The 119094-nt window shown below is 43.5% G+C and overlaps 3 protein-coding genes and 2 non-coding genes across 8 annotated transcripts; 4 read left to right on the top strand and 1 right to left on the bottom strand.

The window, feature by feature from the left end:
• Positions 1–12035: 12035 nt before the first annotated feature.
• FCSK (fucose kinase) lies at positions 12036–47039 on the top strand. Of its 4 annotated transcripts, none has more exons than XM_074199363.1 (24): positions 12036–12256; positions 18017–18124; positions 20420–20571; positions 23077–23127; positions 24720–24845; positions 25615–25687; positions 26716–26813; positions 27157–27237; positions 27859–27978; positions 29105–29276; positions 30775–30887; positions 32056–32157; positions 32917–33087; positions 34535–34605; positions 35055–35419; positions 37742–37952; positions 39371–39537; positions 39649–39870; positions 41917–42060; positions 42171–42290; positions 42904–43091; positions 43215–43314; positions 43918–44141; positions 44235–47039. In XM_074199363.1, exons 1-24 carry the CDS (start codon positions 12229–12231, stop codon positions 44319–44321), a joined length of 3294 nt encoding a protein of 1097 aa, XP_074055464.1. In that variant the 5' UTR covers positions 12036–12228; the 3' UTR covers positions 44322–47039. The 4 variants fall into 4 exon arrangements, with proteins under 4 accessions (XP_074055464.1, XP_074055478.1, XP_074055473.1 ...); XM_074199372.1 differs by having other exon boundaries at positions 12226–12299; XM_074199376.1 differs by lacking the exon at positions 12036–12256 and adding an exon at positions 12929–17754.
• On the bottom strand, positions 42160–75384 carry COG4 (component of oligomeric golgi complex 4). The gene is made up of 19 exons (XM_074199378.1): positions 74561–75384; positions 71927–72009; positions 71453–71567; positions 70295–70469; positions 69218–69411; positions 66879–66984; positions 66222–66379; positions 65248–65306; positions 64093–64226; positions 59343–59461; positions 58204–58370; positions 57043–57208; positions 53568–53630; positions 50838–50954; positions 48600–48692; positions 47575–47658; positions 47372–47473; positions 46701–46829; positions 42160–46442 (listed from the first exon to the last, which is right to left on the bottom strand). The coding sequence occupies exons 1-19, from the start codon at positions 74699–74701 to the stop codon at positions 46308–46310; spliced, it is 2340 nt and encodes a 779-aa protein (XP_074055479.1). The 5' UTR covers positions 74702–75384; the 3' UTR covers positions 42160–46307.
• Positions 75165–112005, top strand: SF3B3 (splicing factor 3b subunit 3). The gene is made up of 26 exons (XM_074199348.1): positions 75165–75298; positions 76236–76375; positions 77415–77741; positions 78856–79028; positions 79536–79677; positions 81623–81735; positions 82524–82661; positions 83076–83179; positions 84690–84855; positions 85860–85955; positions 88187–88259; positions 93790–93941; positions 94335–94490; positions 95225–95380; positions 95818–95961; positions 97011–97133; positions 97429–97583; positions 98673–98847; positions 99321–99526; positions 99617–99773; positions 100742–100867; positions 101361–101573; positions 102242–102340; positions 103892–104035; positions 104646–104750; positions 105421–112005. Exons 2-26 carry the CDS (start codon positions 76306–76308, stop codon positions 105559–105561), a joined length of 3654 nt encoding a protein of 1217 aa, XP_074055449.1. The 5' UTR covers positions 75165–75298; positions 76236–76305; the 3' UTR covers positions 105562–112005.
• On the top strand, positions 78336–78416 carry LOC141510739 (small nucleolar RNA SNORD111). Its single transcript, XR_012475157.1, has one exon. It is a non-coding gene; the product is annotated as a small nucleolar RNA SNORD111 (small nucleolar RNA).
• On the top strand, positions 82122–82209 carry LOC141510740 (small nucleolar RNA SNORD111). Its single transcript, XR_012475158.1, has one exon. It is a non-coding gene; the product is annotated as a small nucleolar RNA SNORD111 (small nucleolar RNA).
• Positions 112006–119094: the final 7089 nt, after the last annotated feature.

Below are 119094 nucleotides of genomic sequence, written 5' to 3'. Positions count from 1 at the left end.
TAGCCCTCTTCTGCCCCCCAAACCGTGCATCCTCTGCGCTCCCCCTCCCTCTCCATTCCGGGCATGCTGGGAAATGGAGTTTGGGTCCCCACTGAGCCCCAAGCGGGCAGGGAGAGGGGGGACTACAACCCCCAGGGCGCGACGCGGGCCGGGGGCGGGCATTGTGGGTCTTGTAGTAAATCTAGCCCTGGAAGGGTCTCCCGGCAAAGGAGGGCCAAGGGGGCTGGCGAACCGCCATTCCCAGAATGCCCATCTCCCTTGGCCTCCCTCCTTGGCAGGGAAAGGGTGAGGGTGAGGGTGAGGGTGGGAAAGAGGATGGTCTGAGTAACCTTTGGGCAAGCTCTGTGGCCTGCAGTGCACCGAGCCCGGCGCTGGGACCTGCATCCCCAGGAGGCTGGAGAGCGCAGTCAAGTTCAAATGCAAACTGGGGGGGGGGCTGCTCAATTAGGAAGAAGCCCAGCTGCCGCCCGACCCAGGGGACACAGCCCGGAGCGCCGAAAGCCCCTACACTTCCATTTCCGAAGGGGGCTCCTCCTCACCCCACTAGGGCCCATCCCCCCCCCCCCCCGAAGAGGGGCTGGGAGGTGGGGTAGGGTGGAGGGAACTAGACGGATCTCACCCGCAAAGACCAGGGAATCCGGAGCTGGGGGCTGGCCAGGTGCCCAGAACTCTGAAAGCTGGCTTGGACAGGAGGGAATGAGGCGGGGGCCCAAGCCTGGGGGCCCGCTGCCCCGGTAATAAAGACTACTGAAGGAAGGAATCCGAGAACAGAATCGGAGATCCACTCACACCTAGACTGTGGCTTTACCGGCCTGAGGGGCTGCTCTGCGCCTCAATTTCCCTTTTTAAAAAAAGCAATAATTTTCACCCTTGCCCTCCAACGCTCGGTCTGAGTGGCTATTCTATTGTTACAGTCTGATAATTGGCCCTTCCTTCACAAGGCCAATCTCTCCGGCCCCGAGAGCAGGCTCCTTTCTTCTTCCTTGAGAAAGTCTCCTGACTCCCCCTAGGACAGGACTCTGCCTGGACATCTCTCCTGCGGGTTTTCAGCTGGGGTGGACCTTAGAGGCCAAGGACTCCGCCACCTTCATCTCACAATAAGCAAACTAAGGCTTAAGTGACTTGCTCAGGGCAACACAGCTGATCGGTGTCTGAAGGGGGATGAACTCACCTTTCCCGTTGCTAGTGCAGTGCCTAGAACTCTGAAGCTGGCAACAGGAAGTGCTACATTCAAATCTAGCCTCAGACATTTATACACAAGTGGTGTAATAAGCCCTGGGGAAGCTAGGTAACATGGAGAGAGCCCTGGGCCAGGAAGATCTGAGTTCAAAACCAGACGCTTGTTAACTGTGTGATCTAGAGCCTGTATTTGACCTGTATTGGCTCAGGTCCTCATCTGTAAAATGGGTACACACTAGAGAAGGAAACGGCAAACCACTTCAGGACTTTTGCTAAGAAAATCTTTTTTTAGGACTTTTTCCATGTCGTGTCTGTCCACATAGAGTCTGACTTAACTGAACAGTAACAAGGTAACCCAATGCAAGTCATTTAACTTTGCCTCAGTTTCCTCTTCATCTGAAAAATGAAGATAAGAATAGGATCTCCCTCACAGACTGATGTGAGGAACAAATGAGATATGCTTGTTTGTTCTTAAGCACTAAGTATAGTGCTTCCCAGAAGCAATCCCAGCAAATTTACAGGACACAGGAGCACTAGACAAAATTCCTAAGGGATTCAGGTCTCTGTTTTTCCCTCCACCCCCTCCTTCTTCCCTCTTCCCAGGTACAAAAAAAGCAAAGTTATTCTTTAGGCCACTGGGCAAAAGCCCAACTGTCCTCTGGTTGAATCTGCCCCAACCACGTGGTTGGTTTGGAAAGTGGTTTTCCGTTGTCCTGAGAGAGCCCTGCTCCTGGATGAAAGCAGCATCTCTATGGGAGGCTGGAGAACAGTGAAGCAGTCCCCATGTGGCTCTTATTTTTTTTTTCCTTCTAAACTAGCTGCAGAGAGCAGCATCCCCGGCTTGGGTTTTCCTCTTTATCTGACATCTACAGTTTCAAACTGACTCACACCCACTTCTCGAAGCCTTTTGTGCCTTTATCTCTCTAGAGACCAAGAGATTATACCGTTGGAGCAGAAGTTCTAAACCTGAGATCTGGAAACTTAAAAAAAATTGATAATATTTCAACACAATTGATTTCCTTGATAAGTCTATGTATTTAATTTTGTGCATTGAAAAATAGTCATCTGAGAAGAGCTCCAAAGACTTTCCCAGATTGCCAAAGGGGTCTAAAGATATTGAGTTATTATGTCACTGTTCTATTATCACAATATCCCCCAGGGTTTACCTTAACCTTAATGAAGGTTAAGATTATGTGGTGAGACTAATCGCTTCACTATTCTCCAGATATGCTGACCTGGCATTCATGACAATGAAAGATGAGACATGGATCAATCCAGGAAAAAAACATTAAGCACTTACTAGGTATCAAAAATTGCAATGGGTCCTGGGGATGCAAAGACAAAAATAAAAAATGAAACAGTCTTTACTCTCAGGAGTGTATTTTTTTTTTTTAGGAAATAACATGTGGACATGTAAGTAAATAAAAAAATACAAAGTAATTGGGGGTCGGATGGAGGGAGGATGAAGAAAGTCTTTGGGGAGAAGGTGATGCTCAGGCAGAGTTTTGAGGGAACCCAGGGAGAAGGAGTGAGAGAATTCCAGGCATGGGAGACAGTCAGTGCAATGTCATGAAGAGAGAAGATGGAGTATTGTGCATAAAGAACAGAGAAAGTAAGTCTGGCTGGATCCTAGGGTAGATTTGGGAAGGAGAGCAATATAGAAAACTGAAAAGGTAGATTGGAAACTTGGTGGTAAAAGTTAAATAGGGGCAATTGAAAGCCATTGGAGTTTGTTGATTAAGGAAGTTACTTGATCAACCTTATGCTTTAGAAAAATCATAAAGTATTTGAAAGAAAATCATTGTTTCTTCCATATGGAAGATTTGAAGTGTAGACCCTGAGGCAGAGAGTCTCTTGCAATGGGGGGAGGTAGGTGGCATAATGGCTAGAACTCTGGAATCAGAAGAATCTGAATTCAAATGTGACCTTAGATACTTAATACTGACTAGCCATGTGACCCAGGGTAAATCACTTAATCCCAATTGCCTTCCCCTCCCCCTCCAAAGAATCTATTGCAATGATCTAGGTGAAAGGTGACGAGAGCTTGGTGTAGATTAGTGTCTGTGTGAATAAAGAAAAGGGTACAGATGGAATTACCCAATTTGGTAAGTGGTGGGTTAGATGAAGTGAGGGAAAGGAGTGGAGGATGGCAAAAGGTGCAAACAGGAGGACGGAAAGAATGGTGATGCTCTTGATAGAACAGGAAAGTTCAGAAGAGGGATGGGTTTGAAGGAGATGAGTTCGATTTTGAACAGGTTAACTGCTTTTTTAATCTTAATAGTAGTTTTTTCCTGATTATATGTGAAGATAGTCAATATTCATTTTTATGAAATTTTCACCCTCCCCCTGCCCTAAGACAGGAAGCAATCTGATATAGGTTGAGCATAAATAATCATGTCAAACATATTTCCATATTAGTCATGTTGCAAAAGAAGAATTAGAAGAAAAGGGAAAAACCAGGAGAAAGAAAAAACAAAAGTGAAAAATAGTAGGCTTGGATCTACTTTCAGACTATATAATTCTTATACTGAATGGGGATGTCATTTTCTATCACAAGTCCTTTAGGACTGTCTTTGAGCATTGAACTGCTGAGGGGAGCTAGGTCTATCACTGTTTATCAACACACAATGTTCCTGTCACTGTGTACAAAGTTCTGGTTCTGCTAACTTCACTCAGCATTAGTTCATATAAGTCTTTCCAGGTTTTTCTGAAATCCACCTGTTCATTTCTTATAGAACAATAGTACTCTATTACATTCTGATACCACAACTTGTTCAGTTATTCCTTTCAATTTCCAATTCTTTACCATCACAAAAAGGGCAACTAATAAATATTTTTTGTATATGTAGGTCCTATTCTCTTTTTTATGATCTCTTTGAGCTATAGACATGGTGTGGTATTGTGGATCAAAGGATGGTCACAGTTTTATAGCCCTTTGGGCATAGCTCCAAATTGCTCTCCAGAATGATTGGATCAGTTCACAGCTCCACCAACAAGGTATTATTGGGCTGCTAAGTGGTATAATAGATAGAGCGCTGGCCTTGGATTCAGGAGGACAGGAGTTCCGACTTCAGACACTTGCCACTTACTATATATCTGGCTACTGGACCCAGATGACTCTGGAGGAGAAAGTGAGGCTGGTGACTTAGCACAGCATCCCTTCATTCAAATCCAAATCATGTGCTTTCCATGGCATGACCTCCTGATGTCAAGGTCATCTTTGAAAATGAAGGACAAACACTATTATTATAATAGTGCATTAGTTGGATATGTTAATTGTTAGACCTATAGGATTTTCAGTCCCAAATACCCCCACCCAGACTGTTAGTGATGGAGAAACTAGAAACTCTCAAGAGAGACTAGAACTGAATATAAAGATTTTTGTGTCACCTCCATAGAGATAATTATTAAATTCACGGGAGCTCATAAACTTAGCAAACAAAAGCCTTGAGAGACAATACCTAGGAGCCCCCCCCCCCCCCCGTATTTGGGGGTAGTTTGGGAGAGAATAAGTCAGGCATATGCTAAGTAATTACAAATGGCTCAGCCCCATATGATCCTCATAACGAACCTGGCAGGTAAGTGTTATTAGGTGTTACTGTTATCCCCATTTTACAGTTGACAAAACTGAGGAAAGGCTATGTTAAGTGACTTGCTCAGGATCACACAGCTAATAAGTGTCAGAACCAGAATGGAGTTCATGTCTTCCAGAATCCAGGCACTCTCATCATTGCACCACCTAAAATTGGGTATGACCTGGATAATGTCAGCAAAGTAGATTGAGAAGAAACAGTGGGAGGAGGACCAGAGGAGAGCAGTGTCATAAAAACCCAGAGAGAAGACAGTATCCAGCTGGAGAGGATGGTCACCTAGTGTTCTAGAGGGTACATTTAAGAAAGGCAGGAATTACAGGTCTCAGGGACAACCAGAGAAAATAACCGGATTATGGAGATTGGCTATCTTGTTCTTGCAACAGCAAAGAGGCCAGTACCTCTGCAGTATAGAGTATTCGGAGTGTAAAGTGATTAGAAAGGTAGGAGAGCATTAGTAAAGGGTCTTCAACAACATTCAGAGGATTTTATCTTGGAGATAATAGGGAGCCACTAAAGTTTAATGAGTTGGGGGTGATGTGGTTTTGGAAGGTCACCCTGGGAAAACTCTCCCACTGACATTTTCAGGACTCAGGATGCTTCCTATCCTTGAAATGCCAACTGATCCATAAGTATTGATCAACTGCCCTCCATATGCACTGTCCCGTGGAAAATGCAGGAAGAGAAAACATCATGCTGCCTTCATGGAGCTTAACCAAGATTAGAGCTAGAAGGACCTCAGAGATAATGGGAGGCAAAAAAAAGTAACTTATCAGAGAGAATAACATTCCATATTTTCCATCAGGAACCTTGCAATGTCAGGAGAAAGTGATCTACCTCCAAATCTGTGTGATAACAGATCCAACTAAGAATTGAGACCAAGGTCACAAGACTCAGGTGTTAGGGATGGTTTGAATCCAATTATATTGATTCCAAAAAAAATTATTCACTCTTTCCACCAACACAAGTCTTGAGTCTTTTTTAATATCAACCTTTCCCATTGTTTTAACAGTAAACTGAAAGCAAAATCTCTTTTCTTTAGGGGTTGCAGCAGTGCAGGTATAACAGACAGAGGGCTGCATCTGAAGTCAGGTCCAGTCTTAGACATTAACTAGCTGAACCACCATGGCTGGGTCACTTACCCTCTATTAAACCTTATGGGAATAATAGCACCTACCAGCCTGGGTTTTTGTAAGGATAAAATGAGATGCTATTTCTCAATCACTTTAGAAATCACAAAAAAGCAATATACAAAAACCAGTTATAATTAGGACCCTTATTTTGCAGATGAGGAAACAGAAATAAACAAGGATTAAGTGATTTGCCTAGGTCAAATAGCTAAGTATCTGAGGCTAGATTTGAACTGAGGCCTCCTGATTTCACCATCTGCTGTGCCACCCAGCTGCCTCATAGGACTGTGAAATCCACAGACTTTAAGGGGGTTAAATGAACGCCAGTTATTATTTAGAATTATTATTTTCCTCAATTTCTCAAGGAAGGTAGAAGTCTAAAAACCTACTTTTCCCACCTGATTGTAGCCATATATTCATAATGAGCCCTTAATATTCCAAATGCTTCCAAAAGTTGGAAGGTGCTAATGGATAAGTACAAGGTAATGGATTCTAGGGATGTTTGTGATTTGGGATTTTCAATATTGAGGTGTTTTGGTTTTTGTTTTTGTTGGTTTTGTTTTGGCAAGGCAATCAGGGTTAGGTGACTTGCTCAGGATCACACAGTAGGTAACTATCAAGTGTCAGAGGAGAGATTTGTACTCAGGGACACCTGAGGGCTGGTATTCTAGCCACCAATTCTGAGTTTCTTAAGCCTGCATTTCAATTGCTTAAAACCAAGGAAGCTGAATTAAAAACTCAAGGCACTAGAGAGTTTAAAAGAGCTTTTGCGGTTGCTTAGTTCACTTTCTAAACACCCTGCAGGAATTCCCTCTCCAAGGTTCCCCTCTAAATGAAAAATCCCCCACCTTAGAGGAAATCCCCCTCCTAGGCTGAGGTTTCGTTAATTCCTTTATGATCTCATCATGACTTCAAATATGCGAGAATCTGCTTTCTTCATTCTTTATCCAACCCTATCTCAACATTCTTTTTTATTTTTTAGGGTTTTTTTTTTTTTTTTGGCAAGGCAATGGGGTTAAGTGGCTTGCCCAAGGCCACACAGCTAGGTAATTATTAAGTGTCTGAGACCGGATTTGAACCCAGGTACTCCTGACTCCAAGGCCGGTGCTTTATCCTAGCCACCACTATCTCAAAATTCTGACATTGTTTCCTGCCCCTCAGGAATGACATTTTGGCAATGAGTTCTTTGGGGAGTAGTGAGGTACAATGGAAAAGGACACTATCTCTGGAGTCAGAAGACAACTTCAAATTATGTCCTTGCTATTTATTTTCTATGTGCCTGTGAACAAGTCACCGCCTCCCTGGGCCTCAGTTTCCTCCTCTGTAAAAATGAAAAGGTAGGACTAGGTGTCTTGTGAAGTCCCTGCCTGGTCTAAATCAGTGATCTGGCTTTCTAGAAAACCATCATGAATCATGGGGTCCTCAATTTGATAAAGACTCTGAGAGGTCATCTAGCCTATCTTCCGCCATGATGATCATATGAATGAGCCACCACAAGAAATCTATTCTAAGATACACTTCATTTCAGTTATTTCCTTGACCCACATCCAGATTTGCATTTGCAGACTTTTCCTTCCCTGTCCCCAGTGCATTTATGGAGCTGCATTGCTGGAAAAGCCGCCCAAATAGCAGGTTCTCGGTTCCCCAAGGCCTCCTGGGGTTCTAATTTGGGAGTATGTGAGTAAAGGGCAAAGTTGGGGGAAGGTAGGGGAAGTTCAGTTGGTGGAAGACAGAAGGGCTGGGATTTGAGGAAGGGTGCTGAAATGAGAAATGCTGGGGGCCTGGGAGGAAAGACAGTTCTCTGGGAAGTAAAAGGAGCACTAGCATCCAGGACAAGGATTCTTATTTTGGCCATAGACACTTTGATAGTCTACTGAAATCTCTGAGTCCCTTCTCAGAATATTTATAAATAAATAAAATACACAGATTACAAAGAAAATCAGGATTACTGAAATATGGTTCACCTATATCTTTAAAACCAAATACCTAGCCCTCAGGTTAGGATCCTCTGCTCTAGGATCTCAGTCATATAAGCTTGCAGCTCTGCCACCCCCACACAGTGTTTTATACTGTACCTGGCTACTCTGGAATTGGTTGCCAAACAATGATTTTTGCCTGCATGGCCTTTGCAGATATCCATTGAGATTCCCTACAGATTTACAACTCTCTTAATCATTCACTATTAGCTAGTCCTCCTCATTACCGACCTAGAGTGACTCACCCATTCCCAGGGACAAGCTGACACTTAGGGAATAGGGAAAGTGGGAAAAATTAAGATTTATTTACCAAGAACCAACTACTTTACAAATATTGCATTTGCTCTTCCCAAGTCTGAGAGACAGATACTCTGGTTCAGTCATTTCAGTTGGATCTGACTCTGCATGACACCATTTGGTGTTTACTTGACAGAGATACTGAAGTGGTTTGCCATTTCCTTCTCTTTTTTAAAATTTGTTCATTTGGTTTTTGCAAGGTAATGGGGTTAAGTGACTTGCCCAAGGTCACACAGCTAGGTCATTATTACTTCAATAATTGCTTGAGGTGCATTTGAACTTGGTCCTCCTGACTCCAGGGCCAATGATCTATCTACTGTGTCACCTAGCTGCCCCTGCCATTTCCTTCTTCAGTTCATTTTACAGGTGAGAAAACTGAGGCAATCTTGCCCAGGGTCACAAAACAGTCAGTATCTGATCTAGCTTTGAATCTCTGACTCCAGGCCCAGGACTCTATCCATCATGGTGCCACCTGGCTGCCCACTCAGGTGGAGACCAAAGGATAAACTGGAGCTCTTTCAGAATGGCCAGTGACCAGAGTCAACCCCAGCACTGCAGCCATCCAATTCTGTGCAGAGTGGAACTAGACAAGTTGGGGAGAACAAAAGAAGGCCATGAATTATTGCATCCCACCATAATATTCTCACCATTTCCCCCTCATCCAATGTTTTACGAATTCCTTTTTCTATCTATACGTTTGCTCCAACCTGGTACCAGAATTTCACAAACTGCCTTGTGCTACCCTATATAATGCAGTTTACAGTTTTTTTTCCTCTAAGTCAAATCAAATCAGCATTACCATTGCTTCTGTAAGCATATGACCAATTTCCCTGTGGCTCCAGTAGGATGCCTAGACCAGGCCTATGATGTTATCTCATCCCACTCATTCTTTCCTTGTGCCTTCTGGAATACCAGTTATATCAAGCAATAAGGACCCTGGAGTCAGAAAGGCCTGAATTCAAATTTGACCTCAGATAATTGACACTTAGTAATTGTGTGACTTTGGGCAAGTCACTTAACACCATTGCCTTGCCAAAAAACAAAACAAAGCAACAAAAAGAACAGGCTGCCCTTCTAATTAGATCTGTGCCTCCTTCCTGTTGTAGGCTGTGTGTGTGTGTGTGTGTGTGTGTGTGTGTGTGTGTGTGTGTGTGTGATATGTTCCATTATGTCTATTTTCTAATTAACAAAATATAAGTTCTTGAGGTCAGGGAATTTTTTTCCCCTCATTGTCTTTGTTTCCCAAAATACAGCACAGTGACTGGCATCAAGCAACTGTTATTATTAAGTCAAATCAAATTATAAAGAAGAGTTTAAACAAGTTTTGGGCACAAGTTTGGTGAAGGAATTAGGAAAATGTGACCTTAGATGCTAGCTGTGTGATCCTGGGCAAGTGAATTAACCCTGTTTCCCTTAGTTTCCTCATCTGTAAAATGAGTTAAGAATAAACCAAGTTACAAAGAAAACCCCACATGGGGTTACAACCGAATGGGACAGGAATGAATAACCGAAAATAAACTATATTAGGGCAAAGGGGTGTGGTCAATATAAGAAGCTATGTGGGGGCAGCTAGGTGGCACAGTGGATAGAGCACCGGCCCTGGACTCAGGAAGACCTGGGTTCAAATTCAGCCTCAGACACTTAATAATTACCTAGCTGTGTGGCCTTGGGCAAGCCACTTAACCCCATTTGCCTTGCAAAAACTTAAAAAAAAGAAACTATATGATTGTAGTCAAGAGAGCACTAGAGTTGGAATTAAGAAGGTTCATCTTCATGAGTTCAAATCCAGCCTCAGATACTAGCAGCTGTGTGACCCTAGGAAGGCAAATTGTGTAACTGTTTGCCTCAGTTTCCTCATTTGTAAAATGAACTGTATCCAGCCACTCCAATACGTTTGCCAAGAAAACTCCAAAATGAGGTTGGAAGGAGATGGACGGGAGCAACAACAAATGTAATCAACATAAAATGAAGCAGTCAGAATTAAAAGAGAGATTTTTGAGTGCAGAGGAAGTTGAAACCACCTGGACTGGTCAGGAAGTTTGATTCACTCATTCCTGAGAATGAGCTGTTTCCACTCCAGTATCTTTGCCAAGAAAGCCTCAACATGGGGTTACAAAGAGTTGGACACAAACAATGTTATAAATGAAAGGAAAACCAGCTAGAGAGAGAAAATTGTAGATTTTTATTCACAAATGCTACAGGCTATGGGTAGCTCACCTCCAGTGAGGCATGAGGCAGCATTGGAGCATCAGATACTTCAGTCTTCAGAAACTCTTTCTCCTCCCCCTTGGACTTTCATGGGCTCTAAGAGGTCCCCCGTCCCATGACATGTCCCTAATAAGCTTTCCCACCCTCTGAGGCCCGATATGCTGATAGCAGAGCGTGTGGGGTGATTTTCAGTGACCCCATCGTGCAAGCTCACTTGCTTCAGGTCCAGGCCTTGAGGTCACAGTTGACCACTTAGGACGTTTCTTCTGACCTTGGCTTCGCCCTTTTGGGGATGGGGCTCTGGGATGGGCCGGCTGGGGCCGAGCCCCCTCTGTAATGGGTTTCAAAGGGCCCCTGCACCCGAGAAGACCAACACCACCCCGCGGCCCTCCCACACGTCCGAAGTGCAGCGGGCAGGCTGGAGGGGGGCATTCGGGGCCCGGCCCGGCCAGGACCAGTCGGTCTGAAGGGCAGCAGGCAGGCTGCAGGGAGGCGTTCGGGGCCCGGCCCGGCCCGGCCAGGACCAGTCGGTCCGAAGCGCAGCGGGCAGGCTGGAGGGAGGCGTTCGGGGCCCGGCCTGGCCAGGACCAGTCGGTCCGAAGGGCAGCGGGCAGGCTGCAGGGAGGCGTTCGGGGCCCGGCCCGGCCAGGACCAGTCGGTCCGAAGCGCAGCGGGCAGGCTGCAGGGAGGCGTTCGGGGCCCGGCCCGGCCTGGCCAGGACCAGTCGGTCCGAAGCGCAGCGGGCAGGCTGCAGGGAGGCGTTCGGGCCCCGGCCCGGCCCGGCCAGGACCAGTCGGTCCGAAGCGCAGCGGGCAGGCTGCAGGGAGGCGTTCGGGGCCCGGCCCGGCCAGGACCAGTCGGTCCGAAGCGCAGCGGGCAGGATGGAGGGAGGCATTCGGGGCCCGGCCCGGCCTGGCCAGGACCAGTCGGTCCGAAGCGCAGCGGGCAGGCTGCAGGGAGGCATTCGGGGCCCGGCCCGGCCAGGACCAGTCGGTCCGAAGCGCAGCGGGCAGGCTGCAGGGAGGCGTTCGGGGCCCGGCCCGGCCAGGACCAGTCGGTCCGAAGCGCAGCGGGCAGGCTGCAGGGAGGCGTTCGGGCCCCGGCCAGGACCAGTCGGACCCGGCTCCCGTGCGCCACGGGGCTCCTGCGTCTGAGGTGCGCCGCGGTGTGATTTAGGAGCTTCTGTGGGCCCAGGGCGCCGTCAGAACTGGGGGCCCTGGGCGGGCAGAGGGGGCCCGGGGCATCACCGGCTCCGCACACCTGGGAGAAGGGCAAGAGGTGGGCTGCCAGCCTCCCCTCCCTGCCCCGTGGCGCGCCTCTCCGGACGCGCCCCAAGCCTTGGTGCATCGATGTTTAATGTGTCCGGATGGAAATACTTCCAGGAAATGAACTTGGGGGGGTTGAAGTTTGGCCAAGCGCCCCCCATGAGTGGTCACCTCCGTAAACGGCTCCCTAGAGTCCGGGGAGGGGCCGGGTGGGCTTGGGGTTCCCCTGGGGGTCCCACGCGCGCGCATCCTTTGTCACAGGCGCCAGCTCCCGGTTCGCGCCAATTTCGGGGATACGGATTCGGCCGGGGCAACGCGGACGCCCCCGGGGGGGGCGACGCAGGGCGGGGCTCGCCTTCTCTGCGGGGGCCGCACGGCTTTCTGGGAACTGTAGTTTTTTGTCTGCTCCCGGGGGGCTTCCCGCTCCTCTTCCTCCGGCCAGGTTGCCCAGCCCCTCGGAGAGGTTGCCAGCACAAGAAAAGGCACCTCGCTCCCTCTCCCCGAGCCGTCAAAGCCTGCCGCCCAAGACGCGTGAGGAGTCAAGGTCAAGGCCAAAGGATGGAGGAGAACTACATTTCCCGAGATGCTCCACGCTGCTCTTTGGTGGGAGGGTGAGTTAAAGGACCACGTCACCAACGAGCCCGGTGGTGGGAGGTACGTGTGAATGGGGAGAGTTGGAGGGGTCGCCCCGGCCCAGGCTGGGGTTCGGGGGTTCCAAGGCTCTCCTCCCTCCAGGGGCAGAACCTGGGTCACCCGCCCGTCTCCGGACCTGGCAGAGAATGGAGGATGTGGGAGGTGCGGGCCGGGCAGACGCCGAGCTGCCCCCTCCCCCTCTGCTCCTGCGTCCACTTACCCCGGCCGCACCTCGTCCGCGGGGGCGGCAGGTGGGCAGTGCCCCCGGGCCGCACCTCGTCCGCGGGGGCGGCAGGTGGGCAGTGCCCCCGGGCCGCACCTCGTCCGCGGGGGCGGCAGGTGGGCAGTGCCCCCGGGCCGCACCTCGTCCGCGGGGGCGGCAGGTGGGCAGTGCCCCCGGGACACACCTCGTCCGGCGGGGCGGCAGGTGGGCAGTGCCCCCGGGCCGCACCTCGTCCGCGGGGGCGGCAGGTGGGCAGTGCCCCCGGGCCGCACCTCGTCCGCGGGGGCGGCAGGTGGGCAGTGCCCCCGGGCCGCACCTCGTCCGGCGGGGCGGCAGGTGGGCAGTGCCCCCGGGACGCACCTCGTCCGCGGGGGCGGCAGGTGGGCAGTGCCCCCGGGCCGCACCTCGTCCGGCGGGGCGGCAGGTGGGCAGTGCCCCCGGGCCGCACCTCGTCTGGTGGGGTGGGGGAATGGGATGGACACCCTGTTTGTGCCCCCTTCTCACTTCCAGCTTCTCCTGGGCTGCACTTCTGGCCCCTGTGGAGGACAAGAGTTCCGATCCTGACCACAGATTACTACCACAGGCTTAACTTCTCTGACCTCAGTTTCCCCACCTGTAAAATGAGAGGGTTGTTCTAGAAGATGACCCATAACTTCACTTTCACCTGTAAAACAAACATACATTGTTCCAAAACCTTGTACTACCAAACAACCAAACAAATCTGTACAATAATCTGTACCATGAATCTGTACAAACACATCTGAACAATATTTTCCAGAGCTTGATTTAAATGCCTTTTGGATTAGTCACAGTTTTGCATTATCTGCATCAAAGCTCCCATCCATTATTATTAATGACTAGCATTATACTGAACTTAAGACTGGCCTACTGTACAAATGTGGCTCTTTTTGTCATCACAAGGTAACGGTGTTGTACCCCAGGAAGCAAGTCAGAGAGACCAAGCTATGAAATTTGGGAGTGCAGTTTATTTCCCTGGGAGTTTCTAGGGATAAAACCCAAATCTAATTAGAACACGCAAGGTTTTTATAGTATTTTGGGGGGCAGGGGTATCGTGAGCAAGCAGGGTGCAGAATCAAAAATAGTAGATATATTTCCTTATCAGACTGTGTTGCACATGTGACAGTATAGATAGGAGGCCAATCAAAGACAGAAGGGAGTCAAGGGTCTGCCTTAGGTCTTAACTTGTGTCTTGTATGTGGTACAGGACAATCATGTTCCAGGGAGACTTAGGTCTGATGGAGTTTACTATCTCACAGCTCTGGCTGCACCTGGGGGCGGGGGTGGTGCAGTTTTAGGAGGGAGCAGGAATATTGCAGAAACAGAAAAAAGGATTAAGTTAACAAGAACATTGGGTGAGTCTCAGATAAAGCTTATGGTATATCTCGAGACTCATGGTCAACTGTTTTAGCCCCGTAAGGATGTTCCCAGACTTAGGGTGTGAGCCAAACCGAGAAATTTCTTGGGGCCCAGAAGTGTCAAGGACCCCCTTTAACACAGGGGTTATATAAGTATGAATATTGTACTTCAATGGGAGGTAGTTACTATCATTATCTCCATTTTACAGTTGAGGAACCTGAGGCTGACAGCAGTTAAATGACTTGCCCAGAGTCACAAGCTCATAAGTATCTGAGGTCAGATTTGAACTTAGGTCTCCTGTGACTCCAAGCCTAGGGATCTCTTCACTACCTATCTTTCTATTAAAGCTGCTGGTTGTGAGCCTACTCTTAGCTTTAAAGCTGGAATGGATGTCATCTACTCATTTTAAAATTGTGGAAATTGAGACCTTTAGGGGTGGGGGAGTAGGGGTGGAGAGGGAGAGGAGACTAGGAACAAATAGTAAAGATGAGATCATCTCCATCCCTTGAGCATTTTTCCCTCTAAAAGGCCAGTGGGATGTTGAGAGCTCTGGAGGCAAGTTTAGAAAACCCGGATGAAAAGGGCACTCTGAATATTATTAATAGCAATAATGCATTAATAGGGAGAGCCCCAATCCAAGGCTAAGTTGTTATGAGCATTATTCCACATGGTAGAAATTCTACAAAAGAAGCTAGTGGCCTCTCTGTCCTGTGCTGCTTGGCCCAACCTTGACCTTGACCTTCTCTAAAAATGCTCATTGGTCTTTCTGCATGCTGTGCCTGGGCTCAGTCTTTCTCAATAGGATCCTGCTGAGCCTTGTTGGGCTTGTCAGGCCAATTCTGGGAGAGACCCTCTTTATAATCAGAAATCTGTCTGGCCTAAGCTCTTCCCAAAGGAGCTGAGGGAGCCAGCCAGGCTTTGTCTTAGTCTGCTGGTAAGCTCCCAGTCATCCACTGTTTTCTGAACCCCTGGAACAAAAGAGATATAACTATGTCCCTACTGATGTGTACATTTTCTTCCATTACCCTCTCTTCCCTAAAGGAGTTCAGTGTCTAATGACTAAGGGGATGTTTGCTACACTGTCAGAGCTGGAGGGGACTTTAATTTTAAAATGCTGGTCCTGGTAAGGACCAGAGAATAGCATAGACTCTTAAAAACTGAACCGGTTTAACCTAAATTCATTCTACTTTGTTTTAGGAAGCTGGGAAAGGTTTTCAGTCCAAATTTCCATTTAAAAAGCTGATTGAGTAATTAGAGGGGTTGGAGGGAATCCTGGGTCCTGAAAGGCAGCTCCTCCCCAGGAGGCTCTCTGCTGGGAACAGACAGTGTCTACTTTCTCAGGACCAGCCTCACTGCATTTGGGAAAGCTAATTACCAGAAGGTTGGGCTGCTAATGAGAAAAGCTGTCAGTGTGACTAAAGAATCCATGTGTTGATATAGGAACTTTTCTTAAATATGTGTCAGTTAGCCTGCCCTTCCCCCTCCCCATTTGCACACACATTTCCAAATTAAAAAAAATTCTATTTATTGAAAAGGATGAGATGATCACTTATAGTTCCCTTGGGGGTAGCTAAGTCGAGCAATAGCTAGCCCCCCAGGACCTGGAATAGGGAAGACCTGGGTTCAAATCCAATTGCAGATGCTTATCAGCTATGTGACCTTGGGCAAATCACTTACCCCTACTTGCCTCAGTTTCCTCATCTGTCAAACGAGTTGGAGAAAGAAATGGCCAACCACTCCAGTATCTTGGTCAAGAAAACCCCAAATAGGGTTAGATATGACTGAAAAGATGGAACAATAACAACAGTGGATCGGTTGATCAAACTGAGACAACTAGATGAGGCCGGCCTGAGAAGATAGTTTTGTCTAGGATCCACGTCCTTCTCTCATTAGAACAGTGAGGAGTAATAATAATAATAATAATAATAACTCATTTTATACTTTAAAGTTTGCCAGGTATTTTATATATGTGAATAATTACTGGTAAGAACTGGTATTTATATAGAGCACTGAAGTTTGCAAGGTGATTTACATGTTAAGGCATTTGGTTCTCACAGCAACCTTTGGAGGTAGATATTATAGATGAGGAAACAGACTGAGATAAAGGCGACTTGCCTACAGCTCCACAGCTAGTAAATGGGATTTGAACTCAGATCTTTGGGATTCCAATCTTTGCTAGTAAGGGGGAGAATCCATAGAATAACAGGGCAAGGTGCTGGAAAAGCCTTGAGAAAAGTTTGGCCCAGCCCTCAACCAGTTTTAAAGATAGGAGATAGATCCAGAGACTTCTACCCAACATGACCTAGTACTATTTCTTCATTTAACATTTAAGGAAACTGAGGCCCGGGGAGGTTGTGACTGCAAGGATTTGAATTCAGATCATGGGACTTCAAATCCAACTTTTTTCATGGTAGGATAATGAAATCACCTGATCTGTGTGACCTGGGGCAAGTCACTTGTCCCTTCTGGGTCCTGGTTTCCTCTTCAGGAAAATCCAGAGGTCAGGAGATAGTTGAACCAGGTGATGCCAAGGTTCCTTTCAGCTCTGACACCATGTTCTAAGTAAGGTCTCTTCTCACTCTGACATCCTACCCTTTTTGGACCCTTATGGATCACAGAAAGGAGCTGCTCCTTCTAGTTCAACTTCTCCCCTTATGGAGGGAATCCCTTCCTCTTTCCAGGCCCTTATAGGTGGCTATCTGTCCTCCCCTTGTTGCTACACTTTCAAAAGGTGCAGGTCAAATATTGGACCCTCTGAGAAACCTTTCAAGATAAATCTGAACTCAGAATCCCAAAGATCTGGCTTCGAGGCCAACCTTAACCACTGCATCCCTTGGCTGTCCCAATGGATTCACAGGCATGGATGAAGCATTTCTCATGTTCCAGCTCCTGTCTGTGCTAAAAACATTGAGGATAAAATATAGGCAAAAAACAGTCTCTGCCCTTGAAACTCCCTATTCTAATAGAAAATGCAACAAGTCCATATATGGACACCTTTACACTACATACATCATAGCAGGTACATAGAACATACATGGAAGACACATACCCACGGGAAATCTCAAACAAAGGGCTCCTGCTCAAGTTGAGATCAGAACTGAGGCTCTCAGGAGCCTGGGCAACTCCGTTCAGACTCCGGTATCTGGGAGGATTTCACTCCAGCAGTCACCAGGTCCATTCCCAGATGCCTTGCCCACCCCCCAAGTCCCTACCGCTGGTTGTCTTTAACTTGGGCAGATCTTGTCCCTGGTTCCCCCCACCACCACCACATCCCCACCCCAAGCACTGCACTGTGGGAGGAAGCATGAGGAACCCCCCCCCCCCAGAGAACCTTTTAAGTCTCAGGAACCTGGGGGTGGGTGTTACTTCACATCCCCCCGCTGACATTTTTCAGTGTTTTCCTCTATGGAAACAGAAGAGATTCCATTTCTATATGAGCTCTAGTGAACTGTGTGTGTGTGAAAGAGGGGCTGGTAATGGGAGGTGTATTTTCTACCTTAACCATAGGTGAGATGTAGAAGAACACTATAATAAGAGAAAGCTGCCACACCAATCACTATCCTCCATTGGCTCTAGGCCAGAGGCAGACAGGCGGATGGGTTCTCCGCGTCTCCTCCTATCTCCGGCCCTGACATATCAGGGCTGCTCTTCCTCCTCATTCTCCACACTGTAAGGGAGCTACAAGCATAGACCCTGTCCTGGGGGGAGGGGCAGGGGGAAGGAATAGTGATCTCATTGCCTTTGTCCAAAGCCTAGAGAATGCCTTAGAACCAAATCACACACACAGCCCATTGATGACAAAGATGGAAATAGAATTTTGTGTTTAGTGGGAGATACTTCCTGGGGACTATGGGAGATTTCCAAGGTGGCTAGCAGGTACACTTGTTTCATGGAGGCAAAGAATAGGAACAGTTTGGCCTCCTGGACCTTTGCTTAGCTCTGGTGAGGTTGCCTCACCCCGTCTGTGCCCCAGCCCTGCGGGGGATTTTGATCTCTTGGTCTTTGTTAATTTATTTCTTATAACTTAACTCTAAAGATCTTGTTGCCTAGAGGCTGCAGGGACAGTGCCAGGGAATTTCAACTCTAGGCGAGGAATGAGAACCTCAATCCAGTCTCTCTGAAGACCTTCTCCTCCCAGGTCAACAACCGGGACCTCTGGCTGGAATGGAGCATTGTCGGGGAGTTGATTGGACGGTCATTGTCCTCACCTGCCGGTACAAAGACAGTGTCTATGCCTTTCAGAAAGGTAGGTGGCTGCCCCCTACCTCTGATTTCTGAGCCTCAGGGAGCAAGCCCAGCACTTCTATGGCCCTTGGCAGAGCCAGGGGAAGAAGGCACCCCCAGAGACGTCACCTCACCAGGCAGATCAGTAACCCATGGGCGACTAGGTCCACCACAGTGATGTGTGATGCGTGTGTATGGATGGATGTGTGTGTCTATCTACCTATCTATCTCCATCCAAATATATGTATACGTACATATGTATACACATATGTATATGCACATATGTATACGCACATATGCATACACACACACACCATCCTGGGCGGGGTGGAATAAGGGTTCATGTCTTTATGGACTTTACAATCTAGTCTAAAAGTCAATTGACAAACGTTCATTCATCACTTTCTATGTCCTAGATACGGTAGATACAAAAAGAGGCAAAAGCGGGTAGAGCAGCCTTCAGAGGGCGCCTAGTCCTCCGGGCAGCACCTTCTCTCTTGACCCTAGCTCGAATGGTATTGATGTTAAGTCAGATTTCACAGGGTCATCCTAGTACGGGGAAAGAGCCCTGCCTTTGGGGTAAGAGGATCTGGGTTCAGATCCCATCTCTGAGCCTCATTGGCTGGGTGACTTTGGGCAATTCACTTAACTTCCTTTAGGCCTCAGTTTCCTTATTTGTAACCTGAGGGGGTTGGACTTGATGACCTCTGACTTTCAGTTTTAGAGCTTGCCTCATAGGAGGGGTGGACCACCCCATCTTAGAGCATTTGGCATTTACCTATGGGTGAGAAGTGGTCACTGTGGCCCAGAGGTGCTGAGCCTGGAACTTCCCTGGAGACTTCCCTCAAGTCATCGACAATCTCTGAGAATTCTAACTGGCTCCAAGGGCTTCTGTCTGCCTCAGGAGATGTTGTCAGACCCAGACCCGGGCCTGGATGGATACTAGTAGTCATTGTTCTTTGGAGTACTGGCTAATTCCACTTTAACTAAGAACCTCCTTCTGGCTCGTCGCTGTGTTGTTGAATGGCAGGACTAGAAAGCTGGGCCAACTAGATGGCAAGTAGCTAGAACCCTAGGCCTGTAGTGTGGAAGATCTGCGTTCAAATCCAGCCTCAGACACTTAGTAACTGTATGACCCTGGGCATGTCACTTCACTCCTCTTTATCTCAGTTCTTCTGTAAAATGGGGACATGCTGGAGAAGGAAATCACAAGCCACTCTAGTGTCTTTGCTAAGAAAGTGTTAGGAACAACTGAACAACAACAAGGAAAAGAAAGACAAAAACAAACAGCCTTTGGCCTCAAGGTACTTACATTCTATCAGGAGGAAACAGTGGTACCCTAATCTTCTCAGAAGGGATGAGGTCTGGTCCTCTGATTTCATATATCAGAGAGACCTGGTGAGCAAACTTCCACCAGCCACAGGTCAGTGTCTTCTTTGCAACTGTATATTCTAAGAGACTTACCTAGAGCAGTGGTTCTCTCAGGGCCCCTTTGCATCCCTAAAAGTTACTGGAAACTCCTATTCCCAAATAGCTTTTGTTTATGTGAATGATATCTTATCAATATTTTCCATATTAAAAATTAAGACATTTTAGTATTATGAAAATAATTTGGACATCATGGCTTTTCTGAAAGATTCTCAGGGACCCTCGTGGGTCCCTAGGAGTCCGAGTTGCTTAGCTACTAGGTGTGAGAGGTGACTCTTAATTGGGGTCTTTTTGGAGGCCAGCTTTCTTCATTATATCACATTGCCTTTTAGATAATTAAAGACAAACTATAAATCCAAAGAAGTAAATAGAAAATATACATGGATTCACTACAAAGTAATTTTGGTGTGAAGGGAGGGCACTAATTAACAACCAGCTTAAAAGAGGTTTTACTGTCCGCTGTTCTGGAACATGTGACTAAAGGCTTTGGAAGACTTTTAGGAAAAGAGGGTAGGCTTTGAAGATAGCCAAATATTTGGGGCCACCTCATTGTTGGTATCTTCCACCCAGGACATCCTCTTGTTTCCATTGTAGTCCCGCCTTGCCCATCACATTCTATCCTGCCCTGCTTCACCCCATCTCATCCCCTTCCATTGGATCCCATTCCATCCCTTACTCATAAGGCCTGGGACAGAGAACTTAGAGAGAGCTATGTCCTTAGTCCCTTTGGACCACCCACAGTCCTCCTTGGGTGGGGTGGTGACCCTGAGAAATCTTTGACCAAGTTCACACTTGCCATTTTGTTTTTGGTTTTTTTGCTGCCAAGGTGCTGGGGATGGACTGGGGAGGATAGGGAAGAGACTGTGATGATGCTTGGGTTTGGTTCCAGAGCTGGAGGTGCGCCAGAAGCGGGAGCAGGTGCCTCGGGAGACTATCTTGCTCACAGTGGAGGATCCGGAGGCACAAGTGGGCAGTGGAGGAGCCACACTGAATGCCCTCCTGGTGGCTGCTGAGTATCTGAGTGCGCAAGCAGGCTACACAGTAAGTTCCCCTTTACTCCCCCTCACTGCTGGGCCTAAGTTCAGAGAAATGGGATATGGCTCTGGTGCCCCCACTTAATCTATGGGAGACCCTGTACAAGATTGGTTCACCAGTCTTGAGCCTCAGTTTCCTCATCTGTAAAATGGAAATATCAATCCTTTTCCTATTTTCCTAATGGAGATAGATGTGCCAATGAGATAATAGATGTAGGAACAGCTCAAATATCAAGGAGTCACAAACTCTAAGTGTCATTCTTTTGTTTTTTTAGTTTTTTGCAAGGCAATGGGGTTAAGTGGCTTGCCCAAGGCCACACAGCTACACCATTATTAAGTGTCTGAGGCCAGATTTGAACTCAGGTCCTCCTGACTCCAGGGCTAATGCTCTATCCACTGTGTCACCTAGCCACTCCTCTAAGGTGTCATTCTTGAAGTGGAAAAAGTTCTGACCATGGACCCAAGAGGCTGGGTGTGAGTCCCCCAACTCTGCCATTTAAATAGCCATGGGACTTGCCAGTCACTTGAACTCTAGACCTCATCTATAAAATGGCGATAAGAATAATAACAATAATTCCTATTACCTTCTCACAGAGTTGTTTTAGCATATCATCATGTATATATGAAGAATGAATTATTTTTATTTTTGCTGGTCCATTTCCATTCAATTCAACGCACTTTTATTAGGCACTGCTATGTAAAAAATACTGGACTTGGTTGGTATCCAGAATACAAGACAAAAGAAAGAATTCAAGACAAGAAGGAAACAGACCCAGTCTTTAAGGTCTTCTACTCTATGGAAGAAATACAATGTAAACATATAGAAATATATACAGAGTGATATAAGATGGAAGGGAGGAAAAAAAGGGGAAAGAGACTGAGGTAGAATAAGAGACAGACAGAGAGACCAAGAGGAGAGAGAAAGAAAGAAGGAAAAAGAGAGAGACAGAAAGAGAGGAAAGAGAAAAAAGGAAATAGAAGAAATAAAGGGAGAGAGAGAGGAAAGAGAGCTAGAAGAAAGAAAGAGAAAGAGAGAAAATAGAGAACAAAAAATACTACTAATGGTGGTGGGAACCATCAAGAAAATTCTTATAGAGAAGATGGTATCTGAGTTGTGTGGAAGCTAGAGATTCTATACAGCAAAGGTAAGAGGAAGTACATTCCAGCATGGGGACTACTTGTGCAAGGGAGTGGAGACAAGGGATAGAATAGTTGACTGGCCACTATCAAGCAGAATAAAATGAAGAAAAACAAAAGACTAGGAAAGAAAGAGATGGACTATGGAGGATTTTAATTGCCAGCCTGAGGATTTTAAATACCAAATTGAAAGATTTTCAAATTTTATTGCAGAAATAATAGGGAGCCAATGAACATTTCTGAATAAGGATGATCCATTTTAAGATTATTGATTTGGGGGGGGCGGCTAGGTGGCACAGTGGATAGAGCACTGACCCTGGAGTCAGGAGTATCTGAGTTCAAATCCGGTCTCAGACACTTAATAATTACCTAGCTGTGTGGCCACTTAACCCCATTGCCTTGCAAAAATCTAAAAAAAAAAAAAGTTAAAAAAAAAGATTATTGATTTGGTGGTTGTATAGAGGTTGCATCAGAGAGGAAAGAGATGGAGGTGGGGGGATGAAGTAGTCTAGATGAGAGATGAGCTTTGCAGGAGGTGGAGGTTTTGTGGGGTAGGGAAAGTCAGATACTAGAGAGATTGTGGAGGCAGTATAGATAAGTCCTGGCTAATGACTGGATGTGGTTGTGTGTTAGGGTGGGGGAAGGTCAGGGATTGGAAAGAATCTTGAAGGATTCCAGGGTGGGGCTATATCTCCAGAGTAAAATGGAGGATTTTGGAAGAAGGATGGATTTATGGGGAAGAAGAATCTGATTGAAATAGAAATATTGTGTTGAACTGGAGATGCCTTTAGGACATTTAGGTGATTCTGCAGGCACTGGGGCTAGAGTTAAGATTAGACTGGATATATCAGTAGCATTTATAGAATGTTTTAAGATTTGCAAAGCACTTTTACATACTTTTCTCATTTGAATCTCACCACAGCCCTATGAGTAAATGTCACTAGCTCCATCTTACAGAAAAGGAAATTGGGGCTGAGAAAAGTTAAATGATTTGGCCCAGGGTCACACAGCTAATAAGGGATTAGAGCAAGGTTTTGACCTTCTATGGACCTTCCTCCAAGACCAGCACTCTATCTGGTGGCACCAAGTTGCTTGGAGATGATCATGGAACCTTCTAGAGCTGATGATACTACCAAGGGAGAGAGTGTAGCAAAGGAAGAGGACAGGCCACTTGGAGGAAACCCATCCTTACTAGGCAGGTTGAGGAGGGGGATTCAGAGAGAAAGATGGAGAAAGAGTGGTCAGAGGTTTGGAGAATGAGGAAAGAGCAGTGTCTGGTTCCTGCCACTTGTGTTGGGAGCCTCCAGGGGTGGAAGGGAGCAGTGGTCATAACATGAGGCCTCGGGCTGAGACTCCTTGATGTATTTCTCCATAGGTGGTCACTTCTGATGTCCTGCACTCTGCCTGGATCCTTATCATGCACATGGTAAGTGATGAAGGAAAGGGGAAGGAGCCCCTAGACCAGGGGGTGATGGTTTGGGGATAGATCATAGGAGGTCCATGAACTTGGTGGGGAAAATATTACACCTAAATTCAATATAATTGTTTTTTTTGTATTCTTGTTTATTTTATTGCATGCATTTTAAAAACATCATTCTGAGAAGGGGGCCATTGGCTTCTTCAGGGAGCCAAAGTGGCCTAGGGCACAAATTAGGTTATGAGCCTCAGGAATAGATGAAGCTGTGAATGGCTATTCTGGGAATAAGGAGAAGGACCAATGGTATGAGAAAAAGACACACACACACACACACACACACACACACACACATACATACATACAGACAAAAAGATAGAGAGAAGAAGAGAGAGAGGGAGGGAGAGAGAGGGGAGGGGAGAGACAGAAGGAGGGAGAGAGACAGGCAGACAGACAGTGGGGAAGAGGGATGAAGGAAGAGAGAAAGAGGAGAAAAAAGAAGGAGAAAAAGAAGGAGTGAGAGAGAGAGATAGGGAAAAGGCTGCTGATATATCCATCCCCAAAGCAGCCCCTGCCTCTTCTGTTTCCCTGTCTACAGTGAAGGACCTTCTTGACTGAAGACCACACTGAGACAGACACACATACAAACACACACACACACACACACACACACACACTATTTTGGGTGATGGAGGAGCCTTAGATATATTTATCCTAGGATGGTTTTCCCTACCACCTGGTACACTCTGGTCCTTATAATCCTTCGGGTTAGAGAGAGGATTTTTGAGCAACTGAACAGTCCAGATCCAAGTTAATATCCTCTCAAATAAGTCAGAACAAGGAAAGTCTTCTCTCTTCCAGTAAGGGGGGGGGGAGAATAAGCAATATTTCCAGTATCAAACATAAAGAAATTTTGGATCCATGGTTCTATGTTATCTAGGCTGTTTCTCTCCTCCATCCAGGGAATCAAAATTCAAATATATTCATGAGAATAAAGGCACCAATCTTGATTGACTGGTAAGGGTAGGGATTCACAAACTGGTGATCTAGTATATGATTTCCCAGGGTCGGGTGAAGGCTCTGTGGTTGTAGAGGGCTCTGGAACACAGGAGGAGGGTCAGGGCCCCCACAGCCTCAGAGACCTCTGAATGGGCTTGGGCAGACCACAATCATCTATCAAGTGGGAGTATGTTTTTGGATCGTCTGATAGGCTTTGGGACTGATGTAACAGACTGGTCTGTCCTATCTTTCATTGGGGAGAAGAATCCATTGGTGAAGGTGTAAGGGGAGGGCTGGAAAAAGGCCAAAACAAAGGAGTTATTTGGGGACAGGAGTTGCAGGTAAGTGATCCCAAAGAATTCTTCCCAAAGAGGAGGAGAGAGAAGACTGCCAACTATAGGAAGATTTTGAATCCTCACCAGAAATCTGGGTCTGAGGAGAGGGAAAATGGAGGTAAGGAATTCCCTATCTCATGAAGAGAAATAACTCACACTGAGACAAGAGTGAAGACAGCCCTGCCTTCTGCCTTCCTTCCTCCCAAAGGGCAATGAAGTCTATTTCTGGAATCAGGTATTTTTCCTTGGCCCACCTCATTCCTTTTCCAGGGTCGAAACTTCCCCTTTGATGACTGCGGCCGAGCTTTCACCTGTCTCCCCCGGGTGGACCCTAGAGCCCATGTGGAGTCTCTCACCTGTAACCTGGATGAGCTGCTATACATCATGACCCACAGGGTGAGCTCATGGCTTAGGTCAGGCTCTCCTCATCTCACTCCATGGGCTTTCTCCTTCCCTGGAACTTCATATGGTATAATAAATTCCATAAATTCCATTCCAAAAATTCCAGTCCCTCTCTCCTTCTGTCTCTCCTTTCCCCTCTCTCTTCCTCCCTTTCCCCTCTCTCTTCCTCCCTCCCTACCCATGTCTCTCTCTCTTTCTCTCTCCCTCCCTCTCTCTCTCTTCCTCTCTCTCTCTCTTCTCTCTGTCTCTTTGTGTGTGTGTGTGTGTGTGTGTCCCCTGCTTAGAGGAATGCCCATGCTCACAAAATACTGGGTCTCGTCCCCCTTCTTTGAGGAGGGCTCCATTGTTAGGGATCACTGGATAATCTGGACTAGAGTCAACCAGTTTCCATTATCATGATGGCGGAGCCCTTGGGCAAGATGACCACTAGCAAGGGGTGTCTAGGTGGTGCAGTGGATAGAGCACCGGCCTTGGAATCAGGAGTACCTAAGTTCAAATCCGACCTTAGACACTTAATAGTTACCTAGCTATGTGGCCTTGGGCAAGCCACTTAACCCCATTGCCTTGAAAAACCTAAAAAAAAAAAAAAAAAAAGATAACCACTAGCAGAACTACAAGACCTTGCTCTTCTTTTGCCATCTCCAAGGCCAAGGGCTAGGGTGGGCCAGAATCCAAGGGGATGGAGTGGGAAAGGAAGGAAAGGAACGTTTATTTCCCTCCATCCTCTTCCCTCTTCATCCATGAGTTGTGCTCTCTCCTACAGCTGGGTCGTGGCTCCCCACCAGGTGTATGGGTCTGCAGCACAGACATGATTCTTTCTGTTCCAACAAACCCAGGTAAGTGGATTTTCAGGTTGAGATTGGTCTGGAATTTTTTGGGGAGAACATATTGCCTCCGACCCAGGCTGTGACTCTAATGTTTTCTTCACTCCCTGCATTCTCAGGCTCATTATGCTATCTCTTTGGAAGAAATTATCTTTTCTTTCTGAAAAAATACATGGTGGTATTACCTCATCATCCATGAGTGCTGTGGTCCTCTCCTTTACTGAGGATTTCCACCTGAGCCCAAGGACCCTTAACTATCACTTTTCCTTTTTCCTGTTGTATATTTACTTACTTTAAGTTTTATTTTCAGTTCCAAATTTTCTCCCTCCTTTTACTTTCCTCCTCCTACCTATTGAATTCATCGTTTCTAAAAGATTAAAATAAATTTTTTCCTTTTTTTTAGTTTTTACAGCACCTCAATTTCCCCCTGTATCTCCTCCCCTCTCCCAGTGAGCCTTATATCCAACATCATCTAGTTTTTAAACCAATAAGAATTTGTTCTTTCCCTCCTTCCTTTACCCCTCTTAAAAAAAAGCCAAAGAATCCTAAGCTCTTCATGAAGTACGCATAATCAGAGCAAATTCCCACATTGAACATGTCCAAAATGCCTGTCTTTTTCTCTCATCTAGAGTCCATGCCCTCTCCGTTAGGAGGGTGCATCATTGGTCCTGCATAGAGTTCAGGTCTTGCTCACTTCACTCTGTTTCAGTTCATCCAAGTCTTCTCAGATTTCGGAAACTCCATTTCATCCTTTCCTATCCTAATTACATTCATTTACTATAATTTTTTTTGGCCATTCCCTAAAGATGGGAACCCTTTGGGTTTCCAGTTTTTGCTACCATTACTACCTTTAGACTGGAAACTGCCTAAGGGCAGATTTTTTTGTTTGTTTTGTTTTTTTGTTTGTCTTTCTTTGTTGCCTCCAGCTCTTGTCTATAGATAATAAATGAAATTTAACAGACTGTTCCTACAAAAAAGATCTGTGAATATTTTTTTTAAACTTACTCCATTACTGAGAAGCCAGCTTCCCTTCTCCTTAGAGATCTGCTGGGATGACTTCCGAGGAGCCAAAGTGATCTCTCTGCCCGGAAGTGTAACCTATGCCCAGGACCATGGGGTCTACCTCACTGATTCCCAGGTACCCCCAGCCCCCAGGGCAGAGGGGTAGATCCAGGGTTGTGGTGGGAGGAAGGAGGCCCCTCCCCCATGGGACTTTTCAGTCCAAGGTCATCTGTCCCTTCTCTTTGCAGTAGTCTGACCTTCCCCTACTACCTACCCCAGGAGCTGCCATCTCCTGACCACCCTCTATTTCAGAGCCTTTAGGGGGTGTGCCCTTATTCTAAACTCCTCCACCCAAGGACCACTTGCAGGGCAAGGGACAGCCTGCCTCTGATTCTATCCCATCTGCTTAGTTGGAGGCTGGGAGTGCATCTTCCCAGCCATCCCCAGTCACAATGCCGCCCCGGCTTCCTTTGACACAGGGATGGGTCCGAAACATTTTCTATCAAGGGTCAGAGGCCCAGATACAGCAGTGCACCAGGCCTGATGGGAATGTGCCGTTGGTAAGAGAGAGAGCCATGGGCTTGGGAGTCTGGAGTCTAGAGGGACTGGGCTTGGTGTCTCAGTCACTGTAGGATTCTGAGTAGACTACTGTCTCTTTATCTGTAAAGTGGAAACAATCCTTGCCTAGCCTCATGGGATTGTCCTGGGAGTTTGCAAAAAAAGGCAAAGGCCTTTTTATATGTTAACAGCCAGGTGGGGAAGTGGATAGAGTGCTGGGAGTTAGGAAGAGGCGAGTTCAAATGTGCCCCCCAGACACTTCCCTAGCTGTGTTACCTTGGGTAAGTCACTTCACCCAGTTTTATCTGTTTCCTCATCTGTAAAATGAGCTGCAGAAGGAAATGGCAAACTACTCTGGTATCTTTGCTAAGAAAACCGCAAATGGAGTCATGAAGAGGCAAACACAACTGAAACAACTGAACAGAACAGCTCATTTTACCTTAACAACATCAGGAGGGATTCTTGTTTCTCTGTGGTAGTGGAAGAACCCAAGGTTCAGAGAGATTTTTAGGAGCCAGTGCAGACCAGCAGTGAGTCAGGGCCATCCTCAGCCTGAGCTCCAAGTCTATTTCCCTTATTCATTTCCTGGGAGGGTCATTCATCAACTTCTGCTCTCCCTCCAGGTTTCTGGGATTGTCTTCTTCTCTGTGGAAACTGCGGAGAGGCTCCTGGCCACCCATGTCTTGCCACCCTTGGATGCCTGCACCTACATGGGTCTGGACTCTGGTGCCCAGCCTGTTCAGGTGAAGCCCCTGGGGCTCCCCTTCTTTCATCTTCTCCTCTCTCCTTTCTTTTTCTCGCTCTCCCCCTCCTCTTTTCTTTCTGTTCCTTTTCTTTTTCTTCCTTCTCCCTTTTTCTATCCCTCTTTCTCAGTTTTTTCCCTGTCTCTCTCTACCTTCCTTCTTTCTTTTCTTTCTCTTTTTTCTCCCTTTCTCTCTCTCTCTTTGTGCCTCTCTTTCTCATTTTCCATTTCTTTCTTTTTTCTCTCAATCTCTTTATTTCTTTATCTCTTCTCCTCTCTCTTTTCTTTCTGTTTCTCTCTTTTCTCTCTCCCTTCTCTCTTTTTCTATTCATCTTTACTTTTCTTTATCAGTCTCCCTGTTTCACTCCACCTCTCTCTTATTTTTCTCTCCTCCCTCTTTTTTGTCTTTCTCACTCATCACTTCTCTTTTTCTCTCTCTCAATCTCTACTTCTTTCTCTCCTTTCCTCTCTCTGAACTTTTCTTTCTCTATTTCTCTCTTTTCTCTCTCCCTTCTCTCTTTTTTCTATCCATCTTTCTCAGTCTTCCTGTTTCACTCTACCTCTCTCTTTTCTTTTCATTCTCTCTTATTTTTTTTCTCCTCTCTCTTGTCTTTCTCACTTGCCATTTCTTTTTCTCTCTCAATCTCTTTATTTCTCTCTCTCTCTTCTCTCCTCTCTTCTCTCTTCTCTTTTCTCTTTCTCTGCTTCTCTTCCTTCCTCTGTCTTTTTCTCTTTCTCTGTCTCTTTTTTGTGTGTCTGTCTCTTCTTTCTGGGTGGTAAGGCAATGATATCACAAAAGTTGTCCCTATATATATTTTATCCCTCCTCCAAGCACCCTGTGCCCATTCAGGGATGTTGCTGAGGAGACTACTGAATGGAGGAGCTCAGTTGAGGAGGTTTAGTACTGAGAATATGGCAGCCGTATTTTTATCTCATCTTAAATATCTTCACTTACTTGGGAACCAAGATGCATAGACATGGATGTCATGATACAGCTATGAACATTGCTGATAGTCAAGAGCCTTCCCCAATCCTACCCTGATCTGAGGCTAATCTAGGTTGACACTGGGGCTTCTGGAGTCCCCTGACCAGCTTGTGACTTCTCTAACTCCAGCCCTTGCCCATAGCTGTCCCTATTCTTTGACATTTTGCTGTGTATGGCACGGGATGTGAACCACGAGAACTTTCTGGCTGGTTATCACCCTGAGATGGGTCAGGGCGACATGGACCAAGCAGGGGACCAACGGAACGCGCGGGCTGTGCTGTGGAAGGAGCTCCGGGACCAGCCTCTGAGCCTTGGTGGGTGTGCCTAAGTCTGCTCTGATCATTCCTGGGGATCAGGGAGCCCAGGGATGGCTATGGAGTGAAGAAGGTCTGCAGAAAACCATAGCTCCTTTAGGAGACCTTTCCTGTCTTCATTCATACACACTCTGATCCAGACTTCTTGCTAACACACAGCCCTCCATCTCCAGTCTCCATGCATTTGCATTGGCTGGACCTCATGCTAGGAATGCCATCTGTCCACACCACCTCTTGTTTTCTTCCAGACTCGAAGCCAAAAACCATCCACTATAGATATCTTGCATTCTTTCCAGCATCCCTAAAGTTACATACTACCTTGTCTAGATTTATCTTTGTGCTTCACATACTGTCTCCTCCCTCAGATTATGAGCTACTTAAGGGTTTTATTTGTAATCTCCAATCCTTCATGCAGTGCCTATTGTGGAGTTGGATCCTTAATAAATGAATGTTCGTTGCCTAGGATACATGGGCACATCTCCTTTAGCCTAATAAGAGACTCCCCAAGAATTGAAGTCTTCCTTTTCTTTTGCCCTTAGTCTCTTGGCTGAAACTATGCCAGTCACTCAACAAACTTTTAGGTACCTTTTTTTGGGTGCCCTCCATCAGAAACTGCTGAGTCATGAATCAGATGGGCAGATGGTGCTCAGAGGGGAAAGCCAAATCTGTCCCTTTACCCTAACTAGTTGGGTGAATACAGACAAATCGCTTTGCAGAGCTCTGACCCTCAGTTTCCTCACTTGTGAATTGGGTCCGCCATTTGCAGAACCTTCTTCACTGGGTGACTGAGATGCCAGGGGAACAAAGTGCTCTACAAACCTTTCACCACTGCAAATGTCTGATGCCATTCCAGGGCCCTCCCAGAATACATCCCTGATGGGAAAAAACCTCATTTATCTTCTGTTCTTGTGAACCAAACAGTTGGCCCAATTCTTTCCTTCCTCATTGTCACCATTATCTTTTTTCTTTCATGGAGAGGAAACTGATGTTCCAGAGCCTTTGAAATAGCCCAGGATTTAAATCAGTGGTTCTTAACCTGGGGATTAAGATTTCCAGGGAGATCATGAACCTAAATGGGGAAAAAGTTACATTTTTCTTTTCATTGACTTTGGGTTTCCTTTGGTTTTTTGAATATTTTCATTTATGCATTTTAAAATGTGACTTTGAAAAGAGATATAAAAGCTTCTCCAGACTTTTGCCAAAGGGGTCTAGCTACACACCAGAAAAAGAACCCTGGGTCTAAGCAGAGGCAGCAAATAGAAGGAGGAAGGTGGCATTCCAAGAACAACTATGGTTTATATAGTGCTTTGAGGTTTCTAAAGTGCTGTACAGGTATCATCTCATTTGGTTGTCTTTCCTTTCATTTACAAGGTCTGGTCATCCAGCCTTGCTTCTATGTTGACTGTGGGGTTGGTTTGGGTCTATAGGGGCAACAGATATTGCTCTGGGTTAATTTTTCTGCCACTCAAGACTCACCTATGGGTCTGTGTCTCCACAGCATACATCCCAGATGGAACCTACGATTATATGCCCTCTTCAGCCAGTGTCCACCTCCACAACCTGTTGCTCCCCCGGGACCTCTTTGCTCAAATTGTACATTCCCAGGTGGAGGTGAGTATGCCTTCCTTCTCTACTCAGCCCTGTCCATGCAAAGGGCCCAGATGGACATTTACTGAATGTGTTTCCTGTACTTGGAGTGTATGGGATGTTCAAGAGGACTCACCTCAGCTGGTGTGAGGGCTCGGTGTCCTCCTTAATCACCTACCTCTCACCTGTGATTCTAAGAAGCAGATGTTTGCTCAGAGGCCATTACCCAGTTAAACTATCTTGGTAAATGGACTAACCCAAAGTGAGGGTAGTAACAGGCCTCAGCCCATCCATAAGAAAGGGGGATGTCTACCCTAAGAGCTGGTGGAATGGGTGGATGAGAACAATTTGCTCCAACAGCCTTGAGGGCAGGAGCTGGGGAGTGCTCAGAATTTGGTCAGACATCAAAGACAAGGCATCATGGGCCATCACTGGCTGTCTGAACTTTTGTCCCGTCACTGGACTTTAATGACTCAGGAGAAGAGAGAGAGAGACTGAGGACTTTGTGAAACTCCTTCATTTAAATCCAATCCAAGATGAGTCAAGATATTACCCATGATGTCACTGGTCCTCATCTAAAACAAAGGATGTCCCCCATTGTGGGGGACAGAGGAAGAGTCATGGACCCTGTCCTCAGAAAACTTACAGTTCAGTTGTCACAATCTCAAATGAGTGATACAGACTCTGAGGATTGTGGGAGTTCAGAAGATTTCATTTGGGCTGCCTTTTAATTAGCTATATTACCTTGGACAAGTCATTTCCCCTTTTGAGGCTCAGTTTCCTTATCTGTAAAATAAGAAATTTGAGCTCTCAGATCTCTTGCTTTTCTGACATCTTATGATTAAGAAAAGCTTCCTGGGAGGTAGGAGCTGCGATGAACCTTGAAAGATGGATAGATAGGGTTGGAACATTTGAAGAGGAGTGGGTAAAACAGGCTGGGATAGGCTCATGAGCAGAGGCTCTGAGATGAGATGGCTCACGTGTGTGGCGGAGGTGGGGTTGGTCAGCGAGGAGGCTGGCCAGACGGGAGGAGGGGAGCCACAGGAGAGAATGTTGGAGAGATCAGCTAGGCCCTGATTATGAACCTGTCCCTGTAGGCAATAGGGAGCCAGGAGAGGTTCTTGAGCAGGAGAGGGACTTGTTAGAACTAACCTCAAGCCCTGGTGTGTTTCCTTCCCTCCTGCCTTTGCAGAAACCTCAGTTCTTAGAAGAAGGCTGCTCTGTTGTCAACAGCCTGCTGGAGGGAGAAGTTCACTTGGGTCCTGGAAGTGTGATTCAACATTGCCAGCTCCAGGTACAAACCTTCTATCGGTCTCATGCATCACCTGTTGTACAGGTTCATCCAGGAAGATGGAGGGGATTGAGGGAGGAGGGCCACCCTGCCTTGGCTGTCCTCAGGCTGTCTGAAGAGGGAAAAGGGGGGAGGTCTGTGGGGGAAGAGATGGGTCTAAAAGAAGGGGGGGAGTTCAATTAAATTAAAAATTTAACAGTCCCTACCCTCAGGAAGCCTAGATACTCTTGGGGGAAGCATCATGCACATGGATAAGTAAATGCCATATATACAATGTTTGGGAGGAGGAGACAGGGAAAGAACAGTAGCATCTGGGCAGGGGTAGCTCTTAAGTAGGGAGTTTGTGCTTGAGCAGAGTCTTGAAAGAAGTTAAGGATTCTGATAGGGAAAAATGAGAAAGGAATTTTTTTCTAGGCAAAGGTGAAGGAGGAGATGGCTATTGTATTCACCTAGAGTATGGGAGAATCATAAACTGCCCACCCGGAAAAGTGGTACCCGCCTAACAGATATATTTATATTTTACCTAGAAGTAGTCCAGAGCCACTGGAGCTTGCTAAGCAGGAGAGTGAGGCATGTTGGCAGTTTTGTTGAGGATGGATTGGAGAGAGGCAAGGCAAGGTCAAAAGACCATGCAGGAGGCTATTGCAATAATTCTTCCAAGCAACGGCCCCAGGGTCTCTGACCTCAGTTCTATGACTGGGGCCAGTCCCAGATGAGGAGAATTCCCAGCAGCCACATGCCAGATCCTTCTCTCCCACTCAGGGTCCCATCCACATTGGCCCTGGCTGCCTCCTCCTCGGACTGGACCGAGCCTCTTCCAGCGCCCTCCATGGCTTGGAGCTTCGTGACCTCATCCTCCAAGGACATCATATCCAGTTGCAGGAAATCTCCATCCAGGTGTTCACTCTCATTGGGCGCCAAGATGACTGGCAGGTAGGGCCTTGCCTCATGCTGCTGCTTGCTCAGACCTGAAGGGTCACAGTGTTAGCATCAGAAGGAAACTTTGAGGTCATCTGCACCAAGCACCTGAGCCAGAGAGGGTCCAGTATCTATCCAAGCTTTTCTAGTTAGTAACTACCAAAGATAAGATTTAATCCCCGGTCCAGTGGAGAGAAAGAGTGAGACAAAAGATCTGTTCCCTCTTGTAGCCTAAAAATTTTATCCCTCCACCTATCAGGGGCCATCACTATCACTGAGGTTGACCAGGAAACTCATAAATTGTTTTTTTTTTTTTTTTTTTTTATCAAAGACAGGTACTAGGGGCTACAGTGAGGTGCAGTGGATGGAGGGTAGATTCAAAAACACCTGAATTTGAATCCTCTTTTAAATATTCACTGGCTGTGTGATTTGGGGCAAGTCACTTAATCTCTGCCTCAGTTGGCTCATCTGTACAATGGGGAGAGTAACAGCACCTACATCCCAGGTTGTTGTGAGGAGTCAATGAAATAATATTTTTAAGTCTTCTGCAAAGCTGAATGCTCTAGATAAATGATATAATCATTGTTTCTTCTCAACCCTATGTGAAACTAAAGAAGTCCTAGGACATCTCTGAATTACTCTTTCCTCCTCTGAACAATGGGGATACAAGTCCTGTGGATCTGAGGCACCCAGTCTCCCTAAAATGGCTTCACCCAGGGAATAGGGGAAAGAAGACCTAATGCTTGCCCTCAAGGAGCTTCGAGTCTAAGGAAGACCCCTTCCTGACCTCCTTCACCCAATAGGCTTTGAGCTAATTCTGAGGCTGGGGACCTGGGAGAGCTTCTCCAGGGTTTCCTCATCCTTGACTGCCACCCATTCGGAATTCTATGCATTCTTGGAATATCAGCACTGAAAAGGACACTAGTTAGAGGCTATTTAGTGAAATCCTTTATTTTATAGACAAGGAAACTAAGCCCTAGAGAAGAGAGGTGATTCTTGAGAAAAACCCAATCTTCTGAGCTCTCCAGTAGCAGATTCTTTGGAGGGGGAGGAGAGAGAAGGAACAATTTGGGGCTTATTTGCTTGAAGAATTTTTTTTTTTGCTTTTGCAAGGCAGTAGGGTTAAGTGACTTGCCCAAGGTCACACAGCTAGGTAATTATTAAGTGTCTGAAACTGGTTTTGAACTTGGGTCCTCCTGACTTCAAGGCCAGTGCTCTATTTACTGTGCCATCTAGCTGCCCCTTGAAGAGTTCTTTAAAGAAATGATATCTACCTTTTTTGAACCATTATCCCTAGATTATTTGAACCCCACTTCCTGCTCTGGGCTCCTTTCTTTCCAGTCCAGGGCTGATTGTTTACTCCTCTCCATCCCCTTCCTGCCTTTGCCACCTCTGTTTTCCTACTCCCATCACTTCTCTCTAATTGTGTTCTTTTGACCATTCCCATCTCTGTTCTTTCCAGAGCCCTGCACTAGAGAAAGGCACATTTCTCAATGTACCCTGGACTGAGTTCTTCCAGAGGACAGGCATCCGGTAAGAGTCATTGGGTCCTTAGAGTTAGCCATGATATCTGAATGATCCAATGGGGGTGTTGGAACACTTCCTACTTTAGACTCTTTTCATCGCAGGTCCCTGAGGGTCTCCTATCCTCTCCCTATCCTTTGCCGTGAACTACAGGATCCTGAAACCTTAGTCAGATCCTCTGCCATGTGGACTATTCCATATTATCTAGACATGCCTGGTTTCTTCTCATTGACCCCTATACTCCCTTTCCCCTGTTGTTTGGCCTGGGGATGGATGGCCACATTTTCCCCTTGACTGGGATTGGTAGTGGTGATGTTGTGCCCCTTTGCCAAAGCAAACTGGCAATGGTTATCTCTAAGCCTGTGACATACCATCAGATGGAATAAGGTCCTTCTGTTGAGCTTCTATCCCAAGGGTTCCCTTGACTTCCCATGACCTTCATCTTTGCCCTACATCAGGGATGGCGACATATGGGACATGGACACCCCATCAGCAGAGCGCTGCCTTCTCACTGCTCGACTCTTCCCTGTCTTCTTCGCTTCCCGGTCCCCAGGCCCCCAGGATGTGCTGTGGCTGCTGGGCTCCAAAAGTGGAGACTCCCTCCAGGCCTGGCGAACTTCATGGCGCATGTCCTGGAAGCAGCTTCAGCTCCACCTGGACCAGGCTGCCACGCTGGCTTCTCGCCGTGCCCTCTTTTTCCAACAGGCCCAGGGGAAGGTGCAACAGGTGCTCGAGGGACGCCAGGACCTCAGCCTGCTTCCGCTGATCAGGGCTGCCACCCACGAGGGGTCCCATGGGCTGCTGCTGACCACACTGGACCAGGGTGAGGAAGAACTTCCTATCCTCCATAGGGGTAGCTAGTCAGTCAGTCTATAAACATTTATTAAGTGTCTACTATATCCAGGCATTGTACTAAGGGCTGAGGATACAGAAAGACAGAGAGTGCCTGCCCTCAAAGAGCTTACAGCCTAGTGGGGGAGACAACATGCAAGCAACTATGTATGCACCAGATTGATAAAGAAAGAACTGGAAGTAATCAACAAAGGGAAGACCCTCACCTTAAGGGGGATTGGGAATGTCTGTCAATAGAAAGTGAGATTTTGGGCTAAGACTTGAGCAGTTAGGTAGAAGTCAGGCCTTGAAGTCAGGTGAACTTGGTTTCAAATCCAGTCTCAGACACTTATTAGTTAAGTGACCTTGGGCAAGCCACTTAACTGTGACTACCTCACACCCAGGGTCATCTCCAGTTGTCCTGATTCATATCTGGTCACTGGACCCAGAAGGCTCTGGAGGAGAAAGTGAGACTGGTGACTTAGTACAGCCCCTCCCCACTCAAGTCCAATTCATGTGCTTGTCATGACATCACCTGCCATAGTCATGATATCATGGTCTTCTTTGAAGATGAAAGACAAACATCAGCAGCAGCAGCAGCAGCCAAGACTTCAAGGAAATCAGGAGATGGAAATAAGAAGGGAGAGCCTTGACAGCATGGCTGATAGCCAGGGAAAATGGTTCTTTCCTGGGAGACTACTCAGACCCCAGCTATTCCTTTCCCTAATGGAAAAGTGGAAATGAGGAATTCTTAACTTGGGGTCGGTGTGGGTGATTTCCAGGAGTAGAGACCATGATGAACTTGGATGAGGAAAAAGTAATTGGTTTCCTTGGTAATGCTATGTATTTTATTTCATTTCATGCATTTAAAAACATGATTCAGAGAACATCAGACTGGATACCAAAGCATTAAATATCTAAGATACCAAAACGTTAAGAATCCCAGGTCTGGATGCATTTTTCCTCCCTCCACCTCCCAGGCTCCTGGGCACACCCTATTACCTTCATGGAAAACTTGTTCCTGCCAATTTCTTATCCTGGATGAGGCTGCCAAGGAAGGAGAGGGCTTCTAGATGAGCGTTTGCCCATGCAGCTCAGTATATTTGAGGCTATATGCATGTATTTTTAGCATAGCAAAAAAGGGGTCTTTCTTCCCAAAAATATCTTCCTTCTCACCTGTCACAGTGCCCAAAATCCTATCATTGGAAATGTATTCATACTGTGTTTCAAGCTTTTCTAGAGTCTCCCATTAAAACTAACTATTTCTGGGAAGGGTGAGAAAATTTTAAATGAGACACAGGAAGGGATTTATTTTGATAATTTTATTTCAATTATAATTGCTACATATTTCTAGAGCTTTAAGACCTTGCAAATATTATCTCATTTGAACCTCAGAACAACCCTAAGAAGTAGGGATTATTATTATCTCCATTTTACAGATGAGGAAACTGAGGTCAACATAAGTTAAATGACTTGCCCAAGATCATACAGCTAGTAAGTGTCTGGGGCAAGATTTGAATTCAGGTTCTCCAGACTGCAAGTTCAGAATTCTATTTATTGGATCACCCAGCTGCCTAGATAATTGATTTCCTTTGTCATCCTCTGTATTTTATTTTATGCATTTTCTGAAAAGGGAGCCACCTCTTCCTCATTTATCAGACTGCCTGGTGGGTCCATGACAAACCAAAGGTGATGGTCCCCATGTGTAGAACTCCCTGTGAGCCATCCTGAGGCTTATCTGTCCTCCTGTCCATTTGAACCCTGATTGTCCCTTTGAACTTAAGATATTAAACTGAGGGACTGAGTTCATACTTAGAAAAATAGAAAGGGTGGGAAATAATAGAAATAATAGAAAGGGTGGGAAATGTGCCCTTCTGGAGAGTGGGGACAGTTTCATGCTTTGTCTTTGTAAATCCTCAATGCTGAAAAAACCTAGTGACTAGCCTACAGTTGGTTTAATAAATGTTTGTTGATTAATTGATTTTAGGGACCAGATATAGGTTTTATTTGGTTTTGTTTTATAGTGTTAAAATTAAATTCCAATTTTATTTATTTTGCATGCATGCCTCCTGGAGACACTGTTCCTAGCTTTGTTTAACCCAAAATGATGGGAAATTCTAGCAGGTAGAAGGGCTATTTTGAGGGTAGTTCTGGGGTTCTTCTTAAATCCTGTGCATGGACTCTGACCTCTCCTACCTCTGGTGGGAGTAGAAGGAAAGTAAGCCAAAAACAAGGTGGTTCTGCCTGTTGGCTATCCAACTAGGAGTGATAGGGGTCCTGTTGGCCCTACCCTAACTCTTGTTTCTTTTTGCAGTTGCGGCTCAGGCTGAAGATCCTGGTGTGGCGGCCCGGGCCTTGGCCTGTATAGCTGATGTACTGGGTTGCATGGCTAGGGGTCATGGGGGTCTTCGAAGTGGACCTGCAGCCAACCAGGATTGGGCTCTGGCCTTCCAATATCTGGAGAAAGGGGATGTGGCTAGGGGCGTGGAAGAGCTTGCCCGTGAGAGGACTAAGTGGCTGGCCAGGTGAAGTTGTAATGCTGGGGATGAGGAAGGGGAAAGCCACTCAAGGGGATGGACTAATGATGATTAATAATAATAATAATAGTAATAATGATGATAATGATTTTCCCACTTGAATGTAAGCTCCTTGTCTTAGGACAGGAACTGTCTTGATTTTTTTTTTTTATCTCCAGCACTTAGCACAAAGCCTCGGACATAATAAGCACTTAATATATGTTCTATCTGTCTTTCTATCCATCAGCTAATTCAATCTGTCTATCTGACTGCCTTCTCCACTCTATCTGTATCTGACTATCACCTATTTATCTCTCCTTTTCTGCCATCAATCTCTGTCTTCTACCTATCTCCCTCCATCTTGTCTTTTCTTTCTTTCTTTTCTTTTCTTTCTTTTTCTTTCTTTCTTTCTTTCTTTCTTTCTTTCTTTCTTTCTTTCTTTCTTTGTCTTTCTTTCTTTCTTCCTTCCTTCCTTCCTTCCTTCCTTCCTTCCTTCCTTTCTTTCTTTCTTTCTCTTTCTTTCTTTCTTTCTTTCTTTCTTTCTTTCTTTCTTTCTTTCTTTCTTTCTTTCTCTCTCTCTCTCTCTCTCTTTCTCTCTAACTATCCATCCTCAATCTCTCTTTCATTTTCCATTTTCCATAGTATTTTGCTATATGACTGATGATGAAACTATTTCTCTGGCCTGTCAAATAACTTACGTAGCCACTCAACTAGTTTAGTATATGGTCTAGAGTAGAGCCCAGATCACTTAATTTCTAAGCCCAGTCTCCTTTTTAAAAAAATTTTTTAGTTTTTTTCCTAATTTAGTAAAATCGATTTCCTTTTTCTCTATCTCTACTCCATTAAAAAAAAAGAGAAAAAGCCTTTGAAACAGTTATTTGTAGTCAAGTAAAACAAATTTCTGTATTGACCACATCCAGAAAACATATTTAATTTTGAAAGCTGAACCTATTCCTTCTCTGCCAGAAGGTAGGTAGCTTGTTTCATCATTGGTCCTCTGGAGTTGTGGTTGGTCATTTCATTGAACAGAGTTCTTTAAACTTTACAAAGTTGTTTTGTCTTTCCAATGTTACTGTTACAGTATAATTTGTTTTGTTGGTTCTGCTTATTTTGCTTTGCCTCTGTTCATATAAGTCTTCCCAGGCTTAACCTCTTTCATCATTTCTTAGGGCATAATAGTATTCCATTATTTTTATATACCATTTCCCAAATGATTTAACATATTTTTTTTCTACTTTATTAAACCTCCTACCATTTAAGGGAAGAAAAAGGTGGGGAGTAGAACCCAAAGTGTTTGGGGCTTGTCCTAATCCTGGGCTAGTGACATCCTCATCTATATAATGGGAGGAGAAATGATGCTAGGTTCCTCTGGGGTCTCTTATGGCTTAAAGATTCTATGATCTTTTTCTCCCATCTGATGTTTCTAGGCCTGCTCTGCTGGTAAGAAATGCTCGGCATTATGAACGGGCTGAACAGATCCTTATCCGCCAGGCAGTGATGTCTGCCTGCCGCTTTGTCACCACAGGATCAGTTGAACCCCCACCTCATGGGCACTGGGTCATGGTGGAGTGCCCAGCCCGGGTGGACTTCTCTGGTAAGACTTCTCTCCAGGGGCTGCTCCTAGGGAGGGAGGTACTCTCCTTTGGTCCCACTGAGAGTAGCTGGATCCCTAGGCCTCTGTGAATACAGGGATCTTCTATCGCAGGTGGCTGGACTGATACTCCACCCATCACCTATGAGCATGGAGGAGCTGTGGTGGACTTGGCCATCCTGGTGGATGGGCGTAGGCCCATTGGGGCAAGGGCACGTCGAATTGCTGAGCCTGAGCTGCGACTGTCAACAGGCACCCGTTCAGGTGAGGTGTTCACAAAGCTTGTGTGCCAGAACCTGGAGGATCTGCAGGATTATTGTCAGCCTCATGCACCAGGTGAGAGCCTCTGTTCCCAGTCAACTCCCCATAGTGAGTACAGAGGCAGGACCTAGGTCATCTGCTAACTCGGACCTCTCTAAAATGGGGTGATCAGACTAGATAATCTCGGAGGTCATTTCCAGGCTCTTAATCCTATGGTTCACAAAGCCTGGAGTCAGGAAAATATGACTTCAAATTCAACCTCAGATACTTACTAGCTGTGTGACCCTGGGCAAGTCACTTCCCCTCTGTCTTAGTTTCCTCATTTATAAAATACAGATCCTAACAGCACTTCCCTCCCAGAGTTGTGAGGACAAATTGAGGGAATTTGCAAACATGTAGTATAGTGACTGGCACATTGCTTATTCCTTTTCTTCCCCTTACTAACCAGTGTGGATCAACAAGTTAATCGACAAGCATTAATTAAGCACCTGCTGAATTTCAGGCACTACTAGCATTCTAGGGATGCTATAAAGCCTCATTATTCTCAAGGAATTTTCATTCCAATGAGGGAGACACCATAGGCTTGGATAGGTCTCTACAAAGCAGAGCAATGGTCTTAGAGAGGAAGTCAGACATGACCAAGCTGAGTTTTAAAGGAAACTAGGGATTCAAAAAAGCAGAGCTGGGGCAAGAAGTCTACTTGACTGTCACTTGCATGGAGCTAATGTCCGTGGCTGCCAGGTCAGCAGACCAGGGAGAGTAATGGTAATAAAATGGGAAAGGTGGAAGAAGCTATGAATAGCTTTAAAAACCAAATGGAGAGTTTTTGAATTTGATTCTAGAGCCAAGAGAGGGAGCCTTTGGGATTTCTTGGATTGGGGGAAGACACACACTTTAAGAAAATGGTTTTCATGAATGACTGGAGGATGGATTAGAGTTGGGAAGAGACCTTTGGCAGGGAGCATAACTTGCAGTCTATTACCACGGTCCAGTCAGGGGGCGGGGGTGGTGGTTAAGCTGAGGTGTTAGCTTTGTGAATGGAGAGGAGATATGCTAGAGATATTTTGAAGATAAAGATAAGATTTGGCAACTGATTGGAAATGTGGTGTGAGTGAAAGTAGAGTCATAGAAGAACTGACATCAAACTTGGATGACTTTGGCGGATGGTAGTTCCCTTGATAAAAATGGAGGTTTAGAAGAGAGAGAGTTTGGGGAGAAAGATAATGAGTTTGTTTCTAGATGCACTGATTTTGAGGTTTCTATGGGACATTTGGTTTGACTATTGCTGATAACTGGTACTGGAGCTCAGGAGAGAGACTAGGGCTGGATATATCTAGGAATCATCTGAATAGAAATGTTAATAAAAACATGGGAGCTGATGAGATCATCAAATCATTTTTGAGAGTGAGAAGAGGATCTGGGATAGAGGCTTGGGGGGAGCTATCAAAGGAACAGAAGGATCATACAGACAAGTAGGAGACCAAGAGAAGAGTTTCATGAAAATCCAAGGAGAGTCTTTAGGAGGAGAGGGTGGTCAAGAGTGTCGTTGGTGCAGAGGAAGATAATTGAGATCACTGGTCACTTTGGGAAACTAGGGAAAGCTTAGACAACTTCCTGCCTTTTCTCCACCATCTTGACTCTACCCCCATTAGTCACTTTGAAGAGAGTAGTTTCAGTTGGGTAATGAAGATGGAAGCCAGGTTCCAAAGGGTTAGAAGGGAATAAAGGAAAAAGCAACAAAAGGCAGGAATGTAGACAGCTTTTTAAAGAAATTTGACTAAGAGAGATAAGATGAAAGCTTATGGAGGACGAGTTTCGACTGAGGATTGTTTTTAAGGATGAGGATACTTGTAAAGTGGCACAGTTTGTACCTTTTTTTGGACTGTTGTTATATTGATCAGTTATGCTGACATTTTTTTCTCTTTTAAAAAAAGTTCTGTTTATCTATGGGATGACTCTTGGGGAGGGAAAGGGCTAGATGGGAAACTAGTGCTGTAAGAAATGAAAGACATCAATTTTTAAAAATGTTTAAAAAAAGAATCAGGTGTTGGGTTGGGTTGAATGTCTTGCTTTAGCTTGAGTGGTGGATTCAACTCTCTCCCCCCTTCCATTTCTTTTCAGGAGCTTTGCTAAAGGCAGCTTTCATCTGTGCCCAAATTGTGCAGCTTCCTTCCTCAGAGAGCCTACAGACCCAGCTTCAGCATGGTTTTGGGGGTGGCTTTGAGCTGCATACTTGGTCTGACCTGCCTCATGGCTCTGGCCTGGGTGAGTGGCCCCTTGGTCTATGCTCTAGCCCCACTCTGTTCAGACTTCCACCTGGCCCCAGCTTCAGTCCCTTCTGCCTGGTAAGGAACTAATATCTCCTTACACTGTAGGCACTAGTAGCATCCTGGCAGGGGCAGTGCTGGCGGCTTTGCATCAGGCAGCAGGGAGAGCAGTGGGCACTCAAGCCTTGATCCACGCTGTGCTACTTTTGGAGCAGATGCTTACCACAGGTATGATGGAAAAAAGAAGGGAGACTGGTTGGGCCTTGGGGAGATGGGAATTCAAGAAAAGGTGGGGTAGGGACCCACACCCTCATAAATGAGGGTCATCTAGAATCTTCCAAGGGTCATAAACCATCCACAAGCATTTATTAGGCATTTACTATGAGCCAGACACTGTCCTAGTGTTCTGGAAACCAAAGACAAATGAAAGAGCCCCTACTCTCAGGGAGCTTGTTTTCTATTGCTTTACATATTGTCCTCCCCATTAGATTATCCATGGAGGACTTGGCCAGTCTTTTGCCCTTTTTTTCCCCATTAAATTTATTTCATTAAATATTTCCTAATTCATTGAAAAATTTTTTTGAGTTTCAGATTCTATCCCTCCCTCTACTTCTCCCCCCTATTGAGAAGGCAAGTGACGATATCAGTTATTCATGTGCTATACATGGTTTCTTGTCAGCCATGGTTTTTAACTTCTTGTTTCCCCAGCACTTGGTATATAGAAGGCCCTCAATAATGATTGAATGGATGAGTTAGAGGATGAGAATGTGGAGTCAGGGATGGGGTCTGGGTGATCTACCAGAAATGGTTGACCAATGACACAGGACCTTGGGATTTGTAGGAGGTGGCTGGCAAGACCAGGTGGGAGGCCTTGTGCCAGGGATAAAGATGGGACGATCACGGGCTCAGCTGCCACTGAAGGTAGATGTGGAAGAGATCTCGGTGTCTGCAGATTTCCTACAGACCCTCAATCAGCACCTTCTCCTGGTGTATACGGGCAAGACCCGCTTGGCACGGAACTTACTCCAGGTAAGCTCTTGCCCAGGTCAGCTTCTCCCTGTTCCATGGACTGAGGAGGATGGTGGTGGAGGCGGTGATGCCTCATTCAGGACTTGTTCGCATGGTCCTTTTTCATCCCCATTGTCACTGTAGGATGTACTAAGGAACTGGTATGCCCGGCTGCCAGCTGTGGTGGACAATGCTCGAGCTTTGATGAGAAATGCAGAAGAATGTGCTCAGGCTTTCCGCCAAGGTAAGACCTCTGGGTGCTCTCCAATGGGCATCTGATCTATGGGTCTCTGGAATGGGGGATGTCAGGACCTCCAGGGGAGATACATACTGGCTGCCATCATTATCATTCACATTTCCTCTACAACCCCACCCCCCACTCAAATACAATTCTTGTATGTCATGGTATCACTGCCCACCTCCATTCTTGGTCTTCTTTGAGAATGAAGGACAAACATCATCAAAATGAGAGTCCAATGTCTAAGTTCACCCCTGGAAGTCTGACCATCTGAGGAAAAACATGCTAACTGCCTCAAGGCACAAGAGAGAAAGATCCATGGGGGCAGTAGTTAGACTGGAGTCTGGCTTGAATTGATCCATGCTAGTCTACCTGAGGTCAACAGGCTAATGGGTCTCAACCCTTCCCTTTCTAGGGGCAATTACCAGGAATCATGGTTAACATGGTCATGTGGCTGCCTTGCTCCAAGGGAGGGGAGGTGGCAGTGGAGGACTCACAAGAGCTTCTGGGTCACTCTTAGCTACCATTGGCCTTGGGGACGTTTTCCTGTTCTGTTTACTTGATCTCCAAAGCCCAGGACTGCCTCTGTTTACCATGTCCCCATTGCAGGGAGCCTGCCCCTTCTGGGTCAGTGTCTGACTCGGTACTGGGAACAGAAGAAGTGCATGGCTCCTGGCTGTGAACCCCAGGCTGTGCGGCGCATGATGGATGCCCTGGAGCCCTACGTGTATGGCCAGAGCTTGGCGGGGGCTGGAGGTGGCGGCTTCCTTTACTTGTTGACCAAAGAGCCCCGGCAGAAAGAGGTCCTTGAGAGAGTGCTGGCCAAGACAGAGGTAGAAACCAGATCCGAGGAGGGGTGTGGACCGAGAGATGATGGGGAGTTCTGCCTCCTGGCACTTCTTTGACCTACTGTGCTTCCGTCCTAGGGCTTGGAGAAGTACAGCATTCATTTGGTGGAGGTGGACACCCAAGGCTTTAGCCTGCAGTTGCTGGCTGGTGACACTTCTGCCTGACAGGTCCTCCACTCCTGGGCCCTGTTCCAGCCAGGCTAGGAAGAGAAGAGTCCCAACTTTGTGCCCAGGGAGCCCTGGGTAACTCTAGGGGCCAGAGCAAGAAGCCATTGGGATTTGAGACCACAAGCCAGCCTATTGAGGAAGGGCCTCCTGGACCCAGAGCTGTAAAGGGACTAGAGATTTCACAGTCTCAGCAGACATTGGCATGATCTTGGTCTCCACCACACTGAAGGGCCTCACTCATCATATCCTCGTCATTGTGGCCTGGGGCCCAGAGCCCCACAGCTGCTCTTGCTGCTGGTCTCCAACCGCCATCCTACTGATGAGGAGGGGGAGCTAACATGGGATGAGGGGGGCCCCCTCTCAATGAGCATGGACCTTCCCTCCCCTAGGTTAGTATGCTAGTTCTGTCATAACCCCTTTCTACAAAGTGAGTAAAAAGGCTTTACTGAAGGCCTAGAACTTGGCAGACATGAACAACACTAAGCCACTCCTGCTCTGGTGCTTCTTTTGGTATAGATGGATCAAGAATTTAATCAAAACTTCCTGCTGTTCTCACCCAATGGTCTTATCTTGCAGATATAGCTGAGGTCCACTGATCAGTCTGGCCTAGCCACCCCCTCCTCATCTAGAAATCAAGTCAACTGTCCCCTCCTGCACCTGGCATCCCATGCCAAGGGACCCTGGGAATCTCATTCTATTCCCCTGCCTCCAATGTCCCTTACCCAGGAAGCTGACTCCATCTTGAGGACACTCAAGGATATAATTCTAATTCTCTACACTTTGGCCCAACTGTAGTAAGTCTACCAGAGATTATTTCCTTTCAGGGTAAACCAGAGGAAGCCAGATTTGGCTCTCACCAAGCTTCACAGAACCACTAATGTAGTAGCAGCTCAGCCTGCAGGTGAAGGAGTAAGAGGCAGAGCTGGGGTCATTCAGGGATGGGGAGGCTGGGGTATCCACGAGGCTGTCGCACTTCAAGCCAGCTGCAGTGAGTATGGCTGTCTGCACCCAAATTCAATTCCCTAGTCTGAGGCCTGGAGCTGGAGAAGATATTGTACAAAGTCATTGCAAATTCAGGTTTTAACAAGTGAATGTTGAGTCATATGTTCTAAGGTGGACACAGGGACACATGCACAAGTTCCCACCAGAACCAAGCCTTTCAGGGTATTTTTTTTGAGTGGCAATAAATCAATCATCCTTCAGAGTTGGTCCCAGGAGGCTTTTTTTTCCATCAGCACCACCTGTTCCACGGTGGGGCCAGAGGCTGCAGTGATGTGGCTCACAATGAACTGGGTTGGAGGGGGAGAGATTAACGTGGCAGAGGACACTGCCATTGGTGGGGAGGGAAGGGCCAAGGAGGCTCTGTAGGCCCTCATCCCCTAGGGTGAGGCACTCTTCTGAGGCCCCCTCCCCCCACCCCTAGTCCTTCTCTAATGCTAGGCACCAGGCAGTTTCAAGTTTCCATCTTTATTTACTGTTACCACTAACCAGAATGGAACATTCATCATTTCCTCCATTTTCTGAGTATCTCTAGTATTTTCCAGCTGCCCCAAAAGTCCCTTAAAAAGGAGACTGTTGGTCCAGCCTGAAGGGAAATACAACTGTTTTCAGTAGTGTCCAGGGGTGGTGACAGGAAAAAAGACTCTGGCTGGAACTGTACTTCTAGCCTTAGGTATGGCTTTTCTCCCCTCTACAGGGAATGCATATGGAGGGATGGTGGACTGGGAGTGTCCTTGGTGGGTTTGGTTGGTCAAATTTGGGAGGCAGAGAGATATCCAGGGTGGCTCATTTACCTGTTTCTGGAATGGGAATAGGCTGGACCCCTAGTATTACTGCTATGAAAAAGAGATGGCCTGAGACAGGCCTGCCTGGATTGTAGCAAATCCTTGGAATTTTCAGGCTGACAACTTTGAGGGTCTCAACCACTGAGAGACCCTGTCCACCCCGCCAAACATGTGGAGTTGGAGGGACTTGCCCTGTCAGCTACAAGCGAAGCCTCTTAATGTCTTCACTGCGGAAATCAATGCGTAGGGCCAATACCTGGCGCACCTCAGCAGGAGTAAGGCGCCATGTAAGTGGGCCTGAGTTTGCACCCCAGTAATCCAGGATTTCTGTCACCTGAGTGGAGGACCAGAGAAGCAAGTCAGCAGGGCAAAGGAACATCCCCACAGATAGTCATTGCTGCTAAGTGAAGAGCACCCTGGTTCTTGAGAAGGGGTAGAGGGTTCTACTGGCTGTGGCTCTTCCCCAATGGGATGGACCCCATGAGATGGCTCTAGCTAGGTCCCCTCTGTCCCCTGGCCAGGGATGTCTTGAAACTGGCTCCTTCACAGGCAAGTGAGGGGAGCTCTTGCCAGTCCCCAACCCTCCACTCACCCTTTCCAGATTGAGGATGGTTGCCATCTGGGAAAGCCTAGCAAACTTGTCTCGGATGGTCCAGGTGGTCACTGTGGTGAGGTAAGCAACAAGAGACCTCAGCTCCTTGTCAAACTGCAGGCCGCCCAGCTGCAAGGGAGAGAAGCCCAGGGAGGCCCTTTCAAGGGGGATTTCTTAACAGGGTTGCTCGTTTCATCCAATGGAAACAGACAGGAGCTGGGGTTCTTCAGAAGACACTCTCCACCCTCCTGGAATACAGTTCAGCAGCTATGGCTATACTAACAATATGACCTATGATATGTCACTGTGCTGTATGAGGTCCATCAGAGTCTTATTTATGGACCAGAAGAATTGGAACAAATTTTATGAAGGATGTTTTTTGAGCAGGGTTTTAAATAGTAGGCAGGAATTAAGCAGGGAAAAAAAAGGGGGGGGCATAAAGACATAGCGTTCAGGGGGAGCAAAGGTATGGAAGGGAGAGAGGATGCTTCCAGTCTGGTTTGGTTCAGGCAGAAAGTGGAATAAGAGGAGTAAGAAGGGATGAGGCCAGAAGAATGAGTAGTGTCAGCTTGAATGTCAGGCAAAGGAGTCTGGGTAAAACAGGAAAAGTAGCCTCCATGAGCTCCCAGGCCCTCCATGGAGGCTGGCACCATGTGCCTACAAGGTCTTACCCTGTTGAAGGAGGATTTCAGAACCACTTTCTCCAATTCAATTGCGATGAGGCTGGTCATGAGACTGGTGAGGTTGTCATAGATGACGGGGGAGAGCCCGGCCTACAGAGGATGGGTATCAGCTTAGGGCCTCAAGCCCCATGGGCAGAGGCTGCCCTGTTAGATGGTACTGCAGGGAACAGCTCTAAAATTCTGATACTCACCTTGAACTCGGCCATCTGCTGCTCGAGATTAAGAATGAACTGTTGTACCCATGGATCATTTGCTTCATAGTCATTGAATTCTTCCTAATGTTGGGGAGGAAAATCAAGCACAATGATGGTTCTGTTCAGGTGTGCAGCCATCATTCCCTGCTCCCCTGACTGACAGACTGATGCAAAGACTCTAATGTCATAGTCACATAACAGCCAAGATGGCAACCATACTCAATCTGGAGCTTGGTTTTGCCCTTCTCTCTTTCTTTTTTAAGTTTTTTTTTTCTTTTTTGCAAGGCAGTGGGGTTAAGTGACTTGTCTGAGGTTACACAGCTAGGTAATGATTATTTGAACTCATGTTCTCCTGACTCCAGGGCCAGTGCTCTATCCACTGCATCTCCCAGCTGCCCCTGGAGCTTGGTTTTGAACTTGGCTCCTGCTTCTACAACTAAAGGAGCTCATGCACTTGACCACTTAATATGCTGGGGCTCCAAATGCTTTTATTTCTTCCATAGCATATGTGTTATAGGAGTAAAGCTTTTCCTCTATGAGGGGATGTGTCCAGACAGTGGTTTCAACCATTAAGAATCTGAGAAGCTACAGAATTCCCTTCCTAATTAAATCTCCCAAGAGCAATCTATACTGAGGCTTTCTGAGTGAGAGGGAGCCACTGCCAGCAGACCCCATGAAGGTGTCCTTGCAGCTTAACAGCTCCTCTACGCTCTAGAGACTGTGGTCACCATATCAAATCCTAGGGAGGAGGATCCTTGCAGCACCCCCTAGGCCGTCACAAACGGGACCTGAAGTCAGAAACATGAGTTTAATTCCTGCTGTGGAAACTTAACTGAGTGATTCTGGGCAAATTGCTAAACTGTTGCCTGCCTTAGTTTCTTCCTCTGCAAAATGGAGATAATAACTGTACCTCCCTCCCAGGGTTGGGAGGATAAAATGAGATGATATCTGTAGAGGACTTTGTAAAGCTCCGGGTACTATCTTAAGCTTCCAAGCCTTAGGATTCTCCGGTCCAGAATTACCTCCTCAATGTTGTGGGAGACAGAAAGAAAGATGTTGATCCAGGGCTTCACCTGCGGCTTGATGGCGGTGCTGTTCAGCTCTGTCAGACCTTCCTGCATCAAGCACAAGGCAGGATTGGACTGATGAAAGCTGCAAGGTGCCCTCTACTCCCCAGACCCCATGCTCCTCCTCAGGGACTACAAACCTATGACCCAGGGGCTGATCAAATCTGGAATGATGATGAATGGGACCACAAAAAGCCTGTTGGATTTCTAAGCCCCTCTGTGCTTTAAACAGGTTTTGGTAAACCCTTTCACAGAAGCTGAGGACTTCTGGATGTCTGATGATGCAAAGCACTTATTACCAAAGGCAAACAGCAAGTCTGCCTGAGCTTCCATTTTGATTTCATGGAGGCATTTCTGAGCTTCCTATTGCCATGTGACTGTGGTACAGCTGGTAAGCTGGGCCCCACTGGAGAATAGGAACACTGAGCAGGAAAGGGAACCTAAGCTTTCAAAACCATCTTATAACACACTCCACAACAAATTCAAAATTGATAAACAACCTAAACAGTAAAGATCTTTCAGTACTATAAAAAAAATAGCTTTTCAAAGCTATGGGATGAGAGATGTATTCTTATCTAAACAGTGGAAGAAACAATAACAAAAGACAGAATAATTGATTGTATGATATTCAAAAGTTTTTGTATAAACAAAATCAATGCATCTAGAATAGAAAGGAAATGGTTACAATTCTCAAAATAGGAATTGCAAACTATTAAGAACCATATGAAAGAATGCTCAAAATTATTAATGAGAGAAATGCAAATCAAAGCAACCTTTAAATTTTACCTCTCACTCAGCAAACTGGCAGATGACAAGAGATGGGAATAGTCAATGTTGAAATACACACTAATTTATTGTTAGTGGACTTGAGAATTAATATAACCAAACTAAAAATCAATTTGGAATTTAAAAAATAAATTGGCTAAAATGTCCATACACATATTGACCCAGAGATTTCCCTGCTAGGCACCAATTCCAAAAAGTCCATTGACAAAGAGAAGGTTCCATATACATTAAAATATTTATAGTGCTTCTTGTGGTGAACTACAAGTGAAATACATTTCACATTAATTGAGGAATGACTAAAAAGTGTTGCATTGCTATAAGAAACTACAACCCCAATGAATTCTGAGAAGCACAGAAAGACTTATGTGAACTTATATAACTCAACATGTCCCAAACTCAACATGGTCATTTCAAACCAGATGTCCTATAGTTATCTCAGACACAATGTATCCTAAACAGAACACATTATAAATGATAAAACTGAACTTACAAGAACCAGGAGATCAATGCACACGATTACAACAATGTAAATGGAATACACAACAACCACAGGAGAATTAAAAAATCTTAGAACAAGAAGAGATATGAGAAAACACCTCCTATCACTCCTATGTAGAGGAAGGGAGAGAGGGGGAAGGGACAACTCCTACCCATGTGGAAGATGCATTAGATTTTTCAAATGTATTAATCAGTTTTGCTATTTTTTTCCTTCACATTTAAAAAAAATTCTTTGTTATAAGGGATTGCTTTCTGGGAAGACAGGGACATAGGAAATTTAAGCAATGGAAAAACAGAAGATAATACAAATCTATTTTAAAAATATTTTGGCACCATATGAATATTTTTACTTAACTTTTTTCTTTTGTTACAGGGGAGGTTGTTTCAGGGTGGAAAATCCAGAGATATGATGTAAAAATAAAAGGCATCCATGAAACCAATTTTAAAAAACCCACACCAACAACTGGGGCTTTAAGGACCCACATGAGTTCAATGACTGTAGTTCTCAGCCAGCAGGTTAAAACCAGTCAGATCAGGGAGTTACACCTACTAGGTGTCAGGTCCTGGGTGCTGAGAATACAAAAAGGGACCCAAACAGAGTCTCTGCCCTCTAACGTGGAACCAGATTGTTGTGTACAAATAGGATAAACTGAAGACAACTGACAGAGAGAGTTAAGGGGGATGGGGAGACATATTGTAGAAGGCTTGGAAGCCGGCAGGCAGAGACAAGGACAGAGAGGTTCTAGGCAGAAGGACAGCCCTTGGTGGCCAGCTCCTGCCACTGCCGCTTCCCTCCCCAGTTGGAGGGTGTGCCAGTAACAGCTTGCTCCAAGCACCAGATGGGATGCTTCTGCCAAGGGGCTCGTTGGCCCTGGCGGAGAAGGTGGGAAAGCCTGGCCAAGCACTTACCTGTAGGAGATCTCGGAATTTGTTGGATACAGCAGCCAAATCTGAGAGGCAGCTGTCGAACTTGGCCTGGGCTTGCTCCCCTCCAATCCCTTGGCTGAACAGCTTGGTGCAGTCACTCTGGGAAGAGAAACAACTTTCCAGACTCTATAGAGCACATGTTTCAGTATGAAACAAAGAAAAGGCCATCTCTGACAAATGAGGCTCAAAGAACAGATGGAATGATTCAGAAAGGGACTGAAATGGGACTTAAGAGATTTTCCTTTTCCTCTCCATAATCCCCCCCATTCCTGGTCTCGGCACCTCCACTTCTCACACCGGGCAGTGGGGCTATTGATCTCAGGATTGGAGCGAGAAACAAACATGCTAAAATGATGCCGCATTTGTATTCCAAGCATTTAATTTGGTAACAGCAGGCTCTGAAGCTTCTGGTCTTGGCTGTATAATGGAGAGCACTAGGTAGCTGTGCGACAGGCCTCTCCTGGGGTGCTCAGAGCTGCTCTCACTGCTTAATAATAGCTCAGATTTATAAAGCATTTTATTTCCAGAGTCTTTTCATTATACTCTACTGGCTCCTGAGGGGAGGGGTCAGAAGACCTGTATCTGCCAATGCAGGACATGGATGAATCCTGTCCTGTCTCTGAGTCACAGTCAATGGGTCCTGCTGGTCTACCCTATGGTTACTTGACTTCCCAGGACTCTGCTCCTCCAGCATTCAGGGTTTTCAGGAGACTGTCATGGTCTGGGTTTAACCATGGAACTTCTCTTTCATTTCCTCCTCTGGACCCGGCTAAGCAATCTGTTAATCTGAGTTTATTAATTTCTTGTTTAGGTTAATCATCAAAATACAATAACAGAGGAAGGGAAAAGTTGGGAACTCTTAAAATGGAGCAGTTAAGTTTTAAAGCGACCCGATTAGATCTTTTAAATTGTACTGCCACACTGAAGAAAGGGCCTTGTCTGCTGGGGTTTAGATGATCAGTCTTTCTCCCACTTTGTTTCTTTGGGTCATCTGACATGGTGACCACTCCCTGGGTTCTTGTGACTGTCCTCTCTCCTGGCTCTCAGGCTGATAATCTACTGCTCCTTCCCAGTCTCCTTTGCTGATAACCCCTAACTGTAGTTACCCTACAAAGCTGAATCTGGAGGCTATTTAAGTCTTTCCACACTTTTTTCTTGGTGACCTAATTAGCTCATATGTGTTCAAGGGCCATCTCTAAATGACGACTCCCTAGATCTATACATCTAGCTCTCAGGTTCCAGGCCTACATCATAAACTGCCTGGTCATTTCAAATAAAAGTCCAGCGGTTTTCTCCCCAAGCCCTCCACTCTTCCAAACATCTCAATTAGTATTGAAGGCACCATCATCCTCTTGGGTCCACAGGTTTACAGCCTCCAGGCTAACCTTGAATCCCCATCTGCCCCCCTCCATGAGCCATTTTTTACCTCTACAACATCTCTATTATATGCTTCCCACGCTTCTTCCTGTCCCCTCCTTCACCCACCATCCAGTATATCATCACTCACTTGCATGGTAACTTGGTCTCCCTGCCTCAAGCCCCTTACTGTTCTAAGTCATTGGGTCACTCATTTTGGCAAAATGATTTTTCTAAAGCACAAGACCATGCATGGTGGTCCCCAATATGATCAACTCTAATCTTCAGGATCAATTTCTGTTTAGTGTGAAAGCTCTTCACAAGCCAGCCCCTTCCCACTTTCCCCATCTTGGTATACATGATTCTGCTATACACTCTATGTGACACAGACTAGTCTCTTCTGAACAAAGGACCCTCTCTCTATGACTTTGCACTGGCTGCCCCCACCCTGTCCTGGAATGTTCTCCCTACTCCCTCTCCTTTTTAGAGTCCTAGGTTTTGTTCAGACTTTGATCGAGTCAGCTTGGTCCTTCTCCCTGTTCATGCAGTTGACAAGCCACCCCTGAATGCCTTTTTAGATTTTATGTACATTCCCCTACTATCTCCCCTGTTAGACTGGAAGCTAACTTGGAGGGCAGGGGCTGTTTCACTCTTGTTTCCACATCCCTAGGACCCAGCACAGAGTCTGACACACAGCAGGTGCTTAATAAAGGCTTTGGGGGTGATTTTACATCTAGACCCACATGCCCTTTCTAAGCTTACTTGCAGGGGTACCTGCTGCCCTCCTTCTCTGCTCTGCCATCCAGATTGAATCACTACCATTGCTCTTTCCTGGCCCAGCCCTGTCTTGGGGCTGCAGGGTAGCTTTTCTTTAATTAGCCTCATGCTAATTAATTTTAATCATAGAACTTCTCTTTTATTTCCTCCTCTGGCCCTGGCTAAGCAATCTGTTAATCTGAGTTTATTAATTTGTTTAGGTTAATCATCAAAATACAATAACAGATGAAGGGAAAAGTTGGGAACTCTTAAGGTAAGTTTTAAAGCGACCCAATTAGATGATCTTTTAAATCTCACTAAGTTTTTCTATTCAGGACAAGGGCATGAAGGTCATTTTGGTGATTCTCCCTTATAATCCTTGACAAAGCAGCTATTCATCATGACACCTGATTGGTTAGTAAAATGTTAGCAACCTGTTTTTCCTAGAGATTGGTGAAAAGAAGTATGGTATAGCAGGCAGTGCTGGGGGGTGCAGCATTCACTGATTGTATGGTGTTCCTGGCAGCCAGCTTCTCGACAGAGATGGTCACAGCCCCTAATGCAGCAGGGTGAGCTAGTGAAGGGACCCTTCCAACATACCTCCAGGGTTGTCTTCAAAGTAGAGATGTTTTCACTACAGACTTCCACATTGTTCAAGGTCACCTGCAAAGTGAACAAAGATGAGCAGGCTGCCCAGGTCTTGGGGCCTGCATCTCCCTGCACCAGAGGCAAGGCTGACAAACCAATTCTAAATGGCAGGAAAGCATTGCCCTCCTGGGACAATCTTTAATTTGGGGGCAAAGGAGGCCCCAGGATTAGTCTCCCTTAGAGGTGCTCTTCTTCTAAAGGTAAATGAGTCAGGATGAGTCCTGATAAAGTCAGTAAAGAGGTGTCATTCCCACAGTGAGGTCAGTAGTGCAAAGGCAAAACCCTCCCATTTCTGAGTAGTGATGCTCACTGCAGGTCTTTACAAACAAGGCTGAATCAGCCCTTGAGGTCCTGATCCCAACCCGAGATCAGAGGTTTTGTGGCTCCATTCCTCCTTTTGAGATTTCATTACTATTATGTACAAGGGCCTACAAAGGTCCTGGGAGAGTCTACAAGGATCACCAGACACCATGCTTGCCCTCCTGAAGTTTACCATCTAGGTGGGAGACAGAACATGCATACAAATAATTCCAATTATGATTGGTATCTGAAAAAAGTTCTCATTTTGAAGACGAAAGCCAAGGGAAATCCAAATGGAAGCCAGCAGATGATAAGATGATGTCAAAAAAAGTACAAATTGCTCTAGGGATTTAGGGGAGGATATCACTTATAGAAATAAGGTGGCCCAGGGGAGTGCCACAGAAAGAGATACCAACTGACCTGTCTCTTTAAAGATGGACAAAATTATGTGATGAAGAAGTCAGGGCATCCCCAGAAGAGAAAGAACATAAGGACAGTGGAGGGGACAGTGGTGAGTCCACTGTGAGAGATTAGCTGGAAATATGGCTGGTAGCCAGATGCAGGAGGGATGAGCCAGATGACAGGGTCCCTGAGGTGTCCCTGAGAGTTTATGAGCCAGAATGATAAGACTGAAGTCCATGACTGGACAAGATGGATTGGGGCATGAGGAATAAGAGCAGGGAAAGGGACTAGAGATGGGAAGAGCAGCCTTAGATTACTGATAAAGACCAAGGAAGAGGCAAAAAGTCTGAGGTGGGAGGGTTAGATGGAGGAGACTTGGAAAGCTGAGCCCAGATCAACTTAAGGGAGGTTTAGGGGGATCTCAAATCTCTGAGGACTGTAGGTGAAAAAATACCAATCAGCCTTTCCCAAAGGATTTTTTTGTTCCTGTCTGTTAAAAATGAAAACCAATGCTGCTGACCCAGACCTCGGGCCCTGCTCTGACTGCAAGAATCCTCATACTTGGTGTGGGGGCAACAGGGTGGGGAGGGGGCTCACCTTCTGTGATCCCAGAGGCCTCAGGGCTCTGCCCCAAAGGGGCCAGTGAAACTGACTGTTTGAAGGAAAATAAATACAAGAGGCTTTCAGGGCAAGGAAAGTTATTAAGGCTCCTTGTCAAAAGTAGTCTATTAGTGGGATTGCAGATTTGTACAAACATTTTGGAAAACAATATGTCAATAAGAGTCACAAAACTTCTGACCCAGTGATTTCATAAATGATCTATTTATTCACAGTTGCTTGATTTCTAACAACAACACTTTCTAATGATTGGAGAGTCTTAAACTATGGTATGCTGTAGAGTCAGGAAAACCATAAATATGAAATATATCAGGAAACATGGAAGAAAATCTTTATGAAATGATGCTCCATCAGAATTCTAGATTTGAAAACTACAATTACATTTCAAAAAGATAAAAAAAGGGAAAAAAAAAGGAAAACAATGCCAAAGGTAGCAGATTTTGGCCAACTGTTTTGGTTTAGCCTATTCAAGTTTAGGTGCTTTGCATAAGATATTGTCCTTTATTTTTTTTAAGGTTTTTGCAAGGCAAACTGGGTTAAGTGGCTTGCCCAAGGCCACACAGCTAGGTAATTATTAAGTGTCTGAGACTGGATTTGAACCCAGGTACTCCTGACTCCAGGGCTGGTGCTTTATCCACTACACCACCTAGCCGCCCCATTGTCCTTTATTTTGTATGTTAATACAATTTTATTTTTGTTATTAATTTTATAATTTTAAAAATTACTTTCTAAATTCATTTAGTTTTCTTAAATTGCTGCAAATAATCTGGGGGGAAAAGGTGAATAAATTCCTGGTTTTAAATGCTATTAAAGTTTAAAAAACAAACTTGCTATGAAGGACAAATGGAATTACATTCATATGATACAGACTTCACAGTTTCTCTTGCAGTGAGAATCCTTGCTAAGGGTTAGCTTCACTGGGCTTATCACTTTCTTCACAATGAATGATATGTCAGGACAATTGGGGGATTTCATCTTGACAGCCAAATGAGACAAGTGGGAGTGAAGACATTTTAAGTATTTCACTTCAGGATAACTGGAGACCTGTCACTAAGCATTTAACACAATAAAACAAATGACCTTGATCTTCATTTACTTGTCTTCTGACTTCAGTCTCATTAAGCCTCTGTGCAAAGATATGGGAGCCCTGGAGCTAAAGCTTAAGTCATTGGAATTTCATTCATATGATGCAGACTTCTGACCATGTAAGCTACAGCATAAACTTTCCACATGCAGGAACCTCCATAAAGTAAACCTATTTAGGACAATCTCATGCTAACAGATGGGCCATCCCAGCTTAACATCTACTAAGAGAGAGAGGTTCCCTTCCTAGCTTGAGAAGATAGAGGGTAACTGTGGATGCCCCAAGTCTTCAGAGACTACTGTCTGGGTCAAGTCGGAACAATTGGAACACAAAAAAGTCAGAATCAGACAAACATGAGTAGATTTAGTTAAGAAATAAAAGAGAGAACTGCATACTCTGTATGACTCTAAAGCAGAATGAAAATTAGGGAAGCCAGCAAGGAATTAGGAGTCTGGTTCTTTTTTTCCTGGAGTCACTTTTTATAAATCCCTTACTCCTTCTAATTAAATGTGGCTTCCTATCAGCAGTAGCAGAGTACATGATGGAAACATGTTCTATAAACAGTGTCATAACATCCAAAGGGATTCGAGACAATGCCCACTGGGCTGGGCGCTGCTGTCAGAGACCTGGCTGGCAGCCTTGGCACAGGTGGCACAGTTAGCTTCTGTGGCTAAAGAGGAGGTTGAGATTGTTCTAGAATCTAGAAGGAAGCCCTGGCCCCCCACGTTCAGAAAGAAAACACTGCAGAGTTGGGAACTGTTGGCAAAGTAAAGTCTCTGCTCTCATGGTCTAGGCACATGGAGGACTTGTTTGGGGGTAAGGAAGGCTAGGGAATGTTGCCTTAGGAGCTCATTTTTCCAGACAGATGGAATACTGTTCCATGTCATTTTATCAGAACAAAATCTTGGCTTCCAACCTTTTTCCTAAGGATATTTATGTTGCTAAAGGTCATCTGGCTCTCTTTCCCTTCCACCCTGTCCCCTCCAACCTAACCCAAAGGAGCAGAGCCCTAGGCACCCCTACCAGGAAGGACAGCTTGGCCTCATCTGTACTTTCAATGCCTTTGGTGTCAAACTTGCCCTGCTGAAGGCTGCTGTGCATGATGTTCACGGCACTCGTCACCCCACGCTGAAAGTCTTGAAAAGTGGTGGCAGGGAAACCCATCCGCAGCTTGTTACACAGAACATCCCTGGCAGGCAGAGCAGGGAGTGAGGGTCTGCATCGCTGAGGGAGCCCCACAGGCCTTCCCGCTTCCCCCCCACACCCCATGTTCCTGTCCATGCTGAGACCTCTCTCCCAGGCACCAGTCCTTTTGATGCTAACCCAGGTTTTCTGTGAGCTTGGTTCTTAAGTTATAGAACAACTACTGATCTGAATTGGCCCAGGAGGAAGCATAGGCCTAATCCAAAGTATCAATTAAGGAAAAAAAGGTAACAAAACAAAACCAACTCCTCACTGAACTAGATCCTCAGCCATTTGGTCCCAATGTTTGCCCAGTTTCCCCATTAGTTCTCACAGCCTGACTACCTCCTGGGGTTGGCCTTGCCCAATGACCAGCTAACACACTGCTCCTGTAATGGGGCCAGGTCATGGTCTGACATCTTACTGTGGCCATCCAACAGGGATGCCCCTATCCCATCCTGTGTCTTCTTTCTCCTGGTTCTGATTCTATTTGTAAGAGCACTGTAGGAGTTAGTGATGGAAATCTCTTCCCAGAAACAAAAGAGATGACAAGGGCAACCCTTAAAAAGATTAGTCTTTTCCCAATGCTTCTTCATTATTAGCTAACTTTATGAAACAACGGTTCTCATAAATGAGGTCTAAGGTTGTGCCTCAACTGCCTTAGTAATTCTTTGACCTTTCCCCTAAGTAATCCAGCCCTATCACATGACACTGTCTTAGAGATGCTGAGGTGCCCCAGGAGTCATCCCAGTACCAAAGACAGCATGCTAAGTCAGGGGCTACCCAGTCTCACAGTCACCCCGCAGAACTGACCCGAAGGCATGTGAAAAAATGGATCAAGACTAAACCAAGTACTTAAATCTCAACAAAACCTTCATCAAAGGTTGAGGGATACAAAAGCTATATAATGACCCATATATTGTGAGTGCCCTCTAGACTACACCTCCTATGCCTACTATATGGGCTACCCTCATCATAGTCCCCTGACGAGTCTGACAATACCTGAAATCCGACTCTAGCTCGGTGGTGGAGAGGTTGATCATGGCACAGAGGCAGTCAATGCTGGAGCTGGACAGGGCTCGTCCAATACACTTTTTAACAATGTAGAACACATCGTCTACCATGCTGGAAGTCAGCTGACCCTTCTCATAGGTGTCCAGAGCTACTGCCTAAAAAGCAAAGGGTCAAGTCATTGGGAGCCAACAGAGCCCAGATACCAGGACCCTTCTCTATGGCTTGTTCAGATTCTTCTGGCCTCCCAGGCCTGGCCACCCTGACCTCGGCTTGGGTCACATCTTCCTCTCTCAACTTAAGTTACTTTCCTATTTATTTTTAAACATGTAACTGGGGCCTTAGGGCATGCTTGGGGGTTTTCTGTCAGCAAACACCAACTAATACTCAGGCATCTATTAAATCACTACCACATGCCAGAACGTCCTATGGAATAGTTCCTGGAGGAACTGGAGGCTGCTGTGCATGATGTTCTCGTCTTAAGGATTTTACATTTAGGGACTTTGCACACCTCTGTGTGCATATATATATATATATGCCACAGACACATGTATGCATCTACATATGAGGTAGAGAAAGGCAGTCGCTACAGTTTGGAGGAATTTGAGAAAATGAGGTAGAAGGGAGGGTCAGACTCATGTACTGACAGAAAGGAAGGGGTGGTGCCACGTGGGGCTGAAGAAGAGGAATAGAGAGAAAATCCCCATGGCTCAGTTCTAGAGTGGGAGAGGGAGTCAGAGAGACTAAGCCTGGAAACAATGGGGACACTGGCTGTGAAGGAGTTAAGGAAAGGGAGTTTATTGATGAGGGATCTACACTTAAGGAAAATCTGTTTGGAGAATGGTCTAGAGTGGTGAGGGGTCTGAGGCAGGGAGACAAGCCAGGGACAGTAGGGCCCCAGTGGGTCTTTCCTCCCCTTCTGACCCTCAGGCAAACAATGAACTGGAAAAGATAACTCAATAAAAGGATGTGGAGTAAAAGCTCATCTGCATTTCCTCACCAGGAAGGGCTGCCCCTTTCTACAAGCTAAAAGAACCTGCCTGTGTAGTAGACAAGCACTCCAAGGTTGTCCCACCCTTTCACAGCAGGATGATGAGAGAAGAGCTGTCTCTTCAAGCATCAAGGCCTACCTTGTTGACAGTCTCTCGCATGAAATACTCTTCCATTGTAATATAATAGCCGATCAGCTCCTGCATGGTACAGCTTAGGAGACAGTTGTTGAGGAGTTTGTCCAGACACTTTTGATGCTCTATAGAGACAATCAATAAGGCAGTGATAAATCAAAATGTGTTTGGGGCTTTGCTATTTCAAAAAGAAAAAAGAAAATGCCTCCTCTCCCCAATCAGGCAGCCTGATGAAAGGGCTGTGTTGGAAAGTCCTAGAGCCACCTGGCATTATATCAGCTTCACATTCAGGCCAAGTGAGGTCCCAAGCTTGAGGCTATGTTTTTTTTTTTTTTGGATTTTTTTTTCAAGGCAATGGGCTTAGGTGACTTGCCCAAGGCCACACAGCTAGGTAATTATTAAGTGTCTGAGGTCAGATTTGAACCCAGGTACTCCTGACTCCAAGGCCAGTGCTCTATTTACTACGCCACCTAGCTGCCCCCTGAGGCTACTTTCTGATCTGAATGGTGAACATTCTGGCTTCCTGGGTACAAGTGATTCTCTTTTCAGTGAGCTTGCCCATCATTTATAACACCTGAGAAAGAATGGAACAGGGAGGTTGGCATGATGGAACACAATAGTGGGAGATGTAAGAATGAATTGCTCTGAGGAAAGGATGGGGGGGGGAAAGGAAGCACATGATCAGTCACCTTTCTAAGAGTGGCAGAGCAGCTTCTATTTTTAGCTATACTATCTAAAACTTCAAATCAGAAGAAAACTTGGAGCTCTCTAGAAAAAAGGAGACATTTGAGATCATTTAATAAATATTGTTTGTCTTTCATTTTCTTATAAATTTGACTCAGTTCTCTCTATATAGTTTAGAAGTGAGCCCTTTGTCAAAAATACTAGTCGTAAAAATTGTTTCCCAACTTCCTTCCTTCTAATCTTGGCAACTTCTATTAATTAATGTAATCAAAATTATCCTTTTTGCATTTTATAATATTCTTTATCTCTTCTTTGGTTATAAATTGCTCATCTTTCACTTTCTTTTTTTTTTTCTTAGTTTTTGCAAGGCAAGGGGGTTAAGTGGCTTGCCCAAGGCCACACAACTAGGTAATTATTAAGTGTCTGAGGATGGATTTGAACTCAGGTCCTCCTGACTCCAGGGCTGGTGCTCTATCTACTTCGCCACTAAGCAGCCCCTCATCTTTCACTTTCAAAGAGGACTAATGACATGGGATGATGTCTGAACTTAGTCATGAATTGGATTTGGATAAGTGAGGCAGAAGTTTACAAAGTCATCAGCCTCACACTCTTTCAAAATTGTCAAAGTCCACTGGCAGGATAAAAGTCAGGATGACTGTCAAAGGCCCAGCATGCAGGGGATGATCTTGTGTCTTGGTGCCTTTGATGTCTGACAATCTCGAAACGCTTGCTTCAGCCATATTCATGGCCATTGAAACAAAGTGTTTTAGATTTACCCATTCTGCCAGGGTAAGTTTTCACGTGCTTGGGTTTGAGGGATTGCCTTCAACCTGGGTTAGCTTATCTGCCCAGACAGTTTTACCAGGGTGTGGTCACTGTGTACACTATAGCTTCTTGGAGCCATAGGTGAGAAGTGGGTGACACTGAAAACTAAAGGTAGACAGGCATCCTGAAAAGGACTCAGCAAGCCCTCACATGGGAGTCCTCCCTGAGCCCTCCAAAGTAAGAGAAAAAACCATTATCCAATGACTAGAGCTGGGGACATAGCCAAAAACTATCGACTAACTGCCATGGAAAACATAAGAGAAATCTAAGGGGTCTAGTTTCTACTCTGATTCTGGGAAGCACAAGAACCCTAAGAACTTGATTATGATCCTTCCTATTTATACAGTTATCTTACTACTAGAAAAATCAGGCTAAGCAGAGCTAGCTATACCATACACCAGAAGGAAGCTACAAAAACAATGATAACATCTCACATGACAATAATGCTTTAAATATGAAAACAGTGTTAAGTTCTTCAGGCTCTACGTCTCTTGGGAGGAGATTGGCTTATGTTTAGTAGGAGGTTACTAAATGAGCTGAGCAATTATAATAATTGCAACCAAGAAAAATCATCACATTCTCTTTAATATTAATTCAGGGCTAGACCTATTGGGACATATTAACAGTCAGGCACTGAGGATCCAAAGGTCAGGGGAAAGAATCCCTTCTCTCAAAGAGTATTCACTCCACTGGAGGTTATTATGTGTTACATATGGGCAAATACAAGATAGAGATAAAACAAAGACATAATAAATTGGGGAAGAGGGGGAAGCACCATACCTGGGAAGATTAGGAAAGCTTTCCTATAGAAGACACTGCTGGTTAACTTTTTTTTTTAAAGATTTTATTTATTTTTAGTTTTACAATTTTTCTGGTTAACTTTTAAAGTAGGAATTGAGCAAAGAGTGCAAAGAGAAAGACTCAGACATGGTTGTGAAACAGACTGGACAGAGAGGCCATCAAAGGGAATGCTGTCTCACAAGGCTATTTGGGGCTTCAACTGCCACAATCAGTTTTTATTTGACTATAGAGGTCACATATTGAGTGGGTAAGTAACACCCTGGACTTTGTTCTAGTACTCTCACTGTGGAAGCCAGACAGAGGACGGACCCTCAATGGAAAAGACAAGGCAGGGAACCCAACTAGGAGCCACTGTGGTAGTTCAGGAGAGAGAAGTTAAGGGATGAATCAAGGGGATGGCCATATGAGCAGAGAAGATATGGATCTAAGCGATACTCAAGGCAGGATATGGCAAGTGACTATTTGTAGGATGTAGGGGTGAAGGAGAGTGAGGAGTTAAGGGTGAAGAGAAGGCTGGGCCACACCTCTAGTCACATACTGATGATAGATCAAGCGAGACTGGGACTGCTAAGAGTCTGAAAAATTCATACCTTTTTAAGCATGGGGGAAAAACAAAAACATAAAAGGCACAGGACTATTTATTATGCCTATTTCTTTCTTCATTTTTCTGCAAGGCAATGGGGTTAAGTGACTTGCCCAAGGTCACACAGCTAGGTAATTATTAAGTGTCTGAGGCCACATTTGAACTCAGGTCCTCCTGACTCCAGGGCTGGTGCTCTATCACTGCACCACCTATGCCCCTGCCCATTTCTTTTCTTTTCTTTTTAGGTTTTTGCAAGGCAATTGGGGTTAAGTGGCTTGCCCAAGGCCACACAGCTAGGTAATTATTAAGTGTCTGAGGTCAGATTTGAACCCAGGTATTCCTGATTCCAAGGTCGGTGCTTTATCCACTGTGCCACCTAGCCACCCCTCCCTGCCTATTTCTTTACAGACATTTATCCTTGTGAAAAAATATGACAATGGAACGGAACGACAACCTTAAAGTAGAGCTGTAAAGGAGGCCACCAAATCTTAGAGCTGGAAGATATCTCACAGACCACTGAGGTTATCCCAAACCTACATTAAGAAATTCCTCTAGAACATGCTTGACAGCACGCCTCCAAAGGGGGGAAGCAAACCCTGGACAAATCCTGTTTCCCTATAGGACAAGCTCTCATCATAAGCAAGTTTTTCTTCTCCATTCTTAAGTTTTGCAGCTCCCACCTGTTGTTCTTAGTTTGGTTTTTTTGTTTTTTAGATTTTTCAAGGCAATGGGGTTAAGTGGCTTGCCCAAGGCCACACAGCCAGGTAATTATTAAGTGTCTGAGGCCGGATTTGAACTCAGGAACTCCTGACTCCAAGGCTGGCGCTCCATTCACTGAGCCACCTAGCCGCCCATGTTCTTAGTTTTCTGAGACCCTTTGCCATATGAGAGCAGCCATCGTGTTCTTGGAGAGGAGGTGCTTAGCACCCCCTAGTTCCTTCAACTGACTCTTCAAAGGTCATCATTGTCCCTGTTGCCTTCTACAGATGCTCCCCATGCTCTTGAACAAGAGCTGTCCTAAAATGAGGCAGTTATGTTCTGACTGGAGCAAAGAATAGTGGTCCTACCTATGTTCAACTCTGTCCTGGTCACCATAACGAGCTAACGACTGCAGACTTTTATGGCTGCTACATTAAACTGTCAATTCATAATGAGCTTACAGTGCACCTACACCCCCAATCTTCTGCAGATGAAATGCTGTCTAGCTGTTCCCTCCTATTCTTGGACTTGCTTTTTTAAATCAAAGCATCTGGTTACATTTATGCCTTTCAAATTTTATCTTATTTAACTTCAGTCCAGTCGATCAAGCAATTCAGCTCCCATATGGCAGGTCCAATATACTAGGCTGTCACTATTATTTTTATTTTATTTTTTGTTTTTGCAAGGCAAAATGGGGTTAAATGACTTGCCCAAGGTCACACAGCTGGTAATTATTAAGTGTCTATGGTCACATTTGAACTCAGGTCCTCATGACTCCAGGGCTGGTGCTGTCCCACCTAGCTACCCTTTTCCTATATTTTTAAATCTCTCAACTGAACTCCCTCTTGGATTTGATCCCCAAACCTCCAAATTCAATAAGTATGTCATGTCTGTGTTTTATCCAAGACACTGATTAAGTATACACATAATGTGAGATAGTGTATCAAGAAAAATCAGTCTTTTACATTCTGGTCCCAGTGCTTCCATTCACTCCCTTTGTGAGTTTCCTCCCAATAAAATATAGGGGCTGGATCAGAGAAGTTCCACTGCCCCTTTCTTCCTCAGCTCAGAGCCCCTCTCCCTAGGCCAGCATGGCTGAGCAGGCTTGTTCTGTTTTGCATTAATAGTGTGAGACCCCTTGCCCAGTCAACTCAGGGGTCTTACCCTGCTTCACCTCTTCTGAGGCCATGGAGTCGCCCACCTCAAAATCAGAGCTGATCCTTTTTTTGAGGAAGCGCAGGTACAGTTCACTACGGGCATTCATCAAGGTGACTTCTGTCAAAATAGGATCCAGCTCCCTGGGAAGCAGGGGGAAATGTTATGGTAGCAGGACACCAAGAATACAGTTGACCCCCAACCTCCAGGGTCAGAACAACCACCGTCTCATACACAAAAAGCTCTGAGGGGTCAACAGTCAACTCCAATTCAAGAGAAGGTCCCTTAGCACTACTATTAGTCTAAGATCCCAAGAGTTTACTGAGAAGGACTGACCAGAGATCTTTACTTGACTTAAGCCACAGAGACCAAAAAATGGTATCAAGTGTTGTTGCCTTAAAATTTTCTACTCCAAATTGTATGGCAGGAGATACTATCCATGTCAGGTCACCTTCTATTTGCACAGTTCTTCCCATTTCTTCACAGGCTTTGGGATTTTCTTTGTCAAAAGGGTTGAATCAGATAATCTTTAAAGTCCCCTCTGTCCCAAGATCCTGATTATAAGCCACAAAACAGACAAATCCCATCTTTTTTTTCATGTAACATGAAAAACCTCTGCTTCCTACTCTTCTAATATCTTCCAAAGGATTCCCAGGACCCAACTTTCAATGACAGTGAATCAAAGTAGAGGGTTATCAGAAACTAGAAATTTTCCATTTGCTATATGCCAATAGTTTCTCACATTTCAAAGTTAAATTTCCAAATGTCACTTAGCAGGCAGAAAAAGATTTCTCTCATACTGATAAAAGTGGTTTTTAATGAAAAGAAAAATAAAGTATAGCAAATAATTTTTCTGTAAAAATGTGATATCTAATAAATAAAAACCAAGAACATACTGTATAGTCTCAAAAATTCTAATAAGTATATCTCAACAGGAAGAGATCAATAAATCAATATTTGGAGAACAACATGAACAGAGAAATAATATGTTTACCTTCCCTTTGAAAAATAACTCCATATACATAAAACAACAATGCTAAGAATAAGAAACACTTCTAAAAACTAAGTTTGAAAAAATAAAGAGCACATTGTCATAGGAAAGATTTTGTGTCCTTCTGTTACCTAATAGAATTCCTATGGACAAAAAAAGAGAAGGTGTGTTACCTTGGTTCAATTTTCTCTGCTGCTGAACTCCTCATCATACTATTCTGGACAAGCTGGAACTACAAACACAAGGAGAGAGAGAGAGAGAGAGAGAGAGAGAGAGAGAGAGAGAGAGAGAGAGAGAGAGAGAAAACACTATTACTCACATTGAACCAGGGCATTACTTACCAGTTTTATTTGTTACGACAATATCTGATCTACCCTGTCTGTCTGACTAGCTCTCTTTTTCTGTGATGACCAAATGACACTTTTTTGATGCTCATGAATGTTCAGATAAATTTTACACTCAAAATGACACAGATGGATCAGCAACTGATTTATGAGTAGTAAATTTCAAAGTCTAGGATTCTTGGATCTGAGGGCTGCTGACACCAAATTCTGGAATAAATGGTTCTGTTCTTATGATCTTCCTTTTCAATCAATCACAAGCACTACCCAACAACCATGGCAGCTGCATCGTGTCTCTCTCTCACTCTCAATGTGTGTGTGTATGTATACAAACATATGTACAGTACACACACACACACACACAGTTGTGTATACACATATACATTTACACACATGACCTCATTTCAAGAACCTAACAACATACTGAGAGGTAGACTGAGCAGGAGACAATTTTCCCATGAGGAAGTGGAGAATGAGGAGACAGATGACTTTCCCAAGGTCATACAGCAGTAAAGAGGAGGTGTGTGTGTGTGTGTATGTGTACATACATACATCTATCATCGTGAGTCCTCCTTTTAGCATGCTCTAGGAAAGTCATAATGACAATACTTTTCATGTCTTTCTTTCTCAAGCTTTGGCTAGGGAACGATATTCTTTCAGGACAGACAAATGCAGAGTTTAAATTCTAGTACAACTAGAGTAGTACAGAGGTTCAAGCCTCTTCTGTCCCTTCCATCTTGGGGAATGTGGGGTATAGAACCCTGAGATGTGGTTTGCTTGGTATCTACCCCATTCTCACTCTTTACCTGGCGGTGATAGTCCCTTTGCTTGATGAACTTTTCCACCACCTTCTCCACTTGCTGGTCACACTCCAGCTGCAGGTGTTTGATCAGGGTGTAGAGGCGGCCTGGTCCATAATAGGTCTCTACAATAGGTTGGTGGGTTTCAACAATGCGGGCAATTCCTGGGCGAGAGAAAATGAGAGGCTGGATTTATAAATTCCTATCACCAAAAGAAAGCCCCTTTTCCTCTTGTCCACCCAAACTCTGAACTCTTTCATTCAAAACTGAACTGGACTACAAAGCCAGTAATAACTAAATTCTTATTCCCTGGTCAACCTGGAACTTTGGAACACTACTTTCCTTCTAATAATTTATCTCAGGACTAAATTGTCTTAGCATGTATTTCCAGTAATTATAGAAGGTCAAAACATCAGATGGGTCCTAGGACCTGTCTGATGGGAAATGAACTACTTGTCAGGAAGGAATAATTTCCTCAAGATGTCTATATATAAATTCCTTCTTTCTTGCTTGGCATTGAGCAAATTATGCAGATCGGGTTAAAATTAGGATTAATTCTATTAGGAAAAACAAAGAGGGGAGAGAAGAAATCCCAAAATGCAGGTCTTCAATAGGCAACAGGAATGTCTTCAATTTTCCAACAAGGTAGGAAAAAAGGATTACCTTCAAATAGAAGTGTTAGAGTATCTGCAAAAATGACTGCTGCTCTTCTGTCACTCATGTCTGTCCCTAGTACCAGAAGCAGGTTTTCTTCGGCCTTGTTAGCCACCTAAAGAAAAGCAAAATCTATAACATGCTAACTATGTCTGCAACAGAATCACTATTGTTATTCTCACTGGCACAAGGTCCTTGGATCTGCCTATCTTTTCCAATTTCACCATTTCTCCAAGAGTACAAATTTGCCTCTACTATATTCTAGATTGCTTAAAACAATTTTAGAAGGGTCTAAAACAGAGAGACAACTCACGTGTGTGTGTGTGTGTGTGTGTGTGTGTGTGTGTCTGTCTGTCTGTCTATCAATGAATCCATGATTCTGTCAATGTGGGTCTTCCTTCTTGCATCAGTCATCACAATTCATTTGTGTGTTTTCTCATTCTGTGTGATGCAGTGATGGCCTTCCTCAAGGTCTTATGCATTTTTGGAGTACTAGTGGGTATTACTAGAATGCTCAGGATATTCACTTACTATGTGACTAGACTACCTCCTTTTATTCCTCAGACTTTCATCTATTGGACAATAATATTCCTCTTTGAAATATGACTTGTACCCCTCATTCACTTCTCCATCACCCTTTGAGTCAATTATAATTTTAACACTTCAAAGATTATGATGGTCCAAGATTCAAACATATATATGTACATATATATGTATATTCACACATCAGTCCCTGGGAGAAAACTGGTGTTAAAAGGGGATTTTTCTGCTAGGGATTATTAAAAGTACTGCAAAATTTCCTATATATAATTCATCTTGCTCTCTTGCTTTTATTCAATTCTGAGTTTAACTCACTATCTGCAGTGCCTCGCCAAATGTGGTATTGTTGCCTGTGATGTGAAAATAGACTATAGAAATGCTGACAAATCTTTTCCATTTTATGCCTATTTTACTGCCTGCCAATTTTACCTATGAATGCTCTGAGGATGATGTGGCTTTTTTGGGTCTTATGCCAAGCTTTCTGTTCTGCAGACCTGTTTTTGCCTCCCCTGCTTTTCACTATTTTATGAGAAGCTGCTCTTATAGACTTCTGCAAACCACCTTCAAAATGTTTTATAATGAGTATGTTCTAAACTTCTGCCACTGGGCTATCCTATCTCTGTTTGACACAGAAATCAAGTGTTTGCTAAGATAGTTTCTGTGCCTTTGGGCATTCTCATTTTGGCAACTATTTTATAACAGTTAAACTTTTATAGGAAATAGTTATACTCAAGGATAGAGTTTTGTCTTTTTTTTTCATTTCCTGTTTTTCAGTATTAATGGCTTCTCTGAATAGGTCAAGTTGAAACTGCTGCCAACTGTTATGTGGAGTCTCCACATCTTTTATCCTACTTCTAATCTGTTGTTAATTTGAAACTTCCATTCATTTTCTGAGTTTTACTATGTTCTAAAAAGACATAGTTACTGCCAGACAAAATGCCTCAGTGTTCTTTCCAAGTCTAACTTGTCAATTCTACTCAATTAATGAGCAAGTCAAGGAATCTTTAATATTAGAAGTATTTCTAACTGATCAGGGACAGGAGAAGCTCCTTAAATTCTAGTTGGCACCAATCCCAGGATGCTGATGGAGAATTTCTGGTAAGAAGGATTCATCTTGGTGATTTATTTTGGCAAGTCATAGACTCATAGACCTAGAATTATTAGGCAACTATAAGATAAACTTTGTATGTTTATCTAGTCCAATTGCTGCAATTTAGAGATGAGGAAACTGAGTCTGAGGGAAGTTCATTGACTTGTCCAAGGTCACAAAGGCAGGAAAAGTCAGAAATGGGATCTGAATTCAGGTCTTTTCATTCTAGAACCAATTCTCTTTTCCACTACTCCTGAAACATCTGATCTACTCTGCCTCACTTCTTTTCAAGGAGCTAGAAGAAAGGGAGCAAGGGAAGGAGCTATTTCTCCTATATTTGATAACCTGATCCTTGTTTATTACTCAAAGAAGGTCTGTTGGCTTCACCTAAACATGGCCTTTATATGACTTTGAACTCATCATGAGCTCTGATGGCCCTAAGACAACCAGAGAGCTGAAGGAGATGATTGGACGTGCTGAGGATGGACTAAAATTATGGTAGGGTAATCTATCTCTTAAGTTTTCCAGTACTTCTTACTGACCTGAAGGAAGGAGCTAGAGTGTACATCCATCCTGCCTTGAGGAATAAGCAAGAGATGAAAGAAAGATGGGGTTCAAAAATGCTTCCTAGGGAAATAGAGTAGGCTCAAAAACTAATGACAGCCACTCTTTAGCCCAGAGCTTCCCTCCCACTCAACTTTACTGTCTGAGCTCATACCTGCTTGCATAGGTATTCTGAAAATTTGCTTAACCCTTCCTCATGTAAACCCAACAAAGGAAAGATCTTGAAGAATCGCTCCACTTGAGGCAGATCGCCTTCCTTGGTGGCAATATCAAACTTTTCTGTCACAATGACCTTGAGACGTTGCTCGGCATCTTGAAGCAACTTTAAGTTAGCATCAATCATACTGCCTATGGGGGATGGGAGGAAAGAGGAAAAATGGGAGAATGAATATAAATATATACCTATCAGGTCCAAGACCCTAAGAGTCTAAAAGATCACTATAGGCAGGAATTACAAGATCCCTTTTGAGAGGAGGGCAGAAAAGTTTCATTTCTATGCCTATATATGGCCTCTCCCTAAAATAGTGTTACTTCCATATTAAATTGCCTTCCAAGACACTCTCTCTCTCTCTTAATAAAACCAACTAGGAAAGTTGTGTCATTTTTCTGGTAAGAGAAGATCTCTGGGGCTTGGTCAGAAAGATATTTTATGGTGCACATGATCTGGATCTACTGCCAGTTTAAATGGCATCATGTTAAGAATGTAGGGACCATGCTCCAGAAATGTCACTACTTTTTAACTGAAAGCCAGGAGAAAATCCTAGGAAGGTTCAACAAAGGGCCCACCTTCAAGTCCCAGCTTTGGTCCTTATAAACTGGGTGACCTTGCACAGGCCCCTGGGCTGCCATTTCTTTCTTTTCTTTTCCTTTTTTTTTTTTTTTGGTTTTTGCAAGGCAAACGGGGTTAAGTGGCTTGCCCAAGGCCACACAGCTAGGTAATTATTAAGTGTCTGAGACCAGATTTGAACCCAGGTACTCCTGACTCCAGAGCTGGTGCTTTATCCACTACGCCACCTAGCTGCCCCCATGAGCTGCCATTTCTTTATCTGTCCATGAGGGACTTGAGTCACAGGTTATTTTTAGTTCTCAAGTCTAAGATTGTCTGGCTTCTGCTTGCCCTGTCCCACCCAACTCCCTCCTCTGAGGTCACAAGTGCTCACTTTGTTCAGTACTAATAAATAAATTGGAAATAAATTGCAGACACCACAAACACATTGCAAAGAAGATTCACCTTCTTTGCCTTGACGGCTAAGCTCAATGACTGACTTGTCCAGAGACAGGTAGCGGTGGATGTGAGCAGCTGCTTGCTCGTAGTCTTCATTCCTTAGAGCCGTCTGAACCCCATCCATACAAAACTTCAAGTCTAAGATGTCATCAGCTCTCTGGATAGCTTGGTAAAGGCGATTCTATAGAGAGACCTAGTTTTAGAAACTACCTTCCATGCCTTTGAAAATTTTCCACCCAAATTAATTCAAATGAATTGAATTTAACCCTTCCTCATGAAATCCAATAAAGGGAAGAGTTTGAAGAATTGTTCCACTTGGATTAGATCACCTTCCTTGGTGGCAATGTTAAACTTTTCTGTCACAATGGCCTTGAGATGCTGCTCAGTATCTTGAGCATATTCTATTTATATGGTCAGCTCACTCATATATTTTAATAGAAGCCAACCACCAAGATAACACAAGAATAAATAATTTACGTTTGACGTTTGCATTCACATTAAAATATATTTTGACATTTGCATTTATATTGAAATGTGTCTATATTTATCTGAGAAAACATATCTGAGAATAATTAATATCCTGCAAAAGAATACCACTTCAAACAAAGTAATGACATCACTGTGTAGTATGAAGGTAGAGAAAAGGCTGAACTCCATGGCCAGGTCAAATTCCTGGAGATAGAAGGGATGGCCTTCACAGGTCATTCAATCCCTACCCTATCCACAATAGGCAACCTGCCTCAATCTGGAGAGCTGACTACTTCCTAAGGTAGCTCATTTCACTTTTGGATAGTACTAACTCTTAAATAGCTTTCCTTATGTAGAACTTCATTATAATGGCTGAAGACAAGCAACCATGTCCAGAAAAGATTTTTTTTTTTTTAGGTTTTTGCAAGGCAAACGGGGTTAAGTGGCTTGCCCAAGGCCACACAGCTTAGGTAATTATTAAGTGTCTGAGACCAGATTTGAACCCAGGTACTCCTGACTCCAGAGCTGGTGCTTTATCCACTGTGCCACCTAGCAGCCCCCAGAAAAGATTAATACAGAATTTGAAAGTATGGGTTAAGAAGTATTATGACATCGTTTACAGTTGGGAAATGGAGACTGAAAGCCCAAACTTAGGGAGATATCTGACTGCCAACAACCAAAACTCAAATTGATTACCTTGGCCAAATCAAGCTGACGGACTTTGCTGGAGACATTTTCTGCCAGGCTACAAGTGAAGGTGATCATGCCAGCCAGTTGCTTAGCGTCTCCCTCAATCAGCTGCAAGTTGGGGCTGCGAACACAGATCAGCAGCAGATATGCCAAAGAGTCACAACACCTCAGTTTCAGAGGAGATTCTGGTTGTGTCTGCTCTCTGAGGTTTCTAATTGGAAATTTTACTAGAAATATTCTTTTTATACCAAAGTGAGCAGAAAGAAATGAAAGAAAATCAGAAGATAGTAGCAAAGAAATTTAAGAAAATCATGCTATCAAAAAGAAATTTCTGATGTTAGCAAATTTCCAAGTGTGACATCAGTTCTAACATAAGTGGTGTAAACAGGACCAACTGTGCCTCTGTATTGAAATCAAAGCCTTTATTAAATGCCTACTATGCAGCAGGGACTATGTCCCTGACAAGTCAATGGGACTTACCCCATCCGGTGCAGAGTGATCATCTTGCTCTCGATTGTGCTTTGCTGCTCCAAGAGGGCATCCAGTTCTTCTTCTACCACTTTCTGTTTTACAAACAGTAAATCTCATGTCATTTCCAGGATTTACACTATTTCGGAAGAGACAAGTTCAGCTCTTCTACACTGGGTCGGTTGGTTCTTGTGCTTCATTATTGAAGAAGACTAAAACACATCACTGTGTTAGAGATAAACTACAGTGTGTCAGAGCAATACAAGCTTGGAATGCTCTACCATAGGTCAGGCACATACAGTTCATGTGAACATCTGGGGTGAGTTCTCTAAACTTACACCTCTAGGAGAAAGGAGGAAGCAGAAAAATGCGCAACTACAAATGTTATTTTCTAAAAGCCAAAAAAGTTTAGTCCCATCCAATTCCACTAAAATGGCTCAATCTGGTTCAGGGGAAAACTCACCATGACCAAGTTCACTTGGTAGATAGATGTAAAATAATACTCTATATAAGTCTTGACAAATTCAACCATGAGGTACTTGGAATAGTGGTTAAGTACTAGGTCAAAAGTTACCAAACTTGAAAAAAGCAGGTAATTGCTTAACAAACCTTGTATCAAGTGCATTTAGCGGCTCATTAATGTTTGATCATCCCAAAAGACATCAATGATAAAAGAACTTTTGAGCTGGCAAGTATTTAAACTAACCCTTTTTACCTAATTTTAAACAGAAGCTTTGGCTGAGTGCTAATTTTTAGAGCCAAGAGACCTAAGTTTACTACTTCCTACCTATGTGACCTTAGGCATTTGCCTCAGGGACTCAGTTTCCTCTTGTGTAAAATAAAGGGATTGTAAGAGATAGTTTTTAGAGTCTTTTCCAGAAAAAACTCAAAATCTTACAAAAATGAATGCTGAAAACTACTTTTACATGTAATTGGAAAAATAAAATACTATTAAGCCAAAAAAAAGCCTCTTTTTCAGCTCCAGGTCTCACAAGCTTTTCATTGTTTCCCCATGAAGTTACCGAATATGGATTAGAGGATTCTTACTCTAAAGAACAAGATGCATGTAAAGAGAATGTAAAGGGTTGATTCTGTTTGAGAGGTCTCAAGCTTCCAATTAATAAGCTCTGTCATTTAACAGAGATGTAAGTCTACTCTTTATGGCAGGAGGCCTTTAAGAGTTTCATTGAACATTTGAACTTTTTGAAGGGTAATTTGGCAGTACAAGCAAGAATTAAAAAATAATTATAATTCTTCACTCAATTATCCCTTTATTGAGAATATACACGAAAAGAATTATGGCTATATTTGTACAGATATGTATATACCTTTACACATATACCCATGTTATATTTGCTATATACACATACTATACACGTATCAATTTGTAATTTCAAAGAACTGGAAACGTGTCTAACAGTTGTTGAATGGCTGAATACACTATGGTACATCAGTCACTTGGTCAGTGAATAGACTTTTGGTATATCACTGTAATGGGCTGCAATAATGTCATTTAAGGAGTATAAAGAAATTTGTGAAAAAGTATTAGTAAAAAAATAACACTCTTAAACAAGAATGTTAGAAATGTATAAAAAACATTTGTACAAAAATTAAAAACAGAATATGTGATTAGCAGAGGGCTACATGAAAGGAGTGCCAAAGTGGATAGAATGCTGATCTTAGAGTGAGGAGGATGGGAGTTCAAATCCAGTCTTAGATAGTTACTAGCTGTGTAGCCTTGGGCAAGTCACTGAACCCTGATTGCCTAGTGTCCAGGGCCATCTCCAGTGGCCCTGATTCCTATCTGGCCACTGGACCCAGAGGCTGGTGACTCGGCACAACCCCCTTCACACAAATCCAATTCAAGTGCTTGTCATGGCATCATCTCCCTGAGGTCAGGGTCTTCTTCAAGAATGAAGGACGCCGTAACCCTATTTATATTACAAAAAAAAATGAATGAAGGAATGAAAGGAAAGAATGATAAAAGAATGAAAGGAAAAACATATACCCAAAGACAAGGGGAAAAACAGGGCCACTAAATAACCTTGTGTGTGTGGAAAGGAATTTCGGTGTAAATAGCTGTGAAGACGTGTAAAGTGCATCCAATAAACTGAAACCAGAGGCCCCTGCTGCTTCCCTCCACTCCTATCTCTGCCCACGACGGGACTTGGGGACGCCACCAGCTACCAGGCCGAGGGGCAGGTCTCGGCGGCCTGGCACAGCGCGGGCACCCACGGAATTTGAGTTGATCGAATTGAATGCACGGGGTTTGCTTTTCGACCCCACAAACGTCCACCTACCGAAGTTCTACCGAGGTTCCCCACGTGCTTGTGTCCTTAAACTGGGCGAGAAGAAACGTTTCTGAATTTTTCTTTAACATTCTTTAAGTTTTTAATATAATTGAATTTCTCGGGGGGGGGGGGGAGAAGCCTTTTATTTGGTGCATTTAGAACCGCGGGTCCGTCCCCCCGCGCTCCCGCCCCGAAGCCGGCCCCTCTCCACCGCAGGGCCCCCGGCGCCCCCGTAGCGCTTCCACTCCGGGAAAGCGCTTCGCACGCTGCCGCAGGCCGAGGGTGTGTGCGTGTGGGGGGTCACCCCTATGTGGCAGAGAAGGAAACTGAGGCTGCGCAGGGTGAAGCGGCCCACCTCCTCGCTGCAGAGACGCCCGTACGCCGCCTCCAGCTCCTGCAGCTCCGTCAGGGAGCGGATGAGCTCGGCAGACAGCTCCGAGCAGCGGCCGCCGCCCGGGCCCTCGGCCGCCTTGACGGGGGAGCCGCCGTCCGCCATCTTGGCGCCGACACCGCACTTCCGGCTGTGGCAGGAGGACCCCGGCCCTTCCCCGGAAGGCTTGGCTGCCCGGGTAGGTGCCTGCAGCGAGAGCCGGGGGAGGGGGGGGTTCCTGGTGCGGGTTAAGCTTTCAGTGACTTAGGTCTGCACTAAAAGTTTTGGGACAGGTGGCGAAATGATGACAAGAGCAGCAACTGCCATGTCGGCGGCGCTTCGAGGTCGGGGCGGCTTCGCGTGCAGAATCTCGCTGGGTGAAAAGGCCAAAGTCTTTCGTCACTTAAATATAAAACGACGCACGGTGATTCCCGGGGATCTGTTCCCCTGCCAGGAGGGAAGAAGGCACTTCAGATGGGTTCCAACTGGAACAAGGCGGGATGGGGGAGGGGCTGGGCGCGCAGGACTGATCAGGCGCGGTGTTGGCCACCTCTTTCCCTCTGGCGCGGGACCGGAAGGTCCTCGTACGGCGCCTGCGCGTTCGGCTCCTTTGGGCGGCGAGTGTAGCGAGCCGGCGGAATGGCCCTCTTGGTAGCCTAGACCCTGCGGCGGGGGGCAGATCTCTATCCGTCGGCTATCTGTGCCATCCTGCCCACCCGCGGGGTAAGGAGCGGCTTCACGAGCCCCGTGCGCCCCGGGGGACAGGAGGGATGAAGGGAAGCGGCTCTCGGCCGACTCTCGGAGCGCCCGCGGGCCCGCCGCCGGCGGGGTGGGGGAGGGGGCCGGGCCTAGGCCGCGGGCCCCGCGCAGGGGCGGCACGTGTGGCGGGAGGGGCCCGCGCCCCCCGAGGCTGGAGGCCTTGGAGCCGTCCGGCGCCCCCCCGGGCCCCGGATCCGGTTGTGCGGGCTCACGGCCCGGGTGGGGCGGCGGGGACCCCGGCGATCCACCCCCCGATACCCCATCTGCTGCTCCTTGCAGGCCCTGGAGGCTTCAGACCCGCAGTCGGGAGCACTCCCCGAGTGCTGACCCCCCTCACCCTCGCCTTGCTGGGTACCTGGACAGGGCGCCCCCCCCCCCCGCAGGAACAGTGCTGGTTGTCACGGTGACCAGGTGCTTCTGAAGGGCTGGTTTCCTTCACCCTGGAACCAGCCGGGGCAGAGAGGCGAGGCCGGCAGGGTGAAGGGCCTCACTCGTGGCCGCCACGACACTGACCCCAGCTTCACTGGGCTGCCCGCTGAGCCTTTGCTCAAGCCCAGGCTCTCTTTAAGCAAGAACTGACGTAACCGGAGGCAGTGCTTAGTTAGAAGGTTCTCCTGCACCCTTGCTATCAGATTTTTGAGAGGGAACACTGAAAGTTTGAAAAGGCTGATGTTGATCTCCCCTTTCAAATTACTGAAGGAGGAAAAAATATGTTTTTGCTTTATGAATCCACTTACTATCCAAATCAAGCTACAGGGTTTGAAAGCAATACTTCAATAATAATGACTTAGCTTTGTGGCCTTGGGCAAGTCATTTAACCCCATTGCTTTGCAAAAACCTAAAAAGGATTAATAAAAACTAACAGTTCATCTTTTACTTATTTACTTCTTGTATTCTTTAGTGCATCTTGTGGCAGGTCTACACAGTAACTTGAGTTTAGGGGTACTAGGCGGCCCTGTTACCTTGCCACCATGTTCCTGTACAACTTGACCTTGCAGCGAGCCACTGGCATCAGCTTTGCTATTCATGGCAACTTCTCAGGTAGGTTCTCTAGCTGTGGTTTTGCCAGTTTAAAAACAAAGCAATATTTGCGTTTGTCTAACCAACTAGTGTAAACCTTAAAAACTTAGTGTTAAAATAAAATGACAGAAAATAAATTAGATGTGTAGTTTATTTTCTAGGATATATCAAGAAACCTATATCATTACAAGATGATTACCTGAAGTAAGGGGGAGAACAGGAATTTATACTAGTAAGGATAACAAAGCATTAAATCTCCCTGGAGGCCATTCAGTTGCATTGCACAAAATCTCTTTGGAGATGCTAGTTGGTACAGTAGTTAGTGCTCTGGCTTTGGATCAGGAGTACCGAATTACAAATCCAGCCTCAGACACTTGACATCTACTACTAGCTTTGTAACCTTGGGAAAGTCATTTAACCCTGATTGCCTCTCATTCAAGGGCCATCTCCATTTGTGCTGATTCATATCTGACCACTGAACTCAGGTGTTCTGGACGAAAGTCTAATATTGGTGATTTAGCACAGTACATCCCTCAAATCCAATTCACATGCTTATCAGGCATCACCTCCCTGATGTTGTGGTCTTCCAGACACAAGGACAAACATCACAGAGCCTCATCCTTACGCATTTGTCCAAGACAGTAGGAAGTAGTCTTTCCTGGGTTAACTGGGAGGGCGGGACAAGTTTTCCTTTTTAATGTTTTGCCTTCCTAGCATTCCATTCCTTTCAATAGTTTAGAAATATCCACTTTTGACCAGAAATAATAGGTTGAATATTGTATTTTGACTTCCTGTGTTAGGACTAGCCATAGCTAGCAGTTTGCCGATGTGAATTTATTCAAACTTAATGTATCTCATAATGTAACAGATCCCATCAAGGTTAGAATAGGGGACAGTCAACCTAACAGCCTAGAGAGAATATTTAGTTATTTTCTAAAATTTTTGTTGTTTGCTGTGTCTTAATATAGAGATAGTTTGCCTGGGTCTGTCAGCTTTTCTGCTACTTTTTCAGATTTTGATGATTGTTCATGATTATTTTCTCCCTTTTTTGATAACCTAGGAACTAAACAACAGGAGATTGTTGTTTCCCGAGGGAAGATTTTGGAGCTGCTCCGCCCTGATCCCAACACTGGGAAAGTGCACACCCTCTTGACTGTGGAAGTGTTTGGTGTTATCAGATCTCTCATGGCCTTTAGGTTAACTGGTGGTACTAAAGATTACATTGTAGTTGGCAGTGACTCTGGCAGAATTGTCATCTTGGAGTATCAGCCATCCAAGAACATGTTTGAGAAGATCCATCAGGAAACTTTTGGCAAGAGTGGGTGCCGACGAATTGTACCTGGGCAGTTCTTAGCTGTTGATCCCAAAGGCAGAGCAGTCATGATTAGTAAGTGATTTTTGCAACTGAGTTCTATATAACTGGTTTCTTAGACTGTGTATATTAACCTGCTTAGAAAATGGGCAATTTCTCTTGACGAGATGTCAAAACAACTCTGTAATTTGTTTCCTTGTTTCAATGGTATCCAACTCTTTATGACCCCATTTTAGGGTTTTCTTGGCAAGTATACTGGAATGGTTTACCATTTCCTTCTGCAACTCATCTGCAACTCATTTGACAGATGAGGAAGCTGAGGCAGACAAGGTTAAGTGACTTGACCAGGGTCACCCAGTACAAGTGTTTGAAGTCTGAATCAGGCCCAGGAAGATGAGTCTTTCTGACTTTAGACGCTGCCTCCTAGCTGTCCTGTACAATTACTGCTGGGTAAAATGTGTCATAACCAGAGTAGTTTGAAAGTAATTTCTGGTTTTTTTTTTAACAGTGGAGTCAATATAGAAAATCTATTCCTCCCCTTCTGTAGTTTTTGTAGCTTTCCTCCATTTTTTAGAACAAATTTGTCTCTTATTTTAGATTTGAGGAGGAGGGCATGACTATTACAGGGATAAAGTTGACTTGCTTAACTTTAGGTATAAATGTTTTCATCAGCCTGAAATGATGATTTACATTCATGTCTCTTCTCTGAGATTCTTCTGGAGAAAATGTGGTGTATAACTGAGCAGGCTTTGAGGGGGAAACTCAATGAGTATTTCTGAAATAATGGAAATATTTGCTCTCAGACTGAAAATAACTTTTTCACTAGGTTCCAAGTTAATCTTAATCACATAAGCCAATTTTTAAGAGAAGTTTTAAGTACAAATATAAATGGGAAGTGTGGTAAGATATGGGAGAAACACAGTTGCTGAAGTGATATTTACTGGCTGTTGAACTTGTGAAAGATGAGTTTGTCTTGTTGAGAAGCTGTATGTTTGAGTCAGTCTCAGTTACCTCATGTAAAATGAGGAGTCTGAAGTAAATGACCTTGGACATCCCCTTTATTTTTAAATCTTGTCCTGTAAGTTTCATGTTATATGAGCTCTGGAATTGGTTCTTTAATTGTGTTTTTAGTTATTTTGTTTTTTCATGTTATGAGCTGCTCATGTTGGTGTTTTGTTTTTAACTTCAGGTGCCATTGAAAAGCAGAAATTGGTTTATATTCTGAATCGAGATGCTGCTGCCCGACTTACCATTTCCTCCCCCTTGGAAGCCCACAAGGCCAATACTTTGGTTTATCATGTGGTGGGAGTAGATGTTGGATTTGAAAATCCCATGTTTGCTTGTCTGGAGATGGATTATGAGGTATGAAATTAGGTTCTTTTCCCTTACCTTGCTTCAGATTGGATCAGCATTTTTTAAGGAGTACCTTCTTCTTTGTAACTCTTTGCTGCTGTTCTCATGCCCTCTACATTTCTACTTTTGCCTTAGACTTCTGTCTTTTATCCTGAAATGTTTAGGAATTCCGTTTGCACATTTTAAATGTTCTAGGCTCTGGTTTGAGCTATGTACCCAAATCAGTAAACATTTATCCAGCAGACTGAGGACACAAAGAAAGACATGAGTCCTCCCTGCCTTTAGGGATCTTATACTTTATTGGGTACAGGCAAAGGACATACTAGATAGAAGAGATTAGAAAATATCAAAGAGAAGAAAAGTGATTTTATGACCTCAGAATGTAGACTGTCAGGAAAGACCTTTATAAGTTCCCTGAGATACATGAGATAGGCCCACCTTCATTCTACCAGGGAATTGTCTGTATGAAGTGGTTCTAATCTGGTTTTGTTCCTCTATGCTTTTTGTACTCTGTAGGAAGCAGACAATGATCCAACAGGAGAAGCAGCAGCCAACACCCAACAGACGCTTACTTTCTATGAGTTAGATTTAGGATTAAATCATGTGGTCCGAAAATACAGTGAACCCTTGGAGGAGCATGGCAACTTCCTCATCACAGGTATCACCTTTCTCAGGCTGGAGTGAGATAAATTAGATTAGGTATAGGAGTCCATTGGGTGGGAAAGATCCTGAGAGGTGGGGAGCACAGGGTTGATGAGTTCACTGAGTTAGAAGAAAGCAAAGAAGAGGGCTAAAGATAGTTTTAGAGTAGAAGAGAGACCAAGAGGAAAAGGTGCCCATGGGGAGAATTCAGAAGTTCAGTATCATTAAAACCCAGTATGGGAAGCATTTCAAGAAGAAATTTGTTAGCAGTATGAGATCGAGAGTGAGATAACAGAAAATGAAAGCTGTCATGAGGCCCTGGGATAAATTTGAAGAACAGAGAACCCTACAACTGGAGGTCTTTGAATCCAGCTGCTTCATATTATAGGTGGGAAGGAAAGTTTCTATGAGTGATTTCAGCAAAATGGAAACTAGATTTCAGTGAGGTCTGGGGCAGGGGGATAAATGGATAGAAAGTAGAGGGCACATTTTCAACAATTGTTTGAGTGAAAGGAAAGAAATTGGTGAGTAGTTGGTAGGGTTAAGTGAAAGGAGTGTGACAATGCAGGGAAAATCTTATTGTTTTTAATAAGGCAGGTTGAAGGTTTTTGAAAATGTTAAGAAAGGATTCAATTCCATGTTAACATTTCAGGAGATAAGAGATGTAGTATAAATGGAAAGTACAGCATTAGAGAAGGAAAAACAAAAAAGAGAAAAGGAATGATACTAAAATGAGTATTTTAGAGCTGGCAGATCTTAAAGATCATTTTGTCCATCACCCCTTTTCCCTTATGTTGTAGGTGAGAAAACTTGGGGAAAGGAAGCGAGGAATTAGATATCTATGAAGATAAGAACCTTTTGGGGGGGGCACTAAGTTTTTGTCCTTTGAAAATAAACATTGACTTTTTTTAGGTTTTTTTGTAAGGCAATGGGGTTAAGTGGCTTGCCCAAGGCCACACAGCTAGGTAATTATTAAGTGTCTGAGACCGGATTTGAATCCAGGGCCGGTGGTTAGGGTTAGGGTTGGTGCTGTATCCACTACGCCACCTAGCCACTCCTACATTGACTCTTGATAGATTTTTTTGAGCACCTTCTGTATGCAAGACTCAGCTAAGTACTGTAAGGATACTAAGGAGTGGGATAAAGTTCACATGATTCTTGCTTTGGCACTTGCCACCTTTTTTAAATTAGGCAAAAACTAATTTAAACTCAATTGGAGGGGTGGCTAGGTGGCGCAGTGGATACAGCACCAACCCTAACCCTAACCACCAGCCCTGGAGTCAGAAGTACCTGAGTTCAAATCTGGCCTCAGACACTTAATAATTACCTAGCTGTGTGGCCTTGGGCAAGCCACTTAACCCCATTGCCTAGCAAAAACCTAAAAAAATAAAAATAAACTCAATTGGAGAATTTTAAATGGTCTCAGAATATATTTGTAGACTAAGTTCTATATTGAGAAAGTTTGGGGGACAGGAACATGTGATGAGAAGTGGTCCCCAGTTTTAATCTGCAAATGGAAAGTAGAAGATGTAGAATGAAAAATTTGAGCTGGAAGGGACTACTTAAATATCATTTAGCCCAAGGTACTTATTTTATATGGAGGAGAGTTGGCCTAGAAATCAATTGAGATGAAATTTGGCAGGTGGTTGAGGATTTCACATAGCCATATTATATGCTTCAAGCATGTTATCATGACCTTTGCATTTGTGAAGGTTTTGTTCTTCCCCATTGTTCAGAAGTCCACAAACTTGATTCTGTTTTTATCCAACCTTAAAAAAGATAAATGTTACACTTGTATGTCAGTGAGATAGGCTATTATGATTGAACTTCTGAGTACACATCAGTAGCAAGTTTCTCTACTTCAATCATATTCTATCCATTAAGTTGTGGCCTGCCTTTGGGAGACAAAAGTGTTAATTTTGAGATTTGACCTCATTCACATGTTTTGCTTCATCCCACAGTGCCAGGAGGCTCAGATGGTCCAAGTGGTGTGTTGATATGTTCTGAAAACTACATCACCTATAAGAACTTTGGTGATCAGCCTGATATCAGATGTCCCATTCCTAGAAGGCGGGTGAGACCTTTTGGGACTATTGGGACTAAGGGGCGAGGCATGGGGTCTTTAAGAATAGCAATGGAGAAGGAACATGGAAAGAAAACAATTTATTGTTTGTTTTGAGAGCTTATTTTTTATTGCCAGAGCTTATCCACAATTTGATAGGACTTGCTAGATCTCTTCATCACTACATATTGAGCACACATAAGATTGATTACCCACTTCTTTAGAAGGGGAAATTTCCTGCACTTTGGAAAAATGATGATTGTTTAGTAAGCTTGAAAAGTGGGCTCTGAATTTTGGTGGGGATGTGGGTGAAGAGAAGGTAAAATAAGTGATCAGTAATTGATTGATAGATAGTAATGGCTTGTGTCATAAGCAATTGTATGTGAAGACTTTACTGATTGCCTGAAATGATGATTATTTCATGTCTCTTCTCTGAATTTTTTTCCCTGAAGACAAAAACTTACCTCTCTGAATCTGATCAGGCTCTGAGGCCCAAATATGGTAGAGTCCTTACAGAAGGCCATACTGGCCCTGGTCTCTGACAGAGTTCCACTGTTTAAGTGGCTCTTGATGATATGGGCAGGTGGAATTTGACCTCTTTTCTAGAAAATGTTCAAGAGTTGTCTTTTGACAGGTATCTCCTTGCTCTATTTTCTTTCAGCATAGTACTTGCTTTGTTTTGCTTCACTCCAAAGCAGTATTTGCTATGTATAATGTCAACCTGTGCTTCAGACCCAGTGATTATCCTGAGAGAACAGTAGCATTTCTAAGATCTTTGCTGTTTTGTTTGCCTTTGTTAGAATGACTTGGATGATCCTGAGAGAGGAATGATTTTTGTCTGCTCTGCCACCCATAAGACCAAGTCCATGTTCTTCTTTTTGGCACAAACTGAACAAGGAGACATTTTCAAAATCACTTTGGAGACAGATGAAGACATGGTAAGTAGATATTAAAGGGAGCAAAATAACATTTTTGCCTTTTGTAGTAAATTCCTTATGAATGTGCTTAGTTAAGGTGTTTATTGTCACATCCTCCTGTATTTTGATTATATTTTTTCCTTCATTGAAACTTATTAGCCAGTTCATTTTCTAGTTAGGGTGTGTGTTAGACATCTCTCTCTAGATGGAGATTGTCAGATTTATAGAAGTTAATTTATTTTATGTTGGGTCCAGATGATTGTTACCTGTTTTGATCACCATGTGACAACTGGAAGAATTGTTTGCTCTTCATTTCAACCTTCCCTGTATTTTGGTACTATGGAGATTGATTTTATAATGTACTTTTGACAAACTACCCAAGTGATCCTCTTATGTGCTGTATCATTAATCCATTGTCTGCATGTTATCTTGCAGGTCACTGAGATCCGACTGAAATATTTTGATACTGTCCCTGTGGCTGCTGCTATGTGTGTGCTTAAAACAGGCTTTCTCTTTGTGGCATCAGAATTTGGAAATCAGTGAGTAATTCTTATCCTTGATCGTTGTTACTGTAGAAGACTGTAGTCAAGAATTTTATATTGATGGGTAATCCTTTACTTCAGATTTAAGTCATCCTTCACCTCTGATTCCCTGATTCCAATGACCTTTTCTCAGTCCTTATCTGTATAGCAGTGAATCCTTACTACAGGCTCCTCCCTTGGTTTCTGAGGCCCCACACTGTCTTGGAGTTGGGGTTCCCATTCTGCCGGTTGGCTAGGGTGGCTTGTTGTCATCATTTCTAACTCTGGATATTCTTCAGGGTTTTGACCTTGAACCTCCATCTGTATTTCTCTGATTTCATCTATTATTCTCATATGTTTTTCTCTTTGCAAACAATTCCCTGAGTTCTTATCTCCTTTGAATCTAAATTTCATTCCTTTAATTCATCATTCAGTGAATAACTTTGTGTCTTTTAACTCTTTCCATTTCATCTCTAATTTGTCGTGAACACAGAATTGAAATTAGTCTTCCCAAATGAAACTTTTAATTAAATCATTCAGCTTAAAGTTCAGAAATTTTCTGGTGTCATCTTATTGATTAACAAATAGTTATTGAAGACCCAGCCTGTTCTTAGTGTATCCTGTATGTGAAAGTTAGCTAGGAGCTACTTTTATACTTGCCTAGGATATAGGAGTCTGAGATTTAGTCCAGACTGCTAATTTTCTTTTTTTTAAGTTTTTTTGCAAGGCAATGGGGTTAAATGGCTTGCCCAAGGCCACACAGCTAGGTAATTATTGAGTGTCTGAGCCCGGATTTGAACCCAGGTACTCCTGACTCCAAGGCCGGTGCTTTATCTACTACGCCACCTAGCTGCCCCGCTAGACTGCTAATTTTCTATTTGATTTGGTGACTGATATTTGACTTAGTTGGCCTTTTTTGTTTGTGATTTATAAGTGTTATTTCATCTTTGTGGCCTGAAGTTAGAAAATGTGTTTACTATTGGCAATTTTTTCTTTTTTTTTTTCTTTTTGGTTTACCCTTGAACCACTATACTATTAATTGTGCTGTCAGAGGGAGGAGAAATCAGTAGATTTTGCTTAGTAGCAGCCTGAATTAACTCATTGTAAAACCAGGACACTTACCAGTTCTCCATTCCCAGACTTATTATACAAAGTAAATTTCAAGGGTTCAGAAGTCAGACACATTTGTTAGGGAATATGTGAGAATGGTGACTAGAATAAGTTTGGCTATCCTTAGGATTTTTTTTAATTCATTTCATTAAGATTGTATTTGTCACATTTATACAACTTACATGTTTGCAGCCTTTGAAATTATCAACATTTTCTTCTTTGATTTTATTATATTTTTTAAAGAATACTGTGCTGGAGTACATTCAATAAGTTCTTTTAGCATTGCTTCTCTGCTTAATAATGAGAAAACTAATACTGATAAGTAGAACTTTTGACGTTTTTTTTGCTCTTTAATGACAGGAGTCTTCTCATTTTCTAGCAAATGTCTTAACCAGAGTCTCACTTCTTCCTTATCCAGTTATCTATATCAGATTGCCCATCTTGGAGATGATGATGAAGAACCTGAGTTCTCCTCTGCTATGCCACTGGAAGAAGGAGATACATTCTTCTTCCAGCCTCGACCTCTCAAAAACTTAGTTTTGGTGGATGAACTGGATAGTCTCTCCCCTATTCTGTTTTGTCAGGTATAGCCCAGTCCTTCTGTCTTTTGTATAAGGGAGGGGAAGCTCAGCTGGAAATGACCCAAATGATTGGGTTAGGATATAGAAGTACTCTTTCTCAGGAATGTGGCTGTGTTTCTTTTGAAGTGCTGAGCAAAAATTTTGAGCTTTCCTTTAAGTAACCCTTTAAACTGCTGAGGGTAGAAGGGGAGTATATTTAGAGAACCCATTGCTTCTTTTATAGAAATGCAAATGATTTTAAATTGAATGTCATTCCTTAAAAATAGGCACCTCCCCAGAGAGAATGGGGAGAGTTTTGGTTCTCAAAGGGATGCTTCAAAAGTAGGATTTTTTTTATTTATTTTTTATTTTTTTAGCCAGACTCTACCAAGATATTTAGGACATAACTAGTGTTTGACCTGGAACATTGATATCTTTCCTAAGAAGAGATCTGGAAAGGAGTTCTAGGATTTTTTTTGTGTTGGTTTTTTGTTTTTTGTTTGTTTTTTTTTTTTTTAATCAAAATCTTTTATTTTCCTCATGAGAAAGAGATAGACCTGAGAGCCAAAAATGAAGTCAAGGGCTACTTTTCCCATTCAGCTGATTGTTTTTTTCCTTCAGTGACTTGGCTAAAATAATTGTTTGCTCTAAAATCCACTTTGGACAGTTTTGTATTTGAGGGAAATGAAGACTTAATCAAGGAAGGAAAAAATAACCTTAGTGAAATGTAGCATATCTTAGATTCAAGTGAATTTCCTTAAATTTCAGGTAACTAAGAATCTCTGAGCTGACTGATTTCAGTTTTATCCTGTTAATTAATTGAAGAATTTTGTGCTGTCACAGAAATTTAAGATACTTTCAATGGAAAGGCTCTTGCTTTCACTCCAAAATTGATGAAGCCTTTTTAGAGCTATGGGAACCATATTACAATAGAGGGAAATGTCAATTTAGTTCCAGCTGAATCATCTTGATCCTCTTTGGTTTTGGGCAATAGAGAATTATATCCTAACCATCATACTCTTGTGCAGATTGCTGATCTGGCCAATGAAGACACCCCACAGCTGTATGTAGCTTGTGGCAGAGGTCCACGATCTTCTCTAAGGGTTTTGAGGCATGGACTAGAGGTAAAGTGGATTGCCAGGTTACTTGATGGGATTATGGGATAAGCACTAGTGTGACAGGATACAACTTTTACTCTGGTTGTAGTCAAAGGAGTTAGAATTTGGTCTGAGTGTAAAAAGATGTCAGTTTCTGATTGAATGGTTTTTTCTTTTCTAGTCCTGTTTTATTTCATTTCCATCTGAGTTTGACACCACTTCTCACAAAAACAGGGACTTCCCTTGGTGTAAGGTCTACAAGGAAAAAAAGACCTGCGGTCAGTGAGGCAGTGTTATGAGAATGTAATGTTTTGGCTACTAAGCACTAACATGATTTAAGTCCATTCTGAATGTTGCAGGAAAAACTTCAACCTGTGTCCTTACGTATAATGTCTACAGTATATATGGTTCATATGGAAAATGTCAGTCGAGAGTGCTGGATCATTCTTCTAATGGTGGTTCTTTTTAGAAAGGATTGTTTGAATTGATTTCTTTTAAAATAGAATCTGCACTTCTGGGTTTTAGTCTTCTGGAATTGATTGAAATATTCTTTGAATTTGTAAAACCCTTCAGTAGTCTTGCTGATTTTTGTTGGCCTTGTGCAGAGTCTATTGTTCATAATATTTTCCTACCTATCTTTTAGGTCTACGTTTTTTGTGAGTTCCATCCTTTTGGCACTTCAGCGTATTGCTAACCCTACTATCTTGTCCTAAAAAATAATTTAAACTTGAGACTCTTGTGCATTGACTATGATGAGATTGTTTTCTTCCTGGGCTACTTGTCATTAACTTTGGACTTAAATCTGATTCCGAATTTATTAGTGATCTTGATGAAATTTTCCAATGTCATTTTGTGAACCATGAGCTACTCCTCTGGCTAGCTGTTCTATATATATAAGGATTTGGTTTGGAGTTCTTCCTAAAGCATTTAAAGGATTGCTAGATGACGCAGGGAGTGAAGCATTGATCCATAAGTCAGGAGAATCTAAGTTCAAAGTTGGCCTGAGACACTTAGAAGCTGTGTGACCTGGAGCAAGTCACCTAACCCTGATTGCTTCTACTCCAGGGCCATTTCCAGTCATCTTACTCCATGTCTGACTGTTGTTCCCAGGTGGTTCTGGAGGAGAAAGTGAGGCTGGTGACTTAACACAGCTCTCCTCACTCATATCGAATCGCATGTGGTCATGGCATCATTTTTCTGATGTCCTTGTCCTCTTTGAGAAAAACATCAGTCATGTTAGTGCTTAATAGTCAGGGTGTAACATTTTTATATCTCTTTTTTTCCCCTTGGAGAATTTAGACCTAAGGAACCCCCTTGATTTTTAAAAGTTAGTGTTGAGCTGTTGTGCCAAAACCAAATAGAGGGGGCAACTAAGTGGCACATTGGATAGAATACTGGCCTTGGAATTCAAATCTGGCCTCAGACACTTAATAATTACCTAGCTGTGTGACCTTGGACAAGTCACTTGACCCGACCCCCCCCAATTGCCTTGCCAAAAACAAAAATGGGATTGACTAAACCATTCATAAAGATCCTAACAGGTTACCATTTGACTTAAACTGTGTGTGTGTGTGTGTGTGTGTGTGTTTTACTACATCAGCACATTAAAATCAGAAAGAAGCTACATTTTCACTAGTTTGGATTATGCAGGGCAGTGTTGAGGTTCTTCTGTGTCTGTGGCCCTCAGCATTTAATACATTTGGAGGAGAGAACAGTTAAAACCATTTATTTGCTACATTGTATTTTTCAAAGAACCACTATCAAGCACATGTCATTGCTGTAAGGATGCTCCTACCTCTTAATGAGTCACAACCTTCCTAGATAGAATTTTGCCTGGTGGCTATCAACTTCTGTCTGAATGTAGCTATTTTGGTTTTCATTTGATGGATAAAAGCCATGTTCAAACCTGGGATTTGAAAGCTTTCTGGCTTAACTTTCAGAACATTCTTTTGAAGGTTTTTGAAAAGAAGGGCTCCCTCTATCTCCAGATGAGGAGGAAAAGCATTGTAGTTTTGCTCTTCTGGGTTACTTGTGGGCAGCCCTGCAGGAGAAGGGTTAATGAATGAGTCTGAGTTTTAAATCCAGTAGCAATACCAGATCATTCTTTTGTTCTCTGTGGGCCCTTTGACTACACTCAGAAACACTACTGGCAATTTCAGAGAAGATCCCGAGAGTTGACCCTGAGGTGTTTGCTGTCCTGTCCAGTCAGTAATAGCAAGATTTCTCTCCATTTAGTCTTTGTCTCTTTTTTCTGCCAGGTGTCAGAAATGGCTGTCTCTGAGCTGCCCGGTAACCCCAATGCTGTCTGGACTGTACGACGGCACATTGAAGGTAGGTAACTTTTTCCCAACAGCCAGTGAAATCCCTTGTACAGAGGCCCACAGCTCTAGAAGGCTGCAGTTATGATGCTTCTGATTGTCACTTGACCCAACATCAGCTATATAGGCTTTTCATGTTCTTACTTTTTTGTCTTGAGGTAGCTCTTCCTGTAATTGGAGTTAGCTTAGGCAAGACAAGTGGCTAGGGAGGGAGTTAGCACCTGTTCACCACACACAGTGGTATACAGGAAGCTACTCATTGCTACAGACTCTGTTCCCTGCAGATTCCAGTGAGTTAAACTGCATTCTATTTCTCTTTAACTTCAATTTCTGCTGTAAGACAACAGTTGTATCCCCTGCTCATTTCCTACTTTGCTAGCCATTTTTTGACCATAAAAGCAAAATGTGCCCATTAGAAATTAGTGATTTGGAAAGTGGGCGGAGCTTCCAATAGCTTGTTCTGCTCAGCAGGAATGATTCTGAGAAAACAAGACTGAGCAGAAAATTCTACTTAGGCCTAGGAGAGAGAGCTGATAGTTTGGATGAAAACCAAGACTTCTTTTGAAAGTTGTTTTTCACCATTGCTACTTGCCCAGAGGTGGAATGGGAAGGAAGAGGTAGTAGTGTTGATAAGGTTTGTCCTGAGGGTTTTTGAGCTCAGGCACTAAAACCCAAATCTGTCCATTTTCCTTTGCCACTCACCTGTTTTCTCAAGCTGTCCCTAATGGTTTCCCCCACCCTCCATAAGAATACTGTCCTGAGGAGTGAGTAAGATAGATCTTTTTCTGAGATTGTTTCTGAGGAAGGCAGGATGGGGTGGTGGAGCCTCACTAGAATTGGTTGTGTGAGCCTCAGCTTTACTCCTTTGTCATTCTTGGAGGGTGTAAATCCCAACCTCTTGGAGCTTGTTTCTTCATCTCTGCATGAGGGATAATGTTGGTTGCCTTATGGCACAAGGGAAATACTTTGATACTCTTAGCCAGGAGGGAGTATGTTTCCATCTTCAGTATCTGGTTTCAGAGTGTTTTGTTGTTCTGATGCTTTCTTGACTACTTAATGTAGATATGATAAGAAATTGCTTGGAACATGAAAGCAACAGGACCTGGGTGAAAGTTTCTAGGAATTTCTATAACCTTTTTCATGTTGTTTGTGATGTCCCTAGAAGACAGTGGAAAGCAACAACAAAATCCATTCCTTGGCATGGTGACTTTCTGGTATTGCAGGATTTTGTTTTTTTTTAAATTGTAGAAGACTACACCATCTTGATCTGACCCAGATCACTAAGATGGGGGAATTTATGGGAGAAGGGTGTTATGATAAAATCTGGACAAGATTTGAGTCCCAAGCCCTTCCCCAATAAATAGCATGGAAAGTTCTAATTTATTCCTGCCTGTGATAAGGTCAGACCTTATTCAGTAATTCATTTGTTCAACAAATACATCATGTGTACAGTGTTCAATAGTTGGCACCACAGAAGTTAGAAATATGAATGAAACTTAGATTGTACTCTTATAAAACCCAGAATCTGTCTGGGGAAAATAAGACAATGTATATCATAGGGCTGTGAGTGATGCCTACCATTGAGGAGTCCTGAGGGCTCTGAGGATTCAGAGACTGATGAAGAAATAATGCCACAATGTAGAAAAATCATCATTCTACTCTCTCTTGGTTGCAAACTAAAAATGAAACAAAGTTTTATCCACATAGGCTCTTTTTCTCCTGAAACCCCAGGTTATAGTTGTGTTGCTGTTGAGTGACCTTTCCTTCTGTTGCCACATGCTGCAGTCTTCATGGCCTATACTAACCTTGGCTGGTACTTGGTGATACACACTACCAATACCAAGCCTTTTTTTCTCTTCCACAGGTGGCTGGTGGAGGTGCTGATCACCACAGGTGTGTACGTACGGCTAGGGCCTACTGTGGGCTTTCACAGGTTCCCCAGGGAGAGGGACATGCAAAAAGTATTGGGCTGCCCTGTCAGCAGAGCAACTCCTAGAGAGTGATTTTGCAACTGTTGTAACGATACTGTGACCCGCCCCCCCCCCCCCCCTGCCCTGCAACTTGCCCAGATCTTCAATGGTCAGAGGCAGATTCTTCTCCCACGGTTCTCTCACTAACCCTAAAGACCATGTTGATTCTTCCTTTGTAATTGTCCTAGGCTGAGAGAAGTGTTGACTAAGCTAGGGACTTGGTTGAGGCAAAGGAAGAAAGAGCAGCATGGTAGCTGGTTATTTAATTAAAAAGCAAAATGGCAGTTGACATAGTTATCCAGGAGAGGGTGAGAGGGACGTTGGTATATTGAACTATCTAGATGGTAATTTCCATTTTTGTCTTCAGTGCTCAGCCTCGGCAGCTGAACAGAGGACAGTAGTAAGCATTTCTTGTTGGAAGAGTTTCCACAATGCTTAGTTGCTCCTGCAGCTCAGAGAGATCTAAGCCTTTTCCATTAGCCTTTGTGACAAAGGTTTCTTTTTCAACCAGAATCTGGACAGAGAATTGGCAGATAGTTCCAAAAGCTTCATTGTGCTTAAGAGTTTTTCTCCTTAAGAGTTGACTCCCTTAGGATCAGTGACATAGCTTTAGTAATTTTTTTTTTTTTTTTTTCCAAGGCAAATGGGTTAAGTGGCTTTGGCTTGCCCAAGGCCACACAGCTAGGTAATTATTAAGTGTCTGAGACCGGATTTGAACCCAGGTACTCCTGACTCCAGGGCCGGTGCTTTATCCACTGCGCCACCTAGCCGCCCCAGCTTTAGTAAATTTTGCTGTAGGAGAAATGCAACAAAGTCTGTGAACTCTTGAGTGAACAAACAGACTCACTTGTTTGGTTAATATTAATTCCCCCAAACAAGGTAGCAAGTATTTATGACTTCTTGGTCAACTGTTGAGAATGAAATCTGCTATTTTAAAAAACAAAATTTAACTGTTACTTTGGAGCAGCTGAGAGCCAGAGGGTTGCCCTGGTTCTTCCTGGCTATAGTTCAAGGTGAAGGGGCTGTTCCTTCTGGCATTCAGTTTAAGGATTGTGGAAGAAGGCTTTTGGAGTAGTGAGGAAAGCAGTGGTCCCAATTCAAAGACCTAAACTCACTGAATTTACTGGTGGAAGTATAAAGGCTTGGCACCATCCATCTCATTCTGATCCTCCTGCAGCATGAGACACCCTGTCATGGAGCCAGGCTTCTGATCCTGTGGTTAGCCCTGTTGTGCCCAAGTGGGCTTTGTCCCCTTCTCAACAAAGATGCAGTCCCTTGGTCTTACATGAAATGGACTTTTATTAAGCCCAATCACATGATTGGAAACCCTACCCAATTAGAGCTCTTTAATTTCTTTCATTTACTTGTACACACTGCTCCTTTAGGATTAACTGCCATTCACCAGAAAAAAGAAATTGTCAATCTTGGTTTTAATTAAGTCATTCCAAGTATATACCAGAGCTTTTAAAAGTGTGCCAGGAAACTGACCTAGGAAGAATTCTCAAGATTTACATGTTGCCTGGTTCATCAAGCATGTGCTAAAATAGAGCTTGGTTTTGAATGTGTCCTTTGCTTTTAAAAACATAATGGAAGAAAATTCTATCCCTCTTTCTAAGACATTTAATACTTGGAGTAGTTGGTCTTGTGAAGCTCCGTTTGAAGGTCTTAAAGCTTCTGGCATCTGTTTCCACTTAAATCAGAGGTGCTGAAATGCAGTTATTTGTCCAAGGCCCTTCACTCTTGCTGTCTTGTTAGAAATTAAGTCTATAGTTTCTGTTCTAACCATAGATAATACCCTCTGAGAAAGAGACTTCAGATTTTTCCCTTTAACTGTAGCTGATGATACTGAGTCATCTAATGTATTATTCATGGATATCTTATATTAGTAATCTCCCATTTCCATATATGTGTGTGTGTGTGTGACAAAAGTTATTTTTTTCTATTAACCTAGCTGCCATTTATAAAATTTTGGTTGTATTCATAGAATCTAAACCTGGAAGGGACTCTACCAAACATATAGTCCATTTTCCTCATTTTACAGATGAGGAAACCATTTCCCAAAGAAAGTAGGGACTGTCTTAACCTCCCACAGATAGTAAGTAGCCAAAAAACTAGTTTAGGTTTCAGCACTTTAATGTGGGCACTAGATTGTGCCATGGAGACCAGTTGTGGGTTTGGTTCCTGCAGATCCAGGTAACTACTCAGAGAAAAACAATCTTTTTGGGCACAATCTGAATTTTCTAGCTGGCCATCCCAGAAGTGCTTGTTGTTGATTACAAGATAGATTGGACGGTAATGTGGATGGCTCAGTGCAGTCCTTCATCATTGATGGAAAAACTGTTGTAAGTATGTACTGCTGTTAGGAGGGTTGTTTTCAAATAAAATCTGTCAAGGTGGTCTGAAAAGTACCCAGACAATTGGTTGACCAGTTTCTGCTATTGTTATTAATAAACTACTCCATATAACAATTCAGCAGAAGATCCTCCTGTTTTATATCATCCCCTTGCCACAGTGCTTTCTCTTATTTATCTATTGGAAAGTTAAAGGTCCAAGATTTACTCAACTGTTATTTAAGACAAAATTTTTGTACAAAACTGCTTAGGCCTTCAGGGTTTTAAGTTAGGAAGAACTGAGTGTGTGGGAAACTAATGACCTATAACTTGCTGAATTGCATGAAGAAGCATTTCTTTGGAGTGTGTGTTTGTGTGTGTGTGTGTGTGTGTGTGTGTGTGTGTGTGTACACGTGTGTGTGTACGTACACGTACGTACGTACCTAAAGGTCTCTGACTTCCTAAAAAGTCTCATTAGTGTTTGTTTATAAACTGCATTTCATCAAAAGAAAATTGTGTCCTGGTAGACTGGGTCTGGGATGAGGTCCTTTCTGAGTCATGAAAAAACCTGAGGTCACGGTTTGACAATACAAACTCCTTCTATGACCCCAATCAACCAGTGTTGCCATATAATTCCTATTGGAAGAGACTGGTAGTCTTTCCATTACTGAGTTACTTGTTCTCTCCTGCCCTTTGGAGTTTGTGTTCTCATGAAACTATTGGGAGAAGCAATTTGGAATCCTTCCTGGATCTTAGTTTCTCTAATAGAATGAGCTCTTATTAACCAATGAAAAGATATGCTGCCTGTTTGTTGTATGGAAAGTGGATGACTTTGTACTTCCCTTAAACCATGGTGTCCCCCTCCCCAGAGCCTTTTGTCAACAATAAGCAATCATATCTAGGGAGGTGTGTGTTAGTTTTCGGTGGCATTGAAAGCAAATAGCAATGAATTCTCTGAACTTGGGGTGTCTCTCTGCTCAGACTGAGAAAATCAGTTCACACTGGAAGCAGTTAATTCCCAGATACTTGAGTATTCAGGTATAGCCTCCATAATTTTGATCTGCTCCTAGTTCATCTTGTGCCATTTAAATCTTGGATTATGTGCTAATGACCACAGATACTAAGAGCTGTGTTCATGACTGGTTGCTGGAAGAGGAGCTCTTTACCTTGTATATGTATTCATTTGGACTTAGATTGTTTGCACCAAATTAACAGACTACTCTCTTCCTTCTTCCTTCATTAGATGAATTTGATGCCTACATCATTGTGTCTTTCGTGAACGCCACCCTGGTACTTTCTATTGGAGAGACTGTAGAAGAAGTGACAGACTCTGGCTTCCTAGGCACCACTCCAACCTTGTCCTGTTCCTTGTTAGGAGATGATGCTTTGGTGCAGGTAAGGAGCCTCAGATTTGAGTACCCATCAGTTGTCTGTCCCCTTGACATTGAACTTGCTGGAGAATAAATTATCCCAAGAGCGTATACTGTGTTAAAGTTTCAATACTGAGATTTTTATCACACGTGTGCAGATTTTGATCCAGGAATTTTTCTCTAGGTCTTAAATATTTTATGTCGAACTATCCTCATCTTAGGAAGACTTTGTAAGAATGTTAATAATTAGATTAGAATATCTCAGCTTAAAAATGCAAAATATGAACTGTTATTTGATAATTACCTTTATTTGGGGTCTAGCAGGCCTGTCTGAGATTGCAGTCTTGGGGTTTGGGGTTGTTTTGGGCAGAGGCCAGTATAACTCTAAAATAATCTTCCCTTTTGCTCTTACCTCTAGGTATATCCAGATGGCATCCGGCACATCCGAGCAGATAAGAGAGTCAATGAGTGGAAGACCCCAGGAAAGAAAACAATTGTGAAGTGTGCAGTAAACCAGCGGCAAGTGGTGATCGCCCTGACTGGAGGAGAGCTAGTCTACTTTGAGATGGATCCTGTAGGTTATTTTAAACACTGCTGTCCATTTTCCCAGATAGGACTTCCCAGATATCTGGGGAGTTGACCATGTTACAGGAGAGTGAGTGACTGGAACCGCACTTGCCCTGAACCACTCCTGGTTGTACAGCACCTACACATACCTTTCTGGAATCCAAATGAGAATGTGAAGCTTCCATCTGGTCTGGCCAACTTGAGAGAAGCCAGCAACTTGAAACAGCTTCATGCCATGATTCCCTTGAGTTTGTTGCCCTCTTCTCCTCAAATATATGTACCTTTTATAATGACAAAAATTTAATTTCTGTAGTCTTTACCCACTTCTCAATCACTTACTGCCTTTCCTTTGGAAGTTTATGAGTGTGGATACTCGCCAGTATATATTTTATTTGCTTATAAACCTTTTGCTAATTTTCTTTTTTTAAAAAATCAGCTCTTAAAGTTGTTGACAGTTTTGCCCAGATGTTGAGATTTTTTTGTTTTAGGTTCTCAAACTTGTGTCTTTTGGGACCCATAACATTTTCATAATGTTTATAATGATCAGTGTCCATTTTGGGTTAATGTAATTTATGGGAAAATGAATTGCTATCAGAGGACTTGAACTTAATGTCAGCGGGTATCAATGGTACCAAAACTCTATGCTGATTAATTCTTAGGTGTGATTATGACTAGAATGACTCTCCTGCTCCCCTATCCCTATATGCAGGTAATGATATTCCTCTGTCCTTATGTCTTCAGTCAGGACAACTGAATGAGTACACTGAGCGAAAGGAGATGTCTGCAGATGTGGTATGCATGAGTTTGGCCAATGTGCCTCCTGGAGAGCAGCGCTCTCGTTTCCTGGCTGTGGGGCTGGTCGACAACACTGTTCGAATCATCTCTTTGGACCCTTCAGTGAGTGACTTCCATGTCTCCATAGTAGATCGAACTTGACTGAAAGGATCATCCCAAATCTGAATTTCCCCTTAGGGGTACAGACTTCCCCTAGGGTCCAGTGTGGGTTGGATCATGGGGGGTCCAAGCATGCTGTCAGTGAATTGGTATGGAGTAGAATGAATTCTTTGTTAGTGTAGCTCTATTCTGATGGCTTTTTTTACAGGTAGTGTGGAATCTGTGTCTTTGTATTCAACCAGGAAAGTTGAATATCCTTAGCACCCTTGTTAAGCAAAAAAGAAACTAAGGTTCTCTCAGTTTTGGTTTCTCCTTTGAAGTCTCCCTAGGTGGCCAAGAGAGCCTCAGGCTTTCTCTTAACAGGGTCCCTCTTGCTGGAGTCTTCCCAAGTGAATCATTCCTTGACATCTTAATTCATCTATCCTTTCCATCTCCCTTAGGACTGCCTCCAGCCACTGAGCATGCAGGCCCTCCCAGCTCAGCCAGAATCACTGTGTATTGTTGAGATGGGTGGAGCTGAGAAGCAAGATGAGCTGGGGGAAAGGGGCTCCATTGGCTTCCTTTACCTAAATATTGGCCTGCAGGTAAGAGACTTGAAAGCCCAGACTGCATATTTTTTTTTCTTAGGTTTCTGCAAGGCAAATGGGGTTAAGTGGATTGCCCAAGGCTAGATAATTATTATGTTTCTGAGACCAGATTTGAACCCAGGTACTCCTGACTCCAGGGCCAGTGCTCTATCCACTGTACCACCTAGCCACCCCAGACTGCATATTCTGAAGTGAATATTGCAAGTTCTCTTTTTTCAACTGTGTCTCCACTGACCCATCACTAGGGATAGTAACTGAGAAAAAGAGTGTGAAGAAACTTTGGTCATAATTTACTAGGGCTCTTTTGTGGATCCCTTGTTCTGATCTCCAGCCAGTTTGTGGAGAATAATAGCTCAGGGCCCAGGCTTGCATTCATGAAGTTTGGCAGTTCGTTAAAAGAAGTCTATTCTAAAAAAATAAAAATAAAAAAATACGGAATTGTTTTTGAGTCACCTTTCAGATCCAGGAACCCTTTCAGAGTTCCCACAGTAGCATTTGCGATCAGTCCCCCTCACTTATAGATGAACTTGTAGAACAAGTAGACTTGCAGCCATGTTGTTAAACCAGCAGCTCCCATAGTGTATAGCAAGTCTCCTTGCCCCTGGAGTACAGCAGAAACTCCAAAAGGACAGTGCTGTGCTGTCATGGGCATATTCTGCATTTTTATTAAATTGTCCAAAATGTTTTTTGGGAGTTTTTTTGGTTTGGTTTTGTTTTTAGGTTTTTGCAAGGCAAATGGGAATAAGTGGCTTGCTTAAGGCCACACAGCTAGGTAATTAAGTGTCTGAGACTGGATTTGAACTCAGGTACTCCTGACTCCAGGGCCAGTGTTCCTCTCCACTGTGCCACCTAGCCACCCCCCCAAAATGTTTTTAAAATTCATTTGTTGAGTCCTTCCCACCTTACCAAGGGCCCTGGTCGGTCAGCTGGGTGAGAATGCTTTCCCAAAAATGAATTTTCTTCTGTCATCATAAATCCCCTGATGTGGGGTTTTTTTTGTGGTTTTTTTTTTTTATAATCACCCATTACTCCTTTTTTCTGTTCAGAATGGTGTGCTGTTACGGACTGTCCTAGACCCTGTCACTGGTGATCTCTCTGACACCCGTACAAGATACTTGGGCTCTCGGCCGGTGAAGCTTTTCCGAGTCCGGATGCAGGGCCAGGAAGCGGTAAGCAAAGCAGAAATCAAGCCTGCTAGGGGAAAAGGGTACTATGAGAAGTAGAAGGTGAGAGGACATACCTTTGAATGCCTGCTCCCCCACCCTGTCTTGAGAGCATAGAACCTTCAACAGGCTCCTTAAGAAATATGAGAAGGACCTAGGGCTTGTGGGCCTGCAGGCCTTCTATAGGATTCTCCAGTGAGTAAATTGTACTTTCTTTTGCATGAACTGCTGAATATTCATAGCAATTTAGTCTAGTATTGAGTTTGATTGACAGTCAAAATGGGCACTTTTCTTTCTTCAGGTTTTGGCCATGTCAAGCCGCTCGTGGCTGAGCTATTCTTACCAGTCCCGCTTTCACCTGACTCCCCTGTCCTATGAGACCTTGGAGTTTGCATCTGGATTCGCATCTGAGCAGTGTCCTGAGGGCATTGTGGCCATCTCTACCAACACTTTAAGGTGAGTTTTGCAACCCATCAAGAATACTGAGGAAGTCATTTACCAAAATGTTGGTGCATTCCAAGTGTCAGAAGATGATTTTATCTAGGGGTATTTATTTCCCAGGGTCCCCTGAGGTAGTTGAACTCTGAGAGCCTTGACTCTTCAGAAGTTTTAGTGTCATAGAGCCAAGTTTCAACTGTTACTTAGCCATCCAAGTTCTAATGTTTAGCAAGGTCCTTTTGGGATCTAATGATGGCTCCTGCCTTCCTGCTGAATAAAAATCATCTTTATTAGTTTGACATTAAGCCATTCTACAGTCTAGCCCATACCCATCTTTTCAGGCACACCAGTTTAGCAAAGAGCAATGGTTGCAATGTTTGGGATAGGACTATTTGAGGTGATGAGTAAGTCATTGAGCCCTGAGTGAGGCCCATTAGGCCGACAAGTTTGTGAGGATGACTTGAGGATAGGGAATCAGCTCAGAGTATCCTTGGGCATCAGCATCATTGATGGGAGAACTTGTCCAAGAGTCAAGTGCCTTTTTATCTTTAGGAAATACAGAATCCTAATGGAGAATTAGGTCTGTGCTTCCCTTGGGCTGATTATTGATTTCTAGAAGGTATGCTTACTATTCAAAGTGCATCCCTTTGTTCTTTGACTTGTCCCCACCATTATGGTTTTCTCTTCAAAGTTGGTGGGTCCCCCGTAGCATTGGTGGCTGGTAGTTTGGTTGGTGAAGACCACACTCTCATTGGTCAGCATAAATGCCCACGTCTCAGCCTGCCTTAACACATAAGGTCAATTTCAGAACAGGTCCTTTGAATTTCAGTTAGAGACACAGTTGTCATGGCCTTGGGGAAGAAAGAGACTCCCATCCCACTGCAGAGGATGTTCTAGTGGGTTCTGTCCATGTAAACCTGGGATAGCCTCCTTTCCCCAGTCTAGGCTCCTTATTGGTTTGTGTTTATTGCCACAGCGCTAAAAGTGGGTATAGCATAAATGACTAGACCTCAGTTTTTACAGATCTGGGTCTTTCCCAACTGCACTTTCTGGGTGCATTTTTCTCTTGAGTGGGTCACTGGTTCATTAACTATCTTGTCTTTCTAGGATTTTGGCCTTGGAAAAGCTCGGTGCTGTCTTCAACCAGGTAGCATTTCCCCTGCAGTACACTCCAAGGAAGTTTGTCATCCACCCTGAAAGCAACAACCTTATCATCATTGAGACTGATCACAATGCCTATACAGAGGCCACAAAAGCACAAAGGAAGCAGCAGATGGCAGAGGTAATGATCTCTGCCTGCCCTTAGGGAGGCCCCAGAGTGGAGCACTGATAGCTTGATACAGCTAGAATCAAGATGCTGATGGAGGGTGCATCCTTGGGCAACTGCTTTTATAAACAGAGCATCAAAGGCCTGGGAGCTGGAAGAGTCTTAAACACAATCTGGGCCTGCTCCTAATGACAAACCCACTGAGCTTCAGTGACTTGTCCTTAATCATCCAAAAATAAATAGTAGATCTCAGTATAGCATAATTTTTTGCTATTTGGGGGGGTGGCCAGATCTTGGTCTGATCAAGATAATCTGCTTTTTTTTAGCACTTATATTTTTATCTCTTAAGGGCATTAAAATTCTAAACAAAAAGACAGCCGAGTAGAACCACACTGCCCTGTAATAGGGGAAGTAAAAGCTTCCTGTTTAGTGCGTTCCTCCCTCACTGGATATTCTTTCTGGCTCTTAGCTTTCATTCTGTTCTATAGGAAATGGTGGAAGCAGCAGGGGAAGATGAAAGAGAATTGGCAGCTGAGATGGCAGCTGCCTTCCTGAATGAAAATCTCCCAGAATCCATCTTTGGAGCCCCTAAAGCAGGCAATGGTCAGTGGGCTTCCGTGGTCCGAGTAATGAATCCCATACAAGGAAACACACTGGATCTTGTCCAGCTTGAACAGAATGAGGCTGCTTTTAGGTAAAACACCTGAGGAACAGTAGAATTACCTGGGATGGGGCTAGAGATTTCTGGCTTAAGATTTATTTCCAAAGCCTTTTCTTTCCACAGTGTGGCAGTATGCCGGTTCTCAAATACTGGTGATGATTGGTATGTGCTAGTGGGTGTAGCCAAAGATCTCATTCTGAATCCCCGTTCTGTGGCTGGAGGCTTTGTCTATACCTATAAACTTGTGAACAGTGGCGAGAAACTGGAGTTTTTGCACAAGGTAAGAAAGCTTTTCTGGTGACTCTTTTTACCCAAGTTGAAAACATCCTAAACTTTGTACTGACACTCCTCATTGCTATTAGTGTAGGACTATTTTAGTGACTGACTAAAGCACCTTTCTGAGAAGATAGTGGCATTTTTAAGAAAATTGAGGTTTTCCTATGTAGTTCTCTCTTGTTTGTTCGTTTTCTCTCTCTCTCTCTCTCTCTCAGCTCCCTCCCACCCCCACAGGAAGTCTGACTGTTAGCTGCCCACACCAGGGAGAGACAGATTGAATTGGCCCTTTGTTTATCAGTTTGCCTCGTTTCAGGAGTTGCATGACCAAAGAAATGATATATTATCAGACTTGCTTGCCTAGACTCCATGAATGTAGTGCCTTTAGCTCTTTCCTTAGGTAAAATTGCTTATCTTGTGTTTTATACTTAATGTTTAATATTTATTTATGGGTGAGGCAGTGGGGTTGAGTGACTTGCCCAAGGTCACACAGCTGGGGAGTATCAAGTGTCTGGGGCCAGATTTGAACTCAGGATCTCATACTCCAGGTTTGGTGCTCTATCTACTATGTGACCTAGCTGTTTATCTTATATTTAATATTTACCTTTTTTATAATAATATGCAGTGAATTTTATTCTGAAACAGAAAAAGCCAAACCCAGATGGAGCAGTAAAAATCATAGGTCCCCTCTTGGTTGTCTGGCATCCAGCTGGTTTTTATCATCAGTGCCCTCTACCCCAGCACTTGCTGTTATTTGCCAGCAGCAACTGAATTCAGCTTAGCTGACATTTCCTCTCTAGAGGAAATCAAGGTCTGAAATTTCAGATTCTGTTCCTAGTCAGGTCTCCAAGCTGGAAGACATCTGAGATGTGTAGGACATTATTCTCAGAGTTGGAGTCATGACTGGAACAAGTGAGGAAAAGTTTTCCTGAAGGTTTTGATGCTTGAGATGATATTTCTTCCCTCTCTTTTTAGACTCCAGTGGAAGAAGTCCCTGCAGCGATTGCCCCATTCCAGGGCAGGGTATTGATTGGCGTGGGAAAGCTGCTGCGGGTCTATGACCTAGGGAAAAAGAAGTTACTCCGAAAATGTGAGAATAAGGTAAGGTGGCAGAGGCGGAGAGGGTAGAAAAGTGAGGCAATGGGTGAGTAATGTTAGGGAAAGACAAGTTTGGGATTTGGTAATATTAGGCAAAAGGTCGTAGTTGGAAGTTAGGAAGGTGAATTGGCTTATCAAGAGGAAAATACTTAGAAATTGGCTCATGATCTTAATAGTAGGGTTTAAGTTGTTGAAATGGAATTTTCAGCTGCAAAAGACTGACCAGTCTACCACAAACATCTATGAGGTGCTCCTGATGTGATGTGTCAGGCACTGAGGAGACAGAGAAGTGTTAGAGAAACAACTATCTTTAGATAGAGCATTATAATGGTGGCACTACTACTACTACAGCTGCAGAAAGAATTCCTTAGTTCTAGTCACTGGACTTAAAATACTACCTGTGTCGTTATTGGTGCTGTCCCTGGCTGTTGGCTTTGGTCAAAGAAAGGTAGGCTCTGCCTAAGCAATTAGGACTCACATGTATCCACTTTCACAGCACATTGCAAACTACATCTCTGGGATCCAGACAATCGGACACCGGGTCATTGTGTCTGATGTCCAGGAGAGTTTCATCTGGGTCAGATACAAGCGCAATGAAAACCAGCTAATCATCTTTGCTGATGACACCTATCCCCGTTGGGTCACCACGGCCAGCCTCTTGGACTATGACACTGTGGCTGGGGCTGACAAATTTGGCAACATCTGTGTGGTGAGTCCTCTTGGGGAAGGACGATGTCGAGGCAGAAAAGAAGTGTCAGCATGGTGGGGGACTAAACAGTTGAATATAAATCTTCTATTTAAAACAGACTTGTAATTAGATTTTAAAATAAATCATAGTTCAGGGGCAGCTAGGTGGTGAAGTAGATCAAACCACTGGCCTTGGAGTCAGTAGTACCTGAGTTCAAATCCAGCCTCAGACACATAATAATTACCTAGCTGTGTGGTCTTGGGCAAGCCACTTAGACCATTGCCTTGCAAAAACTTTAAAAAAAAATGATGTAGTTCAGAAACTTTTTTTTTTTAGCAACTTCTATTGCACATCAATGTCATTTGTGTTCTCAACAATTCATTCCTGACTTATCTGTGGCTAGTATTTTCAGGTTTTTAGAATTTTTGCTTTTTCTATAGCCTGATTTCTCTTAAGCCTTTTTCCTTTAATTTGGGCATGTGCTCAAATTCCTGGTGATTTTGGAGCCTATCTATTCTCCTGTTAAGAATGTTGTACCGCTACCATCTCTTATCATTCCCCTTCCTGAGACCTTCTGCCCAGATCCCTGCTCACAGTAGCTCCCAGTTGGTTCACTGCCAAGGATATTACCATGGTTTGCAAGGTAGTAGTAAAGAGACCCTTTTTTTTGGTCTCCTGTTTCCTGGTAGGTGAGGCTCCCACCCAATACCAATGATGAAGTGGATGAAGACCCAACAGGAAACAAGGCTTTGTGGGACCGGGGACTTCTCAATGGTGCCTCACAAAAGGTAAAGTTTGTGGACTTCTGACAAGTTCAGGGCCCAGTCTGTCCTCCTTTCTCCTATTAAAAAAACCTTTACAGTTTTGTTCTGTTAATCAGTGAAATAATCTCAGTAAGTCATAGTTCCCAGGGAAAGGGGGCTTTTAAGATTAGTCTTGATTTCCTTCTCTTGCATAATACTATAATAGCCCCTTTTTTATCCAGAATTGTGGCTTTGTTGGTATAGGGAATTCCCTGGAATGATTCTTCTCTGATTCAGTCAACAGCTGTTTTGCAACTTAAGAGTTTTGGCTCTGAGAGGGAAGTAATTGTTTAAGGCCACATAGCCAGCATGTTTCTGAAGTATATTTCAAATCAAGGTCTGAGTCAACCTTGAGTCTAGCTCTGCAACCTTTCCCTCCTGGGTCCTCTTACTTGCTTGCCTGAAAGTCTGCCCCTCCTACTCTGTTTGGCTGTCTTCCCTGCTCACTTTATTTTCTTCTTTAACATGGACAAACTTACTTGCCATTAGTGTCTATACAGTTTGGTTTCTGTGGCTTTCATTCCACCTAGTCCAAGTTTTTGCTATAACACTTTGGCATTACATTAAAATGCCGTAATTTATTTAACCGTTCTCAACTTGTTGGACAGATGGCTCATAGGCTATTTTTTGACAGTTCTATAACAGTTCAAATCAGTGAGCCTTTATAAAGTATTTACTATAACCAGGCATTGTTCTAAGAGCTGCTCTGTAGCAGTGCTCAGTCTGAGGGGAGAGACAACCTGCAAACCACTATGGACAGACAGAATCTACAGAAAGGGGACTTGATGCAGAAGCAGAAAAGGCTTCTGGTAGAAGGTGGGATTTTTAGGAAGCCAGGAGATGGCTTAGAATTCCAGGCCTCGGGATAGCTAGGGAAAACGCCTGGACAAGCAGGAGGAACCCATGTTCTGACAGCCTGATAAAGAGTCATTAGAGTGAATTGTATGGGGGGGGGGGCAGGTGTGAATTTCATGGTCAGATCTGCACTTGAGGAAGATAAATTTGAGGATGAATTCAAGTCTGGAAAAACCACAGACAGAGCAGTCAGCCATGTGAGAAGCCAAGCCACATCAAGGGAGAGGAGGGAAGACAAAGATGGCAAGAGGGATTCATTTAAACACGTGTTCATAATGTATACATATGCACACCTTAGAATAGAGTAACATTAAATATCTTCTTTTTTACATATGTCTTTTTTTAAAATGATTGAGGTATAGGACTTGGAATGGAATTGTTGGATCAGTTTCATAACCCTTGTTGACTAAGGCCACATCACCATTCACAGCTAGTCTTAATAAAACTACATTAAGAAGCCTGTTTCCCCATAGTATAGGCTAGCTTTTGGGGAATTTGAGCATCTTTTCATGTAGTTAGTGATGGCTTCTTTTATTCCTGTAAATTAATTTTCTTGCTGTTTGACCAATACAATGTGTTTTATTTCTAATCTTGAAATTCTGCATCATTTCCTACAGATTTGGGATATCAGGATTTTTTCTAATAGAATTTACTTCATTTTTTTCTGCATTCTGTTTGCAGGCAGAAGTAATCATGAATTACCATGTAGGGGAGACAGTGCTTTCCTTACAGAAGACCACGCTGATCCCAGGAGGCTCAGAATCCCTTGTCTATACCACCTTATCAGGTGGAATTGGGATCCTTGTGCCTTTCACATCTCATGAGGTGAGAGTACATTGTTTTTTGATCTGTCTTTCTGTAAATAATTTCCTATCCTAAGTCTACAGTGAAGTCATTGCAGATGCAGGTGCAGAGGGTTCTTTCCCAGTTAGCTGTTGTTAGACCTCATGCCTCATTCCAAGAAGACAAAGGTGGCACCATAGGCTGTTCACTGGATGGTTAAGTAGAGTAGGTGAAATGCTCTGGTTGGTAGGCTCTCCTAAATTGGGTATTTGAAGGATTAGGAGTAAATCCTGATGTTGGGTGCAAGTTTCTTTTGAGTTGGAAACCTTTGAGTCTGGTGGGAAAAAAAAATCATTAAATCTGAACCTTGCTCCACATTAAGACATAGCATTAGTCAGCTGATTTGGGGGTTCACTAAGTATATGCATTTATCTTTAGGAATAGTTTGAGCCAAGACCTTAGTTTATGTGCTTGGAGCCTGAAGCTTTCCCAGTCAGTGCTCCTGCCCTGAGCTAATAGAAAGTGTTGGAATATTCCATTTGAAGCCAGAGCCACATGTATTCTGTAGTTTCAGAGAGGACAAAGAAAAAATCAGCAGTTCCTCCTCATTTAGGTAGTTTTTCAGCATTCGTTTTTTTCTAATCTTTCTCAGGATCATGATTTCTTTCAACATGTGGAGATGCACCTGCGCTCTGAGCATCCTCCTCTCTGTGGAAGGGACCATCTCAGCTTCCGTTCCTATTACTTCCCTGTGAAGGTAAGGTGGGCTACCACCCCTTCTAATTGGGCTTGACTTGTGCCCTCTTTTCTCTGTCATTAGAACAACTTGACTTCTTCCTAGCAAATATTCCTTTTGTTAGAAATCAAAATCATTGTGAATGATTGAATTGACCCAGGAAAGTATGCATGGGAGACTCCATCTATGTGTTTAAAAACCTTGATTCCTTTGGGGGGGAATTGATTACTGCGGTCCTGTCTTCAGGAGAACCATAACCAATAACTGCCTCGACATTTTTTCTTTGCCAAAACACAAGAGTTAGGAGATTCTTTTTCCTCTTTGTTTCTGTCCTGTATTCAGAGGCAATCATTTTAGACCCAAATACCTTTTCTAAGAAGTACTGTTCTCCACTGGACATTACAGGCCAATTGCAGCCCTGATCCTAGACATGAATTCTATAGTCACACTTCCAGGGCTGGCAGCAACCTCAAAAACTTATCTCATCTGATCCCCTCATTTTACAGGGAGGGGAAACTGAGGGAGGCCCAGAAAGATTAAATGTCAGAGTATCAGAGGTGGAATTTGAACCCAGGTCCTTTTAACTATCTTGGATTAAGGGCTACATGAGGGAGAAGGCCTTTCTTTTTCAGTTTTCATTTGTTTGTAGCAGTTCAGATTCAGCTTTAGGATGCTTCTCTTGTTTTCTTAGAATGTGATTGATGGTGACCTTTGTGAACAATTCAACTCAATGGAGCCCAACAAGCAAAAGAATGTATCAGAAGAATTGGACAGGACGCCACCTGAAGTCTCCAAGAAGTTAGAAGACATTCGTACTCGTTATGCCTTCTGAGCCCCCAGGCTTGTCAAAGACTGTATTCTAAAGAGATTTCAGAGGACATGCAGGTTGTTGTTTACCCTCTCCTCCCTCCTTTTTTTCTTTGTGATCACTTTGCTTTGATCCCATGGGACAGGAGGAAGGGGCAGTTGTTAAGATCTTGAAACATTTAAACTGAAAGATGATTTCATACATTCTTTTCAGTGATGCGTGGCCCTAGCCCAGTGTGGGATGTCCCTTCAGTCCGAGACATTCCCTGCCTGCTTGGATTGCCTTTCCCTCCCTCCCGTGCCCTTTCATTTTTGTACACACCCTTCATTTTTAACTGGTTTTCTTGTAAATATAGTTTTGTACAATGTTGACTTTAGAAGGGGGTGAATGGGGAATCTACTGGGGAGAGCTGAAGTGGGACTGGTAATACAGTACAAACACCTTGAATTGTACCACTCTGGATCATAAGGAATATAAGCCCATTCTTTTTAAAAATGTTCATTTGTAGTCTTCCTTGTGCTTTAAGGTTGGGATCCACAAGGAAGATTTATTTGACCCATTAACAAGATCTAAGTTGCAAGGACTGAAAATAACTTTTTTTTTTCTTTTTGGTGCCTCATTGTGCCTGAGCAGTAAATTTTATTCCCTTCCAAGTTTTTCCATTTTTTTCTGTCATTCATGTCTCAGATAGGTCACAAACCACTTTGTACCCCTTAAATTTAAAACAGTGAATAAGTATAAGTGGAGGTTATAGCATATACTTATTGAAAGATGGAGCAGGTAATACTTGATTTCTTGTGTGTGTGTGTGTGTGTGCGCGCGCGCGTGCGCACGTTGCTTTCAAGTTATCTAATAAGTTAGGTGGAATTTCTTGGCTTCTTAGCCTAATTTTCTTCTAACTTTTTTATTTGGTGGAACAGTCAATTTATTTCCTTGGGACCCATAGTGAGATAGTTTACATTAATTCTATCAGTGGATCTCCTTTTGAGAAAACCTTCCCCTCCCCACCAGTTCCAAGTCCTCCTCTTTAAGGAGATATCACACTCAGACACATGCTCCAAGATAGCTTCAAATCCCACTGCTCTCAAGGAAGCCAGTCATCAGCAGCTGGATCATTTCCATTAGATTCTATTCTGTCTTGGGGATGATGGAAATGGCTTCTAAGAAGTAGATAATGGAAGAACTCTGGGGATTGGTTGATGACCTTTTGGAGTCCTCCTCAAAAGCACCCCATCTTCCAGTGTTGCCTCAGCATTTATCATCTCACCACTTGAGATGTCACTTTTTCTGATTCAGTAAAATGAGGACAGGGCCTACACCGCCGTGGCTTTTAGCCATGGCCCCCAAGGTGCATGCCATTATGTGACTGATGGCACTGACCTTTGCTAACAGATTACCTTGATAATAGAATTAGTGCTTGTTACTTTACATCCAATAAGAACCAGTGCTTTTAACTGCCTTGTGTTTTAATGTCTTCCCATTTCCCATCCTCTTAGGTGGATGGTTTCTCATGATGACCAACCGTATTTATACCTAGTAAGGAAACAAATGTTTTCTTTCTCTAACCCCCTTATTAGCCCACCTCTGTTTAAGCAATTGGCTTGGATTCTTGAGCACTGTCTTCCATCTCTTCAACCTCTTTGCTAACTAAAGGTTTGACCTCAGTTCTCATTTCATTTTTCCCACTGTCAGAGGGGTCATTCCCCCTTGTTTGTTTATTAGTTATGGAGGAAGGGAGGGAGGGAACACATTTGCCTCTGCTTTGACCTAAAGAGCTTGAAATACCACCCCATCATTCCCTTCCTCTCCTTAGGGAGACCATTTCCTTACTTGAGAATTTGGTTTGTATGAGTTCTTTAAAGTTGATGACTTCAGCCTAAAGCATAAACAACTCTCCAGCAGCCTTTAGTGTTACCAACACTGGAAACAGGATCACAATCTGGGAAAATCAAAATAAGGGATAGGAGTTAAAGGGATCCTGTTTTATCAATGCCATTCCTTCCCTCAAAGGCATTTCTCGTTGGGAGAATGTGGTGTTTTTGCCAGATATTAAACTTACTAGACACCCATTCACAAGACTAGATTGTAGACCTGTCTTCAACCCATGCCAACAGCTGTTGGGAATTTTTCTATATGAACATTCCAGCCAACTGCATTTGGTTGAGCAAGGAAACCGTTGTCCTACAGCCAAAGCAGGAGCAGTGATTCAGCCCCCAAATCTTTCCATTACTCATGCATCCTGTCCTCTTAAAGGAACTTCCAGATTGCTCAGGGTTGTGTCTGTTCCATGTGGGGTATAAGTCAGCAACTTGATGGTGGTATTAGGAAGCTGAAGCTTCCCTCAGTTTGGGTATCTGAAAATATTCTAATTTGTTTGCCTTGTCGTTCATCTAACTGAAGTGCACCAGGAAATGATCAGAATCAGTCTATTTCTTCTCAGAACTTGGTTCTGAAGATACTGTTTCTTTTTGAAGTGTCTCCAAAAATAACATTACTCCACTAAGTTGAGATTCAAGTTGAAACTGTGGGCCACCACATTGTTTATCCTAGTTTGGATCGATCTTGGAGCAGCAGCCACCAGGGATGCAAAGCTCAGGTGCTTGGCTCCGGAGGGGGCAGGGTTAGGATCTGTGGGCAGAAGTTTCTGGAGAAGGTATAGATGAAATGTTGACTTGAAGAGGACATTCTTGGGATCTCAGGTTCATTTCAACTCACTCTGAAATTCTTGGATTCCAATGGAACTGTTCAAGGATGGAACTTTAGGGGATCCTGGTATGTGACAAAGCTGGGCTACATGCAAACCTGAACAACCCAAGGTCTCAAAGATGAGAAGGAAGATTGGGACCCCTATAGAGGGATATAACTCAGCCTGACTTGAGGTGGTGTTGCTCAGTAAGAGATTGCAAACCACCCCATTCCCCAAGCAAGGGCCTAGGGGTTTCTGCAAGGCCGAAGTTCACCCTATCTGTGAGCCTTGTTACCAAGAGCAGTGACGTGTACTTGTCTGGTTGAAAAAGTCTCCATTTATATCATGAGGTATGTGTATGTACTGAGTGAAATCTTCTGATCTTCATGGGGCTCGCTTTAAAGCATAGGCTCCACCTTGGAAACAAACCAGTCAGCCCAGCTTCAAGTTAGCAAAATGCCCAGGGCCTGCTAGAGAGGTGTGTTCTCAAACTATCATCAGATAATGCTTTTAATCAGAAAACTGGAGTGGAGCTGCCTAGACCAGAAAAATCATGGGATCAAATGAAAAAGGATGAGCAAGCAGAGAAAGCGGGGCCTGCAGAGCTGTAAGGTGTTCAGACTTGGGAAGGGGAGGCAGACTTGGAGAAGGGCATGGGTGGGAATGGATAAGCCTCAGTCACCCAGAAACCAGATGGTGTTTTCAGTGTGGAAAGTTGTGATTGGGGAACTGTGGGGGCTTGGGAGAGGGCTTTGTGACCTTTAAATGACCACAGAAAGGGACTTTCTCATGGTGCTCATGGGTATTGTTTTTAATGTACTGGAACCCTGCTGGATGGACCTCCTGCCTAGCCAGGTAAGCTTCCAGGACACAGTCTCAAGCTATTTCTGCTCAGGTGAGCAACCTGAAGTTGTTTGTTCAATGCCTTAGTTTCCCTTCACTATGCACTCACCCTCAACTGTTCTTAGTCCAAGAACCAGAGGACACATTTTCACTGTAAATTTGAGAAACAGTCATTTGCAGATCTGGTTTAAAAAGCGGGGGGGCTCTTTCCAATGACCAGAAAAAGAGTGAGAACATTTGATAGCATGTGGAGGTCTGCTTTTTCTGTTCAGTTACTTTGACTTAACTGTTAGTAATCTCATTCACACTATTGTCATTGTGTATATTCCCTTCATTTTTACTATTACAATCAGTTCATACAAATCTCTCCTTGGTTTTCCAAATAATTTCTCACCGCATAATACTCCATACATCCTGGTTTTTCCACTATTTGCCAACTGATGAAACCATCAATGACAAAAAACTACAATCCAGCTGCTGTGGATATTTTGGTATTTATTGTTTTCTTTCTTTAACTTCTGTTTTATCAGGTTATCTGTCATGAAAAATATTCTAAATCATTATGGATAGAGAAATGGAAATTCAAAAATTCTGAGGTAACATCTCACACCTTTCAAATTAGCTAATATATGATAGAAAAGGAAAATGATCAATATTGGAGTGTCTCAGTGGAGGTGGGAACTGATCCCACCATTCTGGAGAACAATTTGAAACTGCTGAATGTGCTATAAAACTATATACTCTTACTCAACAATACCATTCTAGTTCTATATTCCAAAGAGGGAAAAGGAAAAGAATCCTCACAAAAATATTTATAGCAACTTTTTTTAATCTTTATTTTTGAATTTTGTAATTTCCCCCTAATCTTGCTTCCCTCCCCCGCCTGCCCCACAGAAGGTAGTCTGTTAGTCTTAACATTGTTTCCATGTTGTACATTGATCAAAATTGAATGTGATGAGAGAGAAATCCTATCCTTAAGGAAAAAAAATAAAAGAATGCAAAATTACATAATAAGATAATATTTTTTTAAAATGAGAGGCAATAGTCTTTAGTCTTTGTTCAAACTCCACAATTCTTTCTCTGGATACAGATGGTATTCTCCATCGCAGATATCTCAAAATTGTCCCTGGTTGTTGCACTGATACAATGAGCAAGTCTATCAAGTTGGGTCATCACCCTTATGTTGTTAGGGTGGACAATACTCTTCTGGTTCTGCTCATCTCAGCCTCAGTTCATGTAGATCCTTCCAGGCTTCCCTGAATTCCCATTCCGACTGGTTCCTAGTAGAACAATAGTGTTCCATGACATACATGTACCACAGTTTGTTCAACCATTCCCCAGTTGATGGACATTCACCTAATTTCCAATTCTTTGTCACCACAAGAGGGCTGCTATGAATATTTTTGTATAAATGATGTTTTCCCTCTTTTTCATAATCTCTTCAGGGTATGCATCCAGTAGTGGATCAAAGGGTATGCACATTTTTGTTGCTCTTTGGGCATAATTCCAAATTATAGCAGCTCTTTATGATGGCAAAGGGAAGCCCATCAGTTGGGGGATGGGGGAACAAGAGGTATGTGAATGTAATGGAATATGGTGCTATATAAAAAGTGACTAGGGTGGTTTCAGAAGAACTTGGAAAACCTTATGTGAACCGATGAAGACATGAAGTGAGCAGGACCAGGAGTTTTGCATGCAGTAATAGCAATAATAAGATAAATTATGAATGACTTGGCTATTCTCAATACCATTATTCAAGACAATTCCAAAAGACTTAATGATTATCCTCCTCCAGAGAAATAACTAATGGAATCAATGCAGGTTGAAGCATTTTTTTTAACTCGGGTTTTTTGTTTTCTTTTGCAGCAGGTATAATAGGTAAATATTTTACATAATGACACATGAATAATCTATCGAAGTGCCTTCTAAAAGGGGTAGGGAGGGAGAAAATTTAGAACTGAAAATTTTAAGAATGTTTAAAAGTTTTTTACATTTAAGAAAAATAATTTTAAAATTAAAAAACAAGAAAATACCCTTTGGTCTCAGGTGAGAGCTTTCCTTAGTGTGATTACAAGACTACTAGATCCAAGTCCCAGCTACTATACTTCAAAACTCTGGCCTTGAGGAAATTAGTTCTCCACTCTGTGCCTCAGTTTGCTCCTCTGTCAGATGAGGGCATTGGACCAATCCCTTCAAGTTCCTTTTGGCTGGCATCCCCCAATGGTGATTTGCAGGATGCAGCAGCAGCATTTGGTGGCCTGCCTCTACCCAATGTGAATCATTAGATGGGTGGAGACAGACCAAGCTTCCCTAAGACCTTTTCCACTCCGTACACAGGTGAAAATTTAGTATGCTTCAGCCTCAGCCCACCGTCAGCACCCTCTGATTTAAGTGTTGCTTGAGAAATTTCTACAAGTTTCGACCTGTGCAAACTCTTTCACATTGAAATCCGCCTGGTACCCCCATCAACCTGCTCAAAGTTGGGCAAAACCTGGACAGGCAGCCAAGCTGGCCCCTGAGGGGTGGGAGAGTGGGGGAAGAGCTTTCCGAGAATCCAGCCATCCTCCCAGGCTCCTCCCTCCATCCTCCAACTGTCACTTTAGACAACGTTTATCCAGGGTTCCAAGTGTTTACACACAGTGACCTTTCTAGAAGGTTGTGCAAGTGTTGATAATTGCCCTTAATAGATCGTGGGTTCAATGCTGACAAATGGCTTTCCTTAAGTGGGAAAGCTGGAACTGGAACCCCAGTTTTCTGGCTCCAAATAAGTCTCAGTTGAGGTTGATTGAGGAGGGGGGGTGAGACTTGTTGAACTTCAAGGTTTTTTTCATGTCAAAGGCATCTGTTGGCTTGTAATTTTTGCTGGCAGTAACCAAACCAAAAAGGGAAAAAGACTATAAAAAGGTAGCATAAAGCGAGGTTGGTTTGTTTGAAACAAAAAACAGCAATACTCTCATTGCTAAGGAGTCCCTTGAGGTGTGTGCATCTATTACTCAGAGGCTGCCATGAAGACCATTGCCTTTAGAGTTTTTTTAGATGCCTTTAGTGTTTTTTTTCAAAATTACATGGAAAAAAATAACCATCTTTAGATATTCTCTCCTCCTCCTGAAATGTAAAGGGAAATACTGAGGGCTGAGTTTAATCTATTTTAGCTTAGCTCTTTCCCAGACAGAATCATTAAGTTTTCTAATTCTGATTTCCCTTGGGTGAAAGGCTAAGGAAGCCAGGGAGAGGTGGAAGAAAGTAGGAGGTTGATCAGCTGTCTGAATGATTGGCTACTGAATTGGGGAGGTTTCTTTGGAAGGTGTAGGTCTTGGAGTTTCATGAGAAGGGCTGCTAAGGGAGCTCAGCTTCTGAAGGACTCATGTAATCTTCCATCAGTCCCCTGGACCTCAGTTTCCTTTGAAAAATTGAGGTTAGAGGCAGCTAGGTGGTGCAGTGGATAAAGCACCAGCCCTGGAGTCAGGAGTACCTGGGTTCAAATCCGGCCTCAGACACTTAATAATTACCTAGCTGTGTGGCCTTGGGCAAGTCACTTAACCCCATTTGCCTTGCCAAAAAAAAAAGCCTAGGAAAAAAAAAGAAATTGAGGTTAGATGATTTCTTAAAAGTTCCCTTCTGTTACTCTGATACTAGGTGGGAAGGACATTAGTCATTGCTGATAGCAGCTCCTGGCAGACCCTAGAGCCAGATTGGGGAGAATAATATAGGACATCCCTGTAATGGAATCTGGTGGATTCTGTGACAGTCCCTCTGATCCTATGTACAGTATAATGGGAGACAATACTTTCAAGATTCCACTTCTAAAATCCAGGAATCCTATGCTTATGATGATCCTACAAACTTGATATAATAGTGTCATGATTTTCATTCCATCAAGCTCTGTCCCTCCATTTCTCTCCCTCTCCACCTCCCACCCCCACTCAATTCTATGCTTTCTTTATGTTGCTTATAGCTGTTTTAGGAGACAGTTTTCTTCCTCATCTCCCCCTCCTACCACTGAAGAAAAGCTGGGATGGGAACCAGTTCCATCTGGCTGGCTGTAAATAAAACCAGGGGAGACCCCTCAGCAAGCCCTGTGGAGGCGAAATCATAAAGGACCTTGGATGTCATCAAGTCCAAAGCCCTTATTTTAACAGCTGCAGAGGCCCAGAGAAATGCTGCATTTTACTTAGGTCACACAGCTAATTAGCAGGGAGAAGCAGGAATAAACCCATGTCTGAATTTTCACCAATGGTGCCAACAACCTGGCAATATCTTTTTTTTTTTCATTTTTTCAAATACTTATTTTCCAGCTATGTGTAAAAACAATTTTTATCCTTAGTTTTTTAAACTTTTGTATTTTCTCCCTTTGTCCTTCCCCCCCCCCCATTGAAAAGGCAAACGATGTGTTAATCATATACTCTGGAGCTGAAAGGAAATTCAGAGGTCGTCTCAAGGATGATTAAATGACTTGCCCAAAGTTACACAGGCAGAAAGCCTAGGTCTTCTGATTCCAGAATCAATTGGATCCTTATTGCCCTTTGATGACCCTCCCAGACTCCTTCACTCTGGGACCCCAAAGTCCAAACAAAATTTTTACAAAATATTGTTCTGCACATGCAATTTTTTTTTTTTTTTTTTTTTTTTGCAGTTTTGTGACTTACTGGGATCAAAGAGCTAGTAAGTGTCCAAGGCCAGATTTGAACTGAGGTCCTTCTGACCCCAAGGCTTCCCCTTATGCTTGGAAATTTTTAACTGCTGCCCAAGCAGTCTCTGGGCTAAGGCAAGATGACTAGGACCAAGACAAGGTGAACTAAGTTTATTCTGGCAACAAAGAAAGAAGGTTCTTTCTAAAATGTTTGCTTAGGAATCCAGACTGTAAACTTAATTGACTTTATATATGAGTATTTCATGTTTCTGTTTCATTTCCTCAACCTAGATCATGAGGTCCTTTGGGGTAGAGACTATGTCTTATCCTTTTTAAACCTGTTCACATTGCAACATGGATAATGTAGGAATAAGTTTTGCATGATTTCACCTGTATAATTATAACTCCTTTCTTGTCCTCATTATGGTTTTGGGAGGGGTAGGAGGGAGAAGGAATTTGGAACTCAGTTTTTTAAAATGAATGTTAAAAATAATTAGATTAGTTTTAAAAAACAAAACAACAAGGAAAAATGTCATCAAAAATGTGGGAATTAACTCACCTAAAAATAATTTAGGGTTTTTGTGTGGACTAATTGCTAAAATAAAGGAAAGTCAATAATTGGAACAAAAAAATAAAGACTCTGTTCTCACACACACAAGTGCCTAAGGCAGATCTCCCCAACCTTAAAATCATCCAAATCCCTTTCCCCTGTATCCTCTTAAGCTATCATCTTAACTTCACTTTCATTTTCTTTTATTAAATGCTAATTTTTAAAATCTTATTTATTATTTTATTTTTTCCAATTACACCTAAAAACAATTTTATTCTTTTTTTTCAGATTTTGAGTTCCAAAATTTCTCTCCTCTCTTCACCCCCATTGAGAAGGCAAGCAATTTGATATAGGTTTTACACATATAGTCGTACAAAACACATTTCCATATAAGTCATTCTGTGAAAAAAATCAGTCAAAAGAAGCACCAAAATAAAAAAGTTAAAATATTCCTTTGATTGGCATTCAGACTCCAATTCTTTCTCTGGAGATGGAGAGCACCTTTCATCATAAGTCATACAGAATTGTCTTGGATTATTGTATTGCTGAGAATAACTAAATTATTCATGGTAGATCATCAAACAATATTGCTGTTACTGCATACAATGTTCTGGTTCTGTTCATTTCACTTTGAATCAATTCATATAAATATTTCCATGGGCATCCCCTCAGTTTCCAATTCATTGACACCAGAAAGAAAGCTGCTAAAATATTTTTGTACACATAGGTACTTTTCATTTTTGTTTTTTTATCTTAGATTGCAGACCCAGTAAGAGGTATCGCTAGATCAGAAGGCAGGCATGGTTTTAGAGTCCTCTGGGCATGGTTCTAAATAGCTCTCCAAAATGGTTGATCAAATCAAATACAATTTCCCCAAGAGTACACCGGGTGTTTTGATTTTTCCACATCTCCTCCAATATTGTCATTTTCCTTTTCTGTCGTATTAGCCAATCTGACAGGTGTGAAATAGTGGCTCGGTAACAGGCATTGCCAAAGCTAGCTCATTTTTGGGCGACTCCAAAGAAAGTGGAAGAAAAGAGGTATTAGACTGACTACCAAACTGAAGGTCTACAGGGCCATTGTGCTGACCTCATGGCTATATGCCTGTGAAACCTCAACAGTCTACCAGTGCCATGTCAGGAAACTGAATTGAATTGTCTTAGGAAGATTCTGAAGATCACCTGGCAGGAGAAGGTAACAGACACTGAGGTCCTTTCTGGAACTAAACCTCCAAGCTTTCAAACTTTACCACAGAGAATGCAACTCCAATGGACTGGCCATGTTGTTCGAAAGCCAAATATACTTTTACTTAAAAGACTATTTTATAGAGAACTCACATGACAGGTGTTCACAGGATGATCAGAAGAAGCAATACAAAGACTCCTTCAAGGTCTCTCTGAAGAACTTTGGAATTGATTGTGTGACAGGAGACACTGGCCCAGGATTGCCCAGAGAAGGTGTTGTGCTTTATGACCAAGGCACAATGGAAGTAGCTCAAAAGAAATGTGAGATGCACAAATTTAGACAATCCACCCCAAATGTTCACTTGGATTATTTGTGCCCAATCTGGTGGAACCTTCTGAGGTTATTTTGGTCTGATCAGCCTTGGTTGGGCATACTGCAACTTGACTCTAACCTAGTGGTATCATTTTGATATCTACAAGAACTAAGGGCAACAACGAACCAATCAGTCTTTTGCTGACTCCCCCAAACTCTTCTTCCTTCCACTTCCATATTTTCCATTATTTTTCTTTTTTTGGAAGCATTTGGAGTTAAGTGATTTGTCCAAGGTCACACAGTTCATAAGTGTTTGAGGCCAGATTTGAACTCAATTCCTCCTGACTCTTCAACTTAACTCAGTTTGCCTCAGTTTCCTCATTTGTAAAATGGACAAGGAAAAGGAAATGACGAACCAATTCAGTATTTTTTTCAAGAAAATTCCAGGGGCAGCTAGGTGGTACAGTGAATAGCCCTGGAGTCAGGAGGATCTGAGTTCAAATTCAGATTCAGACACAATAATTACCTAGCTGTATGACCTTGGGCAAATCACTTAACCCTATTGCCTTGAAAAAAAATTCCAAATAGGGTCATGAGTTGGACATAACTGGAAAACAACTCAACAGTAGTGAAACAAGTAACCATACCAAGCTGGATAAATGTAAAAGGAGTATAAACTGAGACCAATATCAGTCATGAAAGCAGATGCAAAAATATTAGCAAAAAGACTGCAGCAATGTATTAAAGTGTTCATTTTGATCTAGATCTACTTGGACTTATACCTGGATTGCAAGAATGACTCAACATGCGGTGGCTAGGTGGCGCAGTGGATAAAGCACCGGCCCTGGAGTCAGCAGTACCTGGGTTCAAATCTGGTCCCAGACACTTAATAATTACCTAGCTGTGTGGCCTTGGGCAAGCCACTTAACCCCGTTTGCCTTGCAAAAACCTAAAAAAAAAAAAAAAAAAAAAAAAAAAAGAATGACTCAACATTAGAAAAAATATTAGTGGAATCACCTTAATAACAAACTAACAAACATAAATAATTTGCTTCTATAAATACGTGAGAAAAAAAGTGGCAAAATACTTGTGTCTTTTAAAAGCACTAAAAAGCATAGGAATGAAAGGACCTTTAATGTGATCCAAAGCTTTTATCTAAAACTCAAGAGCTAGGATTATTTCTACTTGAGAAACAATGGAAGTTCTCCTGATAAAATCAGGAGGAAAGCAAGGGTGTCTGTCCATTATCTCTAATATCTGACATAGAACTAGGAATATTATTTTACGTAAATTAGAAATATCAGAGAAGAGAGATAAAAGGAAATAAGTGTAAACGAAAATACCTTTTTTGTAGATGATGCTTTACTTAGAGAAACAACAAAAAATAGCACACAGGTTTTAGTTAAATTGCAGGATATAAAACTAAACCAAACCCTAAAAAACAGTTGTATTTTTGTGTACTGCTAGTAAAAACCAGGAGGAAAAGATAGAGATAGAAAATTCCTTTAAAATAGCAACTAATTTTATTGACTAGAAATTGACTTAGCAAGAAACAGGGCTTATATAACTAAAAAAAATTACATTTGTTAAGGAAGGTCTAAATAATAAGAGATAACCAGTATTTATAATTGAACCATATTAAAATCATAAAAATAAAGCTGCTATTCATTTGCTCTGTCTAGTGATATGCCAAATCAGATTCCAAAGGAGGGCAACTGGAATGGTAAAGAGCTTTAAATACATGTCATAGGAGAATAAACTAAAGGAAAGTGGGAAGTTTAGCCTGGAAAAGAGAAGAGCTATCTTGAAATAGAAAGATAAGACTTGTTTGACCCTAGAGAGCACATCTAGGTACAAGAGGCAGCAGTAAGAGATAAAATGAAGTTGGAAGTCATGAAAATTTTCCGAATAAAAATTATCTATAAACAGATGGAGCAGGAAATGGCAAGCCACTCTGGTATTTTTGCCAAGAAAACCCCAGATGGGGCCATGAAGAGTCAGACATGACTAAAACCACTGAAGAAGATTCCTAAACAGAATGGGCTGCCTTGGAAAGGAGTGAGTTGCCCCTCATTGGAGATCTATGAGCAGAGATTGCGTAAAAATTTGTTGGGAATATTTTAGTAGGGGATTCCTTTTCCTCGTGTAATTTCCACTGGATGTTCACTGGAAGTGAGATATCTTCCAACTCAAAAGTTCTAGAGAATTACCAAGGGGATACTTGCTAGAGTCAGACAGTAGAATGATAAAATTCATTTGCAACATTAAAAGATCAAGAATATCAAAGGAGGAGAAGCTGGGTGGCAAAGGGAGCTCCATTCCTGGAGTCAGGAGGACCTGAGTTCAAATGTGGACTCAGACACTTAATAATTACCTAGCTTTGTGACCTTGGGTAAGTCACTCAACCTCACTGCCTTGCAACCCCCCTTCAAAAAAAAAAAGAATATCAAGGGAAATAATAAAAAGGGCAAATAATTTGGTGTTGCCAAATAGCAAAATCTCTCTGTAAATATATGTGTGTATGTGTATGTATGTATATATATATATGTATATACATATATATGTGTGTGTATTCTATCTATATCTATCCCTTTTGTTCAGTTATTTCAGTTGTGTCCCACTTTTTTGTGACCCACATTTTGAGGTTTTCTTGGCAAAGACACTGTAGTGGTTTTCTATTTCCTTCTCCAGCTCATTTTACAGATGATCAAACTGAGGCTAACAGGTGTGCCCAGGGTCACACAGCTAAGAAGTATCTGAGACTAGATTTGAACTCAGAAAGATTCATCTTCCTGACTCCAGACCAGGCAGTCTATACACTATGGTGCCACCATATGACATATGATATATATCAGCATATATCTATATTTATATATGCACTTAGATTCAATAAAATCAGAGATTTCAATAAAAAACCTGTATATAAATACATATAAGATCATATTTTATATCTATATATGTATACATACATAGATCAGAAAGCCAGAGAGATAGACAGACAGACAAATAGATGGATGGAGAGATAAACAGACAGCAAGTAGATAAACAGACCTAGATAGAAAGAACAGATGGATAGACTGACAAATGCAGAAATAGAAAGATAAGAGAGACAAATGCAGAGATAGATGATAAGATGGGCATCAAGGATAGAGCACCAGTCATGGAGTCAGGAAGATCTGAATTCAAAATCTGGTCTCAGACATTTGACACTTACTTAGCAGTGTGACCTTGGGCAAGTCATTTAACTCTGCGTCGCATCCAGCACCATCTCCAGTCTTCTTGATTCATATCTGGCCAGTGTATCCAAATGACTCCAAAAGGAGAAAGTTGTAGAATTGAGGAATGACTGAT

The sequence above is a fragment of the Macrotis lagotis genome, chromosome 1 (genome assembly GCF_037893015.1).
Source record: "Macrotis lagotis isolate mMagLag1 chromosome 1, bilby.v1.9.chrom.fasta, whole genome shotgun sequence".
NCBI lineage: Eukaryota > Metazoa > Chordata > Mammalia > Peramelemorphia > Peramelidae > Macrotis > Macrotis lagotis.
Note: the sequence above shows the minus strand (reverse complement) of the source record. Positions and strands in the feature narration are given on the sequence as shown.

Bases quoted from the DNA above. Each gene is read 5' to 3' on its own strand.
- FCSK (XM_074199363.1), top strand. From the start codon at position 12,229: ATGCTCCACGCTGCTCTTTGGTGGGAGG. The intron at 20,572-23,076 runs GTAAGTTCCCCT...ATTTCTCCATAG, and splicing joins GTGCGCAAGCAGGCTACACA to GTGGTCACTTCTGATGTCCT. The intron at 29,277-30,774 runs GTGGGTGTGCCT...GTGTCTCCACAG, and splicing joins GGACCAGCCTCTGAGCCTTG to CATACATCCCAGATGGAACC.
- SF3B3 (XM_074199348.1), top strand. From the start codon at position 76,306: ATGTTCCTGTACAACTTGACCTTGCAGCGAGCCACTGGCATCAGCTTT. The intron at 88,260-93,789 runs GTAGGTAACTTT...TTCCTTCATTAG, and splicing joins TGTACGACGGCACATTGAAG to ATGAATTTGATGCCTACATC. The intron at 95,962-97,010 runs GTAAGAGACTTG...TTTTCTGTTCAG, and splicing joins ACCTAAATATTGGCCTGCAG to AATGGTGTGCTGTTACGGAC.
- COG4 (XM_074199378.1), bottom strand. From the start codon at position 74,701: ATGGCGGACGGCGGCTCCCCCGTCAAGGCGGCCGAGGGCCCGGGCGGC. The intron at 70,470-71,452 runs GTAATCAATTTG...GTCTCTCTATAG, and splicing joins GTCAGCTTGATTTGGCCAAG to AATCGCCTTTACCAAGCTAT. The intron at 66,380-66,878 runs GTAATCCTTTTT...TCTCTCGCCCAG, and splicing joins TCTAACACTTCTATTTGAAG to GAATTGCCCGCATTGTTGAA.